The sequence below is a fragment of the Macaca mulatta genome, chromosome 1, assembly GCF_049350105.2.
Source record: "Macaca mulatta isolate MMU2019108-1 chromosome 1, T2T-MMU8v2.0, whole genome shotgun sequence".
NCBI classification, from domain to species: domain Eukaryota; kingdom Metazoa; phylum Chordata; class Mammalia; order Primates; family Cercopithecidae; genus Macaca; species Macaca mulatta.
In genome coordinates this window covers 131466476-131610654 of record NC_133406.1, presented here as the reverse complement: position 1 = coordinate 131610654, position 144179 = coordinate 131466476, and the positions used below count along the sequence as shown (strand labels likewise).

The 144179-nt window shown below is 39.9% G+C and overlaps 3 protein-coding genes across 8 annotated transcripts; 2 read left to right on the top strand and 1 right to left on the bottom strand.

Annotated features, from left to right (window-relative positions):
- The first annotated feature begins 7366 nt into the window (after positions 1-7366).
- On the top strand, positions 7367-36587 carry FNDC7 (fibronectin type III domain containing 7). The gene is made up of 13 exons (XM_077952254.1): positions 7367-7455; positions 7980-7998; positions 12113-12367; positions 13123-13383; positions 16677-16934; positions 20158-20412; positions 22197-22454; positions 23008-23262; positions 24776-25030; positions 27140-27400; positions 31375-31404; positions 35602-35670; positions 35754-36587. The coding sequence occupies exons 1-12, from the start codon at positions 7381-7383 to the stop codon at positions 35631-35633; spliced, it is 2214 nt and encodes a 737-aa protein (XP_077808380.1). The 5' UTR covers positions 7367-7380; the 3' UTR covers positions 35634-35670; positions 35754-36587.
- Positions 36588-40183: 3596 nt separating this feature from the next.
- On the top strand, positions 40184-119442 carry STXBP3 (syntaxin binding protein 3). Of its 6 annotated transcripts, XR_013400383.1 has the most exons (23): positions 40184-40296; positions 49076-49125; positions 49886-49967; positions 53490-53566; positions 55308-55386; positions 56783-56883; positions 65908-66062; positions 71435-71525; positions 74367-74491; positions 77841-77936; positions 78068-78125; positions 82842-82907; positions 84091-84171; positions 85489-85627; positions 85872-85978; positions 87409-87501; positions 89487-89572; positions 96642-96790; positions 100487-100610; positions 102908-102979; positions 112169-112221; positions 112642-112710; positions 119319-119442. XR_013400383.1 is itself a non-coding variant. In XM_077952251.1 (19 exons), the coding sequence occupies exons 1-19, from the start codon at positions 40248-40250 to the stop codon at positions 100552-100554; spliced, it is 1752 nt and encodes a 583-aa protein (XP_077808377.1). In that variant the 5' UTR covers positions 40184-40247; the 3' UTR covers positions 100555-100833. The 6 variants fall into 6 exon arrangements, 3 of the variants coding, with proteins under 3 accessions (XP_077808377.1, XP_077808378.1, XP_015001903.3); XR_013400381.1 differs by lacking the exons at positions 112169-112221; positions 112642-112710; positions 119319-119442 and having other exon boundaries at positions 102908-104712; XR_013400384.1 differs by lacking the exons at positions 102908-102979; positions 112169-112221; positions 112642-112710; positions 119319-119442 and adding an exon at positions 101518-102664.
- Positions 105249-141859, bottom strand: AKNAD1 (AKNA domain containing 1). The gene is made up of 15 exons (XM_001086220.5): positions 140746-141859; positions 138618-138657; positions 137821-137969; positions 137661-137723; positions 131838-131971; positions 126571-126727; positions 123941-124068; positions 123424-123505; positions 119503-119594; positions 116486-116580; positions 112558-112680; positions 112362-112469; positions 109547-109628; positions 106385-106514; positions 105249-105650 (listed from the first exon to the last, which is right to left on the bottom strand). The coding sequence occupies exons 1-15, from the start codon at positions 141733-141735 to the stop codon at positions 105519-105521; spliced, it is 2505 nt and encodes an 834-aa protein (XP_001086220.3). The 5' UTR covers positions 141736-141859; the 3' UTR covers positions 105249-105518.
- Positions 141860-144179: the final 2320 nt, after the last annotated feature.

Here is a 144179-nt window from a genome sequence, read left to right as displayed (position 1 = left end):
CTCCCAATGTTTTCATTTTTTGTTTGTTGTTTTTTGTTTTTTCAGTTGTTGTTGTTTTAGAGCCTTGCTCTGTCACCCAGGCTGGAGTGCAGTGGCACAATCATAGCTCGCTGCAGACTCAACCAGGGCTCAAGCCATCCTCCAGCCTCAGCCTCCTGAGTGGTTAGGAAGGATTATGGGCGGGTGCCCCTACAACTGGCTGATTTTTATTTTTCTTCATAGGGACGGGGTCTTACTGTGTTTCCAAGCTGGTCTCGAACTCCTGGCCTCAAGCAATCCTCCCTCCTTGGTCTCCCAAAGTGCTGAGATTACAGATGTGAGCCACTGTGCCTGGCCACTTCCCCCAAATTTGTTCTTTTCTTGGGTCTTCTGCCTCAGCACTAGAGGTAGTGGCTGCTCCCTACATCCACTATTACTGTTTTTTTTTAGAGTTCTCTTTACCTTTAGTAGTTAACCCCATTACTAGTTAATAATTGTTTGTTTCAAACTTTCCCTCTTGGAATTACTGTGTGTTTTCTGTCTCTGGACTGGACGCTGAGTGATACAACGTATTAAAAATGATGCCAATCATATGGATGCTGCCTCCTTTGGCTAGCTGATGAAGTAGTTTAGTATAAAGGGCTCAGCCCAAGAAGTTTGTTGAGAATTAGGTAAGTGAATCAGATAGGCTTCTTTCAGAATTTTGACTGAAAACTAAGAATTGGGCAGTCCTTATAAGAGCGGACAAGATGCATAGTTGTCTTACAACAGTAACCATGCAAAAGAGTCACCGGACCCTGAAGCTACCTTATTTGCTGCTGGCTTTCTAGTTTTTTCCTACTCTGGTCAGTGGATATCCTTGCAATTTTTGTTTTCCTTAAGGTGGCCTGAGTTTCTCTTCCCTGGAATCCAGGAGCCTAAGTCTGGTTTCTTTTATTGTAATAATCAGGAATCCCTGATCAGTAAGGGTCTTCCTGATATTTTCTAACATTGAGTTTTTAATCTGTTTATCCTTTTTAGTACCAGCAAGAAAATATCATCTACTTAATTTGAGCAAAGAAGAAAAAAAGTGGAGTTTGTTTGTGATAAAAAAGTGGGGTTTGTTCCTTTGTTTGTTTGAGACATGGTTTGCTCTGTGGCCCAGGCTGGAGCACAGTGGCATGATCATGGCTCACTGCAGCCTCAGCCTCCCGAGCTCAAGTGATCCTCCCACCTCAGCCTCCCAAGTAGCTGAGACTACAGGCACACACCATCACACCTGGTTAATTTTTTGTATTCCTTGTAGAGATGGGGTCTCACTGCGTTGCCCAGGCTGGTCTGAAACTCTTTGGCTCAAGTAATCTTCCTACCTTGGCCTCCCAACATGCTGGGATTACAGGCATGAGATACCATGCCTAGCTCAAAAAGGAAGTTTTATACAATTCCTTTTTTTTGGTGGAAATGGTCTGCCCTTGGCAGAAGGGGGATGTAAGGGCATGGTGGAAGACTACGTTATGAATTAGAGCCACTAAAAATCTTGCAATTTCCAATTTTTTCCTGGACAGTTAATCCTACTCTATACTCCTCCTATATTCCTAAACATTTCTTTTTTATGTCCCCTACAATGGCTACTTCAAATTTTTACTAGTTTCTAAAGTTGCTACTCCATCTCCATATTCATTTCATATTCATATTCACTGCAGCCTTGACCTCCCTGGGCTCAAGCACTCCTCCCACCTCAGCCTCCCGAGTAGCAGGGACTACATGCACACACCATCACACCTAGATAATTTTTTATATTTTTGGTAGAGATGGGGTCTCTCCATGTTGCCCAGGCTGGTCTCAAACTCCTAGGCTCAAGTGATCCACCTGCCTTGGCCTCCCAAAGTGTTGGGATTATGGGCGTGAACCACCGCACCTAGCCACCTCTCTCTATATCTTTCTGTTACATGTCTTAAATTCTGCCATTGGCTAATCTACCTATGCACCAGATCACATTCACTTATTCATTCATTTGTGTGGTTGACTGCCAATCGTTCCCCAATAGAGATTGCTGGCATGTATCATTAGTCTCCTCTATCTCCTCTCACTGAATTCTGCTGCTTAGAACTTTGATGTGATAACCGGAACTTTATCTTGGACCAAGAAGAAGGAGGGCCTCATCCTAGGGATGGCAGACTAAAGAGGAAAAAGGAGGCTGGGTCTCTCAAGACTCTGTGGAATAGAATTGCCATGCCACTCCTGGAGGCTTTGCCTCTACTATTTTATATCAGGAGGAAACTTCTGGTTAAGCCACTGTTACAGGTTTTCTGTCCGCTCTCAGCAAAACCTAATCCTGACTAATCACAGTTTTGATATCTGGAATTGCACACGAAGTAACAGAAGCTAAAATAGTGTGTGTGAGCTTAGTGAAGGAGGTTGGGTGTCAGGAAGCATGGACACAGGTACGTGTGGGCTGGAAAGCGTATGATTCTTGTATGGAGCATCCTCACATTTTCTCCCTCTTCCATTCCAGACTATTTTCTTTATGTTTTATTTTCAGTCCCTCTCCTGGCCTTTGCATTATTTACTAATCTTAAATTTCTTGATATTACCTTATTAATACACTAATAATGTTTAAATAGACTTACTCTCGTAGCTGTTTCCTCTCTTGGTTGTCTTAGCTCCATTCCCTTCAGTATCAAAATTCATGCATTCATTGCTTTGCGGAATCTCATTCCTGAAGGGAGAATTTCAGACAGCTGGTAAATTTAGTCATTCAAAGCTTTAAAGTAAATTCATATTACAAAACCAACCACTTTATTTGCATTGTTTCCCGATGGAACAGTTCAGTGATAACACTCATTACCTATTTTGACAACCAAGAAGTTGACATTAGCCAGAGATGGTTGCTAACACAATAGTTATCTGTCCTAACTCATTTCTTTGAAATCATTGTACTTCCAGACCATTGTTTCTCTCTCTTTCCTGAATCCCCTAGGTCCTATAAAACACATGTCATCAGATTACACCATCTACTGTCTCTCAGTTGTCTATATCATCCATACCCGAAAGATACTCCCCTAATATTTTAATACTTATAGAGTTTAATAGATGGCTCAATACCTCTTTCACCACTCTTGCCATAATTCTTAGTGATTCCAATACCCATTGAACAATCCTTCCAATACTCAGACCTCTCAATTTTTTGAATGCCTGACCTCTAATGATTTTTTTCCTCCATCTGACCTCGGCTGTCAGTTCCCATGGTTACATCACAGACCTGGCCATCATCAATAACTGGCACTTCTCCACGGTTTCCATTCCAAGCATCCCATTCTCTAATCACCTACTCCTATATTTCCTGCTTACTTTCTCTAAGATACTCTACAACAATTCTTTAACTCCCTCGGGTCTCCATTCTATTCCATTCTATCCTGCCAACCTTTCATTCCATTGCAGCACCTTTAGCCTCCGTTGCAGTGAGGTATTACAAACCACAGTTCCTTGCTTACCCAGCTTAGTTTCCACTGTACAATATTATAAATCACATTCTTGTAAACACTCTTAACTCCCTTGCTGCGGTCTCCATCACACTTGTCTAGTAATACCCCAATCCAAGTTAGATACTACTCTCTGTCTACTCTGTGCCTGCACACAAGTGGCTGAACACGACTGGCCCTGTTTACCATCACTCCCAATGACCCACTTGAGGGGTTTGTGCTGCCTGCCTCTGGAACTGTGGGCTTCAGCAAACTTCTTTACGTGTTGCACCCGAGGTGCCTCTGTTGCCCTGGTGTACACCATGGTGTACCATCCAGACCTCCCCTCCAGAGCTGTCCTGAATCCGGGCCAGGAGCACTAACATTCCTTTATCCACCAATCACTGGATGTAGGTGGCCCAGGGAGCAGGTATGACTTTAAGCCAGGCAGCTCTCATGAGCCAAGGGCAGGTCTGTGAGAGACTGAGCAGGAGCTGTCAACCACCAACACTCTCTGCTGCTGGGGGCATAAGTGCACAGGCTGTTCTAAGCAAGCTGCTCCCTCCTCAGGGCCTTTGTACTTCCTTTTCCTTCTGTTTGTATATTCTTTTCCTAGGTTTCCAAAGGATGCACTTCTTCACTTCCCTTAGGCCTTTGCTCAAGCATCTGGTTGCCAGAGAGGTCTTCCCTAACAGCTGTGTTCTCTCCTATCACTCGTTTTTCTTCATAACATTTAGCAACACTCGACATATTTTATTACTTTAGCTGCTTAGTTTGGCCTTCCTTTGCTAGAGTACATGCTCCAAGAGGACAGGGTTCCGGTTTGTTTGTATTTCCCATGTCCTGAATAGTTCCTTGTCTTCATTAGGTCCTCAATATGTCAATATATATTCGTTCGGTGCAAAAATTGAAATGCCTTAAATTCGTAGTAGTCAGCTCACGAGGCAGAGCAGTTTAGTGGAAGGAGTTTAGGGTTTTGGAGTTAGACTGATATTTGAAAACACCTTTATTTAGATATAAGTAGCATGTAATAAACTGCACATATTTAAGACATATTTGGACATATATATACACTCAAAGTCACCACCACAGTTCAGATAATGAGCATGTTCTTCATCCCCAAGAGTTTCCTCTTACACTTTTGTAATCCCTCCTTCCTGCCATTCTCCATCCCCAGGCAGTCACTGATTTGCTTTCTGTTTTTAAGAGTAGTTTGCATTTTCTAGAAATTTATATAATTGGATCAAACCATCTGTATTCTTTTTTGTGTCTGACTTTTTTTAGATTCATCCATGTTTTTGTGTGTTCCTTTTCTTGCTGGGAAATTTTTCATTTGTTTATTACTTACTTTGGCTGACAGACATTTGGTTTGCTTATAGTTTGGGGATTATTAAAAATAATGCTACTGTGAATATTCATGTATGTTTTTGTATGGACATATGCTTTCTTTTTTTTTTTTTTTTTTTTTTTTTGAGTCAGTACCTATGAGTGAAATGGTGAGGTACGTGTTTAACTTTTTAAGAAACAGCCAAATTATTTTCCAAAATGATTGTACCATTTTTCATTCTTATCAGGTATGAGATTTCTGGTTGTTGCACATCCTTGCCAGCGCTTAGTATACATAGCATTTCTAATTTTATTATTTGTTATTTATTTGTTATTTGAGACAAGGTCTCATTCTATTGCCCAGGCTAGGGTACGGTGGTGCAATCATGGCTCACTGCAGCCTTGACCTCCTGAGTTCAAGTGATCCTCCCGCCTCAACCTCCCAAGTAGCTGACACTACAGGCACGTGGCACCATATCCAACTAGTTTTTTAAAATTTTTTGTACAGACAGGGTTCCGCGATGTTGCCCAGGCTGTTCTCTAAACCCCTGACCTCAAGTGATCCTCTTGTTTCGGTCTCTCAAAGTGCTGGGATTACAGGCATAGTGACTATGACCAACTTCTAATTTTAGACACCCAATAAGTATGTAGTGGTATCTCACTGTGATTTTAATTTGCATTCTGTGGGCCAGGCGCAATGGCTCATGCTCATAATCCCAGCACTCTGAGAGGCCAAGGTGGCCAGATGGCTTGAGCTCAGGAGTTTGAGACCAGCCTGGGCAACATAGTGGAACTCCATCTCTACAAAGAATACAAAAATTAGCCAGGTGAGGTGGTGCACACCTGTGGTCCCAGCTACTGAGGAGGCTGAAGTGGGAGGATCATTAGAGCCTGGGAGGTCCAGGCTGCAGTGAGTTGTGATTGCGCCACTACATTCCAGGTTCGGTGACAGAATGAGACCCTGTCTCCAAAAAAAAAAAAAAAAGCTATTTTGCATTCTGCTAATGACTAGTGATGTTGAGGATTTTTTCCATGCCTTTATTTTCCATGAGTATGTCTTCTTTTGTGAAGTGTTTGTTCATATCTTTTGCCCATTTTATAGTGAGTTGTTTTCTTATTACTAGATTTTGAGAATACACACACACACACACACACACAGAATACAAGTCCTTTATAAGATACATATTTTCCCCCAGTCTGTGGCTTATTTTTTCATTCCCTTAACAGTGCAGAAATTCTTCATTTTAATGAAGTTCAATTTATCAAATTTTAAAAGTGGATTCTGCTTTTAGTGTTGTATATAAGAAATCTTTGCCTAACCCAACATCACAAAGATTTTCTTTTATGTTTTTTTTTTTCTGGACATTTTATAGTTTCAGGTGCTACATTTAGATCTATGATCCATTTTGAGTTCATATTTTAATATGGTGTAAGGTACGAATCAAAGTTTATGTTTTCTGCATGTGGTTATCCAGTTGTTCCAGCACCATCTGTTGAAACGTCTATTCTTCCTCCTTTGGATTGCCTTGTATCTTTGTTGAAAATCAATTATCTATATATGCGTGGGTTTATTTTTGGACTCTCTGTCCCATTGATCTATTTATCTATCTTCATGCCAATACCACCCAGTCTCTATTTTATTTTAGCTTTATAGTAAATCTTAAAGTCAGGGAGGGTAAATGCAGTTCTTTTCCCTTTTTTGTAATTCTATCTTGGTTGAAAGTAGAGATCAGACTGATGCATTTTAACTCTAGTTCGATCATTTAATTCTTGTATGATTTCAGACAAGCCAATTAATTATGTTTATTTCATTTATTTATCTGTTCACTGTTAAAATTTTACACTGTAATTCTTAGATTAAATGCTAATTATTATTAAAAGCGTGAACTAGGAAGACAGCTCTGGAAATAAAAGAAACTAGCCAGGCACAGTGATGCATATCTGTAGTCTTAGCTACTCAGGAGGCAGAGGTGGGAGGATTGCTTGAGCCCACAAGTTGGAGGCTGCTTGGCAAACTAGCAGGACCCTGTCTCTGAAAAAATGAAAGAGAAAAAAAAGGTACTGGAACTGCAGGGTGGTATGGGAGATGGGTAAATGTAACGTGCTCACCAGGGACCTCTCACTTTCTTTCTCAGTACAGACACACGCTCCTGCCCTTTCATATTCCATGTTGAAGTTTGACAGCAAATTCTTCCTGACAGTAGGACTAATCACTCACTTTGAAGTAAAAGAACAACAACAAATAAAGGTGAAAAAGAAAAATAAAACTGGTCAGCATCCCCGAGTCTAAAATAATTACTCTACCACATCAACAATTTTCTGTGCAGCTTTCTAACGTTTTTATTTAGACAGAAATTGTTTTAAAAAGAAGGTTACTTTGAAACCAAGGTTACAGTAGCTTTTTGGCCTGCTTGGCGTGGCTTTCTCCAACTCTCTTCTTCTCAGTTTTTGCAATACCTGTCCCTGCCAGTCTCCAAGTGTCCCTAGTTACAGGTCAGCTCCACACTGAAGGGGAGGAGCTACTTCCTAGGGTGTCTTCCCAGCATCACAGCCCCACATCCCAGCGACCAACGGTGTTGTACTCCAGGGGGCCAAAGAGGACCCTGATTGCTTTGTTTTGTGCCATGTGAGTACTATGTCCAACAGGATGGCTGGTGGACGGGAGACATGTTTGACTTTGATTGGATTCCTTCTTATCTGTATGAAAATGGTGAGTTCATCATTCCGACTGCCCGCAACTATTTAGGGGAAAAAGAAAGACATTATTTTTCTCTCCTTTTTTTTTTTTTTTTTTGAGGAGTTGGGGAATGGGGAGATAGAAATCGAAATACTTTTCAAAAGTTCGTACCCAGGTTGTATATGTTTGCGTGTTTGAAATTTAATGCCATATACTAGAGAAAGAAAACAAGATTATCATTATATTTTAAGAACAAAGATTTCTGAAAAATCTGTCAGCAGCTACTGACTTAGTTCAATAGGCAGATTCAAAGGGGAAAGAAATGAAATAGTAACGGGATCTGCCTCCAGCCTCAAAATTCCATTTAGAGTTGCTTTCCGGTAGATTGGGGTGCTGGGAAACGATTTGTGTAGAGAAATACTTGTATGGATCGAAAGACTGCTCACATTAGGTATAAAAATGTTGTGATTAATTTATTACCGCTTTTATTCCTGTTTTACGTTTGTCCAAGTGGTGTTTTTCTGTATGGTTCTAATTTTCTAAACTTTCCTTTTCAGGTTGCTTCAGCAAAATCAGGTACAATTTTCTGACATGAAAGTTTTTCCTCTTTGTATTTGATTTTAATTTCCATTGTTAATTTACGGGCTACCCTGAAATCTAAAGGCTCTATGAGAAAAAAAAATTCAATATTTTCTGAGCACTCACACTGGGTGCTAAGCACTATACTGGGTCCTGGGGAGTTGATAATTGGTAAGACAAATAAATGGATTGAACTTGAAAGACAAATCTTCAGAAAGTGTTCTTGCTGGGTACTGTAATGTATAGAGTCATGTAGGCATGCATTTTCTCATATACAGTTAGCCATGTGTGAAATATTACAACGATCATCATTCTAGCTAAGATATTGTACAGAGTCTAATTTATATAAATGTTCTTGTTTATGTTCCGGGGAATTAGAGGAAAAATGAGAAATGCTATCTTTGATTAAATTGGCAATATTCCCTGCTTTAAAAAGGATTTTATACTTCTAATATTGCATATTTAAAATATAGACATCAGTCACTCAGGGCTGAAAGGGGGCCCTCTTTTAAAAATATTTGATCTCCATCTTTCTTAAGTAGATAACTGAAGGCAAAAATAATTTATCTAGAGGCCCTTCCTAGCTCATTTGTGCTAGAAATCTAAATACCTGGAATGGAAATTTATTTTTAGGAGGATTTAGCTTATCTCTAGGAACCACATAATATCAACCATATCACCAATAAACTCTCATAGTGATTCGACATAAATTAGAAAAATTTGCATTTATTATTTTGTCTACACTACAGAAAAAGAAGTGAAATCAAGACAGTTAAAAAATTTGATATAGATGCATGTCTGAGCCATGAAATTTCATAAAATTCATACATATACAGTAAGTTTTTAAAAACTTCTATTTCCTGGCCAGGTACCAAGGCTCATGCCTATAATCTCAGCACTTTGGGAAGCCAAGATGGGAGGATTGATTGCTTGAGCCCAGGATTTCAATACCAGCCTGGGCAACATAGCAACACCCCATCTCTTTAAAAAATTATTATTTCTTGCTTTATTCTTATTTACTTGTCTTATTCTTGAGAGATCTTTAGGATTAGCCAGGAAACTATAGGAAGGACTGTTTGGCTATACACAAAGTGGCTTTTTAAATAAGTGGCCTTTGGGTGGACTAAATCTAACTCTGCCGTCTCTTACAAGGTCCCAGCACACCCAGGACACATCAAGCCCTCAGAACAGGACCCTTTTTGGTCCTCACAGCATCTGCCCTATTCTAGAGAAATGGTGGGTCAGGCTAAGCTAGTGATGCTGCTGCTAATTGACTCAATTCCTAATTGAGTCCTGGCTTTTCATTAGATGGAATGTGTATTAGCTACACTGTATAGAAGGTTTTATTTTTTGTGTGTGTATTTTGATTCTCTTTGGGCTCTGGTATTGCTGTGTATCTGTGTCTGGTCACTGGGGCCTCATGGGCTAATTTAGATCTCTTTGAGCTGGTGGAATGCACAGACGCTGAGAACCAAGGGGTTTCATTTTTGACTGATCAGAGTGGTTGGTTGTACATCTAGGGAATAAAGTTTTCTCTTTCATCAGTCCAGTCAGTGGGCTAACCATAGAATTAAGGAAGAGTAAGGAACTGCTGCTACTTTATGGACTTTACACTCAAGTTTCTCATCTATTAAAGGGCAACATACTACATAGGGGTTGATCTTCTTTCATTGTTGATGCTGGTCAGAGCCTGCCCTAAAACCAGGAGTAAAACAGACAATCTGTCTCTCCAGCCTGTGTTTGCCCCACACTCCTCAGAATCCCATTTTCACAGGACCTCTCCACAGCGGTGCCATATGGTCTGGCTTTTCCAAACCCATCAAAATTTACTTGTCTTGGCTCATACACAAACATACACACACACACTTTCCAAGTGCCCTAACACACACTATTTCATTTAATCTTTACAACAATCCTAAAATGCAGGTATTTTAAATTTCAAAGTAAATCCTAATATGTAGGTATTAATAATCCGTATTTGTCAAGGAAGGTAACAAGTCTAGAAGAGGTACAATGACTTGCATGCCTTCACACACAAAAGTAAATAGCAGGGCCAGGGCTCAAACCCAGAGCTCCTGAATCCAAACCCTTTGCTATTTTCCCACTACACAACCCTGAGTTTCATTCTGTGATACTGGCTTCCTGCATTATGACTTCCAAGCAAATGTGCCTCTCCTAGATCAATTCCATGAGACCAGTTTTGTGAAGCCCTCGGGCCCTGTGACAGGCCTGTGGGGAGAGGGTCTGTGTCATGCTAGCCTTTTAGATGCCTTTCAAACCACTCCGTGAATGCATGATCCGGCCTCCTGTGTCTGTGGCTAGTTTGGTTGTCATTTTCCCAGGAAGTTAGTTCATTCCAATGAACAGAACTGGTAACATAGGAGATAAGATTAACGGTGGGGACAGAGGAAACAGAAGATGTTGAGAGATACCAGAAAACTAGAGGAAAGAAGGCATATAGCACAGGATCATTAGCTGGGGGAGCAGAAGAGGGGTGTGTGTGTGTGTGTGTGTGTGTGTGTGTGTGTGTGTGTGTGTGTTGGAAGAGGGAGCCCCTGCTGGGATTTTCCGTTCTGCAGGAGAGAGACGGAACGTAGCCCTTTCCTATGGAATTGGCTTCCACTGGCAAGTGGCTATGACAAGCAGGCCTGAGACTTTCCCCCAGTGTATATAACTGAGACTTTCCCCCAGTGTATATAACTGAGACTTTCCCCCAGTGTATATAACTGAGATTTTCCCCCAGTGTATATAACTGAGACTTTCCCCCAGTGTATATAACTGAGACTTTCCCCCAGTGTATATAACTGAGACTTTCCCCCAGTGTATATAACTGTCATAATTTTCTTTCAATGGCAAAAGAGACTATCCTGGGTGATGTTCAAGGAATGTCTGGCCAGGGCACAGAGGAGACTTTGTTCATTTTTGCAGCATGGTTATTTCTGAGATGCTGCCAAAGCTAACTCTCTGGGCTATTGGTACAGAAAGAGAAAGTTGTCTGCATCGTGCACATAGGGACTTGGCTCTGGGAGAAGGGGAGCTGATACTGGAGAATCACCTGTCTTTACTCCTTCTCCCTCTTTGCCCTATAGTTCTGCTTGTTTGTCTTCCCTTTAGTTTTAGTTTTGTCAAATTCCCTATATTTGACATATAGTGATTTTACCCAGCAAGTGGAGTACATTAAACCTGAAAGGCCAAGTGCCAGTTGCAAATAAAGCCCAGCTATTTTTGTTTGACCTTTTCTTCCACTTGGATCTCCTATATCCGAGACATTTTTGCGTCTATGGAATTTTGTAAAGTAGTCAATCTGAGGACTGTGCTATAGCTCCTACTCCATACTCCTGAGTGTAGGAATGCCTTGTGTAAACCCATGACATAAGCATTCATATCTCCCTGGCAAACCATAGCCTGGCCCATCGCATTCTTATGCTGAGGCAGATATTGTGATAGAGAAAGGGAGAATAAAGTTTACTTTTATTTTGTATGGAAGAATCTGAGAATTATTCCACTCTGATAATATGAAAGAAAGTGCTATGGAGTAATTATAACAAAGAACTCGATCCTCCCTCCTTCCTCCATTGGATTAAATGTTATCTGGAAAACGTGCAAAGTGCATGAGAGAGTGACCACAGCCATGGGGCACAGGCAGGAGGAATGGAGATGAGTCCAGCTGGAGGCAGTGGGATGGCTGTGGGACCCAGAGGGGAGATCAATGGCAAAGCAGCCTACAAAATTCACAGAATGCCCAACTGGAGTAGAATCCTCTGGAAGAAAGCCTCTCAATTATTCTCTCTGTCTTCCCAGAGTTCTTTCCCGTAATTACTTCCCATTCTTATTTAGCTCTTTTAAAAGTACAAAAAGTGCAAATTACCCCACAGGCACCTGGGGAAAACTTTGAAATACCATCCCCGAGTGAGAGGTTTGAGCTTTCTGGATCTCTTCTGGAGAGTAGCTTTGTCTTTCTTTTTCTCTGTTTTTCCTTGATCTGGATAATAAGGGCAAAGCTTATGTCTGAAGGAAAGCATAAGAATGATTTAGCTTGAAGAATAAAATGATGAAAGAAGTCATCCTTGTAGGTATCTTGGCTAATGTACAACTCTAAAACCTCTTTCAGCTCCTGAAATACCCACTATTGATCAGGCATATTCAAAAATCAGCAACAGTATCACTGTAGAATGGGCTACAGTGCCGGGTGCCACCAGTTACCTCCTCACAGCTGAAGACGGGGACACAGTCATTGAAACAATGGTGGCCAATTCCCCAGGCACTGTGACGGGACTAAAGGCTGCAACCTTGTACGAAATCACCATCAGATCCATCAGTGCTGCTGGGAGAAGCCAGGCATCACCTCCAAAGCAGGCAAAGACAGGTAGCTTGATGGATGCTCATCCTCCGTTGAGTGTTTGCTTGTGACTTGGATCAGTTATTCTGGTGCTGCAAATGCAGAATGTGATTTGGTGTCACATGAGTGCCTACAATTCAAGGCCCAGAAGTGAAAGCTACCAAATGATGCTGTTTGAGAATTCAGCTATCTGTGGAGGAGGTGGCATTTAAATGCCAGATGCTTTGCTTTGGAAAATAAAGCCCATTTCTGGGCATCTTTAAAAGCATCCCAGCTTTTAAATCTCTGAAATAGGGATTTCTGGTTTTAACATGCCAAATGAAGAACACAGAGAAGGGATTTTGCTGCACTCTGACCATATGGCATATATGTTAACAAAACAAATAAAAGCATTTGGAGTTTGTCATCAGCATTACTGAAATTGATTTGATAAATTTGTACCTAGGCATATTTCTGAAAAGTTATGTGCACGTTAAAATAGTGTAACCCCTCATTTTCCCATTGATTTATATTATGATTATAGGAATGTTTGATCTAATTTCTGACCAACTTCAGTTAAAAGTAGTGTCTGATATTTAGCGTTTCTCTGTTTCCCATTCCTCTGCCAAGTTATTTATGGTTAGTATACACTTAAATAGCAATTGTTTAATGAAACTTTGTTGTGAATGCTCTTATAAAGTAAATAATTATTGTATATTATGGATATCAATTTACTTGCTTCTAAATTTGAATTATCCTCTATTGGACTTTGGTAACACAAATGCATGTTTTTATTTTTTTAGTGTTGGCTGCACCAATTCTTGAAGTAAGCTCTCCAAGTTCAGACTCCATTCTTGTGCAGTGGGAAGCTGTATATATGGCAATTGGATTCTCTGTGTCCATTATGCAAGCCAATGGCTTGGGGAGTATATGGAAAGAGAATACTACAAACACCTCCTTGACATTCACCAGTTTAGAAGCCGGGACTCTCTACACCATAAAGGCCTATGCATGGAATGCCAACGGAATCCCTGGGGACGACTCCACCTGCAATCAAAGAACAAGTAAGAACTTCTCAGCTCAGCCTCGAACAATTTTACTTTTGATTAACGTGGGGGGCTGTGCGTTGCAGCCATCAAGAGTAATGTTACATGACAAGTACAGAGCAGCTGGCAGCAGCTATTTAAATTTATTATGAAGTTATTTATAGTGCCTTGTCTATTCCTCCTCGGTAGTTTAAACGCTTCCTGCATGGATAAAGAAATGCTACTCAGAATGCACACAGCATGGCACCACCCTCTAATATCCAACTCAATTTCAGCATTCACATTCGACATCACACAGAAGAAGGTGATTCTTGTTAGGTTTACCCATCACCCCTTGTCCCTTTCTGGGTTCAGGCCAATTAGTATAAGAATTGGGCCAAATAGGAATTCATTTGTTCTGCAGATACTGAGTGACAGTGTGCCAACTTTGAGCTGGCATTGTTCTAGAGATATGGCAGCAAGCAGAGCAAGGTTTCTGCAGGCACAGGATGCTGTAAGGATCCTGCAGTGGAATTAGTGTTTCAGATCTGTTTCCCAAAGGCCTCAGCTTGGGCCTGAAGTCAGCATGGGGCTTCCCACTACTGCTCCTCCAGCTGTGGGAAGAAGCTGGAGCTTGCTGTGCGTTTTCTCACCGTCCCACCCAGAGGTCCCCCAAGCAGAGGATACCCTGCAGCATTACAACTGGAGGTCCAAATTGAGCTGCTGGAGTGAGCCGAGAGAGAGAGAGAGAGAGAGAGAGAGAGAGAGAAAGAGAGAGAGAGTGTGTGTGTTTTCTTTTCTTGAGGCAGAGTAAGCCATCCACTGGCAATGTAACCTAAATAGACACAAGACTCTCACCAACCAGATTAGCTGTTTCACCACTTGGGAAGGACGCAGGAAAGGAAGGAAAGAAACCAGAAATGTTCTCTCCAACTTTCCCTAAGTTTGGAGGGGAATGGAAGCCCCGTAGTCTATGGGCCAAGGCAGAATGTAGGGAGAAGAGAGGGGTTTGCCGCCTTTTGTACTATTTCCCTAGGAAGGTTGTATAATAATAGCCCTGAGGTGATTCATGACAGGCTTGGTGAGTCAGGATGTCTGTGACAAGTCAGTCTCCTTGGGCCTTTTCCTAGGCTGGCTGGCTTTCCTTCTTCCCTCCTTCCCTTATCTTCCCTTCCCATCCTTCCCTTTCCTTTCCCTTTCACACTGCTTTTTTCTTTCCACATTTGTTAAGGGCCCACTGTGTGCTGGGCATAGGTTAGCTGATGGGAATACAAAAGCAAATAAAGCATGATCCCTCCGTTCAAAGAATGGATTATGTCAAAGGAGAGACCAGTGGTGAGTCAGCGTTTCCAGTTTCACCTGATCAGTGCTTTGGCAGAAGGCTGCAAACACAGCGAGGCACAGGAGGGAGCATCTTCATCAGGCTGGGGCACTGAGACAGCATCCCCTAGAATAACTTGCTTCTTAAAGACTTCCCCTTCATAGGTTTACCCATGTTTTACAAAGCTCTACAGAGTTTAGATTTCGCCTCTGGATTAGTTTCCTCGGGCTGCTGGAACCACAAACTGGGTGGCTTGAACAATAGCAATGTTTGGTTTCCTGGTTCTGAAGGCTACGAAGTCTGAAATCAAGGTGTCGGCTAGGTTGGTTCCTTCGGGGGGATGTGAGGAAGAGTCTGTTCCAGGCCTCTCTCCTTGGCTTGTAGATGGTTATCTTCACATTCACATGGAATTTTTCCTATATATGTTTATCTGTGTCCAAATTTCTTCTTTTTATAAGGAAATCAGCCATATTGGATGAGGGCCCACCCTAATGATTGCATCTTACCTGATTACATCTGCTATGACCCTATTTCCAAATAAAGCGACATTCTGAGGGTACTATGGGTAAGAACTTCAACATATGAACTGGGAGGGAACCCAAGTCAACTCATTACAGGCTCTCACTACTTTACCTATTTTTCCTAGTTCTCCCATGCTCCCTGTGGGAAAAGCAAGTTGCCCTAAAACACTGCAGGCTACCCCTACCAGCCTTGGGCCCAGCACTTCCCTAAAGCAGACCTGCCTCTGCAGACAAGCTGACCATGTAGTGGGAAGGGGCCTGTCGAGATGGCCCACGGGAAAAACATGGCAGGTGCCTGCCTTACAGAGAATGAGTTAGGTCCTCATGTCCTCAAAGAGGCCTTCCCAGCTGGACGTGGTGGCTCACACCTGTAATCACAGCACTTTGGGAGGCCGAGGCAGGTGGATCACGAGGTCAGGAGATTGAGACCATCCTGGCTAACATGGTGAGACCTCGTCTCTACTTAAAATACAAAAAATTAGCTGGGCGTGGTGGCAGGCGCCTGTAGTCCCAGCTACTCAGGAGGCTGAGGCAGGAGAATGGCGTGAACCCGGGAGGCAGAGGTTGCAGTGAGCGGAGATTGTGCCACTGCACTCCAGCCTGGACAACAGAGCGAGACCCCGTCTCAAAAAAAAAAAAAAAAAGGCCTTCCCTGTTTGCCCCAGGCATGTCCAGAGGATGCTGGTCTCTGCTCACAGACTGTTTAAGCAGTTTCCTAAGGCCTGCTGCTTGGGCATTATTACAGCACAGATTCCAAAGAACTGAGGCCAATTTCTTCCCTCCCCAGGCCAGGACACCTCCTTATGCTTTTTAATGTGGTAAGTCTTAAGAAAGGAAGGCATATGTACAAGAATGTAGGGTTAAGTGTTTTGGAGACACTAAAAGACTGCCTTAATAGGTATGCATCACACTTGATACCTTCCTTCCTTCCTTTTGATGGTGAATGGAAAGAAAATCTGCTCCTCTAGAAACGATTATGACCGAAAAGCTATTGCAGTAAAAGTTGTAGCAGATGTCAAAAGTAAAGAAGGGATATGTTCAGTTTCATTGATCAATAACAGAAGATATTTGACCTTTCACTTAATAATAACATACCCACGTGGCCCTTTTAGTTCTTCCCATTAATAATTTCATTTAATTATTTTAACTACTTATTAAATAATGCCTTAATCCATTCAAAATATGTCTTTTATCACCTATAGGTGTTAGACATGGATCTTGTTAGATCTATTTATATATGAGAAAAAATTAAATTACAAAAAAGGGTAAACAATATGGCCAATGCCACACAGTTTATTATGAGTTTGCATAGTAGCAGATGTATTACCAGTTCCCAGGCATCATCCTAAATCCCAATTTTATGCTTTGGACACTTGGTAATTATCCAACTACTGGGTATCTTATCCTCCAGTCTCTGCAACACTGTTATGCCAACTCTTACTTAGTTTGTAAGGCTACTACAAAATCTTAATTGTTTCTCAAAAATGTAGGTCCTCGGGCCCCTGCCAACATTCAAGTCTCTTTCGATAGTGGAGCTCTGAAGGCATCTTTTTCATGGGCACTGGCAGAAGGAGCTTTCAATTATACTGTGATGGCTTTGAGTGACTCTTCAGAGCTGACCTGCAGCACAGCTTTCAGTTCCTGCACCATCTCTTCCCTCCAATGTGGAACTGAATACTTGATTTCAGTTTCAGCAAGTAATGATGCTGGATCTAGCAAATCATCTTCAACAGTGACCCTGAAAACTGGTATGTAAACAAGAGTGAGATTGCTGTAGGACTTGCAGCAGTGACTGCTATAAGGGAGACATTCACTGACAATGTTTCTGAATACTCTGGGAAAATATGAAAATGAAAGCCTGGTCTAAATGAAAGCATTGAGTTGAACATTCTCATGAGTTTGAATAATACTGATAGTGAAGCGAGATATTGTGTATTGCAAAAAGCACTTTTTGGAAAATTAGGAGGCCTGGTTTCTATTCCAGATCTTTCATTAATTAGTTTTTTCTTTTTCCTTTGTAAAGCTGTGAAAATTCTAAGATCTGGTTTGAGTTGTACACAGCTCTAACTGTGCGTACAGATAACTGCCTCTTCTTTACATCATGTCTCATGTCCTAGGCTTGGTGGGAGCCGCCATTTTTTTAAGATAAAGACAGGATATTTCTAGTTCTGAATATATGTTTAGATATTTTTCCATTTTCATTCTTATCAGAGCGATAACCACATACACACGTGGAGGTTGACTCCTCTATTTAGAAATATCTATGTGTCTCGGGGATGGACACTAACAATTAATGAAACTAACACTTAATGAAGACCTACTATGTCTCTGGCGCTATAAGTATGTTATTTCATTTAAATCTCATGACAACTCAGTGAGGTGGGTTCTATTATCTCTTTTTTTAGATAAGAAAACTGAAGCTCAGAGAAGTTAAATAATTTTCCCAAGGGCACACTGATAATAAGCAGTAGAGCTGAGATTCAAGCTGCTCAAGTTTGCCTAATTCCAATGCTTAAAGCCAAAGAAAATGTCGACAACTACAATAATGTCTACTTTATCTCACAGTCAGTTATGTCATTCTAAGTTTAAAAAAGCTTCTGAATAGGAAGAAAAGGAGCTATCCCCAAGTTGATGCACTCCATTCCACAGGAAAAAAAAAAATAAAGCTATTCTTTCAGGCCCGCACTCTCTTATAGTTATGTTAAATTAAGGTCAATGATAACAAACTTGATGATTTGGCTTCTCTTTTGACAACTGTAATTAAATGTGAATGGTACATTAGAAGTGATTATGAGGACAAGATAGTTGAGAGTGGGAGAAGAGAGAAAAAACACTTTCAAAAGCATAGCAGTTCTGAGTTAGGCAGTTAGGCATTTAATGCAGGGGAGAACCATGCAGTGTTTTTTAATCTTGGATGCACATTAAGAGCATCTGGGGAGCTTTTATAAAACCCCAATACCCAGGTCCCACTTAAGACCAATTGGAGTTGCTGGGAATAGAATTTGGATATGAATAGTTTGTAAAAGCTCCCCAGTTGATTCTACTATGCAGTCAGGGTTAAGTGCCATTGGAATAGTCCTTCACACTTACAGGTCCAGGAGGTTCTAAGGCAGTTTGTGTATGACACAGTCATGATCATGGGGATGACCTTGACTAACAATAAAGTAACATTATTATTTAATATATTTAATATATTAATATTACATATAATATATATTATATTAAAAATATATAATAAAAGAACTATGTTTACAAAGTACTATGTGTTTCCTGGGGCCCAGAAGTGTGTAATATATTTTGGGAAGATTTCCACTAGTGAAAACTAAAATTTTTAAAGCTTAGCACTTGAATGAACAAACTTTATTTGAATTCGTTCTTTCAGAAGATATTGTTCCATCAATAAATGAGGCATTATGTGGATAAATGAGGTATTGCCTTAACACAGAGAAACAGTCAATATTAACAAATCAATACATGCCTGCTTTTGACATAGTCTGGCATTTATTGTGTGAGATAAATTTTAGGACATCTGAGAATGTCTCCTGGGTTTGTACTGAGTTATACATACTATTTGATTTGTTCCTTATTTGTAGCATCTAGTATCCTAACTCTATGCTTAAGATGCTCCCTGGAAGGTGTAATGGGCATGAGAATGTATTCTGTCATTCAGTGCATGAGAGGCTGCAGTTAGAACAACTTTTCAGGTTGCACATGGTGGCTTATGCCTGTAATCCCAATACTTTGGGAGGCCGAGGCGGGTGGATTGCTTGAGTCCAGGAGTTCGAGACCAGCCTGGGCAACATGGCTAGACCCTGTCTCTACAAAAAAATACAAAAGTTAGCTGGTCATGGTGGCATGCACCTGTAGTTCCAGCCACTCACGAGGCTGAGGTGGGAGGATCACCTTAGCCTGGGAGGCAGAGGTTGCAGTGAGCTGAGATCGCACCACTGCACTCCAGCCTGGGTGACAGAGCAAGACCTTGTCTCCAAAAAAATTAATTAAAAAATAAATTTAGGCTGGGCGCATTGGCTCATGCCTGTAATCCCAGCACTTTGGGAGGCTGAGGGAGGAGGATCACTTGAGGTCAGGAGTTCAAGACCAGCCTGGACAACATGGTGAAACCCCGTCTCTACTAAAAATACAAAAAGTAGTTGGGCATGGTGGTGCACACCTGTAGTCCCAGCTACTCGGGAGGCTGAGGCAAGAGAATCACTGCAGCCCGGGAGGTGGAGGTTGCAGTGAGCCGAGATCACATCGTTGCACTCCAGCCTGGGCAACCGAGTGAGATTCTGTCTCAAAAAATAAACACATGAAATAAAATAAAAAATAAATTTTAAAAAATAGGTTTTTTAAAAAAGAACTTTCCATGCTATGGAGGCTTTACACATAAACCCCCAGAAAGACCCAGCTCCATTCCTTCCCACTTATGGATCTTGGACAACTTACCAACCTCTATAAGCCTCAGTTTCCTCAACTGTAAAATGATGATATTTGCTGGAAGAATTAGAGAATATATTAATATAAAACATAATGAATGATATCTGTATTTTAATCTCTAAAACAGATAACTTCTGGGATATTCATTATTCCACTGAAGCCAAACTAGCTTCATCTCTGGATGAAATCAAATATTTCAACAAATAATCTAACAATGAAAATTTTTATGTCTTAAGATGACTATGAATCTCTGAGGGCTCATTATTTCAAACAATATTTTGTATAACAAGAGAATGTGACAGGTCATTAAAATTTGTTGTAGTGGTTTGGGGCCTATAACATAGCCTTTGGTCCTATAAAGAAAATCTTCTAATGCTTCCAGTGCACAGTTTTGCATTTTGTGCACCACATTCAATCTGTCACAAAGCTCAGAGTTGCTTATTTGGGTTGTACTGAAATCTTAGATAATTGCAAACATGCGAAGAAAATCTCCTGCAGTAGTCTCATGTTTGCTTTTTATTGATCATTTCCTAGTTGCTTGTGCACCTGGAAGAGTGACAATCCAAGAAGATCCCCCCGGCCACCTGTCTGTGGCTTGGTCCAATGTAGATCTGGGTGACTACTATGTGGTCTTTGTGAAGAGTGATGACGGCTTGGAAGTACACTGCAACACATCTCTCACTGAGTGCAATTTCTTATCTGAGTGTGGCTTCACCTATTTTATTAGTGTTTTTGCCTATAACAAGGCAGGGCAAAGTCCTTTGGGTGACATATTCAATTATACCACAGGTAAGTCCCATTTGATACTTGTCAAGGGAGTTCTGAGATCACTAACCTCAGCAGCAGAATGGATCACCTATTCCACTTATTAACTTAGCACCTGGGAGTCATTCTAGGATTAAGAACAGAAAGTAATCTCTTATCTCACATTCTTTCCAGACTAGGGAATCTTGGCTTTGTGGACCCAAGCGTAACTAGAATGCAAAGTTTGGGAGTGAAAAGAGGAGGAAGAATGTAGTTGTTCAACCTTGCTCTGAAAGATTGAACTGTCCACAAAGATGTACTCCGTGAGTGTTCTAGCATGTGCTGCTGCCAAAGAGGAGGCAGTGCCTGCGTTTCAGGAGGTCACTCTTTCCCTAAGACCAAGAGAGACATACAATGGCCAAGATGCTACATGGTGTGGAGGACTTTGGAGTAGGACACCTGGGTTGACACCCTAACTTGACCACTCATTCATTCCTTCACTGAGGGTAATGATGTCCACCTTGCTAGTTCCTTAGTGTTCTTCACTGCAAAATGGGACAAATCATGAGAACATGAATGTGAAAAGGTCTTGTGTGTGATAAAGCATGATGCAAATATTTTTATTAGCATCACAATTGCTGTTGCTATTATCCTCCACTAGACTTGTATCTTGTACAAGGCAGGAATTACGTCTTATTTATCTCTTCATCCTCAGTGCTTATAATAGTATGATCAGCATATGGGAGATGCTCAAGTTTTGAAGAATGAGTGGAGTGATTTGAAATTAAATAACTACATTACAAATAAGAATACTCCAACATAATTATGTAAAAGTCTAGCTGAATTACAGTAAATTTTGCCAGGATGAGGGATCTAAATCATTGGTGTCTTTGGAATGTGGAATAAGAGGCCATCGATAAGGTCCTAACACAGGAGGGTCCTCCAGAGTGGCCTTGAGCTGGATCTTGAAGGATGAATGGAAATGTAAGTGGGGCAAGAGCATCCCAGGGAAACCCCAAGCTGAGTCAGACATTTGCCAGTGGGGTTCTTTAGGGTCTCTCAAGGTCTATACACGGCCGGGCACAGTGGTTCATGCCTGTAATCTCAACACTTTGGGAAGCCGAGGCAGGCAGATCACTTGAGGTTAGGAGCTGAGACCAGTCTGGGCAACATGGAGAAACTCTGTCTCCGCTAAAAACACAAAAATTAGCTGGACATGGTGGCATGTGCCTGTAATTCCAGCTACTCCGGAGGCTAAGGCATGTAAATCACTTGGACCCAGGAAGCAGAGGTTGCTGCGAGCTGAGATCACACCACTGCCCTCCAGCCTGGGTGACAGAGCAAGACCCTGTCTCTTAAAAAAAAAAAAAAAAAAAAATTCTACTTATATAACTATGACCCCCACCCCCCAGTTTTATTTGGCTTAGTGTCTGGAAAGGCTGACAGGATCTGAGAAGTCAGACTACATATGATTTTACCAGGCAGAAGAGGGGACTGGCTTTCCAGTAGAGGGGTCAGCAATTTTCTCTGCATAGAGAACGAGGGTGCACGTGGCATGGGGGAATTGAGGAGTCTGGTGTGGCGGGGAGTTGGGGGAGCACAGCTGAACCTTACAGCTTGTGATGACCTTGAATGTCATGCTGAGAATTTACCCTCTATGCAGTGACAATTAGGCCAAGATTGGACCTGGACAGACCCACAGGGGGTCACTGTAGTCATTAGGGAGGGCAGTGGCCAAGCCTCTGGGCATGGGAGGTCAGGACTCAGTGTCCGCCCTGGTTGCATTGCTCTTGATGGGACCACCGTTTTCCCTCTGCTCCTGCTTTCAGCTCCCTGTTGCCCTAGTGACATTAACCCCGTGTTGGTGTCCAGTGACAGAGTTGAGATTGTGTGGTCTCCCGTCCGTGGTGCCGAACTGTATGAAACCAAGGCTGCAGATGGGTACAACACGGTTGAGTGCAATGACACTGTTCCCGCGTGCACCCTTTCGGCTCTAGAGTGTGACACCAAGTACAACATCACGGTGTATTCATTCAGTGAAGTCCGAGGCAGCAATATGTCATGTACTCCCCAGTTCATAACCACAGGTAAGGCACAGCTATCATTCCACTCACTGCTGTCTGAATGATTCACCCCAGCTGCGAGCCTCAGGATGGGCATTCAGTAAGACCAATAAAAAGGTTAAATCCCATTAATCAATCTTTGTGGGGACCAAGACAGCCGCTGTTGTACGAAGGAGAGTCAGAGGAGAAGGCAGAAGAGGAAAGTAGAAAAAATGAAAACAAAAGGGGAGACCGTGGGGAGAGTAGAAGGTTTTGCCCATGATTACTTCAGCCATTCAGTTCCTCCTGTCTTTGAGGGTCCTGCCTGTACTCACACCATGAAGGTGTGTAAATATGTTTCTTACTTACGTTTGCTTTTGGAGTTCACAAGGCTCTTAAACATTTTCCAGCTATTCCAGTACTATATGAACCCAATGCCTAGTGTTAATGTCAATAGTTGTAATGTAATTTGGCCTGCATGCATGACGTGGTTGAAAACTATGATGATCTCACTGGGGGCAAAATCAATTTTAGACCAAATGGCACATGTGATATTTTCGACTCATGCTTTTTCAATTAATACTCTAAAATCTCTCAGCTCCTTGCAGTCCTGAAATAAAAAATGTTTCAAGGGATGCATTCTCCACGATTAACGTGCACTGGCAATCCACTAATGATGACGCTACTTACACTGTGACTGCCCAGGGGGAGAAAGGACTATATCAGTGCAGCAGCATGGGAGAGTCCTGTACCATGCGGGGCTTGCCCTGTGGCTCAGTGTTCTCTGTCACTGCTGTGGCTGAAACACAGGCAGGACGGAGCCTGCCCAGCTACAGTGTGCCCCTGGAAACAGGTATGTAGCAACCACCAAGCCTGAATGTTGACTTCAGTGGGGTCCTTACGAAGTGTTTCAAGACATGAACTTCCTTATTTAATCTACCCTCAGTGCCATAGAAATACATTAAACTCAGAGCCGTTTCAAAGAGTCCCGGTCATAGAAAATAAAATTTTCAATATTTTACAAGTTCTGTAAAAATATCCTCAAGACTAGTATATCCATTCACTGGCATCAGAGAAGGAATACTTACTCATTCTGTGAAACATTTATTTGAATTCATATTCGAATATGATATAATCTATCAAAACAGCTAACAAATGAGTAGCCAAATGAGCTGGGTTGTTACTTATTTCTTTGGCTCAGCCCTTTCAAATTTTTCTCTTTAAAAAATGCTTTCTGACTTTCAGTTTCCTGATAGGTAAAGGGGAGATAATGGCCTCACAGGGTGGTTATGAGTATTAAGTTGACTAATGCTGCAAAGCTTTTAGCATAGTGCCTGATGCATAGCAAGAGCGCCATAAAAGAAAACTATTATTACAGCATAGCATTGTTTATGAATGAAACGTGGCAAATCACTTCAGCTTTTGGACATTCGTTTTTCTTATATACAGCGATAGACGGCACTTTGGCTTATAAAAGTTGAAATACCTAAAAAACGAAACCAGCAGTAAGATAGAGACCATACAAAATACTGCATGCATGAAGCTCTTAGGCATCCTGTATTCTGGGTAATGGGTCCCTGAAAAATCAGGATGGCTGGGGTATTTTAGGCAGCTAAGAAATCAAGCTTTTATATCAGTGATGTACTATAACATTTTCAAGAAAGGCAAATTATACTTAATTGCTAATGCTATGAAATGTTCTATTGGGAGAAGTGAATGCAACCGCTACTTTGAAATTTGCAGTTAGAATTGTTGAAGATGGGCCAAAAGTGGTGGCTCACGCCTGTAATCCCAGCACTTTGGCAGGCTGAAGCAGGTGGATCATGAAGTCAAGAGATCAAGACCATCCTGGCCAACATGGTGAAACCCCGTCTGTACTAAAAAATACAAAAAAGCCGGGCATGGTGGCACGTGCCGGTAGTCCCAGCTACTCGGGAGACTGAGGCAAGGAGAATAGCTTGAACCTGGGAGGTGGAGGCTGCAGTGTGCTGAGATGGTGTCACTGCACTCCAGCCTGGCGACAGAGCGAGACTCCATCTCCATCTCAAAAAAAAAAAAAAAAAAAAAAAATTGTTGAAGATGGGGGCAACAAAGGATTTCCTTCTTATTCTGGAAAAAAAAATGGTGGAAACCTTCAACAGCCAGTTGGTGCAGTGCATTCTTGGGGAAACCACCCACTACATACAGTGAATGTTACATGACGCATCAGAGGAAATGAACACAAGGAAATTTTTTATTAACAATGGAAAGTTGGGGAATGTAGGATATTGAGTGAAACACAGGCAAAATCCCATTCTTTGTCATTTTTCACAAATAATCTTCAGTGGAAATAAATCTCCAATTCTTTTTCTTTTATCCCATTTAAGTGCCGTGCTGTCCAACTGGTCTGACAGTAACTCAAATCACCCAGTCAGTAATCAACGTGAGCTGGACTATTGGGAGAGTGGCTCAAACCCATGTTGCAGTTCTGGAGTCACACACTGGACAGTCTAAGTGTCACACTCATCAAAACTACTGCCTCCTGGGATGCATCACATGTGGCGTCAATTACACAGTGACATTAAAAGCAATTAGCGCCACAGGGTTGACTGCGGATTGCTCCTACCAAAGTTATTTCTCTGGTAAGCAAACTCCAGCTCTAGAGTAGCAGTAAGGACTTAACTATTGTAAATCCAGGCATAAGCCTTTCCTCCTCATTTAAAAAGATGCTGCATCTCCACCTAGTTTGCATTATAAACTCAGATTACTTTCTAAAATGGTTATAGTTTTCCCTTTGGTTAGAACCTCAAAGCTTCGGAGGCTTCTGTTGGTAGTTGGTGAATTAACTCCCCTAGTAACAATATTCATGCCTGCTTTTTCTGAAGGGACTGTGTATCTTTATATGACACAGCTACCTGCAATACAGAGTAACTCAGCCTGGCAGAGTTTTCTGGAAGCATTAGATCACACATTCTGTTTGGTCTGCGTTTTTTTCTTCTCATTATTATTGTGCTACTACCTCTCTTTTCTAAGCTTCTTCAGCTCCTTCAATGGTTTCTTATTTCAACAGGCTAAGAGAGCAAAGGCATCTGTCTACTGACAGTATTGTCGCTTGTTCTTCACAAAGACCAGACCATTAGGGAGTAGCGGCGGAAGCTAAAAGCAGTGCAAGGTTACCAAACAAGATTTCTCTTGCATGATTCTAATCCACTGAAGTGGCTGCTTGTAGCATGGTTTTGAAAAAACTCTTAAGGATGCTTCCTACGCTTAAGGTGAAAGAGTACAATGATCAGTTACCTCGGCCTGGGGCATGGGATGGAAGAGTTGGAATATAATTTTGGCATTCCAGAGGTAGTAGAAAGAGTCTCAACTGGGAGTCAAAATTAGACATGACTTCTTATAAGCTGTGTTGCCTAATCTTCCCTGATTCTGTCTCCTCATTGAAAAAGACAGGAATAGTAATATTTTCCTTCGAAGTTGTTTCGAGAATCAAAATAAATCATAACATGAGAACATTCAGAACATGCTGCATGTATGTCAGCTGGTGTGTACTTTCTTCTGACCCATTATCTTGTATTAGATTTACTGCCTAAGTTCTCACCTTGATATCCAGTTCTCATTGCTTATTCTTTTAAGAAAAAATCAAGTAAGCCTGATTATAATAACTTAAAAATTATACAGTAGGATCTTTAACTTAGTTACTAAGGAATCCATTTGGTGCCCTTATTGGCACCTAATGTGTGGCTCGCTCAAGGTATTTAGAAAAGAAAAAAAATACTAATCAGCTACCATGGATGAAGCGTGGACCAGCAAACTTGGTCACTGGCATGTTGTATAAATGGCTGCACCCAAAGTGTCATGCTACTCAGCTCGGCAAAATTGGTTCTTCAATTAAAGCTGAATGCAATTAATTATATTTAAGTTTAATGCCACCAAAAATCAAATGAAACTAGGGCATTATGAGGGATTTTGACAAGGATTCTGTGCCTTTGACTCACAGTTTGAGTAATGTACAATATGTATCTGCCAATTTTTGGACCTTTCTGACTCACCATCGTTCTATATTAAAAATTCATACCTCACACCACCTTCACACATGAATTTCTCTCTCCTTTCTTCCTTCCTTTCTTTCTTTCTTTCTTTCTTCTTTCCTTCCTTCCCTCCCCTTCCTTTCTTCCTTTCTTTTTTCTTTTCTTTCTTTCTTTTTTCTTTCTTTTCCTTCCTTTCCTTCTTTCTTTCTCTCTCTCTCTCTCTTTCTTTCTTTTTTCTTTCTTTCTGGATCTCGCTCTGTCACCTAGGCTGGAGTGAGTGCTGTGGCACCCTCATAGCTCACTGCAGCCTTGAACTCCTGGCCTCAAGCCATCCTCCTGCCTCATCCTCCCAAGGGGACCACAGGTGTGCACCACCACAACTGGCTAATTTTTTTTTTTTTTTTTTGTAGAGTCAGGGTCTCCCTGTGTTGCCCAGGCTGGTCTCAAACTCCTGGGCTTAAGCAATCCTCCTGCCTTGTCCTCCCAAAGTGCTCAGATTATAGGCATGAGCCATCATGCCCGGCCACCCATGGATTTCTGATTATGTGGCCCACCATGGAAATAACTTGAGTACCCCTTCAAATCTTGCTCTGATCTAACCAGTAATTAATCCTGTTACTTAAAATAGTTTACTTATATTTTTTCCCTGCAGTAATCAAGGCCATTTTTCGATGATGGTGGAATAAAACCAGTGATTTTGTGTTTCTTTTTATTGCTTAGGTGCCTGCTGCCCTTTGGGGGTGAAATTATATAGGCTGGGCTCTAACGGCATCCGGATCTACTGGCAAGCCTCCAGGGGCTCTGCCAGTTACAGCACTGACCTCTACGGCTCCAAAGGCATTTTCACGTGCACCCCAAGTGCTGGCCTCAGTTTCTGTGATGTCACTGAGATACCCTGTGGGGATGTATACACTGTGATGGTCTCACCAGTTGCTGAAACAGGATTGAAGCTTACTTTCTGTCCAAAAAAAATATATTCAGGTAAAGCAAGTTATGACGGTTTATCTAAAACTAACCCTGAACTCAGATCTGTGAATTAAGATGCAATCAAACTTATTTGCTATGTAGGAAGGGCACAGAGGGTATAAAATTTCTTTCTTTCTTTTTTTGTTTTTTTGTTTTGAGACAGAGTCTTGCTCTGTCGCCCAGGCTGGAGTGCAATGGCACGATCTTGGCTCACTGCAATGTCCACCTCCCGGGTTCAAGCGATTCTCCTGCCTCAGCCTCCTGAGTAGCTGCAATTACAGGCACCTACCATCATGCCCGAGTAATTTTTGTATTTTTGTAGAGATGGGGTTTCACCATGTTGCCCAGGCTGGTCTTGAACTCCTGACCTCAGGTGATCCACCCGCCTCAGCCTCCCAAAGTCCTGGGATTACAGGCATGAGCCACTATGTCCAGCTGAAGGTATAAAATGTCTATACAGCACAGGTAGATTCTGGCTGTGGAAGACCCCAAAATTCTCTGGAATTGTGATGCTTTATTATTATTTAATTTAGAGATTATTTTCCCTGTCCCATGCTTCCCCTTCCTAAAAAGGACTAGGTGCTTGCTGCTTAACTAGTAAAGCAAATTTAAGATAATTTTCTCCTTTGAGATTTAGCGATAGATTTTTAACATAGTCTTATTGATAATATTGGAAATTAGGAAACTTGAACTTTTATTTGCACAGACTGAGAATTGTGACTGAGGAAAAGTTAGAGGATCAGAAAAAATGAATTTATAAATCACAAGCCAGGCTTGGCAATATGAGTGGGCAGACAGTCTGTGATCACAAAACATGACTGTCAGCAACTACCACCTCACTAGAGCTGGCAGGAAAACATTAGCAATTCTCCGCTCTGTGTTCCAGCACCTTCTGCTACCTTGCCCAGGGCACAGTCATACATTTTTCATATATTCCTAGAAGAAAAGGCATGATGAAGCCCTAGAATTTTGCAGATGAACACAGAAAAAAGAATAAATATTGGCTCACAAACCCTTATTGATAGCCAGAATCTAAAATTTCCAATGATATGTAGGTGACAAGAGGTTCAGGATGGCCCTTGGTGATGGAAGGAGGACAGTTCCTCCCAAGGGGCTGTTCTCATTGTCCCTGGCTGTCATGCTCTGATTCCTTGTTTTTCCATTATTTGGTCCACAGGACAAACTGGCCCAAAGTATAGTCCTATGGGAAGGGACAGGAATAGGTTCCTGGAGTAAGGATGAGCTTTTAGGAAGATGAGTCTACAGCTCAATAACAATACTGCATTATAACTGCATATACTTTATAATGTGCCAAGCAGTTTCATACTACAAATACCATTGAATGCTCAAAATATGCTATGCTGTAGTCTCAACATATTTCATTATCTCTTACTTTATAAATAAGAAAACTGAAGCTCAGAGGCTCCCAAATCTCTATCTACAACTCTTCTCTTCTCCTGACCCCTAAATCCATATTCAAATTTGATACCTCCACTTGCAGGTGCCCAGGCATTTCAAACCCTCAGGGCCAAAAGGAATTCCTGATCCTCTGCTGTTTCTGATCTTCCTTCCATTGTCCTTGTTTCAGGCACATTAGCTAAAAACCCTGGAGTCAGCTTCCGTCTCCCGCACCCTCCATATCTAAGTAGTCTTGAATTCTTGTCCTGGTCACCTCCATAATGGTTCCTAAATCCAGATTCTTCTCTTCATTCCACAGCTACTGCTATGCCTCAGGCCCTCACCACCTCTCCCCTAGACTTCTGCACCAGTCACATCTGCCTGTCCTCACTCCAGCCTCTGTACTGTTACCAGAGTTGTCATTTCAGGACACTGGTCCAATTGTGTTACTTTTATGCTTCCAAATCTTCAAAACTTTTCCATTTCCCCATAAGATAACATTCAATCCTCTGGGCATGGTGTTCACAGTCCCTTATAACCTGTCCCCTGTCTGCTTATACCTGTACTGTTCAATAGAAATTTAATATGAGCCATGTATGAAAAATTTAATTTTCTAGTAGTCATATTAAAAAAGTAAAAAGAGGCAAAATTAATTTCATAATATATTTTAGTTAACCCAATATATCCAAAATATTATCATTTCAATACCTCATCAATATAAAAATTATTAATAGATATTTTGTATATTTTTCATACTGTCTTTGAAATCTGGTGTGTCTTTTGTATTTATAGTACATTTAGTTCGAACTAGCCACATGTTCAATAGCTACTTGAGTGTCTACTGTACTGGACAGATAAATTGGTTTTTCGTGGGTTTTTTTTGTTTGTTTGTTTGTTTTTTATTGAGACAGGGTCTTGCTTTGTCATCCAGGCTAGAGTTCAGTGGTACAATCACAGCTCACTGCAGCCTTGACCTCCTGGGCTCAAGCGATCTTCCTGCCTCAGCCTCCCAAGTAGCTGGGACTATAGGCATGCCCCATCACGCTTGGCTAATTTTTAAAATTTTTTGTAGAGACAAGGTCTTGCTATGTTGCCCAGGCTGGTCTCGAACTCCTGGACTTAAGCAATCCTCTCGCCGCAGCCTCCCAAAGAGCTGGGATTACAGGTATAAGCCACTGTGCCCAGCCTGAACAGAGAAATTCTAGGCTCATTCCACAACATCCATTCTCAGAGGACTCTATTCTCTAGTCTAGGCATCTGGCATCATTCACGCATGCCTGCTCCTGCCACACACACCTCCTATTCTATGTCATGTTCTGGAGCTACTGCTGTGCTCTTCTCTTTGCCCGGAATTCCACCCCACCTCCACCAAGAGAATTCTACCAGCCTGAATTTTCCTTATCTGTGAAGCCTTCTCCAATTATCATAAGCTGAGTTAGCCCTCTCTCTCCCTCCTTTATCACCCCACAGCACCCTTATCTGTACTGCAACATATTACTGTGAATTGAATGTGTGTTATTTCTCCTAATAAGTGATTATCTATTTGACTCCCAGTACGTAGCACATAACTGTTGCCTGATATATTTTAAATTTAAAAAAGAATGAATCAACGAATTTACGCGCCTCTCATCATACAGCTAAGTGAGTGATGGAAGTCTTTTGTTCTTTCTCCTGCTCCATGCCCACAATTTCACCCTTAGAGAGTCATTCCTCTGAAGGCTGGTTAGCCACGAGAAGTCCTTGTGAGTTAGAACTCAAGCTCTTTGATGGGATGCCATCTCAAGCCTGCAGCCATTTCAGCTTAGTAATATTAGGTATCCAGACTCAAGTTAGGAAATCCTCCTTTGCTCAGTGTCCCTGGTAAAAGCCATACATTTGGGAGATGTTTTTTGGTTTTGTTTGTTTGCAATATCAGTGATGCTTTATTCTGATAATCAGGACAATGTTGTAAATGACAATAACAACTAATATTTATTGAGTGCCATGTGCCGCCAGGCACAGTTCTAAGGAGTTTACATGTATTAACTCACTTTATAACAAACCTATCAGCTTGGCATTCTTTTTTTTTTTTTTTTTTTTTTTTTGAGATGGAGCCTTGCTCTGTCACCCAGGCTGGAGTGCAATGGCACGATCTCGGCTCACTGCAACCTCCACCTTCCAGATTCAAGCGATTCTCCTGCCTCAGCCTCCTGAGTAGCTGGGATTACAGGTGTGCACAACCACGCCCGGCTAATTTTTGTATTTTTTGGTAGAGATGAGGTTTCACCATGTTGGCCAGGCTGGTCTCGAACTCCTGACCTCAGGTGATCTCCCTGCCTGGGCCTCCCAAAGTGCTGGGATTACAGGTGTGAGCCACTACACCCAGCTGAGCTTGATATTCTTATTCTTACTGCTTTTCAGATAAATTGAGGCACAGTGAAGTGACTTGCCCAGATCACACTGCTAGTAGTATCTCCTTCACTTATCATCTAAGTTCGTTCTTGTTCATTTTTTGGTTTACTTTCCTTTTATTATTTCTTAAGTTAAATCTTCACTATCTTAAATACATAAATGAATAGATTTTATTTTAAATGCTTGTGTTTTTATTACAGTAACTTGCTCTGGAAGTACACTTGGAATGGGTAAGTCATTTTTCTCATGGATAAAATAGAACAGGATTTTTGTTACTCCATTTTGGGGTTACTTAATGAAGTCAGCTGACTTTTCAATTAGAAAGCAAATGCTTTCTTTCTTTGATACAAGGGGCTCCTGCTCTCTTATCCCATAACTTTTTCTCCCCATGATAGTGCATCCTCTCAGATTCCACCAGTTGAGATGAATTTCTTTGAATTCTGAAGTCTTTTCAGTATTCTAGGGTCCTACAGGAAAATGTAAATAGTTTTGGGAGGGGCAGCCGCTTTATCCCTCACACTTCAGAAAGTGATTCCCAGCTCAGCTGTACATTGGAGTCACCTGGAGAGCTTAAAATTAACTGACGTCTGGGTTCTGTCCCCAGAAAGTTTGATTTAATGGGTCTGGGGTGAGAGCTGGGCATCAGGAGTTGTAAAAGCTCCTCAGGTGATTCTGAAGTATAGCCAAGGCTAAGAACTGCTACTTTAGAGACATGCTTCTCAAACTTTATTGTGCACACACATCACCTGGGACCTCGTTAAAGCCAGATTCTGATTTGGTTGGTGTAGGAAGGGTCTGAGATTCTGTATGTCCATAAGGTCCAGGTGATGCTGGCGATGCCGAGGCTGCTGGTCTGACCACACGTGGAGTACCCAGGTGTTAGAATCTGTTAATGGCCTGCAGAGAGCTACGATGTTTGCTCCTGGTTTGCATGAGTGGGTATACCCCGTGGAGACAGAGGGTGCTGAAAGGGCAGTTGGAGTAAAGAGAACCTTTACTGCCTCCTCGGTTTTGCTCAGGGATGATCTTGTCTAAGCTATTTTGGTTGCCCCCGCAGAGATAACTCTTGGCACGGCAGTGGAGATGAGCAAATGTAGCCATGAGTGCTGACCCAGTAAGCAGTGTATGCTGCCTCATGAGGAGTCCTTTCCACAGCCTTTCAGGGGACAGCTTGGTCTGGAGCCTTAGGAAAAAAATCCCCTGGGAATATTATCAATCCCAAACTACAGAACTTCCCTCCCGCCCACCCCTGCCCCGCCCCTCCCCATTCAGACATGGCTGACTTTGAATGGTATGAGTCTAAATGAAGTCTTCCTGCTTGTAAACCCCACTGGACAACCTTCCAATCGGGGCCGGCTCCCCAACCACACCCCCTTCCACTGGCAGGAACTGGGTCTAGAGTCTCCACTCCCTATTCTCTGCCTGGGCTCCCTTCCTCTCCCAGTCCATTGCTTCTCTGAGCACAGCAGAATACACGCTTTTCAATTCCTGTCCTACCTGCAGGTCTGAAATAAGCATAATCCCTATTAATTTTTCAAGAGTTTTTGTTTTCTATGACTACAATAAGGAACAGACTTGGCTTACTGCAAACAAACTGTGAGGACACTTCTAATTATAGGAAAATCTCCCAAAGTACTAGAGACCATAAGCCCTGGTCTTCAGTGAAAGGTACATGGACCTGGGTCTGCATTCTTTAATCTGCATCTCCCTGAGACATAGAGCTGTGGTAGAAGTGTCCTAGGTTCCCAGGGGAGAGGAGTGGTGTATGATATTTTGGCCTTCCCTATGATTATGTTAAAGGAAGAGTTTCTAATAAAAACAAAAACATAAACATTTTAAAAAGTTTGAAAAGAAAGAGTTTCCATGTGATAACAAAAAACACAAAAGGTGGGGTGGCAAGAAGAGCAAGCATGGTGGCTCATGCCTGTAATCTCAGCACTTTGGGAGGCCAAAGCAGAGGATCACTTGAGCTCAGGAGTTGGAGACCAGCCTGGCCAACAAAACAAGACCTTGTCTTTACAAAGCGTAAAAAAAAATTAGCTAGGCATGGTGGCATGTGCCTGTAGTTCTGCTGTAGTCCCAGCTACTTGGGAGGCTGAGGTGAGAGAATTGCTTGAGCCTGGGAGTTCAAGGCTGCAGTGAGCTATGACAGCACCACTGCACTCCAGCCTGGGTGACAGAGTGAGACACCAGCCTCACCAGAGAGCTTTTTAGAAATGTACAGTCTTGGGCCCCATCCTGACCTACTAAATCCCCAGGTGATTCATGCACGTATTCAAGTTTGAGTAGCACTACTTAGGTACTGCTCTCAAACTTTGCTATGTAATAGAATCTCCTGGACAGTTAATAATGAATGCAGAGGCCCCGGCCCTGGCCCAGTGAAGTGCCTCCATATTTCCATCAGGTTCCCAGGTGATTTGGATACATGTGAAGTTTGAGGAGCACTGCTTTAGGTCACTAATCTTCTCTTTTCTGACCATCCAGGCTTCAGCTTACCTTCACCGTTCTCTTCCTTAGCCAGGGCTCAGTCTTCAGTCTGAAATCTGCCACTCTCTTAAAGTAGATACTTGTAGAAATCCTGTAGGAGCCAGACACAGTGTCACACACCTGTAGTCCCAGCTACTCGGGAGGCTGAGGTAGAGAATCACTTGAGCCCAGGAGTTTGAGGCCAACCTTGGCAACATAGTGAGAACCCCCCTGCCCTCAACCCCATCTCTCTGAAAAAAAAAAAAAAATCCTGCAAGGCCCTCAAAAAATAAGAGTAAACCAGATTATCTGAGGGTTTCTAAGGTCATGTGGAAGTCATTATATCTAAGGGGAAATTCTAAATTGCTGTCTTCAATTTCAGCATTTCCCCTCCCCAAACACAGGGCAAGTCCAATCAGGTCCTGGGGCTGACACTGGAGCCTCTGGATATGCTAAGGGGAGCCATGGGAATCTTGCTGGTCTAAGACTTTGGGTTTTCTTTGACTCTTGGAGTATCCTAAAGCTTTTCAAACTTTTTTTTTTTGAGACGGAGTTTTGCTGTGTCATCCAGGCTGGAGTGCAGTGGTGCAATCTCGACTCACTGCAACTTCCACCTCTGGGGTTTAAGTGATTCTTGCGCCTCAGCCACTTGAGTAGCTGGGATTACAGATATGTGCCACCACACCTGGCTAATTTTTGTATTTTTAGCAGAGATGGGGTTTCACCATATTGGCCAGGCTGGTCTCGAACTCCTAGACTCATGTGATCCACCTGCCTTGGCCTCCCGAAGTGCTGGGATTACAGGCGTGAGCCACTGCACTGGCCATAAACAGACTTTTTAAGAGAGATCTGGATTCAAATCCTGCCACCATCACTTGCTCTTAGTCAAGTTGTGTAAATTCTCTGTAAGCCTAGGTTTCCTCATCTGAAAATTGGAGTAAACAATAATCCCTCATAAAAGAACATAAGGATTAAATGAGAATGTAAATTATTGGACACAATAATAGGCTCATAACAACTACTTAATAAATGGTAGTTTTTAATTCATATTCAGTTTAAGCTCATGTTACATTCTATTATGTACCAATTATTAACATTTTAATGTGCTACTTCTAAGATATTCGCATTTTAACCTTGGTCCTCATAATACACTTCCTCGTTGATTCTCTAACTGTGGTCCTGGGACCAAAAGCATCAGCATCAGCTGGGAACCTCTTAGAAATGCAATTTCTCAGGCTCTTCCACAGACCTATTGAATCAGAAATTCTGGGACTAAGGCCCAGCCTTCTTTGTTTTAGCCCTCCAAGTGCTTCTGATGCATGCTAAAGTACGAAAAGCATGGCTTTAATTCAAGAAAGCTATTTCGATGCTGGAAATTGATGCAATTTGGAAGGGAAAGGAAAAAAAACCGATTTGAGGTGATAGGGCGCTCTAACAAGAGGTAGATAGATGGGAGGGGTTTGTGCCTGACATCACACCATGAGCAGGGGCTGGGGGCGTTCCTTCATCTTTAGGACTCAACATGTTTCAGTGTCACCTGCACATCCTGGGCAACTTCGAGGAAGTTTCCTGTCTGTGACACGCTTAGCAGCTAAACAGGTTTATGTTCTCCGTATAAAACTCCCTGAGTCATTAAAATTTTGGAATTCCCTGAGGAGCACAGCAAGTTGGCCTGGGGGTGGAAAGGAAAGTTCTTTTGTTTTGAACCAGCAGTCTGGGATTAAAGAGGCTCTGGGAGGGTTCATTTGGTGAAGCAGGAGAGAGATTGCTCTGATTAGAAATTGCTGATCAGTTTGAACACTTGGTCAGTTGTCATAGTTTCAAGTTTACTTGCTGTGAAGTGCTGTAAAAATAGTATTTCAAATCAAAATACACATAAAATCTCAGACACTGGTGCTTTTTAAGAAAATGTCTGCATATTGAATGCATCTTTTACTGCTTTCCTTCCTTACCCTTCTCAGTGATTTATAGAGGGAAGAGAAATGAAGAATGACAAAGTGAGCCCCAGATAAAAACAAAAATTTGACTAAGTGAGTAATGTAAATTGATTTTGTGTGATTTTATGGCAAAGTTTTTTGTCTTTGTTTAAAATGTTTTCCCATTTGTCTTGCAGAGTTGTCTCATTTGTTAGTGATTAGAGATGGAAAAGATACTAGAATGTAGAATAAAATAATGCCTCTAGGATAGGAAAAGCTCCTTTGGCCTTTAGAAGAAGAACTCTGACTCTGCTTCCTGAGGGCAAGGTCAGGTGTGTCCTCACCTGCACAGCAGTTGGAGAGCTGCCGTGTGAAGACTCTGGAGAGAAATGGATCCAGAAAATCCCCTGGACAGCTGCCAGGGTGAGTCAGCAAGCTGCGAGAACCCTGGAAACACGAAAGGTCTGCTTAGCAGAAATTCTTTCTGCGATTTCACATCCAGACACACCACAGACTTCAACACATCCACTTCATGAGTGTTTTATTGACAACAGCACTTGCCTGCAGCCCCCTCAGGGACTGGAAATGTTCACTCCCAGAAAGTCGAGCCACCCACATGCAGACAGCACTTATCCCGAGACAAACCTCCAGCAGGACTTCAGTATAGGTTGGAAAGCAGTAGCTGCCAGGGCAACCTGAGATAACAACCGCCCTCATCACAAGTTAGGAGCAAAGCTGAGCTGCTTGCAGGGTTTTCTGAGCCAAAGCATCAGGTGATGTGACATCCATGGGAGCACCTGGGAAAGCAGAGCTGCCAGCCTGTTGCTAGAAGGATTGCAGTTATGCTTTCTGCATGACAGAAGATGTCGAATGGAGAGCCTCAAACTGTGACCGACTGACACACAGGCACCTTTTGGGGGGGAGGACCATCAATCTTATTGGCCGTATCTCCCACTCATACTGTAATTACTTTTTTCATCTTTGGAGGGGGAAGGCTATGAAATATAACATAAATCTCTCATACCTAAAAAAAAGTTTGTCCTTCAAATATCAGTAACCTAATTTAAAAAGTGTGAATAGACTTGTATAACACACACACGCACATGCACACACACAGTTACAGTGTTTGCTCCCCAAACACACGGCTATGGAGCCAAGAATGTCTGTAGTTAGGAACAACCATAAAACTCCACCCAGGGGGAATTGGACCATGGAATTAGGCTTGAATTAAGCATGGAAGAAAGAACAAACTTCCCTTTCTGTTCTCTCAACTTCCTATCAATGTGCGCTGCAAAGGAGAGAAGTGATATGCTTTCTCTATGAGACTGATCAGAAATATGTAATGTGTCACTAATAAGAGATCTTCCCCAGAACATCTGTACATGAATGGAGACAAGTCAAAGGCATAGATCTCTAAAAATGGAGTTGGAAGCATCAGAGAGCACACCTAATACCATACAAATACCAAGGCACAGAAAGTGAAATAGCCATCTGCCTAGCTAGGCACTTAAGGCTGAACTGTTTTGGTCAGAATGCCATAGAAGAAAATGTGATCCGCAGTGGGTAAAGATAAAAAGCAATTTATTTAGCGTGTATATAGCACAAACTACCAGCTTGTAAGTGCTCTCCATATACTCATTTTATTCTCATAACAACCCTACAAGCTAAGTAATAACATTATCTCCTTTATACAGGTAGGGAAAAAGAAAGAGGCCCAGAAAGGTCAAGTAGCCCACCCATGTTCACACAGCTAATCAATTCAAACACAAAGTTTCAGGGAGAGACATAGTAGCATTGATTAGACCTGCTAATTCATGCTATCTTTTAGTTAAAATTTTAATTCTAATTATTATGGGTACATAATAGTTGTATATATTTATGGGGGTACATGTGACATTTTGATACAGGTATACAATGTGTAATGATCAAATCAGGGTAATTGGGGTATCCTCAATTACCTCAAGCATTTAACATATCTTTATGTTAGGTACCCATGATATCTTTATGGAAAATATTTCTCTAGGTTATTATGAATTAGTGATTGATTATTAGAGGAGATCTGGGAATAGGATAGTGAGTGATCTGCCCTAACTCAAGTGCTTGTACATTCAACCCTTGGTTATTTTGGCCATTTGCCTGCTCTGAATTATACAAAGCAGCTTTTCATCCCTGGCCAGTGTTAGCAGATTTTACCTTCCATTCTGATGTGTCACGTTTAGGGAATCCAAATTCATTTTTCAATTTGTTTAGGCAAGCAGACTAGAGGAGACGTAGAGAAACAGCTTAGTGAGCTAATGCAAAACTAGGGGAGCATGGGAGGACAGGCAATTTGGTACACTAGAAAGAGCAATGACCTTGGAGCCAAATGGATCCAGATCCTAGCTCATTTTGAGATTTTTCATGATTTATTTAACCTCCCCGAAACTCAGTTTTCTCATCTGTAAAATGGCAATAGTCATCTTCTTGGGCTGTTGCGAGGTTTGAGATAATATATTAATATTCAGCACACACGTGCAATGAAACTGAGGTGTTTGAGGTCATACTGCTAGTAAGAGGCAGAGCCAGAATTGGTAGGATGTAAACCTATGCCTACGTGCAGTTAAGGCCCATGCTTGCTCCACTATTCCGCAGTGCCAACAAGGACTCTGGCCTTTAGGAGCATGAGCCACAACGGCACCACATGTGACCAGAGTCAAACTTCCAACCCAGAGGGACCTTGTGTTATTCCTTGGCACCTGGTCATTCTCCTGAAGGGTAAGAGATGGAGGCACCCCACCCATCTCACTCTTCCCTCTTGGTTTGGCTCTTCAGAGTGAGGGGCTTCACCTCAGAAGGATGAATCTTCCCTGGCACATATTTTTCTTATGGACTGGGGCTTCACCCTGCTAAACGAAGCAGAACCTAACTTAAAATGAAAAGGGAGAGGGAAATCATGTGCATTTGTTTAACAAATTGAGCAACTGAATCAATTTAGAGTAGGTTTAAAGGAGGTCAGGGCTCCAGCTTCCATTCTCATATAAGCCCTGAACAGAAAAACCACTTATGCCATAGGTTGTGCCAGAACCCATTCTATGGCCATTTTAAATTTTAGAGACAGGGTCTCCCTCTGTTGCCCAGGCTGAAGTACAGCTGCATGATCATAGCTCACTGCAGCCTGGAACTCCTGGGCTCAAGCAGTCATCCTACCTCAGCCTCGCAAGTAGCTATGACTCCTCAGCTTGCAGGTATCATGTGCCATCATGCCCAGCAAACTTTTTTATTAATTTTGTGTGTGTGTGTGGAGACAGCAGTCTTGCTATGTTGCCCAGGCTGGTCTTAAACTCCTGGCCTCTATGAGTCATCCTGCCTAGGCCTCCCAAAAGTGCTGGGATTACAGGTGTGAGCCACCATGCCCAGCCTGTTCTTAATTCTTCATTCTCCTTTTCTCTCCTAAAAATCGCGGGTTATCCCACAGACTACTCTATTGCTTTCCATGTAGCCCAAGCCTGATCTTTGTTCCCACTCCACCACCAAGGGCATCCGTGGCAAGTTACTTAACTTCACTAAGCCTCAGTTTCCTTGTTGTTAGGGTTGCTTTGAGGATCAGTGAGGTAATCTGCTTAGCATGGTGCCTGGCATATGGTAAGTAAGCACTCAGTAAATATTAGACATTATTATTAGTAGTAGTATTTAACCACTTCTACTTCTGTGTGACCAGTTTGAATCTTTACAGCCACTAGTTCTTTGCAAATCCTTTTCGGAAAGCGTACTTTCTGCCAGTGTCATGATGGTTATCTCACAGTTAGGGCTCTTAGCAACTAAACTGATCTAATTTACGTTTGATGACTTTGATTTAAAGTCCCAAAAGAACCATGTCAGTAAACAGATTTCTGCCTAAACTTTGAGCTCAGATCTCCTCCTCTGTGAATCAACCTTCAACGATAATTTTTGATTCTGCAGCATTAACAGACCCTCCCTACATTTGTTGCACAAATTTGTTAATAAATGATTATTGTTTTGTTGGTTCATTTATGTATATCTTATCATTAAGGCATTCCATTTTTAAACCCAGTTTTAACTATCTGCAGCATTCCAGGAATCGCGCTCTTTAATTAGATTATAAATTCTTCAGGGGGAAGAGTCGGTCTCTCATTTCTTTGACTCTTCCAAAAGTCCAGCACAGTTCTTGGCACACTGGAGGGTACCTCACAGTTCTACGCAATTACTGTGTCCTTGAAAAATGAATGAAATACACTTTTGGGGACAGTACATTTTCTATTAGGTAGTTGGTATGGCTACTGAGTAAAATCTATTATGAATCGCCTCGCGAAGTGAAGGGTTCTTCTGTAAAGGGGAGGATCCTCCAGTCTTCGTGTATGTGTGAACTCGGAATTTCATAGACAGCCCTGTCTCACTATCGGTTTGGCACTTCGCCTTCCTAGGCCACAGGACGTCGAACCGCAGGCGACAGCCGCCTCCCGCGAGGGGGCGCCCGACTTCCCTCGGCGCTTCCACCCATACTACGCGGCCTCCGTCAGGCAGTGGGCGGAAATTTCCTTGCTGTCGCGCGTGACGTCACCGGAGGGCGAGGTCTGCAAGAGGGGGTGGGGCCTTCCCCTGCAGCGAGGGGCGGGGCCATCCCAACGCCGCTTTTGCGGCCAAAGTAGGTTGGGAGTGGAAGGTGGTGGCTGCTGTTCCGCAGTGTCGGGAAGATGGCGCCGCCAGTGGCAGAGAGGGGGCTAAAGAGCGTCGTGTGGCAGAGTGAGTGCGGTGGGGCAGGGGTTGAGAGAGGGAAGGCCGGGAGGCTGCCGTGCCGGGTCTCGTTTTGCAGCCCCAACCCAGCGGTCTGTTGAGTCGCCACCGCGAGCACTTGTTGCTTTGGCATCTGTGTGAGGACTTCTTCCTGCTTTCCTGCCCTGCCCTGTTCCTTGCCAGCACCAGGGATGGGCGGGGTGCGACGGGACGCGGCCTTCTAGTTGGCGTCGGGCACCCACTCGCCTCGGCCGCGCTCCTGGCCGCGAAGCTCCGCCCGGGGTGAGCTGCCCTGGCCCGGCTTTCCCTCCCGCGGGGCCCGCGCCTGTCCTCGGCCGCACTCTCTACTCATCTCTGCTCTTGTCCGCTCTCCACCAGTTGGGGATGTCTCTCCATCCGAGACAATTCGAGCGCTGTTTATTCCGCCCCCATCTCCACCCCACACTGGAGTTTGCAAGGACTGTTTATTCTGCTTATTCGTGTTAGTATCAACCCGTGCTTTTCAAAAAAAAAAAAAAAACCCTCACTGTTTAACAGACTCCTCTTTCCCTATTCCGAGAGGAACCTACTTTCTGAAAAGTTCTTGAGAAGGGACCATTGGAATGACCGGGTGTCCAGCCGTGACATCTTCCTGCATAGCCCGGGCTGGAGCCGCCGCTCCTTCCGTTTTCCCTACACTCTCGGGGGCCCCCTCCCTGCTGTTAGGACCGGACTTCTTATTGGTTACTGATGTTCTGCGGTGTCATCCACAACTTTCATAAACATCGCTCCAAACCTAGGTCTGGCAGGTTAAAGAATGAAACCACCTAACAGGAATAACCATCATTGTCTGGCATTTCTGAGTTCAAAATAATTATGGCCTAGTAGTGGAAAGGGTGTAGCATCTAAGTATTTCTTAGTCCAACTTGTTGAACAAAAAACAGAAATGATTTAGTCAGCAGAATTCTGGGAGTTCCTTGTCTAAAATTAAAAATCCAAATCAGTAACTGGGATAGTGCTTAACATATAGCAGGCACTAAGCAAATGTATAAATAGGTGAAAAATATGAAATTATCTTTTAAAAGATTAATTTTAAGGTTGGCGTTTGCTTTTTCAAGATTTACATGGCTGACTTTTTAAGATTTGGGGGTGTTTTAAAACAGTGGTATTTAAATACATTTATGTGAAAATGGGTAACAAATTGTGTTGTATAAATAATTTCCAGATATATGTTATTAACATCAGCATGTATGCATTTAAGCCAGTTCTTTACATATTGAATCATAAGCTTTTTCCCTTTTTCACGTTTTCCTTCTGATCCTCATATAGATAAAGACATTGTTTTTATTATCTGTCATTCTGTGACTTCCTTTTTTAAATCAACTGACATTGACTCAACATTTTTCGTGCTGCTTCACAATCTTCGTAATTAACATCTTAAAATTGCTTTTTAAATACCTTGAGGTGGCAAAAAATTTTGATAGCAGAAAAGAAAAGAAAAAATTATGGCCAGGTGCAGTGGCTCATACCTGTAATCCCAGCACTTTCGGAGGCCAGGGCAAGATGATCGCCTGAGCTTAGGAGTTCAAGACCAGCCTGGGCAACATACTGAACCTTGTCTTAAAAAATAATAATAAAATTAGATTTTAAAAATGTTACATAAAAACAAAATTAATCTTCCTCCCAACCAGACCCGTAGCCTTCCTCTCCAGAGACACTCAGGTTTCTTATAAATCCTTCCACAAGTTTTTTAATGCAATTACAAGCATGCATAGAATCATATGTTTTTGTTTTACTCAATTATCTTTGTTTTATGTCTTTTTTCATTCTGGTTGCTTTCTCTTTTATTTTGTTGGGCAAAATTTTCTTTTTTTAATTTTTGGATATTTACACAGTCATTTATTTAAATCAGTGTTAATATATTGAGTATGTACTCTGTTCTTTGATTTCCTAGAATTGACAATTGAGTGGGAGAAGACAGGTGCACAAGTACTTAAGGACTGCTGTATTAGCAGTATGAAATTTTGGAAGAAGGAATTATTTCCTCTATGGGAGGAGGTCAGGGAAGGCTCAAGAGGAAGTGACATATAAGATGTTTCTTGAAAGGTAGTAGGATTTTGACAGGCAGAGGGAAATCTGTGTCAAACCCCAAAGGTGACAAAGTAAGTGGTTGATCATGGAAGAGGGAACAATTCCTTTTGATCGAGTACAGAGTATTCATTGCAAGGGATAGGGGGACATAGACCAAAAAGTAGTTTGGAGCCAGATTATGAAGGGCCTGGTTGCTGTATTATTTAGACATTCTGTAGGCAGTGGGAAACCATTTAAAATGGTATTTTCTCCTCCTTTTTCAAAGAGCAGTCACTAGCATTTTTGGCATTCTATTAAACAGTGCTGAGAGAAAGTGATTTTCTTGTTCCTATTTTGAAGATAAATTACTCTAAGATTTAATTAAGTGTAATGTTAGCGTGAAGTGCACTAATGATAAGTGCACAGCTGGATGAGTTTTTTACCCATGAAACTACCATCCAGATCACGATAAAAGAATGTTTCCAAGCACCCTATGGCCTTTCCCAGTTCAAGCTCTACCCTCTCTCCTAGAGTAACCAGTATTCTGACTTATATCACCACCAAATAATTTTATAATGGTGCCTTTTTACCCTTACACTATTATGTTTACAAGAAATCCTCCATGCCCTTTGTTGTAGTGTTTTCTTCAATAATAAATATTGAATTGTGTGCACCTGTAGTCCCAACTCCTTGGGAGACTGAGGTAGGAGGATCGCTTGAACCCGGAAGGTGGAGGTTGCAGTGAGCCGAGATTGCACCACTGCGCTCCAGCCTGGGCCACAGAGACCCTGTCTCAAAAAACAATATAAGAATAAATCTTCAATTTACTACATTTCTACCTAGAAATAATTGCTTTAGTATTTACTTTTGTATATATTTAGTTGGTTATATAGTAGTCCTTAGTTTTTTGTGTATGTGTTTTTTGTTTTGTTTGTTTTTGAGACAGAGTCTCGCTCTGTTGCCAGGCTGGAGTGCAATGCCGCGATCTCTGCTCACTGCAACCACCGCCTCCCAGGATCAAGTGATTCTCCTCCCTCAGCCTCCCGAGTAGCTGAGATTACGGGCATGTGCCACCATGCCCAGCAAATTTTTGTATTTTTAGTAGAGATGAGGTTTCACTATGTTGGCCAGGGTGGTCTCGATCTCTTGACCTCGTGATCCACCAGCTTCAGCCTCCCAAAGTGCTGGGATTACAGGCGTGAGCCACCGCGCCTGGCCAGTCGTTAGTTTTTATATATTCTGCTTTCATACAATTTTTGATCATTGTATCTTGAAAGCCCCTGGGTGGTCTTTCCCATTCACAGTTCAGTCTGTTTTTGTTCAGCTGACTTGTGATGATTAACTTGTGATGATTATTGCTTTGGTTTCCTGCCCCAGGTCCCTGGGTTTGCTTTTATAAAGATTCTTGCCTGTTCACTGAATAATCTGGGCCAGGGGCAGAATCTGTTGGAATCATAATTAGGAATTTAATAACATGTTTTAGTTTTCTTTTTTTTTTTTTTTTTTTTTTTGAGACAGAGTCTCTCTCTGTCGCCAGGCTGGAGTGCAGTGGCGTGGTGTAGGCTCACTGCAACTTCTTCTTCCCTGGTTCAAGCAATTCTCCTGCCTCAGCCTCCCCAGTAGCTGGGATTACAGGCACGTGCTACCACGCCCAGCTAAGTTTTGTATTTTTAGTAGAGATGGGGTTTCACCGTGTTGGCCAGGATGGCCTTGATCTCCTGACTTCATGATCCGCCCACCTTGGCCTCCCAAAATGCGGGCGTTACAGGCATGAGCCACTGCATGTGGCCTTTTTTTTTTTTTTCTTTTTTTGAGGTGGAGTCTCACTCTGTTGCCCAGGCTGGAGTGCAATGGCTTGATCTCTGCTCGCTGCAACCGCTGCCTCCTGGGTTCAAGTGATTCTCCTGCCTCAGCTTCCCAAGTAGCTGGGACTACAGGTGAGCGCCACCACACTTGGCTAATTTTTGTATTATTAGTAGAGACGGGGTTTCACCATGTTGGTCAGGCTGGTCTCGAACTCCTGACCTCATGATCTGCCCGCCTCGGCCTCCCAAAATGCTGGGATTACAGGCGTGAGCCACCGTGCCCAGCCATGTTTTAGTTTTCTGAGAATATAATTTCCCTTATGGCCTACAAGTCTGATTTTTTTACTTTTACTATTTGATTTTCAAAAACATTGTTATGATACACTATTTATAGAAGCTTGGTTTATTATTTCTCCATACTGAAATAATCATTGTAAGACTTGGTTTCTAGTCCAGGTTATACTTCTGTTTCCTAACTTAAACCATGAGGGGTTTGGACTACATTTTCTTCAACATGTTTTTTTCAGCTTGAATTCTCCGTGATTCCATTTTTTAGATCTTCACTTTGTTATATTTTCTTTATTTCTGCTTGCATTCCTGATAGTTTTCTCTGATGCCATAGTTTTCTTTTATGTTGTTTTGTTTGGGACATAAATATTTGCTATTAGATTTTCATTTAAGGCTTTTTGCCTGACATCTTTTTTTTTTTTTTTAATTGTGCTTTCTTGCTCCTCTTTTATATACTTAGGCATGATCTTAGTCCATCTCCAGCAAATTTTAAAAATCATATATATTAAAGATCTAAAATATAAAAAATAAGACAATAAAATGTGGAGCAAATATAGGATAGTATGGGTTAGACTTTTAAAAAGTAACTGGTAACTCAGATGCCATAGAAAAGATTATATAAAAATTGTAAGCCAGGTACCGTGGCTCATGCCTGTAATCCTAGCACTTTGAGAGTCCAAGGTGGGATGATCCCTTGAGCCCTGGAGTTCGAGACCAACCTGGGCAACAAAGTGAGACCCCATCTATACAAAAAATTTTTAAATTAACCATGTTTGGTGACTTTCACCTGTGTTCCCAGCTACATGGGAGGCTGAGGCAGGAGGATCCCTTCAGCCCAGGAGGCTGAGGCTGCAGTGGACATTAATTGTGTCACTGCACTCCAGCCTGGGTGACAGAGCAAGACCCTGACTCTGAATAAAGAAATAGCGAGCATAAGCCCGGGCACAGTGGCTCATGCCTGTAATTGCAGCACTTTGGGAGGCCAAAGCAGGTGGATCACTTGAGCTCAGGAGTTCAAGACCAGCCTGAGCAACATGGTGAAACTCCATCTCTATCAAAAATATAAAAATTAGCCAGGTGTGGTAACGCACGCCTGTGGTCCCAGCTACTCAGGAGGTTGAGGTGGGAGGATCGCTGGAGCCTGGGAAGTTGAGGCTGCAGTGAGCAGTGATCATGCCACTCACTTCAGCCTGGGTGACAGAGCATGACTCAGTCTCAGAAAACAAAAACAAACTAAAGTTACTATCTGGGTAGCATTTGGACTAGTGGAAGACTAATTTAGAGATTAGGTAGAAGCCAGTCAGTGGAGTATGTTAAATAGTATAGTTTAGATTTTATTCTATAAGCAAGAGTGAGCATTTGAGGGAATTTCGAGGTGTGTATTAATATAATCAAACAGTTGTATTTCAGGAAGGTGACTCTGACAGCAGAGTGAAGAATGTATTGAAATAGCAAAGGTGTTGGAGGTGGAAAGCAGGAAATCCAGATAGGATTCTATTGCAATACTTCAGTGAGAATGAAGAATCAAGTTGATGCTGGGTGACAGTGGCAATGAAAAATAATAGCTACCAGAGAGAACAATCAATATGCCTAATAGGTGGGTGTGAGGAAAGGAGGAAATAGACAAAGACAATGACTAAGAAAAAAACAATAATACTTAGAGAAATAAGTCTAAAGTAGTTTTCAGGGTGCTGTAATCTCACCTTGAGACATGTAGCTGCTTGTATCTGTATTGTATAATTGAATGACGTTCAAAGAGAGAAGGGCTGTAAGACTGTCAAAAATTGAAAGACTAATATGATAGATGAAACTTTGATGATGAATATGGTCTGAGGAGACCAGCCACAGGAGCAAATTCTCTTACCTTTGCTCTGAGAACAAGCAGAGCAAAGGTAAGAGAATTGAGTCTTGAGGTATATCCATATTTAGGATGCTAGAGAAAGGGATATAAGGTCAAATGATTTTCATTAGTATTTAGAGGAAATGCCTCCTTAATTCTATAGTATTTGTTGATATGATTTCCTTTGACTCCTCTCTAAACATATCTACCTGTGACTGTGTCACTTTTCATGGATGCCCTTACTATCTCCATAAAACTAGTTATTTCTTTAAGGCAATAACACTGACTCTTTAGGTATCTTCAGATTCTTTTTTTTGTTTTTCCTCTGGCAGACACAGATAGATCTAAGTATCTTCAGATTCCAAGACAGTTCTATCACTAGAAATTTAAAGCAAGCTACATATGTAATTTTAAATTTTCTAGTAGTCACATAAAAAGGTAAAAAGAAAAAAGTCAAATTAATATATTATATTTGACCTAGTAAGTTTTTTACATTCCTTTTTTTGTACTAAGGTTTTTGAAGTCTTGTGTATTCTGTACTTACAGGATATCTCAGTTCAGACTAGCTGCATTTCAGGTGCTCAGTAGCCAGATGTGTCTGGTTTCCACCATCTAGGACAATGCAGTTCTAAGGTTTCAAAGACTATAATGAGATGACTTCTGCTTAGGGAGCTTTTCTCCAATCTACTCCATCATACATTCCATGAGCATTCATTTCTTAAGAGAAAGACACAAATAAATCTGATAAAAACAAGCAAATGTCTTCAATTTTCAGCTTGTTTGAGGTGTAAAGAACGAAGCTAGCTTTGAAAGGAAAAGCAGCATAATATTTCTGTATCTGAGCTGTACCTGAGAAAATCCTTTATTTTTGCCTGTAGGGTTCTAGAAGCCAGTGCTTTTGGCTTAAATTATGGTTAAATATTTCAGACTTTCACCATAATTCTCATATAACACTATAATCCTCCTAGCAAACAATATATAATTATCTCAGTTGATATTTCTTAACACTTTCAAATCTTCCCAGTCACAATAAAACCTTCCAGCTCACAATTCTGAAAATGACTATAAATAACTGAATTGCTTTTACTAACATTTCTGAAACCAAATATGTGTTTTATTCCCCCCTCACACCAACCAATTCTCCAACCCTGGACCCCAACTGTATTAGTGTCAGAATTGAAATGAATTGTAGGATATCCAGTTAGTTAGGAACTAGTTAGCTAGGAACACTAGTTAGTGTCAGACTCCACAGGTTTGAGGGCTCAGTCTCACAATACTGCCTTCACTTCAAATGCCAGTACCAAGTCCCTAGACCCACACTTCCGTCTGGCTTGGCTACAAAGTCAGGAATTCCCACAATCCCCCTTCCCTTTCAGGTTCATTAATTTGCTAGAATGGCTCACAGAACTTCAGAAAACACTTTACTTACTACCAGTTTATTACAAAAGATATAAATGAACAGCCAGGTGGAGAGGTACATAGGGTAAGGTCCAAAAAGGTCCTAAGCATAGGTGCTTCTATCCCCATGGAGTTGGGTGTCTCACCCTCCTGGCACATGGTTTGTTCACCACCTTGGAAGCTCTCCAAACTCTCTTAAGGGGTTTTTATGGAGGCTTCATTATATAAGCATGACTGATTGAATCACTGGTGATCGAACTCAATCTCCAGTCCCTCTTCCTTTCCCAGAGGTCCTGGGGTAGGGCTGAAGGTTCCAACCCTAATGACTTGGTCTGGTGACCAGCCCTCAATCTAAAGCTATATAGGGGCCCCTCACCCAAGAGTCATTCCATTTGCAGATGGAAGAGACACTTACCACTCAGGAGATTCCAAGGCCTTTAGGGGCTCTGTGCCAGGAACTGGGGGTAAAAACCAAAATTTTTTATTGTACCACAGTAACTATTATTATTTATACCTTCTGACAGAAGAGCCATCATTTTTTAACATCACTTGTTATCAAAAACTTGTTGATAAATTTCCCAAAAGCATTAACTTAAATATAAATTAGGAAATGGAAAAGCTTAAGTTAATGAAATAACCATCTCATTAACAAGAATTAATGAAAAACAGGTTACTATAATTTATATTTTAATTATATTTTATGTATTACTATGTATTACTACTGATTTTAAAATCAATTGAACATTAATAAAACATAGTAAGTGTGGGAAATTGTTTTATTAAGTAGAACAGATATTTGTGTAAATTGTCTACATGCGTTATTTAATACATAATGGAAAATGTTTTTAAATCAGTGAACTAATTTTTAAAACATATTTAGAGAATTTTGAAAATCATTGTAAGGAACATAATATTTATTGATTATAAATCAAGATTGAATATTGGTGTCCAAATGCTGTGATATGTATTGTTGAAAAGTGTAATGTAGTAAATCAGTATGAAAAATGTTTATGCAGATTTGATTGGCAGATATAATTTAGCAATGGGCAATTTAAGGATGTTCCCGTGGGTTTTTTGTTTTCATCTTGTTTTACTTGGGATTTAAGTAGAATAGGAAAAACCAAATCAGGTAATACTTTTAGAAATATTTTCTCGGTATGTTCATGTACTTAAATATATTAACCCTTTTTATAATACCTTTTAGAGTTAAAAAATTGATTACAGTTGAAATGTACTGTATAGGCTAGGGATTAGAATTGGATTTTTCCGTAGGGTTTAACAAATATGCATGCTTTTTATGTAGTTTAACAAATTTCAAATTGGATTTTTCCTTAGCCATTTTGGACTGTTTGAATTACTATGTTTCTGTTGATTTAATTCCTAAGTAATTCCTTTCTTTTTTAAACAGAGATAAAAGCAACAGTGTTTGATGACTGCAAGAAAGAAGGTGAATGGAAGGTAGAATTTGCATACCTTGCTCTTATAAAAAATAATACAAACTTTAAAAACAATACAGTATAAAAACTACATAGTATTTACATGGTGTTAGGTATTCTAGTATAAGTAATCTAAAGATGATTTGATGTATGTGGAAGGATGTGTGTAGGTTACATGCAAATACTACACTATTTTATGTAAGAGATTTGAGTATCCATGGAGTTTTGGTATACATAGGGGTCCTCGAACCCCCATGGATACTGAGGGATGACTATATAGGGTGTGGAATCACACTGCTTGGCTCTGAATACTATCTTCACCACTTAATTGCTTGGCTCCTTGAGCAAATTACTTGACCTCTCTCTGCCCCCATTTCCTTGTTTATAAAAATGGTGATGGTAATACCTCATATGGTAATTGTAAATATGAGGTGAATTAATCCATGGAAATGGCTTAAAACAGTGCTTTGTGCAATAATTGTTCTACAAGTGACAATTGTAATTTTAAGAAAATTTGATGTTAAACATAATGTCATTTAAAATGAATAAGCTCTGTGCTTCAAATTAGAAATATTTCTGTTTGCTTACTTATGTACAATACTATATGCATGTATACTGAGAAAATCTCTAGATTGTGCAAGATAAAAGATGAGATCATTTTGCCTACTGTCCTGATATTTTATGTTATAAAAGGCTTTATAAAAGTTAATGGATAAAATTCTCTTTTTCATTCTTGGTAATAGGATGCTTACAGTATTTTTTTAATTTGTGTTTGTTTTAAGATAATGCTTTTAGATGAATTTACAACTAAGCTTTTGGCATCATGTTGCAAAATGACAGATCTTCTAGAAGAAGGTATTACTGGTAAGTGTTATTTTTGGCATGAACACTTTTTAATTGTAATTGGGGGAGATCTGAAGTATTAAATTTTAGTTAGTAATTGTGTTTCTAAGGAGCTTATTTTTTAAAATTACTGTAGCCATAACAATTAGATTTAACATTCTTTTCTCTGAATCTTCTGTCAGTTTTTTTTTTCCTCAGCTGAGACATATAATTAAGACCCCTAACCAAGCCTAACTCAGTTGCCTTGTTGAGGTTCTTTAAATGTTTTGCTCATATATATATATAAAAAAAACAAGTTTGTGTATTGATACACAAGCTTTACTTCAGTATTTTGATTTAGTTTATGGTTTCATGTATTGCTTTAAAGTGGATATCAAGATTTATGTCATAAAATTAACTTGTACATACTTACAAATGCATAATGCTGACTTTGTAAATTTATCTTTATTACCAGAAAGGAGGCAAATAATTATAAGTTTAAATCAGTTTTAGTATGAAAATATGAAATACTTACAGATTCTGAAAAAAAATCATAATGTCACAAGAAGTTATCTTCCTCTAGGCAGGATTATGTTATTGAGATATTAAACTATATTACCTATTGAGCAAAATACTAATATCTTGTAACATTCATAATCGTGTTATCCTTAATTCATCCTTTAACTCACTTATTAAAATTTGATCTTCATAATAACCCTATGAAGACAGATATCAAATACTCTCATTTCTAATGAGGAATCTGAGGCTCCAGGTGAAATATAATTCATTTATATGTTGAATCCTAATGTAGTTTATGTACTGTCTGTTACTCCTAACTTAATGAAGTTCAAAAATATACCCAGTATTTTCAAGAAAGTCTGACCGTATCATATTTATGTTTTGATGTTTATATATAAAATAATCTTTTTTTTTGAGACAGGGTCTCCCTCTGTCACCCAGGCTGGAGTACAGTGGTGTGATTTTGGCTCACTGCAGCCTCCTCCTCCCGGGTTCAAACAGTCCTCCCATCTCAGTCTCCCAAGTAGCTGGGACTACAGGCACATACCACCACACCCAGCTAATCTGTGTATTTTTTTGGATAGAAAGAGGGTTTCACCATGTTGCCCGGGATGGTCTCGAACTCCTGGGCTCAAGTAATCCACTTGCCTTGGCCTCTCAAAGTGCTGGAATTACAGGTGTGAGCCACCATGCCCAGCCATAAAATAACCTTTATTGTTGATTACATATTCAATTTGTGGTCTTTCTGACCCTCAGTGTAAAAAGCTCTAAACTAGAAATTAGAAAATTGAAGCCTTGATTTTTCTACTGAATAAGTGAAATATTGATTAAGCCACTTAAGTTTTTTAAGTTCCAAAAGGTCATTCTGATGTGAAACTAGGGTGAGAACCATTTGATAACACATAAAAGCTCTGTGGAACTGCAGAGCTGTTATGCACTGTAGGGAGGTTTATTGCATTTTGTAGACCATCGTTTCTCACTGTATGCTCAGTATTAATAGATATTCTTCAAGGAAGGGATTCTGTGGCCAGTACATTTAGGAAACAGTATTAAACACAGCTCAACAGCTTTCTTTAGGACTTCAGAGTCTTTATATGCCAAGGTATAAGTAGATCCCCTGGGTAAAATGATAGTATTCAGTTTTCTTAACTTATTTGGCCACAGAAAGCTATTTTTGAGAAGCGTTTCATAGGACTGTATATCATAGAGCTCGCTGCTGTGGGATACCTTTGATATCCTCCAGACCCACCTAAGTTTGCTGTGGTTTAATTGTAGTCATATCTTCTAACTTAAACTCAAAACAGTCCTTTTGAGTTCCACATTAGCTCTCCTGAAAATCCCTCTATGAAACTGGGCATTGGCAGGTTCAGCAGTCAGACTTTCTGTTGTCATTCAGGTCATTCATGAAAATATTTAGTAGTGTCTTGGGATTTAAAAAAAACTGGGAAAAAAATGCTCTGTCAGGATTTGCTACTTGAGTGGAGAAAAAAGTCAAGTGTAAAAACCTTAAAAAAAATAGACTGAAGCTGGATACAATGACTCATGCCTATAATCCCAGTGCTTTGGGAAGCTGAGGCAGGAAGATCACTTGAGCTCAGGAGTTCAAGACCAGCCTGGGCAATATAGTGAGACTTTGTCTCTACTAAATCCAAAAAAATTAACCAAGCATGGTGGCACATACCTGTAGTCCCAGCTACTTGGAGAACTGAGGCAAGAGGATTCCTTCAGGGAAGTCAAGGCTGCAGTAAGCCCTGATTGTGCCACTATACTCCAGCCGGGGTGACAAAATGGACCTTATTTCAAAAAAATAAATAAAAAGTGAAAGACAGATTGGGAGTTAGATTATTCTTTTTCACTATTAAAGACCATTCTCTTTGTTTTTTTGGTTTTTTGATAGGTGTGTACTTTTCGGTGAATGGAGAAGTGGCACTTTCTGTTATTAATAAAGAGATTTCAGAATATTCTCAGAGCCTGAGTTCTAAATCATATCTATCACAGTATTTTCAGTGTTTTAACATGTACATTATTCACCAAACAAAATAGTATGTATAGCATGGCTGTAAGACACTCCATTCTGAGCATTAAACAATTGAAATAAATGAGCACAGATTAAACCTTAATTTTTTCAAGTAAAATTATAATAGTTGAGAATGAAGAGAAAAAGATTAAATTTTTCCTTGGAAATATTATTTGATTGTCTAGTAGTAGTTATGATAAACCTCTACATTACTAATATACATTCAGGAATGAGAAAAGGAAATCACCAAATTTAAAAGAGAAGTCCAGCAGTAACCTCTCTTGCCAGTCACATTAATGTTAATTCTTTCTAGGCCCTTTGTCAACATGAATCTTGAAAGATGGTTCTCTGGATTTGTTGAAGGATACTTTAAATTAGTTTTAAGAAATATATATGTAGCTTTAAATAATTTGACAAAGTTTATTAACTTTATATTCACTTTGCTTTAGGTAATCTTATAAATGGCTTAATTTCCATAATTAAATATATAATTGACTAAATTCTAGTGATGTTCTGTTGCTGAAAAAGTACTTTATGAATATTTACGTGTGGTTTTAAAAGAATAGGAGTTAATTGGCAATTTATTTAAACAGCACTGTGGCAGGTGAAAACTTGGGCTCTGGAGTCAAATCTGGGTTAGAAGCCTGCCTGTTCCACTTTGTAACTGTATGATTGGATAAGTTACTTCTTTAAGCCTCAGTTTCCTCATTTGTAAAATACTTGCAAGGTTATTATGAATTTTAATGAATAATTCATGTAAGAAAATGAATTATTCATTTAAGAAATGAATAATTTCTTACATTGTTTATGTAAGAAAATGAAGAATTTTCATTTTTCATTTTTCAGGATTTTAAAATGTATCCAGTGAAGACAAAGAAAATGTTAAACCCAGTAAATGTTTTTGTTTTCATATTATTTGTAAATGTATTTTCATATTATTATAAATGGAAAATACAGTAAAGTTTATTTAAAAATTATTTTAAGTGTATAAATATTTGGTTATATAAAATGACCTTTTTTCTTGTTAGTTGTAGAGAATATTTATAAGAATCGTGAACCTGTCAGACAAATGAAAGCTCTTTATTTCATCACTCCGACATCAAAGGTGAGTATTTTGAGGCCTTAAAAAATAGGTTCATCAATATTTCACCATTGTTACGGTTTACTAATAGAAAATTCAAAGTAATGAAGTACACTTTAGTAGAAGAATATTGCCATAAACTAGTTTGCTTAGGAAAGTTTTTTCTGTTAGAAGATTATTTGCATTCTTCCCAATGAGAATGTATAAGTAAAAGAATTCCTTTTTTCCCATATGTGAAAGCAGAATTAAATTGTGTAAAATAACATTTCTTTGCATGTTTTGTTTTTCATGCAGTTCCTATTGAACTATACCTTTTGGGGGGATGGTAATATAGGTAAAAGAAATAATCTATAGTCTTGGATTACCTCTTTATCTCAGTGACTTTCCCGTAGCATATTTGTATTTATATATGAAGATGGATATATATGTGTGTGTATATATATTTTATGTGAAAGGAAAGTCTTTAGTTTATAATCTGACCCTATGACCTAACTCATACTTGATGCCAACCTTTTAGAGCCAAATTATCAGATTTCTTTATTCTGTACAATATCTGAGAATGCATTTTTGAAAACCTGATCTCTCACTTATTCCCATGTAGAATGTTAATTTGGCAATCTCTGTTTCATTTCACTTCTAAAAAATTCTAACAGACATTAAAAAAAAAAAAAAAAAACTGATACTCACTTTTTAGTCTCTACATGTTGGCTGCTAGTGGGTTTTAATGATATTTTATATCTTATCTGTAATATAATTCCATGAGAGAAAAATTCATAATTGGAAAAAAAAATGCAACTTAAAAAAATGCACCATTTTTCATCTAGCAAATTGACAGAGGGATTTAAAATATATATATGGGTGTGTATGTGTGTGTGCATTCTGACTATTCTGGTTATCAGTGGATAATGGAGCAGAAACTACCATATACTGCTAGTGGGAGTATAGATTGATACAGCCTTTTTGGAAAATAGTTTGTAATTTTTTATCAAGAACCTTAAAAAATGTTTTATATTTTAGAGTTTATTGTTAGGAAATAAATAAATGGTCTAGCTAAGTTTCTAGCAGTAAATAAATCTAATTAAATTTTAGCATTAATAAATAATAGGCCATATGATATCTGAATGAAATATATGAATGAAATGATAAATAAATGAAAACCCATGTGGCCATTAAAAATAATTTTTCTAGGGGTTGTTAGTGACCTAGATAAACGTTCATTTTGGATGTTAAGTGACAAAAGCAAGATACAAAATTGTATATTCCTCATTCTTACAGTCACCTACCAAGTTTTGGGTCTTTCTAATCACTTGATAGTTTAAGCTCCTCACTCACTGTCTCTCACTGCAGCACTTCTCCAGTCATAAGTCTTGGTGGTTTCGTTATCCATGTAGATGATACTTACAGTATGTTGGTTTCTAGTTCCTTAATCTGTTATCTTCCAATAGTCTTGTCTTATATGTTGTTTCAGTTTTCCTAGACCTCTTCATTGCCAATAAGAGCATCCTGTTCATACATATTACCTTACTCTTTTTTTTTCCCCAAAACCAAAACTGGTTAATATTACCTTACTCTTGTTACCTTACTACCTTATTAGCTATCACTGGCTGGAGAATATAGCATCTTAAAAAATCAGTTTATAAATTAAACTTTTAGCCAGTAAGGTTTTATTTTATCACTGAAACAAAATAATATTAGTCATTTCAAAAGGTAACATATTTAAATTAATATTTAATAAAATGTGTATTAACATCTAACCTTTTTTAAGTCTGTAGATTGTTTCTTACATGATTTTGCAAGTAAATCGGAGAACAAGTATAAAGCAGCATATATTTACTTCACTGACTGTAAGTCTTTTTAAAAGTTATTGCTTCGTTGTTTAAAATTCCATTAGTTTTAAACTGTTGACTTTTTAAAAATCATCCAGCCCAAAATGTCATTAAAGTATCTACTTTTTATAATATTATTTCAGTCCTGGTGATTTTCTATTTATCATTTATTCTAATTAGGCTAGAAAGAATCTAAAAATGTAAGATTATATCTATCCTAATTCATACTAAGGTGATCAAAAATTAAAAGAAACTATTCCCAACTGCTTTCAAAAGACAATCATTTTGCTGGGGATGAGAGGGATAGGTGGAGAGGGCTAGCCCTCAAATCCTGTGCTGGTGACAGGAAGAAATATTTTTAATCAGCGTTTCAGTTAGGGATTTGATTCTCTTGTAAAAAACAAAGACCTTTTGAGAGGGCACTGAAGAAAACAGACATCTGTTTGGCAAATATGAAGGGAGAAAATCTGTGACATTTATCTTACTCTGCTGTATGATCACATAGAAAACTAGTAGCTAAAGAATCACAGAGAAGTCCAAAGACACATACAATTCTGTCTTATGTTATATGTTATATAATATACTTCAAAATAAAAATATCACTTAACTAAATTAAGTCTTGGTCTCTGCTATTAGAGGTCCTCACTTTAAGTAGTATATCATTTTTCCTATGAATTTTTATCTCATGCCTAATAGTTTGGATTTTTAAAATGTCACACCATAAGTATTTGTTATGTAACCTTATTATACAGAGCGTCATGTTTATGGAATTGATGAAATTTAATGAATGTGAACCCTCTTTTAACTTAAGGAATCTTAAGGCTAAAGAATATCATGTTAAAAGATACTAGGAGCCAATGGTTGGTATTCCGACCTAGATCTAATGGAATGATAAACTCTTTGATGAAAGGGGAAAAACACTGGCTCTGAGTTCCAGAACTTAGTATTATAGTGTCTTAGAATTCTCTAATGTTAGAAAGCTGCCTTTAATTGAAGGAGAAATTAATGATTTGTGTTGTAAGGTTGTAGTATGGATCACTTAGTGGCAATTTGGAAAAGTAGTATAAATTTCTAAGATGTCCTGAAAGTGCTGCTGTTTGTTAAGTCATAAGTTTGGACGTGATTTTTCTTCCTAACAGTTTCAGTTTGCTCTGTTAGCAGATCTTTAAGGAAATATATCTGAGGTTATGGTGGATGTGAATAGGAAAGATGGAATTTCTGTTACAGTCCTTTTGACTAGAATATATCTTTTGTAAAGCAAATAACAATATTTATGTATGATTTATGTCCTCATAATAAATAACTCTCTGAAAGCCAGTAATTATGTATAACTATTCTTGGACATTGGAATGATTTATTTAAAAGGAATAAAGATCTAGATGTAACTATATACTTTGGTTTTTTTTCCCCTCAGTTTGCCCTGATAATCTCTTTAACAAAATTAAGGCTTCTTGCTCCAAGTCAATAAGAAGATGTAAAGAAATAAATATTTCCTTCATTCCACATGAATCTCAGGTACTTTCTATTTTTATTTTTTAGTTCATGACAGGTTTCAAATTTGGTTTTATGGCTTATTTGTTAATAAAGTATATTCTGAAGATATTTTTTATATGTATTTGGTGAATTTTGAACCTAATCCACAAATAGACATTTCCCATGATGAAGTCAGAAGCATGAACAATAAATTGGAATTTAAAATGAATATAGCAGGGCTTAAATTTCATATCTGCCACCAAGTCCTGTGTTTGTCAAATTACAGAACTACTAGGTTATGAGATCAAGAGAGTTTTGAGCGCAGTCTTTGTTAGATGACTCCAAAAAAAAGTATTTCATTTAGCTTGTGTAACCTTTTGTGATATTAAAACAAATGCTCTTTAATCAACTTTTAATATAATATTATATAAATTATTTTAATCTATAAAATGAAGGGATTTTTTGACTTGTTTTGCCTTTGGAACATTGAGCCTTCAATTAATAATAGCAATGATTATAATGATATAAGTAAACACTCATATAATACTCCCCATGTGTCGTATACTTTCCTGAGTGCTTTACATAAATTTATTCATTTAATCCTCACAATAGCCATAGGAATAGATTGTACTTCTATCTCCATTTTGAAGATCAAGAAATCAAAGAGGTTAAGTAACTTGCCTCAAATCACACAGCTAATGAATTGTTAAGGTTTGTTGTGCTCTGTCCTCTGTGTTTGGATTCTAGCATTTTATAGAATTGAAATAGTTGACTGTTGCTTGAAACTGTGATCAATATTTTAAGGGATAGACAAGTCCTAGATAAGGGATTTATTTGATATTACTTTTAAGATACTGCTGGGTTTTTTGGTTTTTTTTTTTTTTTTTTTTTTTTTTTTTGAGACAGAGTTTCGCTTTTGTCACCCAGGCTGGAGTGCAATGATGCAATCTTGGCTCACTTCATCCTCCACCTCCCAGGTTCAAGCGATTCTCCTGCCTCAGCCTCCCAAGTAGTTGAGATTACAGGCATGCATCACCACACCTGGCAAATTTTTTTGTATTTTTAGAAGATTCGGGGTTTCGCCATGTTGATCAGGTTGGTCTCGAACTCCTGACCTCTGGTGATCCATTAGCCTCGGCCTTCCCAAGTGCTGGGATTACAGGTGTGAGCCACCACACCCAGCGATACTGCTGTTTTTGACAAAGAAAGATAATAATCCAAATTATAAGATTTTAACATATCTGGTTAACATTAAACTGTTTTCCAAAAGTTTCCTTTAAACTTATTCTTTTAATATGTAAGATATAGTATAGGGTGAAAACCAGCTTCTGAAAATGATATAGGATTTAAGTGATAGTGTGAGAAATATTACAAACATTTCTAGAACATCTCGCTTCACAGAAGATAAATATAATTTTAGCCCCAGAATTTATTAAAATTCTGCAGTTGCTGTATTTGAAGGAATGATTTGTGTAGATATCTGAATAATTTGATGATGAATAGAAATAACCTGTCTTTGCATGTCTAGAGAATGCTCTTGAGGAGTTTCCACTTATCAGTCTTTACAAAATATTGTGATTATATAAGGTCCCATCTGTGAATGGTTTTCCCGTAAGAATTTTTTTCTTTTAATTTACTTACTTGATAAGAGTCATAGGAGGGTCTACTTGACCAGTCACAGTGGCTCACGCCTGTAATCCCAGCACTTTGGGAGGCCGAGGTGGGCAGATTATGAGGTCAGGAGTTCAAGACCAGCCTGGCCAACATGGTAAAACCTCGTTTCTACTAAAAATACAAAAAAAATTAGCTGGGCATAGTGGTTAGCACCTGTAGTCCCAGCTGCTTAGGAATCTGAAGCAGGAGAATCATTTGAACTGGGGAAGCAAAGTTTGCAGTGAGACAAGATGGCACCACTGCACTCCAGCCTGGGCAACAGAGCGGGACTCCATCTCCAAAAAAAAAGAGAGTCTACTTAATAAATCTGTTTTGGAGAAATTACACTGGAAATGTTTTGGATTTTTGATTATTTGCAAGTGAAAATATAAATGAAATACTAGGTGCTTTGAGCTATGAGCAAAGGCCTACTGAACATTTATCAAGATTATGTTGAGTGGACATTGTTAGATGCAAAGCAGTCTACTGTGAAAAGATGAGCAAAATATATGTCTTACCCTCATTTGAATACTATAAAGAGATTAAAAAGTATTAGACATCTTCAAAAACTATTTCAATCATGGTTAAATCAAGTAGGATTAGGCTCAACTAATTAAAAGAAAACTCTGGACTTTCAATGGATTAAACAACATGGAAATTTATTTCTTCCTAATATAAAAGAAGTCAGGAATAGGCTGTATAAAGGTGGTAATGCTGGCTCTATGAAATTGTCAGGGGTCTAGTCTCCTAGTCATGGCCCTTATGATCTAAGATGATTGTAAAGTTGTTGTTGTTGTTGTTGTTTTTTACTGTTACATCATTTTTTTTTTAATTTTAAGGAATATTATTTTAAAACATTATAAAAATCATAGGCTTATTTCAATATTTTAAATATCTTCTGTAACATTCCACTCAAAAGGTAGATAACAAAATTCTTCCCATAGGAAGGGTGCCAATGGAATGTGATATTATATTATTCAGTTATTCCATTTTTTCTTCTTACCTCATTTTTGCTGAAGAACCACTCACTTAACATCCTGGGAGCTATCTTGTTGAAATTTGCCACCATCATGTTGGAGCGATGAACCTTCACCCATAGTATGATGAATGTGACATTGCTTACGTCTATCCTGTGGAACAGCTAAAAGGACAAGACCTCAGCATCACATGCCAACCAGTCTATTGGAGCAATCACACACATAACTACTTCTGCCAAAATCCTCCAGCTTAATTTTTAAATAGCTGAAATATAGTCAAGGCCATATGGGTACTGTACCTACCCTTTTCACACACATTCAATATTACAGCAACAGCATCCTGGGACAGGTTAGGACACAATCACATTTTTAAAAATCAAGAAGAAGTAAACATAAAAGAGTATTTGCACAAGGCAGAGGATCCTGTTTCTGGGCAATAGACACAAAACAACTGGCTAAAGAAATAGGTTTACAGATAGATACAATCTAGAATTTGATTCTTTGAATATTAAACTTGGAGACATAGCTGTATACATTCCAACATGCAATCTAATATTTTACATTAGTAGTTTCTTATTCAATAGTTAAAAGAAGAACCTATCAAAAACCAACCCAAATTATATTTATTAACCATTGGATAACCCCTTTTATCGTTTATTAACCACTTTATTCCAGGTTTGATTAGTGTAATCATGAGATTGTCTAGCCTAATGGTCTAGGGAAAATTCTGTGGTTGTAAGATGATGCCTCGCTATGGAACCATTAATTATTAAGCTCCAAGTGAACTGAAGCAGGTATTTATAAAACGATGATGTATTTCCAAAAATATGAAAAACAGATAAGGCAGATGGTAACTCTAATAAGAGTCACTGAAGTATTATAATGGCACTCTGGAAATGGCTCATAGCAAAACCCAACTTTTTTTTTTTTTTTTTTTGAGACAGAGTTTCACTCTTGTTACCCAGGCTGGAGTGCAATGGCGTGATCTCAGCTCACTGCAACCTCCACCTCCCGAGTTCAAGCGATTCTCCTGCCTCAGCCTCCCAAGTAGCTGGGATTACAGGCATGAGCCACCACGCCCAGCTAATTTTGTATTTTTTTTTTTTTTTTTTTTAGTAGAGACGGGGTTTCTCCATGTTCAGGGTGGTCTCGAACTCCCGACCTCAAGTGATCCACTCATCTCAACGTCCCAAAGTGCTGGGATCACAGGCGTGAGCCACCGTGTCTGGCCCTAACTTTTTTCTTTAACTTTTAGGTTTGGGGTACATGTGCAGGTTTGTTATAGGTAAACTCATGTCAAGGGGATCTGTTACACAGATTATTTCATCACCTAGGTACTAAGCCTAGTACCCAATAGTTATTTTTTCTGTTCCTCTCCCTCCCACCCTCTACCCTCAAGTAGGCCTAGTGCCTATTGTTCCTCTCTTTGTGTCCGTGTGTTCTCATCATTTAGCTCCCACTTGTAAGTGAAAACATGCAGTATTTGGTTTTCTGTTCCTGCATTAGTTTGCTAAAGATAATGGCCTCTAGCTCCATCCATGTTCCTGCTAAAGACATAATCACATTCTTTTTTATGGCTGCTTAGTATTCTGTGGTGTGTGTATATATATATATATATATATATATATATGCCAATTTTTTTTTTAATCCAGTCTCCCATTGATGGGCATTTAGGTTGATTCCATGTCTTTGCTATTGTGAATAGTGCTGCAGTGAACATATACATGCATGTGTCCTTATGATAGATTTGTATTCTTTTGGGTATATACCTAGTAATGGGTTTGCTGGGTCAAATGGTAGTTCTGTTTTTTAGGTCTTTGAAGAATCACCACACTGTCTTCCACAATGGTTCAATTAATATACATTCCCACCAACAGAATATTAGCCTTCCCTTTTTCCTGCGGCCTCACCAGCATCTGTTGTTTTTTGACTTTTTAAAAATAGCCATTCTGATTGGTGTGAGATAGTACCTCATTGTGGTTTTGATTTGCATTTCTTTAATGATCAGTGATTTTGAGCCATTTTTCATATGCTTGTGGGTCACCTATATGTCTTTTGAACAGTGTTCATATCCTTTGCCCACTTTTTAATGGGGTTTTTTCTTGTAAATTTAAGTTCCTTATAGATGCTGAATATTAGACCTTTGTCAGATGCATAGTTTGCAAATATTTTCTCCCATTGTATAGGTTGTCCATTTACTCTGTTGATAGTTTCTTTTGTTGCGCAGAAGCTCTTTAGTTTAATTAGATTTCATTTGTCAGTCGTTGCTTTTGTTGCAATTGCTTTTGGCATCTTTGTCTTGAAATCTTTGCCAATTCCTATGTCCAGAATGGTACTGCCTAGGCTGTCTTCCAGCGTTTTTATAGTTTTGAGTTTTACATTTAAGTCTTTAATCCATCTCAAGTTGATTTTTGTATATGGTGTATGGAAGGGGTCCAGTTTCAGTCTTCTGCATGTAGCTAGCCAGTTATCCCAGCACCATTTATTGAATAGGGAGTCCTTTCCACATTGTTTTTGTCAGCTTTGTCAAAGATCAGATGGCTGTAGGTGTGCGGCCTTGTATCTGGGCTCACTATTCTGTTCCATTGAACTGCGTGTCTGTTTTTGTACCAGTGTCATGCTGCAAAACCTTGTTTTCTGTTAGGTTCATCACATGGGTGAAACCATTGTCAGTTGAAAACAAACAGGAGGTTCCATGGGTAGGCCCACGCCAAGGGAATTTTCCTCTTGTGGATCCACAAAAGAAAAATAATTTTGGTGCCATGCGGCTTGCACTTATCTGCAGCAAGACAGTCTAGTTCCCTTAACCCCATTGTGTGTCTGGGAAGAGATAGTGAAAATATTTCCATAAGAGGCATAGACTACAAGAAAGCTACAAGCTTGCTGTGCAAAGTTGTGAAAATGTCATGGTAAAGAAGCACCACATGCTAATTTTTTTTTTTTTTTTTTTGAGACAGAATCTCATTCCATCGTCCAGGCTGGAATGCAGTGGTGCAATCTTGTCTCACTGCAACCTCCGCCTCCCAGGTTCAAGCAGTTCTCTTGCCTCAGCCTCCAGAGTAGCTGGGATTACAGGCACGTACCCCAATGCCGGGCTAAATTTTGTACTTTTAGTAGAGATGAGATTTCACCATGTTGACCAGCCTGGTCTCAAACTCCTGACGTCAAATGATCTACCCTCCTCGGCCTCCCAAAGTGTAGGGATTATAGGTGTGAGCCACGCTCCCGGCGTTTTTTGTTTGTTTGTTTTTTGTTTTTTTGAAACAGATTCTCACTCTGTCACCAGGCTGGAGTGCAGTTGGTGTGATCTTGGCTCACTTCAACCTCCATCTACTGGGCTCAAGTGATTCTCCTGATTCAACCTCCCGAGTAGCTGGGATTACAGGCATGTGCCACCAAGCCCAGCTAATTTTTTGTATTTTTAGTAGAAACGGGGTTTCACTATGTTGGCCAGGTTAGTCTCAAACTCCTGACCTCAAATGATCTGTCCGCCTTGGCCTCCCAAAGTGCTGGGGTTACAGGCATGAGCCACCGTGCCTGGCTGATTTTAACAGCTTTTTTTTTTTAACTGGAGAAATCTATTTGCTATGTACACACCGCAGAAAAATTGCCCCCAACCCTGAAAAAAAAAGGTCATGCAAGAAAATCAGATTCATAATATAAAAAAAGTATGTATCTAAAGTAGACAAAAATATGGCTTATGTTTTAAAAAGAAAATACGTAAAATTTCACTATGAATTGCTTAGATTTGGATGTGACTTAGTACTTATTTCATATTAACCATACCCAGTTGCTATGATAAGTCTCTATGTTTTAGAATAGGTATTCTTTAAAAATACCTGTTTTTAAGCCAGAACATATACGTTACATTTGTGCATCCATGTGTAAGCTATCCTGCTTGGTATGGAACCAAGATACTAAAAGATTAATAAAATAATTTTTAAAATATTCAGTCACAGACTAGCAAAGAATATATTTCCTCAAGTTTTCTGGGCCACACTGCTGACTTGGATTAATGCAGTCTGAAATTTCAGATGTAAATACCAGTCAGTGGTTAGTTGTCAAAACTAAAAAGCAGTTGAGTTGGGAGGACCTTCACAATGTTGGCTCTTAAATCATAAGTAAAATTATTCTTAGAGCTGGACCATAGTAAGCAGAAAGCCTTTTCTTAGCTCAAACCCTACAAATTGACTCTTAACATTCATAACCATGCCCTTTTAGGTGCTTTAAAATGGCATACTGATTTTGCAGTCTATAGTTTGTCTATACTTTGTAAGAGATCAGGTAACTCTAGCACAAAAAAACTGTAATGTGGAACTGGGGAGGACTTCAGTGGCACTATTCCAATTTTATTGATCCATACTTTTGCTTTCAACCTTGCATTGAGACCTCCTTGTGTGTCGGTTTCTAACATGTCACCAACTATCACACAGTCCACAGGTTGTACTCCAGGGAGATTGCAGCAGTAATAAAATATGGAAGGTGCTGGCTTCTCCCCTCTCTGCTGTTCACCTACAACAGCTTGGACATAGGACTGACAGGCACAAGCCTCATGAAGAGTAGATGGAAGACAGGATCTGTATTTAAGGAGCTGATTATGGGTTTATAAAGATGAAAAAAGCATGTGGCAGTAGTCTTAAAAAACTTTTAATGATGGTGATGGAAAGTGGGGAGGAGGTAGAGGAAGAGGGAAATGGAGGAGATGTGAGTATAGAATGAGAACCAGCCCCCAGATTATCTTTGGTACATTGGGGTATTAGCTTAGATTAATTTGTGGTAGGAACCCCCCAGATCTCAGTGCATTACAACAACAAAGGTTTATTTCTCATTTGTGTTGTCCATTGTTGTTTGGCTGGGGCTTTGCTCTACATCCTCTACTTTCTAGTACTGAGGCTGAAGGGCTAGTCTGGGACATAGCCAAGGGAAAAGAGAAAATAGTGGAGCCATACAATGGCTTTTAAAGCTTCTGCTGGGAAGTAGCATGTGTATCTTCTACATACATTCCAGGCCGAGCACAGTGGCTCACATCTGTAATCCCAGCACTTTAGGAGGCCGAGGCGGAAGGATCGCTTGAGCCCAGGAGTACTAGACCAGCCTGGGCAACAAAGTGAGGCCTTGTCTCTGCAAAGAAACTTAACAAAGGAATTAGCCAGGTATGGTGGCACATACCTGTGGTCCTAGCTGCATGGGAGGCTGAGGCGGGAGGATCGCTTGAGCCCAGGACATCAAGGCTTCAGTGAGCTATAACCATGCCACTGCACTCCAGTCTGGGTGACAGAGTAAATCCTCATCTTAAAAAACAAAGACAAAAACAAACCTACACATGACCACGGCCAAACCTGGTATCAGTGGGTGGGAGGGAGAAGCCTTGGGCGACTGTGCAGTAAAAGTTTTTGAACAAATATGTTATCTCCTGCTGTGGGATATTACACTATGAGGAAGCCACAATTCAAGTGTGGGGTGCTTGTTAACTGTTAATACAGCATCCTAGCCTTTGAGCGGGAAAGAGATAAGTGGGTGAGCCACAGCTAAATTTTTATCTATGTTCAGGCTGCTGTTGTTGGTGCTGGGTTATGTCCAGAGAAATGAATGACTGTGTGTAAAAGGAAATGCAAGACATTTATTCATAATTCATTACTTAACCTATAATTACTTGCCTACTTTTACTTACAATAAATTTTCATAGTTTAAGAGAAATTGTCATTGTTTAAAAAACAACAAAACTTAGTTTAATGGGGAACTCTCAATACAATTTAGGGAGCTCCTGCTTTTATATCCTCCAAATCCTCTAATCCAGTTCTTTGTGCATAAGTAAATTATTTTGTTAATTGAATGAATGTATCTGTGAGGTTTTGCTGTACATACGTATAGTAAGATTTACATTATGTCTAGCACAATGCCGTGTCTTTTGGGGAAGTATGTCTCTTATTTTAAGGACATGAAGAGTATAAGCTAAAGAACTGTATCAACTATGGGAGATTTCTGGGTTACTGTCTAATGGATTAAGGGTTTTAATTTATGTCTGATATATAGGCCGATTTTGGTACTGTTGTGTTTCTTTGTACTGGGAGTTAGATTTTTATTTTAATTTGACTACCTCAGATTCCTTCACCTGTTGCACGGGTAGTAAAAAGCAGACAGTACTATCTGTATATGAAACAAGATTGAAGGAGAGAGAGTAAGCAGGAAAGGAGAGTGAGAAAGAAAGGATGAAATCAAGATGACAGAGAAAATGAGATTTGATTAAGGTAAAGACACAGTTGTTGCAGGAAACAGCATGGTTAGTGCAAGCATTTTTTTAACTGCCCCAAATAGTTGCCACATTTTCTTGATGTGTGTGTGTGTGTGTGTGTGTGTGTGTGTGTGTGTGTGTGTGTGTGTGTGTATAATTTTTTTTATCAGGTCTCCAGATTGACAGTGAGTTTTTTTGTCTTAGGTGTATACTCTTGATGTACCAGATGCATTCTATTACTGTTATAGTCCAGACCCTGGTAATGCAAAGGGAAAAGATGCCATTATGGAAGCAATGGCTGACCAGATAGTTACAGTGTGTGCCACCTTGGATGAAAATCCCGGAGTAAGATATAAAAGGTAGGACCCTCACCATCTGCACATGTTATGCTTCCTATTTACCATTCACTATAGAGGTAAGTAATGTCTCTGTACCTTTGCAGATTGGTTTACAAAATTTATTTCCTTTGCATAATTACCATGCTGTACATATAGGAGATTTAAAGCTTGTGGTTTAAATTTCAGAATAGCAAATAGCTTCTGTTACTGAATTTCAGAGCCTAAATTCGGTACATTTTACAGACAGTTTTTCATCACTTTAAGGAATGCTTAGAGGAAATGTCTTTATAGTCACATAGGGAATACAGTGTTACAATTAATGCTTTTCATTAAATCACCAGCAAATCTAAATGGCCATATTCTCTGGATACCTGTTACAATGTCTAAGTATCTAATCTCAGTGCCTATTCTAAATAAATTTTGGGGTTTTTTTAAAGAGGTAAAATTTAACTTTAGTACTATATACTTTGACTTATATACTTCTTTTTAAAAATGAAGTTTACTGTAAAGTGCATAAATTGTCTATATAGTAAGTCCTCACTTAATGTTGTTGATGGATTCTTGGAAACTGACAAAACCAATCTTACCATAGGATAATTGATATAAACAAGAATTAAGTTCCTTGGTTATGTAATGTCACCAAACTTCTGCATAAAGACCTGAAACACTTCTAATATTAAACATTGAAAGAAATGTGACTGTATGTACATTTAAGAAAGATTAATAAAAACGAGATCATTATTTGCCCAGTTATTCTAGTTCAGGCTCATTAGAAGGATGACCAGAGCTCATCCCAGCAGCTCATGGCACAAGGCAGGAACGCACCCAGATTAGGATACCATCCCACTGCAGGGCACACTACACACATCCACACTCACTCGGACTGGGGCAATTTAGACATGCCAGTTAACCAAACATGCTGCACATCTTTGGGATGTGGGAGGAAACCGGAGTACCAGGAGAAAACCCATGCAGACATGGAGCGATCATGCCAATGCCGTACAGACAGTGGCCCCAGCCAGGAATCTATTTTTTTTTTTCCTCAGCATTATAATGAGATGACGAACAAAATGACATTATTTGAGGACCTGCTAGATATGGCATGATAATTCATTCCAAAATGAACATATCCATCTAACCCTACCAAGATCAAAAAAAAAATAGAACATTAACAGCATCTCAGAGGCCTCTCTTGTGATCCCTCCCAGCTCTCCCGTCCCCTTTTCTTCCCTAGAGATGACTGCCATCTGACTTTTAACGTATAGTTTAATTTTGCCTGATTTTGAACTGGTAGAAATGGAACCACATGATATTTTTTGTTTTTGACGACTTTGCTCAGCATTGTTTTCTGAGAGTCATCCATGTTGTTTGTTGTGTGTGTCAGGCAGTTTTAGTTTTAATTTTGGTCTGCTAGTTCATGTGTGATCCTCTCACCTCAGTTTCCTTATCTATGAAATAAGAATGATTAAATAATACCTACCTTATACAGTTGTTTTTAGAGTTAAATGAATTAATATCTATAAAGTATTCCTCACTAATAAATATGGTAATAAATATATTGCACTACTTGTAATAAGTGTTATTACTCATTTGTCTTTTAAAAAGTCCTTTAATTTGAACATTGGCATTTGTCAAGTTAGCTGGCTGAACTGTTTGATTTTAAATTCATGTAGTACTTTAAGTCACATTACTCTTCACTTACCATTTGAAAATTCCACTATGAATACTTAGAAAAAGTATAGTGATCTCCTGGGAGATTAAGTGATCTCCTCAAGTCAGGTATTACCAAACAAGCTCTTTATTCATACCTTGGGTATTAGAAACATTCTTTTTCTTACTTTTTTTTTTTTTTTTTTTTTTTTTGAGATGGGATCTCTCCATGTTGCCCAGGCTGGTCTCAAACTCCTGGGCTCAAGCAATCCGCCTGCCTCTGCCTCCCAAAGTGCTGGGATTACCTTTTTCTTATAAGAGATGTGCTAATTACATTCTGGACTCAGTGGAGCTGAGCTAAGTGGTTTGGCTCCTGGTAAGAGTTTAGTAACTGTTGAAGCTTCTGCTGTTGGTGATTGGTTATGTTCAGGGAAATGAGAAAACATAGCCAATTTATAATTGTGTTGCTCACATAGGGGCTAGTTTTGAGTTACGCTAATAAATAATCTGTAATCCTGTCTTTTAAAATTCTACCTGCTTTCACAAAATATTCCTTTACACTTTATCGACTTTATAATTTTAAAATGAAATTTCTTTCTTTTGAAAATATTGTACAAAGAGTTTAATGAATTACACTTTATAGATGTTGCTTTATTTATTTATTTATTTATTTATTTATTAAAGACAGAGTCGTGCTCTGTCGCCCAGGCTGGAGTGCAATGGCATGATCTTGGCTCGCTGCAAACTCTGCCTCCTGGCTTCATGCCATTCACCTACCTCAGCCTCCCAAGTAGCTGGGACAACAGGCGCCTGCCACCACACCCGGCTAATTTTTTTGTATTTTTTAGTGGAGACGGGGTTTCACCATGTTAGCCAGGATGGTCTCGATCTCCTGACCTCATGATCCACCTGCTTCGGCCTCCCAAAGTGCTGGGATTACAGGCGTGAGCATTATTTGTTTTTAAGGTATAAGACCTAAAGATTCTGTAAAACTTTGAAGCCCTCACAATAAGACCTCCCATTTTCGAGGTTGGTGTGCTGGTGAAGAGCCTTTTTCTTTCTCTCTCTTTTTTCTTAATTTTTGTGGATACATAGTAGGTGTATATATTTATGGGGTACATGACATATTTTGATACAGACATACAATGCATAATAGTCACATCAGGGTAAACGGGCTATCTATCACCTCAAGCATTTATCCTTTCTTTGTGTTAAAAACAATCCAATTATACTCTTAGTTATTTTTAAATGTACTGTAGTCACGCTGTTGTGCTATCAAATACTAGATCTTACTCATTCTACCTATAATTTTGTACCCATTACCCATCCCCACTAAACCTTGACCACCACTCCTGCCCCTTTCCAGCCTCTGGTAACCACCTTTCTACTTTCTCCATGAGTTCAATTGTTTTCACTTTTAGCTCCCAGAAGCAAGTGAGAACATGAGAAATGTTCTTTCTGTGCCTGGCTTATTTCGCTTAACATGGTGACTGCCAGTTCCATCTATGTTGTTGTAAATGTCAGGATCCATTCTTTTTTATGGCTGAATAGTACTCCATTCTGTCAATGTGCCACATTTTCTTTGTCCATTCATATGTTGTTTCCAAATCTTGGCTGTTGTGAATAGTGCTACAGTAACATGGAGTACAGATTGATATACAGATTTCCTTTCTTTTGGACATATATATTTAGCAGTGAGATTGCTGGATCACATGGTAGTTCTCTGTTTAGTTTTTTGAGGAACCTCCACATTGTTCTCCTTAGTAATTATACTAATTTACATTCTCACCAACAGTGTATGAGGGTTCTCTTTTCTCCATATTCTCGCCAGCATGTGTTTATATTGCCTGTCTCTTGAATAAAAGCCATTATAACTGAGGTGAAATGATATCTCATTATAGTTTTGATTTGCATTTCTCTGATAATTAATTATGTGTATGAGCACCTTTTCATATACCTGTTTGCCATTTGTATGTCTTCTTTTGAGAAATATCCAGATCTTTCGCCCATTTTTAAATCAGATTATTTTTTCCTATGGAGTTATTTGTGCTCCATATCCATTCTTATTAATTTTTTGTCAGATAGGTAGTTTGCAAATATTCTCTTCCATTCTGTGGGTTGTCTCTTCACTTTGTTGATTGTTTATTGTGCAGAAGCTTTTTAACTTGATGTGATTCCATTTGTCCATTTTTGCTTTGGTTGCCTGTGCTTATGGGGTGTTACTCAAGAATGTCCCACAGAGAAATCTGCCCAGTTCAGTATCCTAGAGAGTTTCCCCAATGTTTTCTTGTGGTAGTTTCATAGTCTGAGGTCTTAGATTTAACTCTTTAATCCATTTTTATTTGATATTTGTATATGGCAAGAGATAGGGGTCTAGTTTCATTCTTCTGCATATGGATATCCATTTTTCCCAGCACCATTGATTGAAGAGACTATCCTTTCCCCAATGTATGTTCTTGGCACCTTTGTTGAAATTGAGTTAATGGTAGATGTATGATTTGTTTCTGGGTTCTATATTCTGTTCCATTAGTCTCTATGTCTGTCTTTATGCCAGTACCATGCTGTTTTGGTTACTACAGCCCTGTAGTATATTTGAAGCCAGGTAATGTGATTTCTGCAGTTTTGTTCTTTTTGCTTAGGATAGCTTTGGCTATTCTGGGTCTTTTGGGGTTCCATCTACATTTTAATTTTTTTTTATTTCTGTGAAGAATGTCATTGATATTTTAATAGGGATTGCATTGAATCTGTAGATAACTTTGGGTAGTATGGACATTTTAACAATATTTGTACTTCCAATCCATGAACGTGGAACATCTTTCCTTTTTTTATTTCCTCTTCAACTTCTCTTACAGAGCTGTTTTTCAGCATTTTTCTTGTAGATTTGGAAGTTACACTAATACCACTGGTCCTGAAGTTACAATTTAGGGTACAGTGTTATTTTAGAAGATAATGATATACAAGATTTTATGCAAAAGACATTGGAAAGTTGATGATGTTAGCATGTGGGCAAATCTCACACTGCTAGTGGAAGGGATGTTGATCAACTAATTTGTAGAGTAATTGATAATATTGAAAAAAGTACGTATATGCTGTATGACCCAGAAATTATATTTTTACGTGTAGTATACCTAGAGAAACATGTACATGTAATATACCTAGATACATATATACCAATGTTTGCTTCAGTGTTTATAATAGTATAATAAGAATGACTCATATGTCCATCTTTAGAGAAATCAATACATAAAATCCAGTATAATCATGATGGAATACTATATAGGAGATAAAATGAATAAATCCGATATGTGTGTCAATGTCAATGTAGATACATCTCAAACACACACACATACACAAACACACACACACAAAAAAAACCCAGAAATGACTGGAGGGAGAATATACATGAAATTAATGACACTGGTTGTCTTGGTTTGAGGCAGGGGTATGGGAGAGGACCAGGACTTAGGAGCAAAATAAAAGGAACTGCAGCTTTACATGTAATATTTTATTTCCTTTATATTAAAAAATCTGAAGCAGATATAAGATTTGTCCTTGTAAATTCCAAATATATCGATATAACATTATTTGATATATTATCTGAACTTTTACATGTTTATAAAATAATTTTTCATTTTGTAAACATTTTTAAAATTCTGTGGTTTAATTTTAGAATTAAACTTCATGATATTATAAAGTATATACTGAAAGAAAGATAATTGTTGGACCTTTTTTTCCATGTCTAGTAAACCTCTAGATAATGCCAGTAAACTTGCACAGCTTGTTGAAAAAAAGCTTGAAGACTACTACAAGATTGATGAAAAGAGCCTAATAAAGGTAATGTATGCAAGGCAAATAGTGACTATGCATAAAGTCTGTCTTATTTCTTTGTAAGCCAAAGACACTTGCTCATTCATTTTCTAGTATTGATTTGGGAGTCATTAACATAGATCTTCAATACTGATTTGAGAATCGTTAACATACACAGTTGGCAAACCTTAATAGATGGTATGGTTTAGAGGGGACTCTATTAACTAACAGATTTTGAAGTCAGCACTGTGCCCAAATCTAGTTCTGCCATTTAATTCATAGTTAATGTCTATTTGGGCAAATTATGTAACTTCTATGTAACAACATTTTCTTTTCTATAAAATGGGAATAATAAAAGAATACCTATTTTAAAAGTTATGATTAAGTGAGTTAATACATGCAAAGTCCTTACAGTAATGCTTGCCATTGAGTAAACATTTAATAAATGTGGGAATTCCTATTATCACCAGCTCTGTGACCTTGAGTTTGTTTTTCCATCTATGAAATAGATGAAGTAATATATACCTTGCTAGGCGGTGTGAGGATTAAGTTAGTATGTAAGTGTATTTGGCACCAATGGGAATTTAATAAATGGCAGCTGTTGTTATCCTATGGAGATAATATAATCAAAGACTAAGGTTGAAATCTGGGAAATACCAGCATTTACATGTGGGTGAGAGAATGAAGAGCTTGAGGAGACTGACAGAGGTGGTGCCAGAGGGCTAGGAAGCCATATTACAGTAGCTGGAGAATGAAGAAAAGGAACTGTTGCTAGTTTAGAAGAGGAGTTGTGCCAGGAAACCACCAATTAGAATACTGTGTAATAAGTGGAATGTAATAAGAAGAATACAGAGAGTATAATGGGAATATAGTCCCAGGCTTATCTTCTTCTAAACTGGAGTGTTGGAAGGCATCCCAAGAGGAAAGGCCCTTTAGCTTGAAGAATGAGCATAACATGATAAAGAGGGAGTTTATTGCATGGAAAACAGGATTCTTCAGGTAGAGGCAATAGAGAAAAAGGCAAAATCCACAATTAAACGATGTGGCTGGAATGGAAGATATAAACTTAGATGTTAGGTTAGTTACCTTAAAAGTTACCTGTTTTTGGTTTAGAGGCCTAGTGAAGGCTGTTATTCTGGTTGTAGTTTTGAAGGCAGAATGGCTTAGTACACATAGTCGATAGTGAATAAATGTTTGTTGAATGAAGAGATATACAATCAAATATGCTTTTAGTCCTTCATGTGTTCAGTGGAAAAAGAGCAAAATCCATAAAAATTAAACTTGTCCTTTCCATTCTTTCTGCCTGGAAAATTAATCATCCTTCAAATACTTGATACCTTTCCTTTATTCAGGGACACCTGATAAAGTGATAAAGTGTCACCTCATTTTTGAAGGCTTTCCTGACTCTTCAGGCCAAGTGATGCTTCCTCCCACATGCTGTCATAAGCCCTAAGCCTGCTATAGAACTTATATTGCACTTTTTCCTATTTATATTTCTGAAGCTTCATAGTTCACATTTTTGAGGGCTTGCTGTGCTGTGTTTCATGGTATGATTATATTTAACCTTTACAATAATCTTATAAGGCAAAGATTCCATAATTGTGTTTCATTTTACAAAGAGAATACTGCCATATAAACAAGATAAGCATTTTGTCCAAACTTGTACTGCAAGATTGTGATCAAAGCTAGACTCAAATTCAGACCTGGCTGATTTCCAAGGCTGTGCTCTGAACCACCATATCATACTGTCTCAAAATTTAATTAAATGAATGTGCTTAATTTTAAAATATTTTAAAAACATAGCCTATAAAATATACCTGTTATATGTAAATAAATAGAAAATGTTTGTATAATGAGTTATAGTTATTTGTTATTGCTTTGAATAATAATCCAAAGAATTTATTACTTTTTAAAATGAAGTATGAAAGATACTGACATTAACAATATGTTTCCAGCACTATTATTCAGTTTAGTGATGTTTGCGAATTAATGATAACAAGGCTTTCATTGTGATTTATCATCTTAGTTGGTATCAGTACAGTCTTTTAAAATAGCATAACGGTTAAGAGCACAGACGTTGGAGCAAACCTGCATTTGAATCTCCATTCTGCCTCATACTACCTGTGTGATTTGGGCAAGTTACTTCATTTCAGGCTGCAGTGCCCTCATGGTCAACTGGAGATGATAATGCCTGTCTCACAGGATTATTAAAAGAATTTGATGAAATAATCCATGTATTTTTGTTTAGTAAAATGTCTAATACATAGAGCTCAAGTAGTAGCTACCATTCATAATTTATGCTTTTCGGAACTCAATTCATAAGAAAATAGATTTAGTGCAAACAAAATGTTACTTTTTTAAAAGGAACTTTCAGGTTATTATACAGTTGTCCCTTGGGAAACACAGGAGGGTTGGTTCCAGGACCTCCTGTGTATACCAAAATCCACACATACTCAAGTCCTGCATCAGCCCAGCAAAACCTACATATCTGGAAAGTCAGCCCTTCGTACATGCAGCTTTCACATCCTGCCAATACTGTATTTTCCGTTATTTAGTTGAAAAAACTGAGTGTTGAGTGTACCCATGCAGTTCAAACCCATGTTATTAAATGTACCCTCTTACTCTAATTACAAAAGCTTTTAGTTATGTAGTCTTCATTTTTTCTCTCATGCTACTCGGATTTTTCTTTGTGTTATTATAACTTCACATTCTTAAGACAATTAACCATTTGTTTTGTTTTGTTGTATGTTTTTGGTGGGGAAAAGGGATAGAACTTAGGAAAAGCCTGCTTTGTATTCTAAGATATTAAAAATATGTTCACACTAAGAAATTGAAGCTGCTTAAGATGATTTTATCTTGTTATTCTAGGGTAAAACTCATTCACAGCTCTTAATAATTGATCGTGGCTTTGATCCTGTGTCCACTGTCCTGCATGAACTGACCTTTCAGGCAATGGCATATGATCTACTACCAATTGAGAATGATACATACAAGCAAGTATATCTTGAAGGGCATATGAAGGGCATATACAAACAGGATAGAATATGAGCATTTAATGATTTATATAGGCACCGGAAATCCAAAAGCCCCTGTAACCTTTTCTATTCAGAGACTTTATCCTTCTCTTATTCCTACAGTTATAGTCTTTCACAGATATGTTGACCTTGTAAATTAAAGCGTAATTTGATTGCTTTGGAGCATTTTTGGTGTGTTTGCTTCCTTAACTATGTGTACAGCAGAGCTACGTTTAAACACATGGAATTTGACCCTTTTACTTTTAAAAGTAAATATCAGGCTCACTATCATAATTTATTGAAGGAGAAACCATATTCAAAATTGTTAGGCTATAATTGTTCTGAATCATACATTCAAAAGTCTGTGTCTTATCAACATAATGTATTTTAGAAGATTGGAACACTAGAAAACTAAATAGGATGGCTGTTGAGAGCAACAGGCATAGTTTTACCATTTTGGTACCTTCTACTGAGTTAATCTTGTCATAAACATACTTACTTTAAAAGTAATGTCAAATAAAAACCTAAATGAAAAATGAAATAGTTTTTCTATCAAGGAATCATCTTACTGTATCTCTATCATTTATGGTGTGTGTGATGTTTTACATACATTATAAATGTTATTTGATATCATGATTTCTAAATCCAAACTGGTATTTGTCAGCTAAGATTCACTACTTGAGTACACTAATAAAAATGAAAATTAGTTTTCTGAAATTTTATGTTTAAACTAATTTGGTAGTTTTAAGATACAGACACTTGTGATAGTGATGATACTGTTTTTTTCTTAAATATTGTTATTGTATTTTCTATTGTATTTTTATTTGCATTCTGGTCGAATCTTGGTTTCTGAGTTTTTCTCTATATTATCTGTATTAATGTTAGATAACATAGCTATTTTTCTAATATAAAAGTTATTTTAAGCAGTTTATTCAGAGGGGATATTATTTACCTCTGTTACCCTTTAGGTCTCTAAACCTGCGTTGCTCAAAAGGTTTAGAAGAGAATTAATAAACCAATGGATAGTAAAGGATTTAGTTCCAGACTGTAGATATAAATTTTAGACATTTCTAACCTAATATTTAAAGTATGTATCTCTTTAGGTTTGCTGGCAAGCAAAGCAAGGTTTAATTTTTTTTAAGTAGAGACTTTTTAAAAAAGCCACTATACTCCCTTCTTTCTGATTCAAAAAAATTCAGAGATAAGAATTCGATGGGAGTAAAGCTCCCTGTGGTTTGGGCTCTATCACAATTTTTTTTTTTTTTTTTTTTGAGACAGAGTCTCACTCTGTCACCTAGGGTGGAGTGCAGTGGCATGATCTCGGTTCACTGCAGCCTGTGCCTCCCAGGTCAAGTGATTCTCCTGCCTCAGCCTCCCAGGTAGCTGGGATTACAGGCACCTGTCACCACACCTGGCTAATTTTTGTATTTTTAGTAGAGGCGGGGTTTTGCCATGTTGGCCAGGCTAGTCTTGGACTCCTGACCTCAGGTGATCCGCCTGCCTCGGCCTCCCAAAGTGCCGGGATTACAGGGGTGAGCAACCACACCCAGCCTTCATCACAATTTTTTATGGAAACAGAATACAAAGCAGGAAGCTCTAAGTGTCCAGATTCAAGTTTTCATGTTGGTGACTTCTTTAAATTTAGTTTTTTTTTCCGTTTTGTTTTGTTTTTTTGAGACAGAACCTTACTCTGTCGCCCAGGCTGGAGTGCAGTGGCACAATCGCCTCATTGCAGCCTTCATCTTCTGAGTTCAAATGATTCTCGGCCTCAGCCTCCCACGTAGCTGGGACTACAAGTGTGTACCACTGCGCCCGGCTAATTTTTGTATTTTTAGTAGAAATGGAATTTTGCCATGTTGGCCAGACTGGTCTCAACTCCTGGCCTCAAATGATCCACCTGCCTCAGCCTCCCAACTAAATTTACTTTTAAAATGGGATATTCATATCACCTGAGTATTGTCAGGCTTGCTACTCTTATCTTTGTTTACAAATCACTTATAAGTCAAAGGTATTGTATAAGAACAAAGTGGTATTTTAAATGACAAAAGTGCTTTCATCCTTAGTGCAGCCTTATATAATTGAGCACAGTGATTCTATCTTTGGACATCTGTAATCCACACAGGTGGATGGTTTTACAGAATTGATGTGTAATTTATGGGGGCTATAGAAACGATTATATTCATATAGCAAAGTCTACATTTAGTATTTGTAGTTCAGAGCTAGGAAAATTCAGTGCAGTCCTTCCTGATCTTGACTCAGGAAATCAGGTAGTTTCAAGAATGATTCCATCTTCTCTAGTTCCACAAATGGAAGGAAGGTATCTGCATAAAAAGATAAGGGGAAGCAGTCAGGAAGCCCATTTTGAATAGTTTCATGAATCCTTTAAATTGTTGCTCACTTCAGTAGAACTCATTAAAGCTATCACAATTTTTATGGCTTACATTAATTTTTTTTCTCGCATTTTCTTTCTCATTCTGTAAAGGAGATGTGGTTATAGGGTTGGGGAATAATAAAGAAACAGATGATAAATGTTTGTGAATTTTGTACCAATTCTGAAACACCTTCAATATTTAATAGGTTATATTGGGGAGGATATTCCTGTTTTGTTTGTTTTGTTTTGTTTGAGACAGAGTCTTGCACTGTCACCCAGGCTGGAGTGCAGTGGTGCGATCTCTGCTCACTGCAAACTCCACCTCCCAGGTTCAAGTGATTCTCCTGCCTCAGCCTCCAGAATAACTGGGATTACAGGCGCGTGCCACCACGCCCTGCTAGGTTTTTGTATTTTTTTTTTTTAGAGATGGGGTTTCACCCTGTTGGCAAGCTGGTTTTGAACTCCTGACCTCAAGTGATCCGCCCCCCTCAGCCTCTTAAAGTGCTAGAATTAACAGGCGTGAGAGACACCACACCTGGCCAGTATTCCTGTTCCTAATGGAGATTTGATAATTGTACTGTGGGTTATTAGCACATCAAAACAGTGTTTTAGTTAATTAGAACACAAAGCGTTAGTATATTCAGTCTTGTTCTTAAAGTTAATTGTAGCCCATTGAATTTTTCTTTATAAGGTATAATTTTGCTGAACTAAAACTCTATAATAATGACACCTAAACCTAACATTTGAAAATGTCTTGGTAGGCTCAGTGCTTATTTTTAATGTAAGCATAGCAATGTGCCTTAGTTTTGAGTAGGTGTTCATTACCCCCCTAAAATAGTGGATTTTACTTTTTAGTTTCTTGAGTTGTGTCTTGAAATTATTGTTTGTAAAAATGTTTCTTTTGATTTTGGAGGGAAAAAAAAATCAAAAAATTTTAGTGCTTCTCTCTACTTGTAGATATAAAACAGATGGAAAAGAAAAGGAGGCCATCCTTGAAGAAGAAGATGACCTCTGGGTTAGAATTCGACATCGACATATCGCAGTTGTGTTAGAGTATGTGAACCCATTTTAATTTTTATTCCATGTTTTTTAGACAGTATGTGATAGTACATTTTGTAACCTTAAAATAGTTCTGTAAAGAATTACATCTTAGAAATTTAAAGAATTCTCTCACAATTTGACAGGGAAATTCCCAAGCTTATGAAGGAAATTTCATCAACAAAGAAAGCAACAGAAGGAAAAGTAAGTCTTACTTAACTTTCCAAATAATAGCGAAGGTGAATTTTAAACTTTGTTTAAAATCTTTATTTTATTTCTTTAACTTTTTATTTTTGGAAAATTCTAACACAGAGGTAGAGAATGAACTCCTTCCTATATACCTATTGCCTACTTTCAGTAGTTAACAACATTTTGTCTGTCCTGCTGCATTAAAATGTTTTTATTTTATTTTTTGAGACAGAGTCTCACTCTGCCATGTAGGCTGGAGTGCAGTTGCACCATCTCAGCTCACTGCAATCTCCACCTCCCAGGCTCAAGTGATTCTTTTGCCTCAGCCACTCAAGTAACTGGGATAACAGGTGTGCACCACCATACCTGTCTAATTTTTGTATTTAGTAGTGACAGGGTTTCGCCATGTTGGCCAGGCTGGTCTCGAACTCCTGGCCTCAAGTGATCTGCCCACTTTGGTGCTGGGATTACAGGTGTGAGCCACCGTGCCTGGCCGTAAAGTTTATATTCAGGCCATTTAGTCAATTTTATCAATGCATTGTTGGGATTTTATATTGAGATATAATTTATAAGTAAAGCACAGAAATTTTAAATTTACAGTGGATAACTTTTACTTATATATACACTGGAAACCAGCACCCAAATCAAGATACAGAATATTTTCATCATTCTAGAATATTCCCTCTTGTCCTTTCCCAGTCAGTACCCATCCTGCCAGAGGTAAACTCTATTCTAATTTTCATCACCATAGATCCTGTTCTTGAACTTCACATAATGAGATTCACCTGTGTTACATATTTCAGTAATTCATTTTTTTCATTCGTGTATAGTAGTAATACTGTTATGTAAATATACAACAATTTGTTCATCTCCTTTTGATGGACATTTAGTTTATTTCCAGTTTGGGGTTATTATGAACAAAGCTGCTGTGGATTTTTTTGTACATGTCATTTGGTGGACGTACACACTCTTTCTCTTTGGTATATTAAGAGTAAAATTGTTGGGTTATAGGGTAGGATTGTGTTTAGCTTTAATAGGTGATGCCAAAAGTTTTGCAAAGAGTTTGAACTGATTTACATCCCCATCAGCAATAATTGAGTGTTCTAGTTGCTCCATATTGTCACTAACACTTGGTATATTCTTGTCTTTATTTTCAATTAAAATTTCATTGCATGAGGTGGTATCTTATTGTGGTTTTAATTTCAATTTCTGTAATGTTCTTGTGCATATTTGCCATTTGGATATTCTATTTTGTGAAGTGCCCATTTAAGGTTTTTGGCCCTTTTTTAATTGAGTTGTCTGTTTTTCTTACTGATTTGTAGAAGTTATTTTCTGGATATGAGTCCCATACATGTATTTATGTATGTATATATCTTTTGATGAGCAGAAGATTTCAATTTTAATGAAATCTAGTTTATCAGTTTATTTCTTTTATACTTTCTCTGTGTCCTTAGAAGTCTTGGCTTACCCTGAGGTCTTTAATATATTCTTCTGTTTTCTTCAGGAAGAGCATGTAGTTGAATTTTGTTTTTTTATTTAGCCCCAAAATCTTTTAATTAGAATGCTTGTTTAGTTCATATATATTTCATGTAATTATTGATGTGGTTAAATTTATATCTAGTATCTTATTTGTTTTCTCTTCATCTTTTATATTCTATTTTCCTTCTTTATCAAGTCTTTTTTTTTAAATAAATTCCATTTCATCTCCAATATAAACATTTGTGTTTTGCCTTTTAGTCCTTCCTTTAATTATTATACTGGAAATTTAAAAATTTATTCTTACCCTAGTTTAATAGTATAATTTTGTCATGTCCTGAATTTCAGGAATCTTATAGTAGTTTAACTTCATTTATCCCCTTTTTCTTTTATGCTGTTGTTTCCTGTATTTTACTTCAACATACGTTATAAACTCAAAATATTATTTTGTTTAGAAAAAAAAAACCGAAAATAAAAATAAGATGTTACTTTGTTATAAACACTCAGTAGACTTTTATTATTACCCACCTATTTATACACGCTGGTGCTGTTTATTTCTTACTGCTCTTCAGTTTTTCCAGCTGGGTTAGATTGAATTCTCCCAGCTTTCTTTTTGTGTGAGGACATCTTTGTTTTGCAGTTTTTTTCTGAGATACTTTGCTGGATTTAGAATTCATAGTTGGTATTTTTTTTCCTTTCAGCAATTTTAAGCTTTCAATACATCACCTTCTGGCTACTGTAATTTCTGCTGAAAAAGGCAGCTGTTAAGTATTGTTTTCCTGAAGATATACTGTGTTTATTAATATTTTTTCTGTGTCTTTGATTTTTAGCAATTTGACCATGATATGCCTTACTATAATGTGGTTTGCTTGCTATTTGTCCTCCATGGGGTTTGCTGAGCTTCTTGAGTCACTGGGTTGATAACTTTCATTAAGTTTGTAAAATTCTTGGTCATTATCTCCTCAGATCTTCATTTTGTCCCATTCTCTCTCTCCTCTCTTTCTGGGACCCCAGTCAACATGTTTTTTGGATCTCTTGACTGTATTCTATATCTCTTACATTCTGTTATCTTTTTTTTTTTTTTTTTTACCTCTCCACATTGCAATTGAATGTTCTCTATTAACCTGACTTTGAGTCACCTACTTCTGTCTTCTTTTGTATTCAGTCTGCTGTTAAACCCATTCATTGTATCCTTTTGAAAACTGAGGTATAAAGTAAAATTTTCCCTTTATAGAATACAGTTCTGAGTTTTGACAAATGCACACTCTCATATAACCACTACCACAATCAAGATATAGAATTAATGTCATCACCCCCCAAAATGTCCTCATGCCCCTTTGCAGATAACCCCTTAACTCAGTTACCATCCCCTGACAACTACTAAGCTATTTTCTGACCCTGTAGTTTTGCCGTTTCCAGATTGTCCAATGAATGGAATAATACACTATGGCTCTTTTCATTTAGCATAATGCATTTGAGATTCACTCATGTTGCATGCAAGAGGAGTTTCATTAGTTTTTATTGCTGAGTAGTATTCCATCATATGGGTGCACCACAATTTGCTTATCAATTTACCAGTTTCAGAACATCTTAGTTTTTCCAAGTTGTTGGCAATTATGAATCAAGCTACTATAAACATTCACCTTCTTCATATCAGACATTCATGTCTATGAACAGATGTTATGTGCTTGGGAGGATACTTAAGAGTGGGATTGCAGAATCAATAATAAATGTATGTTTAAGTTTGTAAGAAAATTTCAAACTATTTTTCCAAGGTGGCTGTACTATTTTCCAGTCCCACTAGCAATGTATGAAAGTCATTCATTGTACTTTTAACTTAAAGTCTTATATTTAACTCTAGGACATTCACTGGATTTTTAGAAAATAAATTCTAATTCTCTGTTAAAATACTCCATGTTTTGATCCATGTGGTCCATCTTTTCCTCTGTTTCCACTTTAACATAAATATGTTATTTTGAAGTCTCTTTCTGCCAACTCCATCTTAGGTCTACTTTTTGTGAGTTTCTTTGTTTTTACATTTTGAGGTGTTCTTTTCTTAGCTTTTTTATTGGTTCATAATAACTGTACATATTTATGAGGCATATAATATGTTTATACATGCATACAGTGTGTAATGATCAAATCAGTGTGTTTAGAATACCCATCACCTTGAACATTTATTATTTCTTTGTGTTGGGGACATTTCCAATCTTTTCCTCTAGCTATTTTGAAATACATAATATATTGTTAACTATAGTCACCATTGTGATATCAAACACTAGAACTTATTCTTTATCTTGGGTCTACTTTTATTGACTGTTTTATCACTTGAGTATCAGTCACTTTCCTGTTTCACCTATTAATGTTTTATTGTGCTAGACGTAGTGGATGATACATTGCAGAGGTTCTAGATGATGCTCTCTCTACAGAGAATGTTGAGTTTTGTTCTGGCAGGCAGTTAAGTTGCTGAGGAATAATTGTGATTCTGTTGTAACTTCATGTTAGACAATGTTATGGTAAGTTTATTTTGCTTTTGCACTGAGTCCTAAGGCATAGTCCCAGGACTGAATGTCTAGGATGTTCACTTAGGTCTCTTTACTTTGTCTTGATCAGGGGATGCTAGTATATTCTTAGCACTAGGACCCCTCTGAGATTTCTGTCCAACATTTAGCCACCCATAAGTTGTTCTTTACTATACCTTTGAGGGTTATGCCCTGTACATGTGCAGCTTAGGGGTTCAAGGACAATCTCTCTACCCATTTTTGGGTTATGTTCTGTCTAGCTCCTTTCTCTTTAGCACCCTGCTTTCCAGAATCTACCTCACAGCCCCAAGCTCTTATCTCCCTTTTTTTTGTTTGCACTCAGAGAGATAATTGCTCTCTATTTGAACTGTATTTCCTTTCAGTGGTGTTTGGAAAACATCTTTAGAGGAAAGGCAGGGTGAGTGTAGGGATCACCTTTGGTGCTTTCCTTCACTCAGCTGTCTCAGCTGTGAGCTGTTTTTATCTATTACTCGAAAGCTTTTGTTTTATTTATTTGTCCAATCTTATTTATTTATGGAGGGAGAGTAATGTTGATATCAGCTGTGTTATTGTGAGTGAAACTGGAAGCCTCCTAAATTCTTCTTTAAAAAAATTGTCAAATAATCAGTAAATTAACTAGATTTGATAATTTGTAAAACTCTAGGATTTCAAAGTTGTAATATGGAATAACTGAATCATAGGTTTGCCTTAAAAAATGTTTGATTTTTCCTAGACATCACTTAGTGCTCTTACCCAGCTGATGAAAAAGATGCCCCATTTCCGAAAACAGATTACTAAGGTAAGCAGTATTATATATGAGATACCTAATTAGTTTTAGTTTATATTCAGTTTATATTTAGTTTATATTCAGCTCTGTAGTTCGGTTTAGCAGTGGGTTTCATGGAATACTTGGTATTAGTTGTACTCTAAAACCTTACTATATAGGTCTGAGAAATATCCCATATATCTAAGCTTCTTCATAACTTCTCTACATATATAACCTAGATTTATCTGAATCCAGCTTAAACTTGTCTATATCTTTGTCTTGAATAGCCTAACAGAGTAATATTTATCAACCTTATAAGAAATTCAGCAGTAGATTGACTAGTGGATGTTATTCTACCTGTTTCTTTAAAGTAATAGTTACATATTAGTAGATTTAAGAGCATTTAAGCTGTTTAGTCAGGTAAACTATTTTTTTGCTCCTTACAAATACTATCAGAATAATCTTAACATTTTTGTCATGTTGCACCCTAGTCAACCAATGATTTTTGTGTGTGTTAAAATACTTGAAACATTTAGAAAGATAAAGAGAATATGAACTTGAAGAACTTCTGGGTATTTTTCTCACTTTCTCTCAAACTCAACACAAATTCAACAATTCAACACTTCCATCCCATTTATGCTGTCTGTTGATTGCCCCCTGTTGTATTAGTCTCTTCTGACATTGCTATAAGGAAATATCCAAGACTGGGTAATTTATAAAGGAAAGAAGTCTAACTGACTCACAGTTCCACATGGCTGAGAAGGCCTCAGGAAACTTACAATCATGGCGGAAAGCAAAGGGGAAGCCAGGCATCTTCTTCACAAAGCCACAGGAGGGAGAAGTACATGCAGGGCACATGCCAGATGCTTATAAAACCATCTGATCTCATGAGAACTCACTATTATGAGAACAGCATGGAGGAAATCACTCCCATCATCCCATGATCCAAACACTTCCCATCAGGTCCTTCCCACGACACATGGGGATTATGGGAACTACAATTCAAGATGAGATTTGGGTGGGGAAACAGCCAAACCATATCACCTGTAGATCACATTCTCATTTGCTTCCTGTCTTGAGCTGTTCCCTTGCTTACATGTTACCTTCTTTCACCTCAGCCCATACTTTCTTTCAGGCCTGTCTCAAAAGTTTAATATTACCAGTTGCACAAAAGTCATTAAAATCCTTTAAATGATTGATTTCTTCTGTTTTTCAGCAAGTTGTCCATCTTAACTTAGCAGAAGATTGCATGAATAAGTTCAAGCTTAATATAGAAAAGCTCTGCAAAACCGAACAGGTATGTGCAGAGTCAGAAATGCCTCTGTTCATAATAAATTTCCAGGATAAACTTTGTAAGTTAAAACCTAACTTTTTGCTTGATACAGTGGTTGGTTTTTATAGAATCACAGACTCTCTCTTATCAGGGGAACCACCTAGGCAGTATTTAGTATGTCATTCCCCACTAATATTAACAAGTAGCTGTAGAGTATCTTAGTAAACAGTCCCTCATATTATATATTTTTTATTTAATGGAATGATTTAAATTTTGGGAGCATGATTTCAGGGTAGCATTGTTGGCAGGACTTTCTCAGTACAGCATTTAGTGTAGCAGCCTGCAGAGCTCATTTTACAAGGGGCCTTTTCTATCATGCCTCAACTGTTTAGAACATTGCCCCTATTAGAATACAGGCTGCATGTAATTTTAAATATTCTAATAGCCATATTAACAAAGGTAAAAATTTAAAAATGCAATTAATTTTACTAATAAGTTGGGTGCAGTGGTGTGTGCTTATAGTCCCAGCTCTTCAGGAGGCTGAGGTGGGAGGATTGCTTGAACCCAGGAGTTTGAGGGCAGCCTGGGCAAGACCCTGTCTCTTAAAAAACAAACTTTGACAACCTGATGTATTCAAAATATTATTTCAACATATAATCAGTATAAAAAGTTATTAATTAGATAATTTTGCGTTATATTACTTCAAGTCTTCCGGTGTTTTGTACCTACAGCACATCTTAATTCAGACTGATCCCATTTCAAGTGCTCAGTAGTCATATGTGGCTAGTGTCCACTGTACTGGATAGCATAGGTTTAGATTAATGATTTTTGTGTTCTCTGATTTATTTTTTGACCTTTTGTATTTTGTACAAACAATAGTTTACAAGGTGATGTTCATATTTTCTTGTGTAATGTCATCAGTGTTCCATTAAAATTTGACAAGATTTAATAATAGATTTTGTTTATTTGTTTTTTGTTTTTTGTTTTTTTGAGACAGAGTTTCGCTCTTGTTGCCCAGGCTAGAGTGCAATGGCCCTATCTCGGCTCGCTGCAACCTCCGCCTCCCAGGTTCAAATGATTCTCCTGCCTCAGCCTCTCGAGTAGCTGGGATTACAGGCACCTGACACCACGCCCGGCTAATTTTTTGTATTTTTAGTACAGATAGGGTTTCACCATGTTGGCCAGGCTGGTCTCCAACTCCTGACCTCAGGTGATCCGCCTTGGCCTCCCAAAGTGCTGGGATTACAGGCATGAGCCACCGCACCTGGCCAGTAATAGATGTTTTTAACTAAAAAATGAATTTCGATTATAGATCACTGACAGTATTTTATTTTCATTAAGGACCTGGCACTTGGAACTGATGCAGAAGGACAGAAGGTGAAGGATTCCATGCGAGTACTCCTTCCAGTTCTCCTCAACAAAAATCATGATAATTGTGATAAAATAAGAGCAATTCTACTTTATATCTTCAGTATTAATGGTAATGGATATAATCACTTTTTAATGAGTGTTTTACTATTGATCATAAAAGAATCTTTGAAAACTGAAAGAGTTGCTGAACTTGGTTAAGATAAAAGGGAAAATATGAAATTGAGAGAAGGCTGAAGGAGATATAACTTAACTGTTTTTATTTTAAAAGCTTCATTCATGGGTACTACCTAAAGCCTTGAAATTACTTTGGTAGCAATTATGTGATTGTGCACTCATATTTTTACCTATTTAAGGAACTACGGAAGAAAATTTGGACAGGTTGATCCAGAATGTAAAGATAGAAAATGAGAGTGACATGATTCGTAACTGGAGTTACCTTGGTGTTCCCATTGTTCCCCAAGTAAGAAGTCTTACGTGTGTGTATACTTTATATATGTATGTATGTATGTATAGTTGTTTGTATTAACTGTGTTTTTTTTTATGTGGGTGTTCATGTGGACAGTCTTCTTAAGTTCACTCTATAGATTTTGAATAAATAAGCAATTAAAGATTTTGTTCTCTTTTCCATATGTAATTTGGGCAAATGCAGTTTTCTAGTGAATTTGTATTTTATAGCTTCTGTCATAATTCACTACTTATACTTTTGTCTTTATGATTCATTTATAGCAATTGTCATATTTTAGTTAAACATGTAACCTTTAACTATAATATGACAGAAAATAAGTATATATTTTCTTGATGGAAAAAAATTAGGCTTGCTGGGTATGGTGGCTCACACCTGTAATCCGAACACTTTGGGAGATGCTGAGGCAGGAGGATTACTTGAGCCCAGGAGTTTGAGACCAGCCTGGGCATCATAGTGAGACCTTGCCTCTACAAAAAACAAAAAAATAGCCAGGTGTGTTGGTGTGTACCTGTAGTCCCAGCTACTCAGGAGGCTGAGGATCTCGCAAGCCCAGGAGGTCAAGGCTGCAGTGAGCCAAAATCATACCACTGTACTCCAGCCCAAAGCGAGACTCTGTCTCTTTAAAAAAAAAAAAAAAAAAAAAAAAAAAAAGGATTCAAAGTCAAATTTGGAAGGACTCTATTTAGAATCTCACTGTTTCCCATGAATTTTTTTTTTTTTTTTTTTTTTTTGAGAGAGAGGCTCTCTCTGTGACACAGGCTGAAGTGCAGTGGCGTGACCTCGGCTCACTGCAACCTCTGCCTCCCAGGTTCAAGCAATTTTCCTGCCTCAGCTTCCCACCTGGGATTATAGGCACCTGCCATCCGCGCCCAGCTAATTTTTGTATTTTTAGTAGAGACAGGGTTTCACCCTGTTGACCAGGTTGGTCTCGAACTGTATCAGGTGATCTGCCCGCCTCGGCCTCCCAAAGTGCTGGGATTACAGGTGTGAGCCACTGCATCTGGCCCCATCAACTATTTTTTTTTTTTCTTTTCTGAGACAAGTCTCGCTCTGTTGCCCAGGCTGGAGTGCAGTGGCTCGATCTCGGCTTACTGCAAGTTCTGCCTTACAGGTTCATGCCATTCTCCTGCCTCAGCCTCCCAAGTAGCTGGGACTACAGCCATCAAGTTTTATAATACTTTTATTTTAATAGACATATGTTCTGATATGATTATAAATAAATTTTAGCATTAAAGCACAAAATACTGTTTAGTGGAGTTATGTGACCACACTCAGATTTTTTAAAGTAGACATCTCCACTCTTAGTTTTAAGTCAAATACAATATAGTATTTACCGGTAAATTAAATATCTTTGTTAGGAAACATAAGAGTATTATATTTGAATAGAATTACTGGTTTTTAATTTTTTCCTCTTATTGTATTAGTCTCAACAAGGAAAACCATTAAGAAAGGATCGGTCTGCAGAAGAAACTTTTCAGCTCTCTCGATGGACACCTTTTATCAAAGATATTATGGAGGTAAAAATCATTAAATTCTTTTTTTCTACCTGAGTGCCCTCTTTAGAGTATTCTTTACTTTTTGTAGTTTGTGTCGGTCTGAGTATATGTATTGGGCAGGAAGTTTCTGCAGTGGTTGGAGGCTTTACAAAAAAGCCTGTATCTGGGGTCAAGGGAGGAGAGGAAACCTGAAGATTCTTTTTTTTTTTTTGAGACGGAGTCTCACTCTGTCACTCAGCCTGGAGTGCAGTGGCACAGTCTTGGCTCACTGCAACCTCCGCCTCCTAGGTTCAAGCAATTCTCTTGCCTCAGCCTCCCAAGTAGCTGGGACTACAGGCACACGCCACCATACCTGACTAATTTTTGGATTTTTAGTGGAGACAGGGTTTCACTATGTTGGCCAGGCTGATCTTGTACTCCTGACCTCATGATCTGCCCACCTTGGGCTCCCAAAGTGCTGGGATTACAGGTGAGTCACTGCGCCCAGCTGAAGATTCTTTTCTTAAAGACCTCAGACAAACTCACACCACTGACTGCTTCAAAATAAATAAAAATAAACACATATATGCTTTATGAAAAATACTGCTTTGTTTTAAATAACTGTATGTGGCGTAAATATAATTTACTTGAATGAAAGTTCAACAAAATAACATTTGTATGTGGACCACTATTAGAAAGTGTTAGATGCCAATATTCTTGGAAATATATTTGGATTAAAATGTAAACTTTATTATAGTTTGCTGTTAGATGAATCATGCCTTTAATACTGTTTATGCTTAGAGAACATTATTCAATTACAGGAAATTACAAAATGAGCTAATTTTAAAATTACTTTATGAGCTTAATAAAATTATGACACTTATTCTTCGGTCATGATCATATAGTTTTTATTCCCCTTTTCCTTTGACTTAAACCAGTTTATACTTTCTTTTGGGAGCCAATTTGGTACAGTGCATAACTATGATTTCTCTGTTTTGCTTGGCTAATTTTATGTCATCACACATGCTTAAACATATATGAAAAATCTAAAGAATTTAGACTTTGTTTTCTGTAACATAAGGTTTTTTTTTTTCTTTCTCACAAGGATGATGTAGAACTAAGTAGTTTCTTACGGCTAGTTTCTTTTTGTTTGTTTGTTTGTTTTGTTTTGTTTTTTTAACATATTCCTGATCAGTTTACCATGGCTAGTATTTGTAAAATAAGAAATGACTTTCTTGAACCCCTTAACAAGGATTTGCATGTTAAATTCAGAAAATACACATTTGGATCCATGACAATCTTAGGCCTTTAGAATTTCTCCTGAAACTTGATTTCCTCCCTTCTTGCAGTCTTACTGAAATGTTCTTGGACTACTGAGTACTTTGTGCCCAATCCATGTGCCCACTTGTTAATACTACTTGTACTACCATGCTGTAAAGCAGTGGTCTCCATACTTTTCAGTTCATGCATACCTAACCATAAAGAAATGTGAGCATGAACCTATTGATTTATAAGTTAAGCATTACTGTAATAAAATATAATCTATGTCTACAGTATATTTATATACATATATATAATCGTAAAATCTAACACTGATAAAAGGGAAAATTTTAATAAAATGAAAAGGAAAACTTCCCATATCCCATTGGATTGTCTTGAGTACCCCTAGGCCATAGCAGTAGTAGCTATGAAGGGCAAAGCTTTAGAAGTGTGTCAGGACTGGAATAATGATTAGAAACCCCTGGCACCATAGAACTAAAAGCTCTGATAAGGTGCCTGAAATCCTTGTAACAGCATGGGGACCCTCCAAATGAAGAAAGGGAGTCATGCAGCAAATATTGCTTTAATCGGTAAATGATTTCACTAATTTTGAAGCAAATAAGATTTGCGAGTTTCAAAGAAAAGGCTAATCTTATACTAAATATGTCTAAGGTTCCTCAATTGCAAATGCAAGTTTTGACCTTTATGCCAAACAAAGTCCTGCAATTTACAATTTTATTGATGGAATTAACTCTTTCCTTCCCTAGGATGCTATTGATAATAGATTAGATTCAAAAGAATGGCCGTATTGTTCCCAGTGTCCAGCAGTATGGAATGGTTCAGGAGCTGTAAGGTAAAATCTATAAGTGAAAATCAATGAAATTTTCATTCTACAGACTAATAACTTAAAATGGTACACAGATAACTCATGTTTGGCAACTTTCTTTCAAGTATACAATCCTGTATTTTTTTTTAATTGTTTTAAATGAATCCAGATAAGCAATATGAAAATGTACTTTATGTACTTTATTATAAAAAATATTTTCATGAAACAGTAAGTATTTCCTTCCCCACCTCCTCTTCCTTCACATAGCAGAGACCTTAATCCTTTTTGATAACTATTTTTGTGTTGAGGTACTTTAAACATTTAGAAAGATAGAGAATGTTACAATGCATACCCTTATGCCCAGTGCCCAGTTTATTAACTAAATCATTATAAGTATAATTCAAGCTTCCTGTATATCACACTCTGGTTTTATTATTCTCCCTTTATTTTCTGTCCTGAATTTGGTGTTTATTGCCTGTATGTCTTTATACTTTTTCTACATATGTTTGTATCCTAAACAGTGTCTTGAGTTATATCTTGCAGGATTTTCTCTTGATCTTTGGCTTTCAGCCGTTTAACTGTGTTGTGTCTAGGTGTAGTTCTCTGTGTTTATTCTACCTGAGGATTGTTGAGATTCTTAAATATGCAAGTTAATAATTTTCATCAAATTTGGGAAGTTTTCAGGCATTATTTTTTTCAAATTTTTTTCTTCCCCTTTGTCTCTCCTCTCCTTCCTCTCCTTCTGAAACTCCTGTTACACACAAGTTGGAGGGTTTAACATTGTCCTGTGAGTTACTGAGGCTCTCTTTTCTTTCATCTTTTTAAAATTTGTTATTGTACTTTTCACATGTAGAATTTCCATTTGATTTTTTTTATTTCCATTTCTGACTGTTGAGATTCCCTGTTAACTTGTTAGCATATTTTTCTTTTTAATTCTTTGATCATATTTGTAACTGCTTGGAAGTCCCTGAGTCTACTCAGGATTAATTCCTATTGAATGTCTTTTTTTTCCCCGAAGTATGAGTCACACATTCCTGTTTCTTTGTATACTAATTTTTGGTTGAAAATTGGACCTTTTCGATAATGTATTATAGCAACTCCAAATTGTTTTAGTAATTTGTGTGGACTTAAACTATGGAATCTTTCTCTCTTGCTCTCTTGTAGCCACTGATGTCCTTGTTGAGTTTTTAAAATTTTAATTTTTTGTCTTAGCTTCTAGTGGTTGCCCCTATGTCTGTGTAGTTTAGAGGTCAATCAGTTATCTGTTCAGACACTTCAAGCCTGTTTGGCTTCCATCCTCTACTGATCAAGCTGAGTGTGGGGTTAGGGGTTGCATTCCAAAATAGGCAGTTCTTAAGTCTCCTTCCCTTTTTTTAATTTTTTTTTTTTTTTTTTTTTTAAATAGAGGCAGGGTCTTTCTCTGTTGCCCACACTGGAGTGAAGGAGTGTAGGGGCATGATCGTAGCTTATTATAAACTCAAACTCATGGGCTCCGGTGAGCCTCCCACCTCAGCCTCCCAGGCAGCTAGGGTTCTAGATATGTGCCACCACACCCAGCTAATTTTTTAAATGTCTTGTAGAGGCAGGGTCTCACTGTGTTGCCCAGGCTGGTCTTGAACTCCTGGGCTCAAGCGATCTTCCTGCCTCAGCCTCCCAAAGCACTGGGATTACAGATATGAAACACTGCACCCAGCCCTTTTTTCCCTCGTTTTTTTTCCTGGACTTTCTCAGGTTTTCCCCACACATGCATAGTTTAGCAGTCCATTAATAATGTGCAGAGAGCTTATCTTTGGCTTCTTTACTTCTGGGATTTCCTTATTAAATTTGTACCTGGCCAGGCAAAGTAGCTCATGTCTGTAATCCCAGCACTTTGGGAGGCCAAGGCGGGCGGATCACTTGAGGTTAGGAGTTCAAGACAAGCCTGACCAACATGGTGAAACCCCATCTCTACTAAAAATACAAAAATTAGCCGGACATGGTGGCACACTCCTGTAATCCCAGCTACTCAGGAGGCTGAGGCAGGAGAATCGCTTGAACCTGGGAGGCAGAGGTTGCAGTAAGCAAGATCACGACACTGCACTCCAGCCCAAGTGACAGAGTGAAACTCCGCCTCAAATTATTTATTTATTTGTTTGTTTGTTTGTTTGTTCCTGATTGGCTGCCCATCCTAAGTTGAGACCACACCTAGCAAAGTTGCAGGATTTTGTACTCGCCTCACTGTCCCACCTTGAATCAAGTCTTCCACCAATTTTGCAGTAAAGCTATAATTTTTCTCTGACTGAGCTGGGAGAGCAGTGAGGGTTAGATGCAGCCCAGGATAGAAGGTTACATATTCACCACCACCATTCTTACCAGATACGTTAGCAGATATTCAAGATTAAATGCTTCTCAATTTGTTGTCTACCTATGGTTTCCAGTTAACCTGAAATGTTTTGTTTTGTTTTGTTTTGTTTTGTTTCCCCCCACAATTTCATACATGTATATACTTGTTTTCTCAGAGGGGAATCTCCTGACCACCTTATTCTGCCATGACCACAAGTGCTCTCTATATTATGTTTTTAAACTTAATGTAGTATCATATTGTGTGTCCTCCTGCAGTCTGCTTTTTTGTTTCCCTCACATTATGTTTGTGAAATTCATTCCAGACTGATACGTGCATAAATTTTCACTGCTAGTTGGTATATAGTTATATGAGTATAGCAATTTATTCATCTCTTTTCCACGTGATAGAAATTTAGGCTCTCTCAAAACTGGCATAATTACAAACAGTATGCAGTGAGCATTCTTGTACTTTTATGTGTATCCGGGTAGGGTGCTTGCCTTGGACTGAGGACTTTTCTTTAGTTTTATTTTTTCCTTTTCTACAAAAGGTTTGGAGATTATGTTATCTATTTATATTCTTGTAGCAGTTTATTACTGCACATATTTGACTCAACAAAGTCTAAGATTAATGAGTATCCCTGCCTTCCTCTTGAACAATACAAGAACCTTAGACCAACTGGATGTAAACCATGCACCCCTTAAATGTTATAATACTTCATTTTTGTTCACTTTGTATCTTTTTTACTCCCCATATTACTAAGCAGCATTATTGGTTTTTTAAAATTCAGTTGTATGTGCATGTGAACCTGTTAAATCACCCACCACCCCTTTTGTGTGGGCTCAGTTTCTTTCTGAAGTGTATCCTTTCATGTGGGTCTGTTGGTGGTAGTCTTTTTTATTTTTTTCCAAGACAGAGTCTTGCTCTGTTGCCCAGGCTGGAGTGTGGTGGCGCCATCTCAGCTTACTACAACCTCTGCCTCCCGGGCGCAAGCAGTTCTCGTGTCTCAACCTCCTGACTAGCTGGGATTACAGGTGTGCACCACCACACCTGGCTGATTTTTCTATTTTTAGTAGAGATGGGGTTTCACCATGTTGACCAAGCTGGTCTCAAATTCCTGACCTTGTGATCCACCCACCTCAGCTCCCAAAGTGCTGGGATTACAGGTGTGTGCCACTGCACCTGGCCAGTGGTGGTAGTCTACAGTTTTGTTCGTTCCTTCATTTGGTCGTTGTTCTTAGCCAGCTATGAATTTCTAAGAGCTGAGGTATGTTCAGTCAACACTTGTAGAAAATATTCTGCTGTTTCCAGGGTTCTACTTTAGCCCTTGGGAAGGTGGAGGGGTCGTGTTTTCTGTCACTCTTGTACCTTGGTGAATAATTAGCCTTTTTTCTCTGGTTGTTTTTCGTCCTTGGTTCTGTGTATTCCCTGTGCTATGTGTATCTGAGGATTTATTTTTGTTTCTTTCTTTGGGATTCATTTGTTTCCTGAATCTGAGGATTTACATCTTTCATAAATTCTTCAAATATTGCCACTTACGTAGTCTTGGTTTTGTTGGAACATATTCTGTCATAATGTCTCTTAATCTCTTATACTTTTTTATTTCTTCTGCTGGTGTTTCATTCTAGAAATTTTTCTTCAGATTTAGTTTTCAGTTCTTTAGGTCTCTCTTACCCTGTGTCTCGTCTGTATAAGCTGTTTTTTCTTTTTGTATTTTCAGTGACTTTATTTTTCCGTTTTAGAAGTTCTCACATTTCTTTTTTAAACATGCTTGGACTTTTTGTTATTTCTTATTTTGTCATACTTTCTATCCTACTTTATTGTCTGTTGTCATATTAAACATACCTAATTTGTAGTCTATATCTAATAATTTCACTGTTTTACACTCTTTGGGTTCAGTTCTGCTGTCTTTTATTTCTGCAGACTCATAGTTACTTATTTCCAAATGTGTTTTGTACTTTTGAATGTTGAGTTTATTTTGGTAGCCAGCACTGAGAGCGGGTCCCTTCAGGCAGGTTTTGCATGTGCTTTTACCAGATTAGAGGTTTTTTCTTTTTGTGTTAATTTCTCAGTCTGGGTTTCCTCAGACCAGGAAGGTAGTATAATTAACACCTAAGACTCTATGTGACAGGCCTGTGGCTAAATTATCAGGGGAGAAGCTTCCTTGCATCTCCCCTTGCCTTGGAGGGTGTCCTGACCTTATGCCGGGTGTCAGCTCCCAGTCTCTACCTTGCACAGTACCGAGGGGTCAGCCCCTTGTTTGCTAAGATCGGAAAATACTCCACAAGGCAGACCAAGCCTCAACTCAGTTTACCATTCTAGTATTTAGCTTCCTTTTTACCAATAGCCCCTGGAGATTTCTCTGACTTATTTACTGTCAGCTATGCTTTAAAAACATGTTTGCTCTTAATCAGTGCTCCTTGGTGCTATTTAGAGGGAAGTTTTCAGGATCTAGGGATTTAATTATCTTTATATCTCTCAGTCTTCATACATATGTGAAACAAATTAAATATAATCCCATTGCTCTAAAATTGCTATTCAGAAGCTTAGAAACTATTAGAATTGTTTTGAGCAGTGTTGTCTCCTTTTCGTTTGCCTTCTGACTCTATTTCTGTCTGTTGAAACAGTTTTTAAGCCAAAGTTATGTTTTTAATATGTCCTTGACTTTGTATGGGAACAAGAGTGGGTCTTGTTCCTGTTTCATCTTTCAAAGGGGAGGGAAAATTTTAATTTTTAAAATTTGTTTCCTGTTGTTCACTACCTCATTCTTTAAGGTAATGAATGGAAGCAATCATCTGAAAGGCTAGATTAAGAATTTTTTTTTTTGAGACAGAGTCTTGCTCTGTCACCCAGGCTGGAGTGCGATGCGTGATCTTGGCTCACTGCAACCTCCGCCTCCCAGGTTCAGGCGATTCTCCTGCCTCGGTCTCCTGAGTAACTGGGACTACAGGCATGCGCCACCATGCCCAGCTAATTTTTGTATTTTTAGTAGAGATGGGGTTTCACCTTGTTGGCCAGGATGGTCTCGATCTCTTGACCTCGTGATCCGCCCACCTCAGCCTCCCAAAGTGCTGGGATTACAGACGTGAGCCACCACACCCAGCCAAGAACATTATTAAAAGTTTGCTGTGGGGCTGGGTGCAGTGGTGCACACCTGTAAGTCCAGCTACTTGAGGCTGAGGTGGGAGGATTGCTTGAGCCTAAGAGTTCGAGGCTGTGGTGTCCTATGATGGTGCTGGTCCGCAGCTGCTGCACTGTAGCCTAGGCAACATAGCAAGACCCCATCTCTAACAAAACAAAAATTTGCTATGAGATCCTATATTGCAAGGCGTTCTAGGTCACCCAGAACAGTGACTCTCAAAGTAGGTAACAAAATGAACCATTGGGTACTTACTTTTACCTAAAAAAGAAGAAATTAAGTTTTGCTAATATATACTGGTACATATATGTCATTTACACGTTAAAATATTTGTTTATAAATGGATGTGTTTATTTTGAAATATTTACTTTTCAAATAAAAGCTAAAAATTTTTACCAGTGGAGCCTGTGAACAAAAAAAGTAATTCCTATGATCTAGAGCAATGCTAGCCAATAGAACTTTCTGCAGTGATAGAAAGGTTCTATATTGGCACTGTCCAGTATGACAGCCACTGGCTACATGTTGCTATTGGGTACTGGATATGTGGCTAAGTATGGATGAAGAACTGAATTTCTTATTTCATTTAATTTTAACTAATTTAAATTTAAATAGCCTCATGTGGCTAGTGGCTACTATATGGGACCCTGGGGATCTACAGCAATCTGGAGGAGGAATGGTAAAAGTAATGACTACTGTTTATTGAGTATTTACCTAACACCAGATTCTGTACTTAGTGTGTTCTGTACATTGTTTCATTTCATCCTTGTAACAGCCTTTAAGGTTTAGAGAGAAGTTAAGTAACTTGCTGAAAGTCATACTGAATCAAAAACAAGCAGAATGAAAATAGAAACCCAGGTCTAATTCTTAACAGCCGACCTCCTACCATCATAGGTTCCTGAATTCCATTCCAGCAAGGAACAATCGAATACACATCAGTTCCAAAGTAATACTTGCCCCTTTCCCCTTCACATCTTCAAAACCTTTTCCTTTTTCAGTGCCACTAATTTTTAATTTCAAGAAGCTGCAGACTTCTCAGGTATATTATTTCTTCTTATGAAATAATAAGGGAGGGTGTTAGCTCTACTCTATAGGTTAAAATGCCCAGCCAGATTATGCACAATTTGTTAAAATTGTTCTTGAAATGTGGCTGTTCTACTTAACTCTTGGTGCTTTAGTCATACTATGGTTAAGTCATTTCCTTAAAAATCAATGTAATTGGGCCAGGCACGGTGGCTCACGCCTGTAATCCCAACACTTTGGGGAGGTGGGCAGATCACAAGGTCAGGAGTTCAAGACCAGCCTGGCCAACATGGTGAAATGCTGTCTCTACTAAAAATACAAAATTAGCTGGGCATGGTGGCATGTGCCTGTAATCCCAGCTACTTGGGAGGCTGAGACAGGAGAATTGCTTGAACCATTACCCGGGAGGCAGAGGTTGCAGTGAACCAAGATCACTCCACTGCACTCCAGCCTGGGCTACAAAGTGAGACTGTCTCAAATTAAAAAAAAAAAAAAAAAAAATCAATGTAATTGGTAGCAAGTTTAAGTTTGGTTAAGTTAGGCTTTTTAAGTCTACAAGTATTATGGCTTTGGAAATATTTATAACATGTTTACTTTTTTTTTAAATTACTTTTTAGTGCTCGCCAGAAACCCAGAGCTAATTATTTAGAAGACCGAAAAAATGGGTCAAAGCTGATTGTTTTTGTAATTGGAGGGATTACATACTCTGAAATGCGTTGTGCTTATGAAGTTTCTCAGGCACATAAATCCTGTGAAGTTATTATTGGTAAGACTTTTGTTTTCTTCTTTTCTGTTTTTAAACACAAACTCTAAATGCAAAAGTATACATGTAAAATGTTATCTCGTGTTATACATTTGAGACAAAATTTAATGCAAAAAAATTGTTAACCATAGAATGTGGTTTATCTGATGTGTGTTGGGTTTTTTTTCCTGGTTGACTTTTTGATAGTTTTATTTTCAAACATGCTTATTTGAGGAAAAGGTGCTTGCTCCTTTAAAATAGTATGTTCTATACATTTGTTTAACTATTAAATAGTTTTTGATGTACAAATACATTTCTACTTAAAAAATGTTTTGAATTTTTTGTGGCTATGGACATGACATTGGCAAGGCCTGTGTGGAATTAAGTTTTAAGAATTTCAGGCCAGGCTAGTGGCTCAGGCCTGTAATTCCAGCACTTTGGGAAGCCGAGGCAGAAGGGTCACTTGAGGCCAGGAGTTTGAAATCAGCCTGGGCAATAAAGCAAAACTCCCGTCTCTACAAAAAATTTAAAAATAAGAATTTCAGTCAAAGCCAATGATAGGTAAACTCTCCTGACCCATGGAGGTGCTGGATCTGTGTGTTAAGCCTTGACCTGCAGCACTGCTTAGTGGGTCTCTATTATCGAACAATAACTGTTGTAGTGCTAAGGATAGGGTAATCCCCAGTTTTGCTCTTCAGTGTGCCAGTGTCTAGCACAAAGTAGACAGAGCACTAGGAATGGCCACTGTTTCTGCACAGTTACTGAGCATGCTCAATGGTGAAGAAGGATTGAAATATTGCAGTGTAGGCAGATTTCAGGAAGATGTCTTAGAGAAATTTTGTTACATTGCGCCAGGCTACTGCACTTTACATACTTGAAGGACAACACATATTAAGCGAAGGAAAACTGATTTAACTGCTGGCCTCTGAAAAATTCTCTTTTCTCCTACCAGGTTCTACACATATTTTAACACCCAAAAAGCTGTTGGATGATATAAAGATGCTGAATAAACCCAAGGATAAACTCTCCTTTATTAAGGATGAATAGCTTTTCTTTTTGGAGGGTTTAGAGATTCTTACTAATATGTTGAACTAAAATAGAAAGAAAATGTTGCTGTCATGTAATTTAAACAATGTAAATATTTTATGGAATAATGGCTTTTCAAATATATTTCTTAAGGAACTGTTTATGATTATGTATTACTGGATTTGTCATTTTTGATAATTTAAATATTGCTGCTGCTTTGTAGATGATGAGAAGAAATGTTAAAATGCTTTCTAAAAGGAAATTTTTTCACCTTTGAAGCAGAATATATTAGAGTTGTGGGTAATTTCTCACAACCACCTGTGTACATACTAATTACCCATTGGATACTTACATCTAAACATCTCATGCTAAAGTATAGTTTTTTGGGAAAGAATGATTTTAAATAAAGAGATTGTAAAAGTAAAAACTGTAAATGTGTATGTATGATAGAATTGTTTCCTCTAAGTGTAGTTTTTCTTTCAACTAAAATTCAGTTTGTTTTATGTGCAAAATAATTTAGTCATTAATAGAAATGGAGTGATTTCACAGTGTATACTATTTTGCCACATACTTCTAAAGAACACAATTTTATATAATTTTGAAATCATGTATGTTTAAATTAGAAAACCAAAAATCATGAACATTCTAAGAGAAAATAAATACAGAATTTAAAAAATTATTCTGGTTTGTTTTTTCTGTAGGGGAGAGGGGAAAGTTAGAAATTTTAAAAGTTCTAGAGTAACAAAGAAGAAAAGGAATCTACCGTAATACTCCCACCAAGATATCTCCTAATGACTTTTTCAAAAATAATGTAATCTCTGTGTAGGGTTAGATAATATATGTCTGCAGATGTGTTTTGTTAAACAAAGGGAACATCTTTGTTTCAAATCTATTCTTTTACTTGACCTCATAGTGTTCTGTCATACAGCAGACCATAGTTGTATTGATTCAGAGTTTTCCTCTTACAAATAATGCTGCATTGTTTGGGTACATACCTTTGCAGACTTACACAGACATTTCCATAATGTAAATTCCTAGCAGTGGTCAAGGGATTTGTGCATTTAAATATTGACAGATACCCATTTTTAATTTTTTTTTTTTTTTTTGAGATGGAGTCTCGCTCTGTCACCCAGGCTGGAGTACAGTGGCGCAATCTCAGCGCACTGCAAGCTCCCCCTCCCAGGTTCACACCATTCTTCTGCCTCAGCCTCCCGAATAGCTGGGACTACGGGCGCCTGCCACCATGCCCGGCTAATGTTTTTTTTTGTTTGTCTTTTGTTTTTTTTTTTTTGCTTTTTGTTAGTGTATTTTTAGTAGAGACAGGGTTTCACTATGTTAGCCAGGATGGTCTCGATCTCCTGACCTCGTGATCCACCCGCCTGGGCCTCCCAAAGTGCTGGGATTACAGGCGTGAGCCACCGCGCTTGGCCCATTTTTAATTTTTACGTAGATAAATCCATCACTTTTCCATTTTAACTTCTGAATTTCACATGCTGCTTAGAAATACCTTCCACACTCCAGGATTATAAATTCACGCATGGTTTCTTCTAGAACATTTTGATAGATTCATTCTATTTTTTACAGGTAACTCACCCATCTGGAATAGATTTTAGTGTAAGAACGTGTGCTAGATATTGTCTCTTAGCACTTGGTATGGCGTCCCATGCCTCCTTACCCCATACCACAGGGGACGAAAGGCTAAACATGAAGTTTTTCAGACTCTAAGAAAAATAAGGTCTGAACAGTTTACATTCTACCAGTGATGTGCACTTGGTCAAGATTTGGAGGCAGAGGCCATCTACTATGCCAGCAGACAAGCTCCTGCAGAAAAGAATTGTTTGTAGCAACCAGACTCCACATTTTAGTGTCTTGTCATCTGCTTCATGGGTATGAGTTAATGCTGTGGCAGCAGCACTAGCTTCCTGTCCTTTGGGTCACAGATGGTAAAATGATCATGGGCCTCCAGTTTCTGCTCCTACTGCTTTTTCAATGATTTTTGTAAGGACCTAATTCCGTGTATTAAATGCCTTTCTGCTTGAAATATCTAGAGAAGTGTGTTTCCAGCACGGAACCCTGACTTGATAAAAGTATTTCATAGTGGCCCAGCTTCACTCCTTTCTAAACAGCCAGATGTTATACCAGATCCTATTGGGTAATCTCTCTTTCCCCAACTAAACTGAAATACCACGATTATCATAGACTAAATTTCCATTTGTATTGTGGTCTATTTCTGGATTCTCTTTTAATGATATACAGTTTGTTTTGTGTTTCTTTTTCCCTGTTTCAATTCATAGTATGTTTTAATATGTAGTGGAAGAAGTTCCTATTCCATCCACCTAAATTACTATTATTTTTCAGAAATTTTCTATCAAATTTTTCTAGGTGAACTTTAGTATCATTTTGTTGAGTTCCCAAAAAAGCTATTTTGGTATTTTCATAGGATTTGCATTGTTTATAGGTTAATTTAGGAAAAATCGACATCTTTTATAATATGGAAACTTGATATTCAGGAATGTGGAATGTCTTTTCATTTAAATCTTTATAACCTTCAGAATCTTCATTTTCTTCATATAGTTACTGCACATTGTCAAAATATCTATTTTTGTAGTTCCATTGTGGGTTGAATCTTTGATTATTTTTCAAATGGGTAGGGATACAGAAAATTTACTTTTGATTTTTTTTTTTTTTTAATAGAGACAGGGTCTTGCTATGTCACCCAGGCTGGAGTACAGTTATGTGATCATAGCTCACTGGAATTTTGAACTCCTGGGCCATAGTGATCTTCCTGCCTCAGCCTCCCGAGTAGCCAGGACTACAGGTATGGGCCACCACATCTGGCTAATTTTGTTTGTTTTTTTTTTGTATAGACAGTCTCACTGTGTTGCCCTGGCTGGTCTCAAACTCCTGGCCTTAAGCAATCCTCCTGTCTCAGCCTCCCAAAGTGTGGGGATTACAGGTGTGAGCCACTGTGCCTGGCCAACTTTTGATATGTTAATCGCATAACTTTACTAAGTACTGATAATAAAGTAATAATATACAAATGCTTAGTGCTTTCTATTATTAACTCATTCCATCTTCTCATGTATTCCTGTGAGCATAGGTACTATGATTATCATCTTTATTTTAAAACTGAGGAAACTGAGACCCAAGAGATAAATGTAACTTGGTGTGGATCAGTGCATGGAAAGGAAGGGCTTGGCGCAATAAACAGCCCTCTTTGCAAACTACGCATGAAAACAATGTATCTCCAGTAAGAGGACTAGTTTTTGGTGTCTGCATTTTATCTGAGATCTTTGTATGCCTCAGTAACTCCCTCTCCAGGGTTAGGACATGTGTAGAATAGGTATTTAGATTAATCCAATGGCCTGGAACAAATGGAACTAAGAGTGTGATGACAGCAAACACTGGGCTGTTTATTCATTTGATCACTTAAGATCTCAGTGACCACTTTATCCTGATCACACTGATATCAGATGCTTTGGGTCCTATATTTCACATATATGTTAAGCTTTGAATTGCAGAGACCTTTTGTTTACTAAACCTCGTATGAATTTGAAGCCATAAGACATCATCTCACATAAATTCTGGTATGAGCTGATTTTTTCCCCCATAGAATTAGCAATTACAGGCCAAAGCAGGAGGATCACTTGAGCCCAGGCGTTGGAATGAGCCTGGGCAACATAGTGAGACCACATCTTTTTTTCTTTTTTTCTCTCTCTGTGAAGAGTCTGAAAGTAGTGAGACCACATCTCTACAAAAAAAGGAAGGAAAAAAAAAAGGTTGGGTATGGTGACACGCACCTGTGATCCCAGCTACTACTCAAGAGGCTGAGGCAGTAGGATTGCTTGAACCAAGGAGGTACAGGCTGCAGTGAACTGTGATCACACCTCTGCACTTCAGCCTGGGCGAGAATGAGTCCCTGTCTCAAAAAAAAAAAAAAAAAAAAAAAAAATTACAGGTTTTGATTTCAAGACCCAGGAAAAGACTTTTTTTGTTGTTGCAACCAATGGAAACTATTTATTCACTGTCTCTGAAACACAGCTTTGCTTCCTGTTGAAATGTGCTTTATTTATAAAACAGTGGATTCACATTCTTCAACCATATTAGTAAATAAATACAGAGATCTTTATTAATCCTGTTATCCTGTTTCCTAGACCCTTCGCCTCCACTGCTCCAGGGTCACAACAGGAGTTTACAAGGTCTCAAAATTATTGGATTTGAGCAACAAAGGGCCTGACCCCACAGTTTATTGTGTAAGATATGACACCTCCATAGCTCAGTTCTTCCCTAGCTATTCTGTACCCTTTGTAAGTCCTATTGGGATGCAAGCAGATTTCTCCTAAAATCAAAGGAGCAAGAAATGTCTTCCTCCTATAGGAAAAGTTTTACCACCAAAACAATGTTTTGTCTATTAAATATAAACACATACTCATGTTTAGTACAAATTAGGCCTATTTTATATAATTCATTAACAGCAAGATTACAATAGAAAGGATAAAATGAAGAGATTTATTTTGCAAACTCTAATAGTTAACTAAAGGGGATAGCTAGAGCTTTCTCTTAAAGATGATAGGCCAGGCGCAGTGGCTCACGCCTATAATCCCAGCACTTTGGGAGACCAAGGCAGGCAGATCACCTGAGGTCAGGGGTTGGAGACCAGCCTGACCAACATGGTGAAACCCGGTCTCTACTAAAAATACAAAAATTAGCCGGGCGTGGTGGTGGGCGCCTGTAATCCCAACTACTCGGGAGGCTGAGGCAGGAGAATCACTTGAACCTGGGAGGTGGAGATTGCAGTGAGCCAAGGTCCGGCAATTGTACTCCAGCCTGGGCGACAGAGCAAGACTGTCTCAAAAAATAAAAATAAAAAAATTTTAAAAGATGATAAAAAGCCCTCTACAGAGAGTCCCATTGCATCCTGCTGGCAGCTTCAAGCAGCCAGAGCACAGCTAGACCTTGGAGTAAATACTAAGAGGCCTCTGCACCCTGGAGACTGCCGGGTGTTTCTTTACAGCACCACCGCCCTCAGGCAATGCTGAGCCCTTGACCCCCAGCATTAGGGGTACCATTACTTTTACTTTACAAGCTTGTTTTTCTGGTTTACTACTGGAACAGAATTAGAAGAGAGGTCATAAGAATTGACACAAGAATTGCATGAGGGAGGAGATGGCCAAGACTACAGAATCAGTAAGTATAAAATTATCCTTGTAAATCAGAGCCTAGTGCCTTTCTAGAACTCCTTAAGGGCATTGCCTGCCCTTTTTTGCTATTTCTTAGATTAGTCGTGTTACAGTGATTACTCATCATGACCCCTGATCTTCAAGGAAATGGAAAATTACATTTAGAATATGGTTTGATAAAGCAGAAATGGGCCACATTTTTAAATCAACAATGATTTTAATTGCCAATTTCTATAAATGTTAATTTGAGGGATTTAGAAATACTCGTTAATGGTAGACGTTTCTAACCAAGGTTCCATGGATTTGTTTCAGGGCGTCCATGAACTTTTAAAAATGTATTCTCTTCCACGAGAAGAAAAAGCATGGGGGAAGGGAGACTCCATAGCTTTCACCAGATTCTCAAAAAATGAGCCCAAAAAAGGTTAAGAACGAATTAATCATATAAGAACACTTCAAGCCAGAGAAGTATGTAATTTTAAACTTGGGGATGAGATAGTGGTACTTGACATACAAAACAGATTAGCAAGTTGTGATTAAATTTAGATATGTAATGATGTTGGAAGCCCCTTGGAACTGCCAAAAAAACAAAATGACCTAATTGGCTTTTATTAGCAATTTATGAATCAGGCAGCATCCCATCTATGAAATAGAAAGGCTGAGCACAGGAGTGGGCTTTATAGGCAGAAAAGGCAGAAGAAAACAGAAACAAGGAACAAAAGGTGTCTTTATATGGGTTAAAGCAGAGGGGACTTCCTTATGCCAGCTCAGGTTGACAGGGCCCCTTCTAATGGGATACTGTGAATGTTCTGGGTTTAAAAAAAAAAAAAAAAAAAAAAAAAAAAAAAAACTGGCCTATTTTAAAGTTCAGTTTGATTACGTGGCATCTAGCATGAGTGACTGCATTCTAGTTTGGTCTGGTCTGTTGGGGTCTCCTGCAGGAGCTTAGTCCAAAAACAATGACCTCCCACACGTTTTATTTAATAGAACATACACAGTTTAAGCTCTGTTTTTTTCTGTTATAATATCACCCATAGTTCTTTGCTATCTTCCTTACAGTGCCACAGCTTGAAGTAAATTTGGCCATAAAGTCAGAGGTATTTTCAGACTGACCTGTGCTTTATCTCTTCCAGGGTACCCTCAACCAATTTACAAACCCCAAAGTTAAAAATAGTCCATTCTCCAGCCAGCTAGACAAATACCAGCTGCCCACATTGGCATGAAAATCTAAAGTGGGAAAAGATTCAACTCCCTCCTGACCACTGAGCTAAACTCTGGGAGTCGGGAAACCATTTGTTGAATGTCTGGGGTGAATGAATATCAGAAGTTTCAGGAAAGGGCGAAAGAGCCAATACCCTGCTGTGCTGTCACTAAGGAGGTAATACATCACTCTTAAAGAAGCAAAGCAAAAGCTTGCTCTGAAAGAAAAACAAAAAACAAAAAAAAACCTGCTCTGGTCTACATGAAACATTACAAATTTACTTAATCCCTGGTACACAGTTTTAATGAATTGTCTTTTCCAAAATTTCATTAAGGCTATTATTTTCACATATTTCTGACTTCAAGAGATCTTTAAACAAATAATGTTGACTTATAAGTATATTGTAAAAATTTCATATGATACAGAAAAGAAGATTAAAAACCCCTTTCTCCCCCAAAACTCCCAGTTTCCTTTACTAGAGGTTCACTTAAAGATTTTTAGATATCTTTCCCAAAAATATGTATGCTCTTTAAAAAAAAAAATACACACATGAAGAGCCAGGCACAGTGGTGTGTGCCTGTAGTCCCAGCCACTCAGGAGGCTAAGGCGGGAGGATTGTTTGAAGTTCAAGTCCAGCCTGGGCAACATAGCAAGACCCCTGAGGTTACAACTGTCTGTATATATGCTTAGATATCTTGCTTCTTTCACTGACTTTTGCAGATAATCCAACCTCATTCTTTTCGGTGGCTACAAAGTATTGTCATTTATGAATCATCACAGGCGGTATTTAGATTAGTTCCCCCTTGGGGTTGTTACGATCAATGCTCCAGTGGCCTTCCCTGTACATATATCGTGCCACATTGTGTGGCTTATATATAAAAGAAATTCCTAGTGGTGAAACTGCTGCTCTGAAGGTACGTGATTTGGAATTTGTGGAACTTGGTAGATATTATCAAATGGTCTTCCAAAAAAGTTGCATTTCCGCCAACAGCATGTGAGAGTACCAGTTTCCTCCATCCTCACTGACACAGGGTTCTTTCATCTTTTTTCAGACTAATAGATAAAAGGAAATTCATTGTTTTGTTTTGGTTTCTTTTATTATGAGTTAGGAAGAACATAGATTTATTTTAAAATAAATACTTGTTGGTTGCTTTTGATTTTAAGAATCAAAAGTCCTTTCTTTTTTTCTTTTTCCTTTAGTACTTTGTGTTACCCATTTCTTATGGTTTCTGTGTTTTCTCTAGATAGTCATCTTCCTAAATTGTGTAGTAAGTAAAATACATTTTGGGGGAAGATCAAGTTTTCTTTGCATTTTTTTCTTTTGAATCCTTGGTTGCCTAGCGTTGAACTAGTATTTCAGTCGATTCCTCCACCTCTGTGCTTTAGCAAGGTCTTCTGCAATCGTTTTAATCATTTGATCTGTAGTTTCTTTCAAAATGGTTGCTGTCCTTAGGGCATGATCCAAAGCCGAGTTTAAAATCTACAGAGGAAAAGTCCACACATTTTAATTACATAAACTAACTGCTTTGGGTTCTCTCATTATTAAACATTACAAGGTGGAATTTTCGGAGTATTCCTGTTTTCTACTTGGTCTATTTCTGTTTTTGAGGGTTGGTTTCCTAGGAGACCAGTCTGAGATGGAATATATTTGTTAGGGAAAGGGATTGAAAAAAAGACCAGCACGTGACTGATGAGCATGAATCAGAGGGTGAGGTCAGCCACCAGCTGGGCTGTTTCCCTGCCGCAGAGAAAGAGAAAAAAAGAACAGCTCTTAGGGGCCATTGATGGGGATTTGGGGGCCATAACCACTGAGAGGGTATTCAGGGATACAGCGCATGCGTATGGAAACATTTGAACGTGGCCTGGGGATTTGAGTTAGTGATTTGAAATAGGAAACTGTTGGCAACCCTGATCACAGTGTCACTGGAACAGATCCACTGCCTTCAACCCCCTGCCGGGGAAATCCTGTAGCTGAGGCACCCCCCACAAATCACTTTCCCCAGGAAATTTCCCTTGGAACCAATTTAGAATAATACAGACCATGCGGCTGCTGAGGCTATGTGTCTTTAGCTTAGTGCTGAGCACAAAATTGTCTTTAGCAGAGCTTTTTCTGAAGCCCTGATACTGTAATAACTTAAGAGCTGCCAGTTCTGTGGGCATCAAGATCAAACCTACCAGCTGCAAGGATTCTCGAATGATTTTCTAAGTCCTCACCTCAGATTTTGTTTCTTCAGTGCTATCAAAGTCACATACAGATTTGCTTCCAGAAATCCTGCAGGAGTAGAAATGGGGCGAGGGTGTTACAGGGTCTGAGCTGTAGGTCATGAAAGCCTGAAGGTTTTTTCTGGAAGACAAAAGCGCATTGATACTTGTGTCAAGCGCCACCCTCAAGCACACTCCTGTTCACGTCAGCTCTGTGGTCGGTAATGGCTCTATGTGTGTGGTTTGGGTGTGGGCGGATTCGTGCACCCGCTGCCCTCGTAGCTCTCATACTCCCATGTGGCTGACCGCAGCTGGGCTTCAGAAAAACGTTGTTGCCATGACCATGAGGGTATTTCCTCCCAGAACTGATCTCCTTTTCCTCTAGTACAGATAGAGGCAAGACTCTAAAGACATTTTTTATTCTGTTTTCATTCTTTTGGGGCCAACTTTCTACCTTGCATTTTTATAAAACAAATGCACAAAACTGCCAATTGCAGGTACCTTGGGTTGAGTTCATTCTGGCACCAGTGAGCTTTCACCCCAAGGAGGCAGAAGCAGTCAAAAAATAAAAGCAGCTCCTTTTGAAGTAAACAGGCTCCCCTTGCCTGCTACCCTGTGATTGCTTCTCTCTTAGGGATGGCCGGAAGTCTGCACTAGGTGAGTGAGGGCTGCAGGGCCACTGGGCTCTTCGGGTTGTGCAGAGCATGGCTCTAGGGGGTTATATGCGTAGTCTGTGAAGGGCACAGCCTGGAGTTACGCTTTTCTCAAGCATGAGCCGTTGGCCCTGAGGGATACCACAAGAACTTGCCTATTGACAGGGCTGTCATAGAGCCACCCTCAAATCTTCCTCTGGCTTCAGGTTTCCTGTTAAGCATTACTTTGGTACATAAAATACTTGTGAGCAATATCATCTCCAGAAAACGTCCTTTCATCCCTCTCCCCTACCATATGAGCATCAATTGGTTCTGCAAGTTATTTTAACACATTGGATCGATCCTCCAGGCAAGAGGTGGTCCAGCATCCAGGGCCCCTAACTAATGAAATACTCTGGGCAGGGGATGGCAGACTGGAGAAGAGTCCTCTCTCTCCCCATATCCCATCACTGTCCACTGTCAACAACATAACAGCCATCGCTTGCTGAGTACTTATTATGAGCCGGGTACCATTCTAAGTGCTTTATATGTATGGACTCAGTCCTCAATGAGTTTAGCACTATTATGATTCCCACTTTACATGTGGGGAAATGGAGGCACACTTAGGTCAAGGAACCTGCCCAACGACACAGAACCAAGACAAACCCAAGAAGTCAGTCAGGCACGGTGGCTCACGCCTGTAATCCTAGCACTTTGGGAGGCTGAGGCAGGTGGATCACCTGAGGTCAAGAGTTGGAGACCAGCCTGGCCAACATAGTGAAACCCTGTCTCTACTAAAAATACAAAAAAATTAGCTGGGCATGGTGGCAGGTGCCTATGATCCCAGCTACTCGGGAGGCTGAAACAGGAGATTCACTTGAATCCAATGGGGCAGAGGTTGCAGTGAGCCATGATTGTGCCACTTCACTCCAGCCTGGGCGAAAGAGTGAAACTACATCTCAATAAATAAATAAATAAATAAATAAATAAATAAATAAATAAAACCCAAGAAGTCTCCAAAGGCCACATTCTTAAACACTGTGCTAGACTATGGTAGAGGGTAGTACGTTCAGACTGAGTGGCTCTGAGAGCAGAGCCTGAATTGTTAGCCACTCTGCAGTGCTATTGGTTCTGTCTCTTACATAGCTCTTGAATGAATACACAGACTCTTCTCTTTCCATCTCCACCAACCTCGGTCAAGCTGCATCATCTCACCTGAATTATTGCACTGGCCTCTTATTTGGCCTTGTCCTCCAATCTTAACTCCTGTAATTCATTTCCACTCCCTCAGTAGCTAGGCTGATCCTTTAAAACACTAAAAATCTTTTTAAATTCCGTGGTTAAAAAACTTAATTGGGGGGTCCTGCCACAGTGACTCATGCCTGTAATCCCAGTGCTTTGGGTGACTGAGGTAGGAGGATTCCTTGAGGCTAGGAGTTCAAGATCAGCCTGGGAAACATAGACCCCCTCTCTACAAAAAAAAAAAAAAAGTAGCTGGCTGTGGTATCACATGCCTGTACTCCCAGCTACCCAAGAAGCTGAGCCAGGAGGATCACTTGAGCAAAGGGGGTCAAGGCTGCAGTGAGCCAAGATTGTACTCCAGCCTGGGCAACAGAGCAAGACCCTGCCTCAAAATTTTTTTTTAACTTCACTGGGGGGCCAGACACCTGTAATCCCAGTGCTTTTGGTGACCAAGGTGAGAAGGTCACTTGAGGTCGGGAGTTCAAGACTAGCCTGGGCAACATAGCAAGACTCTGTCTCTACAATTTTTTTTTTTTTTAAATGGGCACCTATAGTCCTAGCTACTCAGGAGGCTGAGGTGGGAGGATGACTTGAGCCCAGGAGTTCCAGGCTGCAGTGAGCTATGATCACCACTGCACTCCATCCTGGGTGACAGAGGGAGACCCTGTCTCTAAAAATAAAAACGAATTAACAGCCAAAAAAAAAACCCTAATTGGCTTCCTCTTGCTCCTAAGATTCTGAAATACTTCCTGGAGCTGACAAGTCTCTACGGACTGGCCCTGACAATTCCTTCCCTCATCAGCCTCATCTTGCTCCACTGCCGCTCCCTCTTTTGGGTTCCAGTCACACCATTCCTGAACTTGCCAAGTGCCTTCTCACAACAGGAAGCTTTCCTAGACTGGAATGTTCTTCACTGCCCCCAGATCCCCTTGCTAGTTCGTTCATACATACCCTTCAAAGCTCAGCTTCCCTGAACCCCCAAATTAGATCAATAGGACTTTGTACATCCCCTTCTTGGCACTTACAAAGACTATGCGGCTTCTCTGCCAAAAAAGAAAGCTCTGTGAGGGCAGGGACAGTGGCTGACTTTGTCCTGTGTCCTCAGTACCTCGCACAATGACTTGGTTTATTGAATAAACAAATGAATGATTGAAGTATTAGATAGGTTTAGGTTTGAATCCTGGCTGTACTCCTAATGATCTAGGTTATCTTGGGGTAGGTAGTTAATGCACTATCAAGTACACTGTATACACCCAACCAATGAGAGATGTTTTGTTAGTAATCATGAAATAATACTTACTTTCCTGGTGTGGGCTCATGTTCACCTTTAAAGGATTTTGAATTCACTCTCTGAGAACAGATCCGTTTGAGTTTTAAAAAAGCTGAAAAATGTTAGCTATGATTAAATTCAGAGTATCAAAAATGAGCCCCAAATGGTGCATATGTATCATTCCTTGAACTTTTTGTATGAATGAAATATTTCATAAAATTTTAATAAATCAGAAAACTGGGAAACAGACAACAAAGAACTTTTGCTGGGCGGGGTGGCTCATGCCTGTAATCTCAGTGCTTTGGGAGGCTGAGGTGGGAGGATTATTTGAGGCCAGGATTTTGCTACCAGTCTTCCCTGTCTCTATCAAAAAAAAAAAATTCATAAACCCCTTCCATACTAACTATAAATTTTTTGTTAAGTTAGCTAGGTATGGTGGCATGTGCCTACAGTTTTGTAGCCACTTAAGAGGCTAAGGCAGGAGGCTCGCTACAGCCCAGAAGTTCAAGGAAGCATTGAGCTATGATCACATCACTGCCCTCCAGCCTGGGTGACAGAGCTAGACCCTGCCCTAAAAAATAAAATTAAAAAAAAAAAAAAACTTTCTATAAAGTATTCTGAACTTAGGAAAAGAAATTCAATTTTAAAAGGAGTTTTAGGCCAGGCGCGGTGGCTCATGTTTTTAATCCCAGCACTTTGGGAGGCCGAGGCAGGCAGATCACTTGAGGTCAGGAGTTCAAGACCAGCCTGGTCAACATGGTGAAACCCTGTCTCTACTAAAAATACAAAAATTAACCGGGTATGGTGGTGGGTGCCTGTAATCCCAGCTACTTGGGAGACTGAGGCATGAGAGTCACTTGAACCCGGGAGATAGAGGTTGCAGTGAGCCAAGATAGTGCCACTGCACTGCAGCCTGGGTGACAGAGCAAGACTCTGTCTCAAAAAAAAAAAAAAAAAAAAAAGAGTTTTATTATCAGATAGAAACCAGGAGTTTAGGTTCTTTGGGTACTTGCTGTGTGACCTGTGCATGACGTCTGACTTCTCTGGGTTTAACTACCACATCTGATAAATGGAGGAATAATATCTTCCAAGAGGTTGGACCAAATGGATTTCTGAAATCCTCTTCAATTTTAGGAGTTAATATTCTAGGAGTAGAAACTAATGATTATGTTGCAAAGACAATTCCAGAAAATAGAGACTAAACAGAGAAGGAAAATGTGGAAAAGTCATCATGGAAGACAAGAAGACAGAGAAAGAAAAAGAAATGAGTCAGTGGCCAACAAATCTGCCTCCTCTGCCACCAAGGCTCCCTTCTCCCCTTCCCTTTCCCTCTTCTTCTTCTCTTCTGTCTTCCCCTCGTTCTCCCTCCAGGTCTCCTGTCTTATTCACTGATGTCAAGTAGCCAGGCTTCACTCACCCTCAGGAGGGTCCCGTTGGACAAGGGACGCTGGGAGAGATTGTCCCTCAGACATGCAAGGCAGGGCAGAAGCCAGAAACCCAGATTTAGTCATGCTGACCACCTAGACTTGGAGACTTGGGGCATGATGAAGAGGCACTAACCAGGTCAATCTTGATGCTTTGGTAGTCTCCAAATGTAATTTTGGATTTTACTGGAAACTCAGAATTAGAAAGCACCACAGTGTCACCTGGTCCAGTTCTAGTGCAGTGTACAGATCTACAGCATCCAGACAAAGTCCATTGCCTCCCAGTCCAAAGATGAGCTCACAACCTCCTACCACAGCCCACTCCATTTTCTGTCAGCTCCAATTGCTGTAAGGGTCTTTTAACCTGGAGAAGCTGCCTCCCTATGACCTCTACCCCCTTAGTTAGCTAATGGAGTTCAAGATCAAATTGTGGATGAATCCGTTGCAGCCCTTGTTCATATACTGGCATGACACAGGCTGTAGACCTCAAGACTAAGAAGACAGTGAAGAAATCTGAGCTATGGCTTCTCCAGTGTTAGTGACTGTCACTTCAAAAGAATACATGCAGTTGGATGATGTGGCAGCCGGAGGTGGGGAGGGGAGACACAGCTGAGGTCAGTCAGGTAAATGACATTCTTAAGGCTTGGGCACTGGCCATCATGAAAGATAAGAAACATTCTCCCTGGTGCCCTCTCCCAGAGAAGGAGAGGAAGAGCTCTGAAGGTATGAGGGCAAGGATGTGGCGCCTGTCAGAGAACCAGGTATAGCTGTCATTCAGGGGTAAAACTAGGAGTACTTCCTTCCCTCCTTCCTGTTCCCTGGGCACAGTTTGCCCTGCTTTTAGAACTTACCCCATTTTGCTTTGAGCTTTCCTTATTTGGGTATGAGTTCCTTCCTTTCAAGAGCTTGGGAAGGGGCAGCCATGTCATTCATCTTTTTAAATATGTGTTTGTGGGATTGTAATTTTCTTTCAGACAGCAAATTTTTGCATTGGAAGTTAGCAATGTGATGCCTATGGAGTGTAAAAATAGTCTATTTCTCTACATGCTGACTCTTAGTAGGGATATATGTAAAGCATTAGCCACCTCTGAATAGTAACAATAATAGTGGTGATTATCCAATAAGTCATTTATTTGTTCAGCAAACTTATGGGTTGCTACCAACTTGCACTGGTAGAGTCCTTAATAACTTTCAAAGTCCTTGATCACTGTGATTTCATATTTTCTAGCCCCAGCTCAGCCTCTTGCCATCCAGGTGTAGGGCTGGATTTGGAAGTGTCAGGTGAGTACATAAGACCTGGGCAGCAGAATGGAGAGGCCAGGGCTTCCAAGATGAAAGCAGTGGCCAGTGTCATGTGAATGTCCCATACCTGGGACATTAGGTTGTTGACATGGATGGGGTCATGCAGGAGATGTACTTACAGGGTGAAGAGTTTTTGCTTTCATGTAAAGAATGGGGCTGGACAAAGGCACCTCTTTTGCTATGATTTGAGTAATTCTCTCCTGGAGTGTTGTATCTATAATGAAATTCTGGAAAGAAAAGATTAAAAATGCAGTTCATTGCCTGGGAACAGTGGCTGTCCCCACTCGCCTTTCTGAGGCCCCAGGTGAGTATTACCTTTAGGTGGTTCCTTTCTGCAGGCTCTTCGGGAGGTAGGAATCTTAGTGCCACAGTCCTGACATTTGTTACCCTGCATTTCAGTGCCAGAATCAGAACAGAAGCTGTGTCCTGTATCAGAATCTGAAAAAGCCCAAGTTGCATAAATGAAGGGTAAGCGTCTTAATTATAGTCATAAAATACGGTGTGGAGAGCAGAGCTATAACCATGCAGGGTATGTATTTGGCACCAAAGTACTTAACGTCCCGGCTGTGTCACCAAGGGAAGTTGCCAGCCTGGGGTAACATTTGGGATTCCCGTCTAACAACTGAGAAATGTTTTGATAATTAACATTTCTTGTATGAAAATCTCAAGAGAAGTAGCATACATATTTAGGCTTAGTAAAGGTCTGCTGAATGAATGGATCTGCGATTTGGCCCACTGAACTATCAGACAACCTTGTATTTGTATTTGTTCTTCCATAGTTGGCCTGATACGTCCACATTCTTTCTCTCAGACCCTGCTGTGGCCAAGAGCTTGTATTTTGTCATCCAGGCAACTGGAAAGATAGGTTTCTTCTATGTGACATTCATAAGCCTATAAGGGAACCTGAATCATGACTTTGCTCTCTTAGCCTCAGAGAAGCTAGTAGCAGACAGCACATGCATCTGGTGCAGGTCTAGAACCTGTCTGGCAGGCTGTGGACAGAGCAGCACTCCAGGTAAGGCCAGAGTATGAAAGCCTGGGGCCAGGCGGGTGAGCATGTCAGGCCTGGATGTCCAAGCAACATCTTGCTGCAGGACAGATGCTGCAGTGACAAAGCCTCTTCCAATGCTTCTCGCCTTACTGAACTCATGGTTAGACTCATTTTTAACATTATCTTTCAAAGTATGTTAAAGTGAAGTCATCCCTGGCTGACATCTTGACTTTTAACATATTATACAATATATAATAACTTCATTGTATAAGAACAAATCCATTTCATATTAGCAAATGGAATGAGTTTGAAGGCCCAGGGTTGAAGCCTGGCTCTGCTACTTATTAGCTATGATGGTTGAAAATATGTTCACAAATTCTTTAACATGCTGTTTTTATTTTTTTTTTGAACCAAGGTTTCATTCTGTTGCTCCCAGGCTGAAGTGCAGTGGCTCAATCACAAGCCTCCACCTTCTGTGTTTTTTGGTTGTGTTTTTGTGTTTAAATATTGGGTCCCTATATTGTCCAGCCTGGTCTTGAACTCCTGGGCTCAAGCAATCCTGGTTCAGCCTCCCAAAGTGCTGGGATTACAGATACAAGCCACCACACCCAACTGACACTCTCTTTAAAAGGTAGAGCCTAATTCCTCTCCCCTTGAGTGTGGGCTGGGTTTAGTGACCCACTTCTAACAAATAGAATAAAGTGGTAGTGATGGCATATAACTTCCAAAACCAGGCCATGAAAGACACTGAAGCTTCCATCTCAGTATATCTCTCTTGGATCACTTGCTCTGGGGGAAGCTGCCTGCCGTGTCGTAACGACACTCAAGCAGCCTATCGGAGAGGCCCACATGTCCTGCCAATGCTCATGTGAGTGAACCATCTTGGAAGCAGATCTTCCAGCCTCAGGCAAGCCCCCAGATGACGGCATCCTTGGCTGACATCTTGACTAAACCTCATGAGAGACCCTGAGCCTGAACCACCCAGCTAAAGTGCTCCCAAATTCCTGACCCACAGAAACTCTAAGATGATAAATGTTTGTTGTTTTGAGCCTTAAGTTCTGGGATACTTGGTAACACAGCAATAGATAACTAATACACTCACACTCACTCTTTGGTCCTGCCAAGTCACTTAACTTCTCTGAGCCTCTAGTTCCTTATCTATAAGCATTCCTGCTTTACAGGGATATTGTGAGAGTTATGTGATATACACTGGCAACAGTTTTCAAACTTTTGATTCCAGAACCCTTTTACGCTCTTAAAACTGAGGACCCCAAACAGCCTTTGTTTCTGTGGTTTTAATCTACCATAAACTGATAATATATACCATTTTATATACCTGAGGTGAAAATCCCCACTCATTGGAGAACAGCTATCATTCAACATTCAGTCCACTGCAGATGGATTGGTAGAGAAGTATTAATTTATAGATTACTAGTCATTTTTTGCTTGTGCAGAATCATTTAGGTTTCCTAAAACTAAATGAGCAGTTCCAAGGTGCTTTTTTTTAGAATTTTAAACTGAGACGTTTAAAAGACAATTTTATTTATTATAGCATTTAAAAAGTAATAAATCCATTTCATATTAACAAAATAGCATGTTTTTAATGAAAATAACTATTTCCAAAAAATTTAGTGAGAAGAGTGGCATCAGTTTATGTTTTGGCAAATATCTTGAATATCTGGCTTAATAAAAGGCAACTGGATTCCACAGCTGCATCTCCATCAGCTGCCTGCAATACTAGAGTTGCACAGCTATATAGCTGGTCAAGGAAGGACCCGGTGGCCCCCGAAAGGGTTTCAGGAAACCCAGGGGACCCCCCAGTTACAGCTGGAAAACCCCTTCTTCATTATACCATCCGGCATAATACATCTTCATTCAATGAACCCTATTATTATTATTATTTTTTTTTTTTTTTGAGACGGAGTCTGGCTCTGTCGCCCAGGCTGGAGTGCAGTGGCGTGATCTCGGCTCACTGCAAGCTCCGCCTCCCGAGTTTACACCATTCTCCTGCCTCAGCCTCCTGAGTAGCTGGGACTACAGGTACCCGCCACCACGCCCGGCTAGTTTTTTTGTATTTTTCAGTAGAGACGGGGTTTCACCGTGTTAGCCAGGATGGTCTCGATCTCCTGACCTCGTGATCTGCCTGTCTCAGACTCCCAAAGTGCTGGGATTACCGGCTTGAGCCACCGCGCCCGGCCCAGGGAACCCTATTATTATTTGTAAATGTGTTTTCTACAGAGAAGCCAGTGCAGAACGAAGTGTGACTGAACAGAAGGCAGAGCTGGAGGCACGGCTCTGGGCCACAGGCAGTGCGGATGTAAGAAAGCCTGGGCAGCTCTCCAGTGCAACTTCCTGATGCATAAGCTGGGGAGACAAGATGGGTAGGTAGGTTAGGCTCAGAGGTGATTTTTAAGCTGAGAAGCTGCCTGAGCAGAGGCCTCCAGCCCCACCTCTTCTCCCAGGGCAGTTCTGCTAAATGTTTCTCTCCTTCAACTATCTTTGCAGAAAGGATCTTATGACTAAAAACCATTGAATTGCATGCACTGGGACACCTCCCAGCTCCAACTTTCTTTGCTTCTGTGAAATGTATATATCCAAGACAGCAGCAACTCTCACGTAGCCTGTAACCTTACCAGGTACAGTTATGGGTCATGTGGGAAGGATGAGGATGGACAGACTGAAAGACATCTTGTGATTGAGTCCATGGAGTCCTTCATTTTCAGCTAGAAACAGGTGTTCATGCTTCACTCTACTTAACCACATCTTATTGAAAGTGATTCTTTTTTTCTTTTTTCTTTCTTTTTTTTTGAAATAGGGTTCTACTCTGTCACACAGGCTTGAGTGCAGTGGCATGATCATGGTTCACTGCAGCCTCGACCAGGGCTCAAGCAATCTTCCCACCTTAGCCTCCCAAGTAGCTGGGACTACAGGCGCGAGCCACCACACCCGGCTAATTTTTGTATTTTTTTTTTACCGATGGAATTTCACCATGTTGGCCAGGCTGGTCTTGAACTCCTGAGCTCAAGTGATCCACCCACCTCAGCCTCCCAAAGTGCTGGAATTACAGGCGTGAGCCCCCATGCCTAGCCTAATAATTCTTTACATTTTGCACATAAATAAATACATCATGCAACATCCTAGCATAGGGAAATGCTCTTGGAGTGGCAGATGGCAAGCTGGTGCCCACCGTGAGAAGACTCCATGGGGAGGGACGCTGAAGACTGAGCACCCAGCCCAAGCCCATCAACTTACTGGGAGTGGAATCTGAATGTGGTGCCTTTTCATGGACAGTTGAAAATCTTCCACAGTGGATCCTTCTGTGGCCCTTTTTCTCCACTTTTGGCTTCCTAAAAAAGGGCATGAGATCCTGTAAACTTTCAGTGCATTTCCAATAAAGATAGGGAAAGTTTTGGTAAAGCTGAAACATTAAATTTTGTTATATCAGAGCCTGAAACAGTGTAGGAGGGGCTTGTCATCCTCCACACAGAGCTCTCGTCTGCCTGCCTGTTTGAGAGCTTTTCTACAAAAAATTGCACCCCAGCACAATTTGGCCTGATAAGAAAATGTACACAAGACATGAAAAATAAATGTTTTGTTCTGCAGAGGTTAATATCTAATCATCATATACACATTTACAAAACACATTTGAAGTGTGGAATTATAAAGTTTGGAGTTTTCCTCATGCATCAAAATCCATTCCAGGCTGGATGTGGTGGCTCATGCCTGTAATCCCAGCACTTTGGGAGGCCAAGGAGGGCGGATGGCTTGAGACTAGGAGTTCAAGACCAGCCAGGGCAACATAGCAAAACCTCATCTCAAAAACAAACAAACAAACAAACAGTTCCTACCAGGGGAAGAAACTATGCTATACGTCAGTAAAGGGTCACGTAGCTTTGGCCCTGGAAGTACAAGCTGATTATATCCAACAACTCCAGCAAAGTGAGCTTTGTCAGGTGTCTGTGGGACTAAAGGCTGTGGGAGCATGTGGAGGTGATTTTAGTTGCACATGGCCACCAGGTGGCATCAGAAAGAAGCAACTGCAATGGACATTCTTCAGGAGCCTTCCTGTGGCCCACCTGCAGCTTCCTCCCTCCTCCTCAGAAATCCCAACTCCTCCAAAGGAATTCGAATTAATAACAGTTCTGAACAAAGCTCTTGCTCAGCTCCTGGGATACAGTAATAGCCCCCACGGAAAGTTGTTCATTCTTAGTGTGGAAGGCACCGTGCCCAAGACATCCTGGCATGAATGAGGCAGATTGCCCAGGGCTGGGGTTTGAGCCCAAGGCATTGCTGGGCAAACACACGCTCGCCGTGCTGTGCCCTGGCCTGCTGTTGGAGGAGAAGGGACGGGACTGTGGATTCGTGGGGCTGGGGCTGAGAAGCCAGGCCCTTTCCCTCCTCTTGGAAAAACATGCTGTCCTCCTGAGTCACATATTTTCTCACACCTCATTTTCTGTCTCCACCCTCCTCCTCTGGGGCATTTGAACATCTGCTCTCCAAAGTGGGAAACTTGGATCTCACTCAAGTGTGTGCAGTCCAACACAGGGCTTTTTCTGCTTTTAAACTCCTTTGTGCACTCAAATCTTCTGGCCAAACTTAATTCCACTGGAGAAGACAGCTTTTCAACAAGACAAAGCAGCTAAAGTGAACCCTTAAATCCAAAGTTTTGCATCAGAAATAACATAAAGGGATAAGCATATTTTACATTTTATACATATATAATTTATCCACTTACATATAAACAATTTACAAATATCCTGAAAATAATATGTACATCAGCAAGCTTCCTAAAGGACAAGCCCCACCAGAGAGAGATTTAATCTTCTAACAGAGTATATAGCCCTCCCTTCAGTCAATAATTCCTCAGGGATTATGTAGGTTACCAAGATTTTAATTCATAAGTCATGTGTATCTCCTCATCACTCCCCAGGAGTGGATTCACTGTGAGATTTGATTGTACACTTGGTTATCCTTCCAGCTTGGCTATCATAAAAAAGTATGACTTAGTCTGGAACATTGGTTCCTGTCTTGGTACTTAATGTACTTCTGTAGGGTATGCACTAGGAATTTAGAAGAGAGAAATTTAGTACCTTGAATGCTTAATAAAAATGTTTTTTAAATGTCAAAATACTTTCATTATACTTAGTAAAATCTTTAAAAATCCAAAATTAGACTTTAATTCAATAAATAAAAATAGTAGGCCTGGGATGACTCAGTGAGTAAGCTTCATGAGTGCCCCTTGGATTAAAGGGGAGCTCAAAGCTGATGACTGACATGGTGGTTTAATGACCCACACATGATGACACATGACCATTTTTAGCACAAGCTTCATGCAGTTTCTTTTTTCAGGGGTGGACATTCATTAGAACACTTAAGACAGGTGCCCATTCCCACAACGGAATGCTTTCTAACAGGAAGCCTCAGTCTTTCAGGCCCGGTCATCTGCTTCTATTAGAGTTCATTACGTACATATAATAGTGGTTGCTTAACACCTGCTGCCTCCCTGACTCTCGACCTTCCAAAGGTCAATGAGCCAAGCTTTGGCTGGAGTCCACAGTGAGCTTAGAGGTAACATCTCTCGCTACCTGAAAGAAGCTTCAGATAAATGATACTGAATTGACACAGATTAATAGTTGCACCAATGGGTGTTTCAAAAACAAAGAATTTCTCCTGAGGATTTGACATGATTTACAGCTTGTTAGCTCTGGAAGATTTAGTGCTTAGGAATGGGAAGAAGTCAGCCCTGAGAAGAGGGATGAGGCTTGTTCCTGGGACTGGGGGGCTTAGATGAAACCCAACAGAGAAGACTTTTGCTTATCATAAGGAGAGAGTAGGGATGGTGGGACCTGTTTGTTATACAGGATAAGATTCCCCCACGTGGGCAATGTTCAAAAGCCTACAGGACCACCCTCCGTGGGCTGTAACCATGATTCTTAACCAACGGGGCTTACCCGAATCACCTGGGGAGATTTAAAAGCACTATTCCTACCAGAGCCCCACCGCTGGCGATGCTGAGATAGTAGGTTGGGTGGAGGCATGTGCATGATTGTAAAATCTCTCATGGTGATTTTGATGTTCTCCCCAGTTGAGGACCACTGCTACCGGATCTGTAGGGTAAGAGGGAGGCTGGGCTCTGTGCCCAGGCCTGAGATCTGTGACTCTGTAACTCAGCCAGCGGCCTCAGTTAGTTGCCGCCCACCCTCGCTGGAGTTACTATGCCAGGACTGACTCCAACCCACCCTGGGAATGTAGCCGCAAGAAGCCCTCACCATTCAAGGAGCCTGCGACAGAAGGCACAGCTCGGACTGGGTGCCGTCGTCTCTGCACAATCCTGCCTTCCTGGAGTGCACCTGGGGTCCTCCTGCGTCACAAAGCACACGGATGGAGATGTTAGAGAGGATGTGACTCACGCCGCGCACAGGCCAGCAAGCAGCTAAGGTCCGACTGAACTTGCCACATCAGGCAGAGAGAGAGACTCGCCAAACCTCTCCTCCAGATGGGGAAACGGAGGCGCAGGGGGACAGGAGGAAAAGAAGAAAGAGCCCATCCTTAGTTCTGATGTCTCACTCAGTTGGGGCTGCATCTCTCACGTCCTGGACTGAAGAATGGAAGTTTCCACCCTGGCTTGCTTCTTTCCTCCTCTAAACAGATTTTAAAATCTGGTATACAGATGTCAGAATACTTTCCCCTTTTTATGTTTCCCTTAGTTTCAAATTACTCCAAGCTTCACCAGAGAATGAACAGATTTAGGAACATAAGTTTTAGGTCTATTAATCTGACCACTGGCTAGTAGAGTTCTAAAAGCCTTTCCAAAGAAATAGATTCAGCTATGAATTAAAACAAGGTTTAGGGACTGTCTGGGGGCCTAAATGCTTGCTTGTATGTCCCTTTCTAACACAAAACAATTACTCCACTGACCTGTGAGGGCTGATACCACCCACTGTGTTTTTGACTATGGTCTTACCCTTTATGTAAGTAAAAAATAAATGTACTTTTCCCATCATTATAAACAATGGCAGAAGTATCATTGTACACATAGCTTTTTCCACATCTTGGATTACTGCCTGAGGAAATGTCTGGGCCAAAGGTTGCGAACATGTTTGTGTGATGACCTATATTGCCAAATGGCTTTCCACAAAAGTTGTACAGATTTCACAGCCACCAACAATGTGGTCGGCTCAGTTTGACCACACCTTCCTCTGCATCAGGAATTACCACTTGAAAATGTTTCTGCTAATTGAATGAGGCGGGGGGGGGGGGGGGTCACTTTTTGTGTTAATTTGCATTTCCTCCTTGACGAAAGGAAGTAAGTCTGTTACTAGATGTTGATTTATTGGTTGTATTTCCTACTTGTGACTTTTTTTTTTTTTTCCCTGAGACGGAGTCTCACTCTGTTGCCCAGGCTGGAGTGCAGTGGCCCAATCTCGGCCCACTGCAACCTCCGCCTCCCGGGTTCAAGTGATTCTCCTGGCTCAGCCTCCTGAGTAGCTGGGATTATAGGTGCCCACCACTATCCCCAGCTACTTTTTTTTTTTTTTTTTTTAGTAGAGACAGAGTTTCACCATGTTAGCCAGGCTGGTCTCAAGCTCCTGACCTCATGATTCGCCCTCCTCGGCCTCTCAAAGTACTGGGATTACAGGCGTGAGCCACTGCGCCCGGACTTACTTGTGACTTTAGCTCATGTCCTTTGTCCATTAATTTTCTTGGAGGGTTTCAGTGTTTTCCTGTTACCATTTGTTAGTTGTTCATGATGTGCCACGTGCTTCTTTTATAGTCTCTTTAATACTTCCAGCCATCCTGGCACATTGTCTCCATTTTAATGGTGAGTAATATGAGGCTCAGAGGATTTAAGCAACTTGGCAAGGTCGCATCATGAGTAAGTAGGAGAGCTGGGATTTGAACTTTTACCTATCTGACTGGTATGTTGTGTTTTTTGTTTTTTGTTTTTTTTTTTTTTTGAGATGGAGTTTCTCTGTGTTGCCCAGGCTGGAGTGCAGTGGCGCAATCTTGGCTCACTGCAACCTCCGCCTCCCTCCCAGTTTCAAGCGATTCTCCCACCTCAGCCTCCCTTCCAAGTAGCTGGGACCAGAGGCACACACCACCACACCCAGCTAATCTTTGTATGTCTTAGTAGAGACAGGGTTTCACCATGTTGGTCAGGCTGGTCTCAAACTCCTGACCTCAAGTGATCCACCCGCCTTGGCCTACCAAAGTGCTGGGATTATAGGTGTGAGCCACTACGTCCGGCCAGTATACTTGTGTTCTTAACCACAGTTCTGTTCCTTGGGGAATTTGTCACAGCATTTGATATAATGAAGTTCTCAGCAATGAACATTATTTGCTCTTAATATTTTCTCAGTTGTCCATCTACATTTTTTTAATTGACTATGGTTTCAGTTTTGTAAACAATTTAAAATATCAGTATTGTCAAGGAGGAGGTGCGAGTGGCCAAGAAACATGAAAATAGGTTGAATTTCAAAAATAGCCAGTTTAAAATAATGAGATATCAGTTTTCACTTATGCATTTAGCAAAAGTTGGAAAAAGAAAAAAATGTCTGGGGTAGGCTCAAACTGGAGACACCAACATTCCCACGCACGCCCTCAGCCTATAAAACCCCCACGGCCTTCCTAAAGGCCAGATTATCAGAATTTTCAGCATGTACCATTTGAACCATTAACTGCAATCCTAGGGTTTTATTCTAAAGAAATGATCAACTACAAAAGTTTGCATGTCAAATGATGTTACCTGAAGCAATGTTTATGATATCAAAGAACTGGAAAAAACGAAACGTCCATCAATGAGAGATTGTCTAAATGTGTCAGAGTACATTAATATAATGAAATATAGTGCAGTCATCAAAAATGAAGTGATAGGTTTATTCTAAGTGATGTGGAGAGCTGCTCAAAATATAACATTAAATGAAAAGCATAAAACTATATATATATATATAGTAAAATCCTATTTTGGCCAAAATGTATATATAGGAGAAAAAAAGACTGGAAGGAAATACACTAAAATATTAGCAATGGGTCAGGCACAGTGGCTCACACCTGTAATCCCAGCAATTTGGGAGGCTGAGGTGGGTGTATTACTTGAGGTCGGGAGTTCTAGACCAGTGTGGGCAACATGGTGAAACCCCCTCTCTACTAAAAATACAAAAATTAGCTAGGCGTGGTGGCACATGCCTGTAATCCCAGCTACTCAGGAGGCTGAGGCAGGAGAATCACTTGAACCCAGGAGGTGGAGGTTGCAGTGAGCCGGGATCGCACCATTGCGTTCCAGCCTGGGCAACAGAGCGAGACTGTCTCAAAAAAAAAAAAAATTAGCATTGATTTTCTTCTCAGTGGAAGTTTCTTCTTTACACTTTTCTTTATTTTCTCATTTCTTTTGTAATAAGCATGTATCAGTTTTATAATTTTTTAAAAAGGGTTTTTTCATCCATTTTTCCTGTGTGTTTGGTTTTTTTGTTTTTTTTTTAATATATATTTTATCACTGCTAAGCTTACAGGGTTACTCCTGCACTTGACATTTAAGGCAGATTTACATTAGCAGAATGCAGGGAGGTGCCCCTCTTCCTGAGTTGGAGACCTGGGCTTTAATATCGCCTATCATTTACCCTGAACAAATCTCACCTTTCTAAATTACTCTTCCTCAACAAAAAGACTCTGCAAACTGTAAAGCTCTGAGCCAACAGAATTATTATATCATTGTTTACTACTGCTTATTATAATATTGCTATCATTTAAGACCCCAGGGTTGTTAATCCCAGCATTTCCAATTCATTCAAAATGAAATAATCTCTAGACCCTCGGAACTTCAAGTGTGGTCCCCAGACCAGAACCAGCAGCTTTGGCATCACCTGGGGCTTGTTAGCAATGCAGAATTGCAGGCTCACCCCAAACTTACTGAATCAGAGCCTGCATTTTAACAAGATCTGCAGCTGATTCGTAGGCTTAGCGAAGTTGGAGACGCTCCGGTCTAGGTACGCCTGCCAAGTTTCTCAGGAGTGCCGAAAGTCAGAAACTGTCAGCAGTACCAGCCATCACCAGCACTGACACCAAGGATGCCATTAGGAAGAGGCAGATGATCTTGATTATGCCAATTTCACAGTCACATTCGGCAACACTGGTTTTAGTTAAAGAACCAACAATGAGAAGAGCCCAGCCAGGCCGTGGCTGCAGGACATTACCCCAGAGTTAGAAGACAGCCTCATGGCCACTTGGTCTGGCTGGTTCTGGACAGTTGCATCTCCATAATGACCATTTAGGTAACTAATTTAAAAAGAAAAAAAAAGCAGTTTGAATTTTAGAATCAGTTCTTGAGCTACCCGGGAGCTCCACTATTTGGAATCATTTGGCTTTATTCTGGCAGAGTCATTGGGAATTTAATTTAGCACCCCTGGGATGGTGGGAGCGAGCAACCTAAGGCAAAGAGTGCTGTGGGCCTCGTGTGGCCATCTGACCTTCACCTCTCCCCCTGTCCCCCAGCCCCAGCCGTCCCGTCCCTCAGATCTCTGCCCAGAGGGTTGCAGAGGCTAGCCAGGCCCTGCTGGTGGGGCAGGTGAGGAGCCAGGCTCCCAGGCTTTGTAACTCGTGGTCCAAGACTGCTTTTCCTGTGGGAGCCCCGTGGGCCCCTCTGGAGGCTGTATGAGGAAAGGGCCTCTTGCTGTGTCCTGTGTCTGCTGGGGCTGCAGGGCGAGAACTCACATCTGCGGGGTCAGCTCACAGAGCTCCTCCTTGGGGGCCTCCTGCGGCCCTCCTTGGGGTGTCCCTGTCGCCTCACTCCCACCTGAGCCTCGAGGCCCAGGAGGGTGGCCAGGGTGCTCCTCGGGAACCTGGAGAGCCACACAAAAGGACTTGAATTAGAGCCACAGTCCCACGGGAGGTAACTCAAAATCAGTTCAGCATCCCTACAGTGCCCGTAAGACACCATAACATCCTGCCTGGCGTCCCCACCCGTCTCCCCCAGCTCCTTACCTAGCTGCCTTCTCATCCTCCAAGACTCAGTCCAAATCTCACCTTCTCTGAAAAACCTTCTCCCTTAGTAATTCAAACCTTCTGCATTTAGTTACTTTTGGTCATATCCCATTACTTAATAGTCATGATAGCATGACTATTACATGACTATTACAGGAGTAATGTGCTTATTGTGAGCCAGGCCCTATTTTCAACACATTACTTATATTACCTCATTTAAACATTGTAACAGCCCCGTGAAGCAAGTATTATTATCCCCATTTTACAGAAGAGAGAACTGAGGCACAGAGAGGTTGCATAACTTTCCTAAGATCACAAAGCTAATAAGTGACAGAGCCAGTATGTGAACCCAGGCAGTCTGGCTTCAGAGTCATGCAGAATGTATTATTATTTTCTGCACCATGCTTTTAACATTTAATAATTATATGTTAATTTAATTTTTTTTTTTTTTTGAAATGGAGTCTTGCCCTGTCGCCCAGACCAGAGTGCAATGGCGCAATCTTGGCTCACTGCAATCTCCACCTCCCAGGTTCAAGCGATTCTCCTGCCTCAGCCTCCCAAGTAGCTGGGATTATAGGTGTGCACCACCACACCTGGCTAATTTTTTGTATCTTTAGTGGAGACGGTGTTTCACCATGTTGGCCAGGCTGGTCTCAAACTCCTGACCTCATGATCCGCCTGCCTCAGCCTCCCAAAGTGCTGGGATCACAGACGTGAGCCACTGCACTCAGCTTATTTGTTAAGTATATGTCTCTCTCACAGAAATGTAAGCATCTTGAGGGCAGGTGATTTGTCTGTTGTTCATGTTGTATCCCCAGTACCTAGAAAAGGGCTAGCATATAGCAATACATACTGCTGAGTGAATGAAGGATGCCAGCAGTAGACTCTTTCCAGGGCCACTTACCACAAAGTTATTTAGAGAGTTCTCATCATTTCACAACAGTATCTGTAAACTTGGGACCAAGTAAAGAAGAGCAGATCCAGACCCAGGGAGCCGCCAGGTAGAGGGCAGGGCCAACCCTGAGGTGGCCTCACAAAGACTCGCGACTCCTGCAGGTCCAAGACTAGCAGGGCAGCCGCTGTGAGCCTGGAGACTGCTTGGGTGCCTTGAGATGGGCTGTTACATCCGCAGTGGCTCAGGGCTTCCTCTATGAAGCATCGACTCTCCTGGGCTTTCAGCTGGACATTCAGGATTCAAAGATGAGGGCAGAGTCACAGAGACAAACGAGACCCAGTGCTGCGGGGACACAGAGGCTGGGGCCAAGAATTCCTCCAGGTGCAGGGGATCGGGGGGCTTGGGGGTGAGGAGGGTGGCTGACTAGGAGTGCATAAATGACCTGACAGTAGAGCTGGGACTTGAATGAGTGAGATTTTGCCAGGCAGGTAAGTGCTTTGAGGAGGCAAACACTTCTTCGGAAGGGCTAACGTTGACATAATCTTTGTCACTTTGTCCTTTGCTCTGACAAAATCCTCATTCAAGTTGGAATATCAGCCCCAGGCTGTGGCTTCAAATACTGTATGAAACTAAAGAGTCAATTTAAGGTATTGATTTAAATGATTCCATTTCTGAGAATTTTAATTTTAGTCTGAATGTTCTGAAAGTTGAGGCTACAAAGGCAAAAAGTGTAGAAAGACAGTGGTGGTTGATTTGAATTCTGAATCTTGCATATGTAGAAATCCAAAAGAATTTAACTTGAGAAAAGGAAAATGTAGAAGTGGATTCATGGGAAATAATTATTTCACTGAGTGTGCTATTCTTTATTTTCAGGTGGCTCACGCCTGTAATCCCAACACTTTGGGAGGCCAAGCAGGTGGATCACTTGAGGTCAGGAGTTTGAGACCAGCCTGGCCAACATGGTGAAACCCCTTCTCTACCAAAAATATAAAAAAAGATTAGCCAGGCAGTGGTGGCATGGGCCTGTAATCCCAGCTACTTGGAAGGCTGAGGCAGGAGAATCACTTGAGTCTGGGAGGCAGAGGTTGGAGTGAGCTGAGATTGTGCCACCACACTCCTGCCTGGGTGAGTACAAAACTATGAAGAAAAAAAAATTATTTCTTCCAGACATGATCTATAAAAACTTTCTTATTCATCTGGAAGAAATAGCTCTTCAGTGGTTTAATGGGTTTAAACAGCATTGTTACATCCTAAACTATAAAGATGTTTCAAAAATTAACACTTGAAATGCTTCTAATCTTTAAAAGCTGGTTCCATTTAAAATAATATAATTCATGGGACTTTGGAAAGTTAAGTTTTCATGAGATATTAAAATGAAATTCAGTGAATCCATGAATTAGGAGTCTATAAATGCATAAATACCATTTTTCCTGGCACAAAATTAGGCTGTACATTGCTGTATTACCTCATTTGAGAGTGAAGAGGAGGTAGAGGCCAAGTCATCCAGGGTAACTGGAGAACTCACAGGAAGAGAAGGAGCTGAAGTATATTTGCTTTCATCCATTTTCTCTTTAACATCTTCAAGTAGCATCTCCAACTTGAAGATTTCACCTTCCACTTTTCTAAGTAAACATAAACACACAGGCATCTTCTGGGCTATGTAGTTGGCATTCTAATTAATAACGACGGTTCTTGAATACAGTACTGATTTATATTATTAATGTGGCCTGTCTTCTGGCACAAAGGATAATGGGAGCCCTCATGACTGTTCATAGTTTCTCTGACAGCCTGGGCTCTGATCTTCACCTGCTCTCCATTAGCTGCGTATCCGTGTACAAATCACTTAGCATTTCTGGGCCTCCAATGTCTCACTTATAACCTGGGATAACAATACTGTACCTTACTTATCCGGATTTGATGATTTTGAGGTCCCTTACAAGGGATTCTAAGAACTGTGATTCTATGGAAATTTACGTGAATTTAAAAAGAGGAAGAATATTAGATATCTGAATAATTTAATTAACAAGTTCTAACCCATATGAATATATGTATGTGTATATAAATATATATTTTACCCAACAAAGAGAATCCATTTTCTTCAAATCTGTTACATTTATAAAAATTTACCTTGTAACAGTCCACAAAGAAAAATTTCAAGAAAATCCAAAATATTAAAAATTATACTACCTACATTCTCTTATCACTAGACATTAACAACGAAAACATAGCCCCCCAAGAAAACCCTATTTAATTAGAAATTTTAATACCTAAATAGCTTTGGATTAAATAGGAAACAAAAATGAATATTAGGCATAACTTACAAGTCAATGACAAATGAGAGAATAACATAGGAAATCAAATGTAATGCAGTTAAAGCAGTACTCTGAGGAAAACTTCTAGTCTTAAATGCATTATTGGAAAAAAATCAACAATCAATAAACTATTTAAATCAGGAAGATAGAAAAGGGAATATAAAATAAACCGCAGAAAAGAATTCATAAAATTACTAGAAATACATGACACTTAAAATAATTTGATCAATAAAATAAAACATGTTTTTTTCCAAAATATCTATAAAACAAATCACTGGAAGTCCAAAAAACGAATAACATTAAGAATGAGAAAGGAAAAATAGGAAACATTTTAAATCAAAAGGCACTGGAAAATTCATATCAACACCATTTAAAATTTAGGTGAATTGGGCAAGTTTCTAGGATAATATAAATTATTAAAATTCACTTTAAAAAGGTAGAAAATATGAAAAGACTAATAACCAGAGAAAAATGGAAATTGTCAAAAATCTACTCCACGAAAGTCATGAAGAGTAGGATAATGGGTGAGTTCTACCAAGCCTTTTAAAAAATTTTTCAATGTCTCTAGTATGTTAATTTTTATATATTACATAGTTTAAAATGTAATTTATTACAGTTTGGAAGTATATATTTCAATATATATTTTCACAGGAGAAATTTAAATCAAGTATATGCAGGCCCCTGAAACACTTGTATAGAACCTCAGAGTTCACTAAACATAATTCTATCAAGACTTTTAAGCAACAGATGAGTCCTATGTTATTAGACTCTTCCAGAACATGAAAAGAAAAGGGAAAATTGCCCAACTCATTCTGTGGTTCAACATTAGGATATTTATTAATATATTCCACTACATTAATAGATTAAAGGAGAAAAACTAGATTTCTAAATCCCATTCGATTAAACATTTTATTAAATTAAATAACAGCAAAAGCCCTAGTTCTAAAAAGCTAGGAATAGAAGAAAACTTTCTTGATGAAGCTTATTTACTTGAATCATACCTGGGAGAATTCTCATTATTATTAGTAACATTGACGAGAATGCTGTCTTTTATGGCTCACACCGGTAATCCTGACACTTTGGGAGGCCAAGGCGTGGGAGGATCACTTGAGCCTGGGAGGTCAAGACTAGCCTGGACAACATAGGGAGACCCTGTCTCTACAAAAAAATTTTTTTATTAGCTGGGCATGGTGGCATGCACCTGTAGTCCCTGCCACTCAGGAGGCTGAGGTGAGAGGATCCCGGAGTCCAGGAGTCTGAGGTTGCAATGAGCTATGATTGTGCCACTGCATTCCAGCCTGGACAAGAGTGAGACTTGGTCTGAAAAAAAAAATGCTGTCTGTCACTGGCATTAATTATTCACTATTGTTCTGGAAAACCTAGCAAATGAAATAAAGAAAAAGAAATGAGACATATAAGAGTTGGAGAGAAAAGAAAGTACAATACAAATATTCTAGAGTAAAAAGCTTCTTAATATTTTCAGATGCTACGGATTGTCATACTTAAAAATGAACACAATCAACTAAAAATCAACAAAACACTAAGAAGAGAATTGCATAAGGTAGCCCAGTACAAGCTGAATATACAATATAGAAATATTTCCTATAATATCAATTAGAGAAAACATCTGTCAACTATACTCAGAAAAACTATAAAATGTCTAGTAATAAACTTAACAAAAAATGTGTAAAACCTACATGAAGAAAGCATGCCCCTGGACGGGAATACTCACTGCAAAGATTTCAGTTCTTCCCAACCTAACCTTTAAATTCAATACCATCCTAAGCAAAATCCTCATGAAATTTCATTAAGAAACTTGGTGAACTGATTATAAAGTTTATTAGTAAGAGGAGTGTATAAGAATAGCTAACAGAAAATTTTTTTAAAAAAGAAAGCATAAATATACACTAACCTATAATAATTTAAAACTGTGTGGATAATGTAGAAATAGAAACATAGATCCATGTGATGGAATAGAAACAGCTCTGTATACACGTGGAGGTTTTGTATCTGATATAAGGAGCTTTCTCAAACAGTGGGGAAAGCCTGCCCTAACCAATAAGTGGTGGGACAAAGATCTAAGCATGAAAAAAACAAAGTAATAATTGAATAAAATATAGGAAAATATGTTGTGATCTTGCAGGCAGAAGAGAATGAAACAGGGGACAAGGAGAGACTGAAAGTTTAAAAGAAATGAGCCTGGGGAACGGTGGCTCATGCCTGTAATCCCAGCACTTTGGGAGGCCGAGGCGGGCGGATCACTTGAGGTTAGGAGTTCAAGACCAGCCTGGCCAACCCGGTGAAACCCCGTCTCTACTAAAACTACAAAAAAAAATAGTCAGGCATGGTGGCATGCACCTTTAATCCCAGCTACTCTGGAGGCTAAGGCAGGAGAATCACTTGAACCTGGAAGGTAGAGGTTGCAGTGAACCAAGATCATGCCACTGCACTCCAACCTGGGCAACAGAGCAAGACTCCATCTCTAATAATAATAACAATAAAAGAAATGAAATGATGGAGCAACGCCTCAAGGTAGTAGAAAGGGATGGGTTCAAGGATCATGGCTAGAGAGGCTGGAGAGCAAATTAAAGAAGGGAGAGGAGGTGAAAACATGGGGATTTGGAGATGGAAGAGACATTTTTGAGGGAAGTTGTGATCTTTTCTATAAAGCGGAAGATAAGATTTCATGCTGAGACTCTCAGGGAGAAGTGGCTGATGAAGGTAGAACCCCATTTCTTGAATTCTTGGCTTCTGGTGTTAGTATGTGAAAGAGTCAAATTACTATTGGACTACATTCTGATAAGCAAGATGCATGAAATCCAAGCAAATATTTTTGCATATTACCTTGTAAAGGTAATAATGAGAAGGCTTTAATGAGAGCACAGCAGGTGATGTAAATGAAGGACTAGTCAATGAATTTGCAGAATTCTTGCCCCTCCAGAAAGCCCTCTGCATTAGCCTTTGGATTCAACACTTAGAAGGTTCTTGACATATCAGGAACCCAAGGGTTGTATAGGATTCTGTCCCTTGTCACATTATGCCTATTTGAGAACAAGAGGACCATTCGGGAGCTGATGAGTCTTTGCCTGTCCTGAGGTGGCTTTAGCTGAGATTTGGGAAAGGCTGGGTCCCTCCCTTGCCTGTGCTGAAAGCTTCTGCCATATATGGAATGTAATTGCAGTTGAAGTTCTTTTTATTTATACTCGTGCCAGGCACAGTGTGGTTGTAACTAGGATATAAATAAGACATTGAATAACTTTGGTCTTAATGTGCACAGAAGTTTGTCTTTAAAATGACTGCCCAAACAGGAGATTCTTTGGAAAATAAATATCCTTACTCTATTAATTTTAAATAGCTGAAGCATGCAGCGTTCTTTCTTCCCCTACCCCCCAAAAAAGCCTTTGGGAAAAAATCAATATTAAAACCTCATCCTTACTGTCTAATTACTCAGTATTGAAATAAAGGTAGACAGAGATTCCATTCATTTTGGAAAAGTAAAGCCATACCTTGGGGAAAAAAATACCACAGAACGCTAGGGCTGAAATGTAAACCATTAAAAAATTTGGCAACAACGATTCCATATTAAAATGCTATGAATAGAAAGGGCTGAACTTACAAATATTAAGCCTACTAAATAGTTTATTTTAATTTATACCAGGAAATTATAGGGAAAGAATCCACTCCTTGAGTCCTGGAATACAGCTTAAAATTATTTGGAATGAAGAGAGGAGAATACAGTGCCATAAAAACCACCAGTTAGAAACTTCAGTTTCGAGTGTGTGTTCAAGGTTCTAATGTGAATTAACTCAGAAATCATTTAACTTTAAGCTTTAACACTTTTCCTTTATCAGGATTTGTAGGTCCCTCACCCTGACACCCATTAACTTTACAATGACCCCCTCCTGCCCAGTGTGCCTTGGAATTATCAGTGAATGGGAAAGAGAAGGGGAAAGAGGGGGACAGAAGAGAGAACCAGGCAAGGACAATAAAGGCAGGTGTGGGGAGAGATAGATAAGAAAGGGAAAAGCTGAGAGGGAGAGGAGAGGAGGAACTTGAGAAGAGGGCCCTCTGTGGTTATCATGTGAGCCTTTCTAGGGTTTTCTTAGGCTCCTCTGGGTCTCCAAACCAATTATAATGATATCCAACAAATTGCAAAATTTTGGTACAATGCCTCTGCTCCAGGAAGCATTTGTTCATTTTGGGTGTTCCATCTGAGTCAATGTCCAGCACAGTACCTTACACTCAACAGGTCCTCCATGCTGTCTGTGGCATGGGGTGACACTTTGTTCATTGGTGACACAGTTTTTGCTGACCCTAGATCAGTGACTCTCCAAGCACTAAACCAGCAGCCACATCAGAATCCCACCTGAAGGAGATCACCTTTGACCCCTCCACCTTACACAGTTGGTCTAAACCTGACCTTTCTGGATCAAAGTCACTGACAATTGTTGATTCGTGCTTGTGGACTTGCTGCTGCAAAGTCAGATGCTTGTCCTTGGTGGCCAGAAAGTTCTGCTCCAGCAGTTCAAGGTGTCCCTGCAGTTTCTCCAGGACCTGCAGCGGTGAAGTCACTGGAATCATTCACATGCAAGTCTGTGTGTGTAATTGTTTTCCCAAAAACACAAAGCAGCCGTACCCTACAGTAGTATCAAAATGAAGCTGCCATCCTTCTCCCAGCAGCATGAATTTTTTTGTCTCAGAATCTGACATCTAAACTACAGACAAACCCAAGGGTCATCTCAGCATTCACAAACCCTCACAGCATATAGCTCAAAAATACAATTACTTCTGATTTCTCTCTCAGAACCCACTCAGAAGCCTCTGGCCTTCCTTAGTGGGACATTCATAATCCTGTATATTTGCAGAATGGTTTTTACTTACAAAGCATTTTTCCATTCCTCATCTTATTTAATCAACACATCAATGTTGTAAATGTGGTAAAGTATATTTTATTTTCCCAGTTTTACAAAGGAGGAAATTGGAGCTCTAGCAGTATGTCTGAGGGCACACATCTTAAAAAGGAACTGGAGTTACATGGCCTGGATTTCAGTCTATGGGGAGTTGGAGGATGAGATGGGGAAGGAACAGTAGGAAGATTTAGCCAGAGCTGTGAATGGGTCTCCAGACATCACCACGTGCAGCCTCAGGCAGACAAATGTTTAAACTCTGCGGGTTAGGGGCATGTTGAAGATGTATGGAGGCTTCAGTCCCACATCCCCAGTCACTAAACATTCCCTGAGCACTGCCTATGTCTGGCCCTGGGCTAGAAGTGTGAGATTGGAAAATTGCATCAGGCACAGTTCCTGGTCTCAGAGATGTTGTTCCATTGAGAAAAGAGACTGTGGCTTAGAGTACTTAGCCAAAGGCCGGGCACAGTGGCTCATGCCTATAATCCCAGCACTTTGGGAGGCTGAGGTGGGCAGATCACTTTAGGTCAGTAGTTCAGACCAGCCTGACCAACATGGTGAAACCCCATCTCTATTAAAAATACAAAAATGATACGGGCATGGTGGTGCATGCCTGTAATCCCAGCTATCCGGGAGGTTGAGGCACGAAAATCACTTGAGCCCGGGAGGCAGAGGTTGCAGTGAGCCGAGATTGCGCCACTGCACTCCAGCCTGGGCAACAGAGCAAGACTCTCTCTCTCTCTCTCTCTCTATTTTTTATATATATAATATATATAGATAATATGTATTATATATGTTATATAGATAATATATAATATATAATATATATTATATAATATATTTTATATAATATAATTATATATAATTTAATTATATAATATAATATATAATAAATAGATAGTATATTATATAGATAATATATTATCTATATAATATAATAATATATACTAAATATATAGTATATTATCTATAATATACATATTTTATATATATTACATATATACCAAAACCAGAGCTCTGGAGCACATATCTATATATGTATATATAGATAGAGAGAGAGACCTTTGCCAAGGCCCAGTGGAAGGAGTGCAACTTAAATCAGGCATAAAGGATGCTCTGGAGGGCCTGGACCAGGCAGTACCCACGAAATGGAGAGGAAGGGATGAATTGGGGAGAGGTTGCCCAGGACAGAAACATAGCTCGGTGAGGTTATAGGATCACACACAACTGGGTTCAAGTTCAGACTCTCACTTACTCATTGTATGAAGTAAACTTGAACTCTCTAAGTTTCAGTTTCTACATCTGTAAAATTAAGGTAAAACTCCTTGCCTCATATTATAAAAACTAAATGAGATCATGTGCATTGTGCCAGGACTATAGTACATACTTGACAGATTATTAATTCTTCTTCTTATTTTTTTTTTACTTAAGACAAAGTCTCACTCTGTCACTCAGGCTGGAGTACAGTGGTGCGATCTTGGCTCACTGTAACCTCTGCCTCCCAGGTTCAGGCAATTCTCCTGCCTCAGCCTCCCAAGTAACTGAGATTACAGGCACGCACCACCATTCCCGGCTAATTTTTGTATTTTTAGTAGAGATGGGGTTTCACCATGTTGGCCAGGCTGGTCCCAAACTTCTGACCTCAGGTGATCCACCTGCCTTGGCCTCCCAAAGTGCTGGGATTACAGGCTGGAGCCACCACTCCCAGCCAATTCTTATTAATATTAAAAATGAATAAACAAGAGTTTGGAAACACATTGGCTAAAGGGTGTATAAAAAACAGCAGGCGTGGCAGATGTTTTACATTTCTCCCCAGGTTCATCCTCTGTCTTTCTCTGTGCTGACCTTTCATGGACTGCACCACAGGCTCCCCTGGGCCCTGGCTTTGGTTGGTTTTAGTCAATGGAAGGCAACAGCAGGAGAGAGGTGTTGGAGGATGAGATGGGAGAATTTTCTTCCTCCCTGTGCCGTCATGGAGTTGACTCTGTCCCTCCACCAAAAGCCACAGGGCTTGTCAGCTAGTCCCACAGTGATAGCTGCTCTCTTTAGGCTCCAGGACCTGCTTTTCCTCTGCCCCTTCAGGTCAAAGGGGAGCTCCCCACGGGTCCTTCCAGGAGATGCTTTTCCATCCCTTATTCGTTTCCCTTAGCCTTGCCCACACAGTTGTAAAATAATTCCTTTGTTAAACTCTCCTCGGTTGCACCATTTAAGTAACCATCTGGTCCCTGCTAGAACACTGACACTGTAAATCTCACAGACAACGCTTGAGTTTGTAAGCTTGGGAAGTGAGAAGAAGGTGGTAGACCTGACTAAACTGAGGAATTTGGAAAGGCTAACAGGCTCCAAGATACCGATGTTGGACAAGGTAGAGTTTGCAGTGAGGGTGCGATATCCGAAGTGAGGATAGACACAAACATTTGGAACTATAGATGAGAAGTCAGGACGAGTAATTTAGGAACTGGAAGCCTGAAAATGGCAGCTGAGGCCCTGAGGGGGAATTAGGTGTTCAAGGGAAAGAGGGTAATGAGAAAAGAGATAAAAGCTAATCATGAATTATAATTCAGGATCTTGGAATTTAAATTGCGTTATGTTGCAGAAGATAGGGCACAATTTTCTCGACAGAAATGTGCCTCACTGAGTTCTCATAACAACTCTGAAAGGGAAGACGTGCTGTAACATGTCTACAGTTGTGTAACCAATAAGTAGGGGCGCGACACCCGCTCCAAAATCCAAATGCTTTCTGCTGCGTGGTGCTGCTCAGGCTGAGGCGGCTGCTTGTCGCCCTGTCTGGCTTCTTTCAAGACTGAACCACCTGGGCCCGGAAGTCCCAGACCACAGGCTGATACTGTCAGGAGCCACCTTTACTCTCCTCTCAGTCAGCAGGGATCCCCACATACCCGATAACGTCAGGAAGAAACCTCCCGCATCCAGGCTTCCGAAGGCTCCTGACCGAACCAGTTCTTTCTGCTTTGCTCGGCCCTTTAAAATTCTGCGTTCTTCCAATTCCTGAAATCCTAGCTTTCTGGAGATCTTGTTTATCTGTTGTTTCTTTCATAATCCCTGCAATCTGGCTTCCAGATCCACCACTTCATTCAAAACCAGGCTTGCCAAGGACCCTTATAACCTCTTGATTGCCAAATCCAATGCACTTCTTATTTGAGCCCACTCCCCTCTCCTGCAAACCCTCTTTTCTCCTGGCTTCTTCGCCTCTGCTCCTCCCCAGCTGCCGTTTCCCTGGAGTCTCCCCTGGGCCCTCTTCACTTCTCACTCTGTGTATTTTGCCTGGCCCGTCTCATCCACTCCAGGATCAACCCACAACTATCCCCAAATCTACATTGTTCATCCAAACAGTGGTCTACCCGCCTACTGGACCTCTCTACTTAGATGTCCCAAAGGTAGCTCAAACTCAAAATGCCCCAAACTAAACTTGATGTCTTGCCTCCTGCTTGCCTTCCATACCTGTTTGAAACGGGATCCTCTACTTTTATTCCTGACCTTGGCTACCCAAGCCAGAAATCTGGAGCTCGTCCAAGCCTCTTCCCTTGCTCTATTCAGCCCTTTCCATCTGCCACCATTTCCCTAAACCCCCAGATTTGTCCCCATCTCCATCCTCATTGCCAGCTTTGGTTCAGGCCCTCCTGACTTGTTACCTGGATTCTGGCTTCCTAACCAATCTCTGTGCCTTCAGCCTTGCCCCCATGGTGCTTCCCATTTGTCAGCTTGAAAACCTTCAATGCGGCTGGGCGCAGTGGCTCACGCCTGTAATCCCAGCACTTTGGGAGACCGAGGCAGTGGGAGACTGAGGCAGGTGGATCACCCTGAAGCCAGCAGTTCAAGACCAGCCCAACCAACATGGTGAAACCCCGTCTCTACTAAAAATACAAAAATTAGCCAGGCATGGTGGCGCACACCTGTAACCCCAGCTACTTGGGAGCCTGAGGCAGGAGAATCACTTGAACTTGGGGAGTGGAGGTTGCAGTGAACTGAGATCATGCCACTGCACTGTAGCATGGGTGACAGAATGAGACCCTGTCTCAAAAACAAACAAACAAACAAAACAAAAGCTTCAACGTTGCCCAATTACTCAGCCTCAGGCATGGCTTACAGGCCTTCATGATGTACCCCTGTCCACCTGTTCCATCTCCTCCCCCACGCCTGTGTCATCACATGCTCCCCAGTGCCGTATGGTAAATCACAGGGCCCACAGCTCCTCACGCTGGCAGCACTTCCTCACCCCTGTGCCACTGCACCTGCTGTTTCCTTTTTCTAGAATACTCCTTGATCTCCTTCTGCTAAGCTCATCCCTATTCCTCCTGCAACACCCAGCTCAGAAGTGACTTCCAGGAAGCCTTCCAAATGTCCCCTCACTGGCAAAGGTGAGGCTCTTCCAGGCTGCCATTAGCATTCTCTGTAACATTTCTCCAGCTGCATTTTAGCTGCCTGTTTACCAGTCCACTGTTCCTAAGAGACTATAAGCCACTTGAAAAAGGAATTGTTTATTCATCTTGAATTCCTAGTGCCAGGTACAGGGTCTGGGACATACAAAATGCCTGATAAATGTTTGTTGAATGAATGAGTTAATTAACATGATGAATGAGAAAATAATCAACTTTGTCTTTTAGCATTTGGATCCCCTGGTTTTTGTCCATGCTGCTGGGTTTCTGAAGCACAGCCCTCCCTAAACCTTGCTTGTGCCTACATCAGAACTTCTGAACTTATCCCTTGTTGATGAGCGGATGGCCTCAACTACATCTTCAACGTCAGCGTATTTCTGGTTCTCCTGGCCTTACCTTTCACCCCATTGCTCCACCCCACTTCCCATGATCCTGGCACTGACAACAAGACTGCTGTGGTGATGACGTAAATTAATGGTTTGATTCAATGCAGCAACTAGCAAGGATGTGAAAGTAAAAGATTTTGATCTGAAAAACATTGCTTCAAGGTTGATTTTATGAGTATTCAAAGTCATATTTAATTTCCAGGCAATGGCAATTTTTATAACCTGAATCCACCAGTACCCATCAACTGTGGACAGGCCCACCCTTTATAACTGATTACAGGTTCTCCTCTTGAAACTCCCATGGTGTCAGATTAATTATGAGTAACTGGCAAGGAGTAACAGCCATAAGTAATAGATCCCCTGAGAAGGAAAGAGGGCTAAATAGAGAAACAGAATGCTAAGCTCTTTTAGCCCCCATAAACAAAGATGGTTTAATCTTTAGCAAAACATTTCCACTCCTGCCACTGTAGAGAAAACATGGCACTATAAAGTTATTTGTCTTTATCCAAGCCAAATTCTCTAATCAAGATTTTAAAAACAGGATAAAATTCATTACCAGCTTCTTGTCTTGCAAATGATAAGGAGACTCCTGTTTTATTCTTTTGGAAAATTCTTGTACCTGCAGTGAAAAAATTACAGTCTCTCATTAATGGCATGGTGTCTCATATATGAATTTGGTTACTGATACTGTTTATAACAAGCTTTAAAAGTATTACTTTAGTCTTCAGTTGATCAGTCTGTTCTTTTAACTTCTGACACATCTGTTTCCCTTGGGATATCTTCTGAAATATGTAAGAAGAGCTTGAGGAAGTTCCTTTCTGAGAGGTTGGTGACAACTTAGAGAGACTTGCCTCAGATTCTATGCCTATACAAGAAAGAATACATTTGGGCTACCATTCATCTCAGCTTATCACAGTTTTATTAAGTACTGAAAACAGAAAGTTGTTGCAGTCACCACAACTTACTATTTAAAAAAAATTTTTTTTTCAAAATATATATCTAAGCCAGGCACAGTGGCTCACACCTGTAATCCCAGCACTTTGGGAGGCCAAGGCAGGAGGATCACTTGAAGCCAGGAGTTCAAGACCACCCTCGGCAACAAAGTGAGACCCCAACTCTACCAAAAAAAATAAAATTATCTCGGTGTGGTGGCATGCACCTGTAATCCCAGCTACTCGGGAGGATGAGGTGGGAGGATCATTTGAGCCCAAGAGGTCGAGGCTGCAGTGAGCCAAGATTGTGCCGCTGTACTCCAGCCTGGGCGACAGAGTGAGACCCTGTCTCAAAAAGACAAAAACAAAACACACAAAATACATATATACATATGTATACATATGTGTGTGTATATATGTATACATATGTGTGTATATATGTATACATATGTGTGTATATATGTATACATATGTGTTTGCATATATATGTATATATGTGTGTATATATATACACAGATATATATATATATATATATATATATATATCTGTCTCTCTCAAAGAAGTTTTAAAACATTAGTACCTGTGAGAAGTTCTTGGTGGATATGTACTGTGGGCTCCATCTGCACAATTAAAGAGTAAGAAAACATTACTGTCGATATTGATCAATGACACCACTATTCAGAATGACCCAACATGTTCTGTCATCGTAGAGGCAGCCCAGGTTTGTAGTGAAGAGCTGGGACCATGATGCCAAGGTTGAATTCCACTCTGACACTTACTTGCTGGGCATCCCAAGTAGTTGTCTCATCACTTATACGCCTGCAATTCCTTGGCAGGAAAATGGGGATATTAAGTGAACCTACCTCAGGCGGTTGTTATGAGGATGAAATGTTAAATATCTACCATAGTATCAGGCAGGTGGTAAGCATTTAACAATACATGTTATTTGTTATCACCATTGTGTTTGATACTAGTATGTGAAATGCTGAACTGTTTCTCCTAAAACTAGACCATAAGCTTCGTAAGGGTAGGGACCATTGCTAGTCTTGTCACCAGCTCTGTTGCTGGTGCTCTCACTAACACAAAACACATGGTAGCCACACTCTAGAGAATAACAGAGGATGTATTAAGTTCCAAACTGTGTGTCAAGACAGTGATGGCTTTCTGCCCACCACAGGCTAATTGAACAGTTTAAATTCCAGAGTGATTCACCTTGGGGGGTCTTCCCTTTGTTCCCAACAGATAAAGCTCAGAAATATGCTAGTGCCAGACAGTTGGTCAAAATAGACTATGGTCTTTCTAGATATCCCAACTGTATGATGGATATGAAACCTGCAGGGTCCAATTCTCCAATCTGAATTGACAGGACCGGAAAAAATCAGATACCTGACCTTGAACCCGCATACCAGAGGGAGATGAGACTGATATCCATCTGCTCCTGCTAACCACAGGGCACTGAGAACTGGACACAACGAGGATGTTCTCCTGCAAGCAGAACAAGGAACCCCGACACTTCCCAATATCACGGGGGTGCAGGTTTCTGTCAGACTTAGAGAGCATCCCAGTCATGGCCAGGTGGGCTGTTGGCTCAGGTTTGGATGCTCAAACTCCCCAAAGCATTCAGTTGAAAGAGAGGGGAGCTGAAGCATGAAAATGGAAATGGAAATTTAAAAAAGAAAAGAGAAAAATTACTTCCAAGGTTAGGTTATAGAAAAAAAGAGAGAGAGAATGGAAATGGAAACAGGCAGTGTAGTTCAGTCCAGGACATTTTCATATAAGGCTCAAAAGACAGATCATGCACTGTAGGAAAAGTGCCAGAGAACTAAAATGTTTATTTTGATTGTTAATATGGATTTACCTTACTATTGGGCCTCAATAGTCAATGAGATCCTGAGCCTCAGCATGTTGGGAAGTTGATGGGGGAGTGTGAGAAGATGGGGTAAGGGAAAGGGGGAAATAGCATAAATTAAGCATTAACAAAGTTTTGTACCAAATGATTACCAAGATAACAAGCTTGAAATCCATTACTAACGATCTTAATTCCATTCAACTTAGCATTAAGAACTAAGGGCATAATGTACATAAGACACGAGGCCCGGCCTCTGGGGGAAGTTAGGCAATGGAAAGGCAAAGATAAGGTTGCTGCCCTCCAGAGCCTTAGAATCTAGTGAAGGAAGCAGATGCTTCTGCTATTATGATCCAAAGCAGGCTGAGATACACACTCTGATGGAAGGACTAAACAAACAAGTGTGGAAAAGATTGTGACTTGGGAGACCTGAAAAGTTATGTGGCCCAAGGGAGAATTGAAGGAGGCCATGAAAACAAGCAGGTCTTTGGTAAGTCAAGATGGGATGTGCCATGCAATGCAGGAAGTCAGAGAGCTCAGGGCCTGGGAAGAGGTTCTGGACCAGCCAGGCAACTGCAGATGACTCCTGAAGGAGGGCAGCTAAGTTTAAGTGAGGAGAGCCAAATTCTGGCTTGCGGAATTTGGATTTTATTCTCTTATATGTGTTTGTCAGCATGGCCCCTGATGCTTCTCATGAGGACCCTGAGAGTCTGAGTGGCCACGTCACTCACCCACGGTGACCCAGGGTGCTGAATGAAACCTTGGAACCAGAACCAAGCTCTATTCACCCTCCAAAAACCCACACTGAAAGAGATGAGCAGTGATCCCAATTAATGTATTTACAGGAGACCATTTCATTTACCTGGATTTGTTGTGAAGGTTCAGTGATTTCCCCTTTCTGCTCTTGATGTTGTTTTTCAACACAGTTTGACTCAGGCATGGTTTCTAAAATATCTTGCACAACAGCGGGTTTCTCTCTCAACTTAGAAAAGCTGGCTTGTTTAGCTATTGCAAGTGGTTTATTAATTATGTTGTTTTTAGGATTTTTCACTTCGGGAGCAATCTTAGAGAAATCAGGGAGCTGGTAATGAACTTGACCTTGGCCATATTTGAACCTGTTGCCCGAACTTGCTTTTTCAGTATGCTGTTTCTGGGGTGCTTGCCCTTGATAACTGTTTTGTTTATCACCTGGACCCTTGGTTTTAGTTAGAATATTTACATTTTCTTGATGGCTGCTATCTCCAGCAGCCACTGTCTCTTCTAAATCAGAGGTATTTTCTTCTGTCATGGTGGGAGAACCAGGTGTATTGCTGTTTTCACCATCCTTTTTGGGGTTAAGTTGGTCAGTGAGTTCTAGGGTTTGTTCTTTTGGCCAAGAATTCTTATTACAACATGAAATAATACTTTTAATAATAGCTTCCTCTTCAAAACTGTCGGCATTTGAGATCTCTGGGAGGGTTTCACAATCAATGCCTTGACCTCGTAAGAATGGCTCTTTGGAAAGATGATGAAGTAAAATATCAGAAATGCTTGACTTAGAAGCATCTCCTTCATTTGCTGGAATATGAAGAGCTGCAGTGCATTGTTTCTCTTTCTCATCTTTTTTGTTGGCAGCATTTTCAGTAGTTTTACCCAGGGGCATGGTCATAGCTGTATTTCCACAAGTCTCATTATGCATAGCCTTCTCTTGAGGGTCATCTGCTATGAAAATAATTTGACTTGAGACTTCAAAGGCATCATTTTTTGAGGTAAAACTGTAATCATTGCATATCTTAATCGGAGAGAGGTCCCCATCATAAGGCAAATCCTCCTGCTTATAAGTCGTGTCTTCTGAAAAGTCAGCCTCATCCATGTGTGTGCAGCCCGATCTCTCTCGTCCTCTGCCGCCTGAGCTGGCTGCTGTCAATTGTAACAATAGCTCTGGTTCTCACTGACTGTCTTCACTGTGCGCTATTCTGTGTGAAATGAGAACAGCCTCATTGTTAAATATATTGGAATAATGTATACAACTATGCCAGAACAAAGTGGATGTTTTTTAATTAGAAAAACTCAGTTACAAACAGGAAGGCAGAAAGCTCAGCCACAAGCTGACCCATCCTCAATCCACACTATCTTAACACAATCAGTAGTATCAAAGCAAGGAATGGGGAAAAAAAAAAAAAAAGGAGAGTGTTACATTTTTCATCTATTAAATTTTGAGAGAGACATGAGTCTACAGTTAATGGCCAAATATTTATCAACCTCAGTTAGGAGATACTATTTGGAGTTTATTCTCCCAAAGTAGGAACTTGGGATGCAAGTAAAGGATTGATTTTTTTTTTTTTAACTACCAGAGCCACGCCTTGTCCACATGTCACTGACAGTCTTCTAAGCCGTATGGCGCTGGAAGCCGGCCTAGCTCACATGTAACACCCATCTTCTCCATTCTGGTGCTTTTTCACCTGTCCCTCCAGACCTTCTGGTCCCCTTCTGACTTTCCCTTGCATGTCTGAGAAGGGCAGAGAAGGACTTACAGAAATATGACCAAAGGGTCAGGCGTGGTGCCTCACACCTGTAATCCCAGCACTTTGGGAGGCCGAGGCAAGCGGATCACCTGAGGTCAGGAGTTCAAGACCAGCTTGGCCACCATGGTGAAACTCTGTCTGTACTAAAAATACAAAAAGTTAGTTGGGTGTAGTGGCGCACACCTGTAGTCCCAGCTACTCGGGAGGCTGAGGCAGGAGAATTGCTTGAATCTGAGAGGCAGAGGTTGCAGTGAGCCAAGATCAAGCCACTGCACTCCAGCCTGGGTGACAGAGAGAGACTCTGTCTCAAAAAAAAGAAAAAAAAAAGAAATGTGACCAAGGGACAAATAGGCTTTCAGACACCTGGAGGCCAGTCTGCAGCCAAATGTCCCTTTTCTAATTTGGACTCAGGCAGGAACCTAGTCAGAGAGGCTGCCTTCCCTGAACCACTGCCAGCCACCACAGCCCACGCGGCAGTCTGGTGGTACCAGAGTCTTTGGGGATATTCCTGAAAATGGCTGGAGTAAAACCAGCTGCCATTTGGCATGAGTTCTATTTTCTCTTCTTTAAACAAAATTCAAAGCACCCATTCAGATATCTCTTCCTGATTTGTGAACTTTTGGGATGATTCCTCAGAAATAGTAAAATTATCTCAAGTTTTAGGTGGAGTAACTGAGGTTCCCTCTCCCCTGGGGCACCAGCCTGGGGTGGCCACAGCCGCTGGCAGCCTCCCTTGCCCATACAATGATTAGGTTGGGTGAGCAGATCTCTGAGGTTCTCTCTCCAGCCAAATTTTTAGGAGTCTATAAACTGGTGATTTATTAGGTAACCTCAAAAGCTAAAATCATATGTTTGACCAAAATAAATGTTTTTTGAACTAAGTCGTCCAAGAAAAAAAGGAGTACAAACTAAATGTGGTAGAAACATCTGCGAGACATTGTACAAAAATCTTAATTTATAGACACATGCCAATGTTAGAGAATCCAAATTAAACAGATGCTCTGTTTAGACAGGTGGAGAGAAAGGAGAATATCACTGCAGGATTATTTAAAATCATTTAAAGAGGGTAATATTTAGTATAAAGTGAGGCACATCTTCGTGAAAAGAATTACAGGCTACTCTAACCCAAGTTGAAGAACAAGGGAAAAGGCTTCCCAAGAAAGTGAAAGGCACAGTGGGAAAGCAGAAGCAGAGAGGCATGGATGTGAATTCTCTGGCTTCTCTACTTTCTAGCTGTGTGTCATCTGGCAAGTTATTTAACTCTTGTGAGTCTCGGTTGGTTGCCTTTTCTGAGAAATAGGACCAGCAATACCTGAGATAAGGCACGTAAAGTACTCGGCATAGGGCTTGGCACAGAGTGAGAATTCCATACATTGTTGTTGAAAAATGAAAACACAAAACCAGTCTCAGTATTGGAATACTGAAGAATGCCCAGGTCCAGGGGTGAGGCACTCCTTATCTGTGGGGATATTTAAAGGATAAAGGAAGGAATTGCATATGTAAAACATAATCTCGGCCAAGAAAGGTGGCTCATGCCTGTAATCCCAGCACTTTGGATGGCCGAGGCAGGTGGATCACAAGGTCAAGAGATCGAGACCATCCTGGCCAACATGGTGAAACCCTGTCTCTACTAAAAATACAAAAAATTAGCTGGGCGTGGTGGTGCACCCTGTAGTCCCAGATACTCAGGCTGAGGCAGGAGAATCACTTGAACCCAGGAGGTGGAGGTTGCAGTGAACCAAGATCACACCACTGTACTCCAGCCTGGTGACAGAGTGAGACTCCATCTCAA

Coding starts and splice junctions, on each gene's coding strand:
- FNDC7 (XM_077952254.1), top strand. CDS start 7,381: ATGTCCAACAGGATGGCTGGTGGACGGGAGACATGTTTGACTTTGATT. Junction 23,263..24,775: donor CAGTGTGCCCCTGGAAACAG/GTATGTAGCAAC, acceptor ATCCCATTTAAG/TGCCGTGCTGTCCAACTGGT. Junction 27,401..31,374: donor TCCAAAAAAAATATATTCAG/GTAAAGCAAGTT, acceptor TTTTTATTACAG/TAACTTGCTCTGGAAGTACA.
- STXBP3 (XM_015146417.3), top strand. CDS start 40,248: ATGGCGCCGCCAGTGGCAGAGAGGGGGCTAAAGAGCGTCGTGTGGCAG. Junction 85,979..87,408: donor GTGTTCCCATTGTTCCCCAA/GTAAGAAGTCTT, acceptor TTATTGTATTAG/TCTCAACAAGGAAAACCATT. Junction 96,791..97,718: donor ATCCTGTGAAGTTATTATTG/GTAAGACTTTTG, acceptor TTCTCCTACCAG/GTTCTACACATATTTTAACA.
- AKNAD1 (XM_001086220.5), bottom strand. CDS start 141,735: ATGGATGAGGCTGACTTTTCAGAAGACACGACTTATAAGCAGGAGGAT. Junction 131,972..137,660: donor ATTTGCAAGACAAGAAGCTG/GTAATGAATTTT, acceptor TCACCGCTGCAG/GTCCTGGAGAAACTGCAGGG. Junction 123,506..123,940: donor TGTGAGCTGACCCCGCAGAT/GTGAGTTCTCGC, acceptor TTTTTAAATTAG/TTACCTAAATGGTCATTATG.